Genomic DNA, 144,179 nt, shown 5'->3' with positions numbered 1-144,179 from the left:
ATTATGCTGAAAAGTGGCTCTTTTTGATTTTTGCCCTGGATTTGTCTGCCTGCCACTTTTACTTTTCACCTTGCTACCTATTGCTTCTACCCTCATTTTACACCCCTCTGTCTCTACGCTCACACATTTAAGAAACCCTTTCCCTTTAACACCATCCTCGACTATCCCATTTGACACCCCACCCCCCTTATTCAGTTTAAAGCTACCCGTGTAGCAGTGGCAAACCTGCCAGCCAGAATGCTGGTCCCCCACCTGTTACGATGCAATCCGTCCCTTTTGTACAGTTCCTCCTTACTCCAAAACAGACCCCAGTGATCTAAGAATCTAAATCCCTGCCCTGTGCACCAGTTTCTCAGCCACTCATTCAGATCCCGTATCTCCCTGTTCCTGCTCTCGCCAGCACGGGGAACTGGATCAAACCGGAGATAACAACCCTGGAGGTCCTGCTTTTCAGCATTTTTCCGAGCTCTCTAAAGTCACACTGCAGAATATTCATCCCCTTCTTTCCGACATCGTTTGTGCCGACATGCACTACCACTTCTGGATGTTCACCTTCGCTCTTGAGGATTTTATGCACTCTGTCTGTGACATCCTGGATCCTGGCACCAGAAGGGCAACACACCATCCTCGCATCCCGTCTGTTGCCGCAGAAACCCCTGTCCATACCTCTCACAATGGAGTCTCCCACTACAATGGCCTTGCCTGACGTTGGCCTCTTTGGTTTTGGCTCAACAGCCCTGACAGCTTCTAAGTGGGTGAACCTGTTCACAAGAGGTACATCACCTGGGGACGTTGGCATTCCATGCTTCCCTCCCTTTCTCACTGTCTCCCACCTTCTCTCTTCCAGTACCTTAGGTGTAACAATCTTACTGTAGGACTTGTCGAGGAACGTCTCAGTTTCTCGGACGAACCTGAGGTCATCCACTTGCTTCTCCAGTTCCCCAACACGGCCCTTCAGGAGCTCTACCTGGATGCACTTCTTGCATTTGTAGCAGCCAGAGGCATCAGCGGTGTCCTTGACCTCCCACATACTGCAAGCATCGCACTGAATCAGCTTGCGTGACATCTCCTTCTTTCGTCTCTCCCTCTCCAGTGTTTTGCGTGGTCTCCTCTCCTCAGCCTCCTCGCCGAAGACTCTCGAGCCAAAGACTCACACTTTTCTCACAGGGCACTTCCCTCACGAGGCCGCTCACTAAGAGCCGTCTTGCTTATATTGACTGATAAATTGCCTAATTTACCAATTTACAAACCAAATTCCTCAGTTTTCAACTGTTTTCCCCCTCTGACTCACTTCTAACTCTCCTCCCACTCAGGCTAGAGCCAGTTAGTGTTTTCTCCTGCTTCTCTTTGTTGCTGTTGCTTCCAAATCCACGGGAGCTCTGTGTAAAGTCTGCCTGTGCTTTGCCTCTCCCTTGCCTGCCAGCTGGCCACTCAGAATCTGGGTAAAGATGGTGGGCGAATGGATGTACCCCTGGTGTAGTCGTGTCCAGTTGTATTGTTGCCCCTCATAGATGAAGACGGTAAGGTATTGGCTCTCCGGGTGCAGGGGCACAGCAAAAAAGTTGTGTTGTAAGTCAACTAAGTGAAGACGGTGGCTTCTGCTGGTACCTGACTCAAGATGGGTCAGTCTTCGGACAATAGTGATGGAGGGTCCCCAGTGCAATACATGTCTTATGTTAACCCAGAAAAGCGAAAAGATTATCGAAAATTGTCGGCAGCTTTAACCAAACATTTGGGAGATCAACTTTGGCCAAAGTGTGCCAGCAAAATAGGTCGTTGTGGCCATAAGTCATGCCCAAAGTGATGTATTCAGGGGATATGGGGAGAAGGCAAGAACGGGGTACTGATTAGGGATGATCAGCCATGATCACATTGAATGGCAATGCTGGCTCGAAGGGCCGAATGGCCTACTCCTGCACCTATTGTCTATGGCCAATTGGCTATTGCATGACATGGAATGTTGAGAACATTAAACAAGCAGAGCAATTGATACGGGAAAGAGAAGCAGGTAAGAAATGGAAAAAGAAGATAAGAGAATGTAAAGAGGAGGTGCAGAAAAAGTGGGAAGAATCCAGGAGCAGGAGTTAGAGGGATAATGCAGGTCGTAGAGGGATCGCGATATGTACAAAGGATGATATACCGAAGAATTGGGATATGGTTCAATGGAATTGGCAAGATAAACAACAGGAAAAGGCCGAAAAAGAAAAAGGCAATGATTGAGTCGCAAAATAAGCGACCATTGGTAACAAAAAAACAGGCGCCAAAACGAGAAAACCCCGGGGACCGCCTGTCTGGCTTAGCGACCATGTACACAGATGGAGAAGAGGAGGAACGCGACCTAGAATGGAGCGTTAACCCCCTTATGCCCCCATACTACAAGCCCATGGCAGCCAAGCAGCAGGAGGACCACCTCCATGCCACTGTCCCAAGGCAAGGAAGACCCTGGAGAAGAAGAAAGAGAAAGAGAAGAAGCAGAAGTGTTTGGAGGGGAAGTAAGTGGATGAAGATGCTAAAACCAATTAGCGACCCCAGCCTAGTAACGGAAACCTCTGGAGACTTTGCGCCCAACCCAAGGTTTCCTGTGCGGTTCCCGGAGGTTTCTGTCAGTCTCCCTACCTGCTTCCACTACCTGGAACCTCTGGAAACCACCTGCAACCTCCGGGAACCTCACGGAAACCTTGGGTGGGGCGCAAAGTCTCCAGAGGTTTCCGTTCAGGTTTCCTAAGTGGGACAGAGGCATAAGGGTGTCCGGAACTACCCCATGAGAGCAATGTCAAATCCCCAAGTGAATCAAGTCGGCCAACAGCCAATAATGAACGTTTAAACTCCCTGGAAGCCTCAGGAGATGTTATTAATTGCCCAAAATGCTCAACACGGAGAGAAGGACCCTGTAAAATTTGTTAACTACGTTGGCTCGAATCTGACAATGTACAAGTCGACCGCCAGGGACCTGTACTCCCTGGTCCATACTATTTTAAGCCCAGAGGAGGAAGATAATAGAAGAGGGCCATGGGCAGGCTAGGCACTAGGATTGCTGATTTTGACGCATTGAGCCAGCTGCATAAGCCCAAGTCCGATGCATCCTGGATGCACTGGCCCGGTGTCTGAGGCACCCGGTTGACATGAGTAAGGTTATCGAGTGCCGCCCTAACTCCAAGGAATCTGCCCATAACTTCTGGGAAAGATTCACCACTGCTTTATAGGACGGACCGCCTGTCTGGCTTAGCGACCATTGTTCACAGATGGAGAAGAGGAGGAACGCGACCTAGAATGGAGCGTTAACCCCCTTATGCCCCAAAAATCCAAGCCCATGGCAGCCAAGCAGCAGGTGGACCACCTCCATGCCACTGTCACAAGACAAGGAAGACCCTGGAGAAGAAGAAAGAGAAAGAGAAGAAGCAGAAGTGTTTGGAGGGGAAGTAAGTGGATGAAGGTGCTAAAACCAATTAGTGACCCCAGCCTAGTAACGGAAACCTCTGGAGACTTTGCGCCCAACCCAAGGTTTCCTGTGCGGTTCCTGGAGGTTTCTGTCAGTCTCCCTACCTGCTTCCACTACCTGGAACCTCTGGAAACCACCTGCAACCTCCGGGAACCGCACGGAAACCTTGGGTGGGGCGCAAAGTCTCCAGAGGTTTCCATTCAGGTTTCCTAAGTGGGACAGGGGCATAAGGGTGTCCGGAACTACCCCATGAGAGCAATGTCAAATCCCCAAGTGAATCAAGTCGGCCAACAGCCAATAATAAACGTTTAAACTCCCTGGAAGCCTCAGGGGATGTTATTAATTGTCCAAAATGCTCAACACAGAGAGAAGGACCCTGTAAAATTTGTTAACTACGTTGGTTCGAATCTGACAATGTACAAGTCGACCGCCAGGGACCTGTACTCCCTGGTCCATACTATTTTAAGCCCAGAGGAGGAAGATAATAGAAGAGGGCCATGTGTAGGCTAGGCACTAGGATCGCTGATTTTGACGCATTGAGCCAGCTGCATAAGCCCAAGTCCGATGCATCCTGGATGCACTGGCCCGGTGTCTGAGGCACCCGGTTGACATGAGTAAGGTTATCGAGTGCCGCCCAAACTCCAAGGAATCTGCCCATAACTTCTGGGAAAGATTCACCACTGCTTATAGGACCTATGCCGGAGACCAGGCCTATAATGAAGGACAAATCTCAGCCCAGTTAAATGCCATACTGATGCAGTGCCTCCCAGATTCTGAGCGGACAGCTGACAACACCCCGATTGCCCCATGGCTCTGCGGTGATACAATATGGTGACGATCTCATCCTGGGCAGCATAGGCTCGAGAGAGAAACATGAGGACACAAAGGTACTGTTAAAGGTTCTCCACTGCTGGGGATACGTACAGATTCAGATTCAGATTCAATTTTAATTGTCATTGTCAGTGTACAGTACAGAGACAACAAAATGCATTTAGCATTTCCCTTGAAGAGCGACTACTCAACGGAAGTGACTCAAGGTGAGTACTACTCAAATGGAAAGTTGTTCAGGGGCTGTCGCAAGTTAAATTCCTGGGCATTCTGCTCAGTGCAAATGAAAGAGCCTTCACATCCACATGGATTGTCCCCATCATTGCCCATGTGACCCCCTGCACTGCTAAACAGATGCAAGTGTTTCTGAGCCTTGTGAACATTTGTCGCCAATGGATTCGCACTTTACACCAAACTACTCTCCCCTTGGCCTCCGCCGATGGTGTTCACCCTTTCTGTAGAACAGGTGGGATGACCGCATTCGGTGCACTTAAACCGGCCCGTGCCATTGTGCCGCGGTGGGATGACCTCTGTATGACCGACCTTTCCAGCTCTACATTACTATCTTGGATGACTGTGCGTCCACAGTCCTCACACCGTACCACGGCGACGTTCGGTGTCCTGTCGCTTACTACTCAGTGAAAACTACCGTGTGGCTCTAGGTTTCCCTCCCTGCACATAGATTCTCTCCAGACTTCACGCTACCATCAGTGCAGCAGTCAACTTCACTCTCCATCAGCACGTCCAGGTTTAGAAACATAGAAAATAGGTGCAGGAGGAGGCCATTCGGCCCTTCGAACCAGCACCGCCATTCATTGTGATCATGGCTGATCGTCCCCTATCAATAACCCGTGCCTGTCTTCTCCCCATATCCCTTGACTCCACTAGCCCCTAGAGCTCTATCTAACTCTTTCTTAAATCCATCCAGTGATTTGGCCTCCACTGCCCTCTGTGGCAGGGAATTCCACAAATTCACAGCTCTCTGGGTGAAAAAGTTTTTTCTCACCTCAGTCTTAAATGACCTCCCCTTTATTCTAAGACTGTGGCCCCTGGTTCTGGACTCGCCCAACATTGGGAACATTTTCCTGCATCTAGCTTGTCCAGTCCTTTTATAATTTGATATGATTCTATAAGATATCCCCTCATCCTTCTAAACTCCAGTGAATACAAGCCTAGTCTTTTCAATCTTTCCTCATATGATAGTCCCGCCATCCCAGGGATCAATCTCGTGAACCTACGCTGCACTGCCTCAATCACAAGGATGTCCTTCCTCAAATTAGGAGACCAAAGCTGTACACAATACTCTTGATGTGGTCTCACCTGAGCCCTATACAACTGCAGAAGAACCTCTTTTCTCCTATACTGAAATCCTCTTGTTATGAAGGCCAACATTCCATTAGCTTTCTTCACTGCCTGCTGTACCTGCACGCCAACTTTCAGTGGCCGGTGTACAAGGACACCCAGGTCTCGCTGGACCTCCCCCAGCATTTCATTGAGCTGCTCCTCATCACCAGACAAACAAGGTACCTCACGCTGGCCCGACTGGGACACAATGACGTCACCCTCTTGGCAGATCCCTACCTTACCTTCCACAATTGCATCACCATCAGCCTTCCTCACTTCTCCACCGGATCATGAGGTGCATTTCGTTGTCTCTGTACTGTACACTGACAATGACAATTAAAATTGAATCTGAATCTGAATCTGAGGTGGGGCCACTGCATGATTGCCTTTGCCGTAATCAAGTCGACCACCACAGGCGAGGACTTGATGGACGCCCCCCCTCCCGGAGACCGATGCCACATGGTTCGTGGATGGCTCCTCCCTTTTCTCGGACACCGGACAACAACAAACCGGATATGCTATCGTCCAAGATACGACCTCGGTCGTTGAAGCTGCCCCTTTCCAGTCACCCTCTACTGCACAACAGGCAGAGCTATTCGCCCTCACCCGAGCATGCATCCATGGCAAGGCTTGCCTGTTGAATATCTACATTGATTCCCAATATGCTTTTGGCATTGTCCACGATTTTGGGGCACTGTGGCAGCATCGCAGTTTCCTCACCTCCTTCGGCACCCCCATTAAGAATGCTGATTTTGTCCGCACCTTGCTGTGGGCCCTCTCCCTTCCCGCCCACCTGGCAATAATTAAATGCAGCGCCTATACTGGCGCCTCCAAACCAGTCTCCCAGGGCAAAGCATTTGCCGACATCACATCAAAGAGAGCCGCACAGAATTCAGATTCAGATTCAGAAAACGTTATTGTCTGTCGTAACAGAAAATCTTCTTTGACGTGGCTCAACATACAGACAGGACAATGTACTGATAAGCAGTCATACAACACAGATTTCTGTGAGCACACACAGTGTGTATCGATCTTAAAAGCAAATATAAAGATTAAAAACTGGAAAAATAGACAAGATAAAAGTTGTGGATACGTGTAAAGTAACAATGCGTCAGGGTTAATTTGTCCATTGTTCATTTTTTATTTAAGCTGTTTATGGCAATGGGTATGAATGAGTTTTTGTGGATGTTTTTCTTGGATAGGGGGACTTTATATCGCCGGCCTGATGGCAGAAGTTGGAAAGACTTGTGCTGGGGGTGGGTGGGATCCTGTGTAATGAGATTGGCTTTCCTTTTAACTGCCTGGGTGTGGAGTACTGATAATTGATTTTGAGTTTTGCTAGTTATATATGCCAATTCTTCCCTTATGATCCCAGTAGGCCTACAGATTCTTGTGAATAGAACAGCCTTGCCAGATATGGCAGAGGTTAGGGCTATGCAGAGTGACGCCTCTGCTCCACAACATGGTTTATGGAAACAAGAGGGATGTGCCATAGATTCCCGCACCGATCTTTGGCTCACCCCTCTTGGACACGTTTGTGTACCTGACGCCTTCCTGCCTGTCCCCCTTAATTACATCCATTCACTGATGCACGCTGGAAAGAAGGGAACGGTGAGAATGGTGAAAGAAACCTGGTGACATCTGAAGATCAGCCAGGAAGCGTTAAAACAAAAGCTTCTGAGCGTGGAATTTGTAAACAAAAACAAACCAGGAAAGTATTAAAATGCCCAAAGGCATTGACGCCAATGTCCAGCAGACTCTTTGAGAGTATACAAATAGATTTTATGGTGCTACCGCATGTACAGTGCTATGTATTGTTAGGTAATTGTGGATTTATTTAGCCGATGGATGGAAGCTATGCCAACAAGGGAAATCATTCCCCAGTTCAGATTGCCTACAACTATCAGCTCCGACAATGGTCCCCATCTTAGAGCAAACATAAATGAAGAGGTCTGCCAACATTTTCGCATTAAACAGCAATTCCATTGTGTCCACCATCCACAAGCTGCCGGCACAGTTGAAATGGCAAGTGGGACGCTGAAGACTACACTAGCAATCCAATTCAGTCCAGAAGACTGGACTTAATTGGATAAAGGTACTCCCATCGGCCCTTTTGAAATGAGGGTGACCCTGCATAATGCCACCGTGCTGACGTCTGCGGAAGTTGTGTACGGGCGGCTGTTGCGGACTCCTTGGGGAGCAGACCATAGCGTAGAGGTTACCTTCGACCTGCATGCTCTCAGTGATGAACTAATAACTTATGTGCAGCAATTAACAAATGCTCTATCAGTCTTGCATTCCCAGGTTCGTGAAACACAAAGGGCGACGACTGACTGACACCGCTGATGAATGAACGGTGTGGCCAGGTGACCACGTCTTCACCGGAATTGGGATCAGAAGAATTTAGGACCACAGTGGAAAGGATTGCTCCAGGTGCTGCTAACTAGCCCCACTGCAGTTAAGGTCGAAGATCACCTTTGTTGGATACGCTTGACGGACTGCAAGCGAATCGGCCCACTAACAACACAGAATGAAGACAATACTACTCCTCAGTTACTCTCTCTGTCTGGACTTAATGCAATACAGGGGGAGAATGTATTTTTATCTATGAGTTATGAATTTGCTTCCCGCATAATACGAGTCTTTGTTGGGTATGCACCCATATCCCTCATAACAGTGGGGAAGGAATACCCTTGTTGGCCATCCCCTTTAACAAAACTTTCCTGAATCAACCCATACTAATGGGTGCTATATAAATCAGGCGCAGAGTCAGGAATCAATCTTTAAGGGGTGGTATGTTCCCCCGTTTAAACCAGGCTGGAAAGAAAATGAGACTAGAATCTGGAAGATAATATGCCTAAAGTTAACTGCCCCGCTCCAAAGAAGGCTAATGCCACCTGTTATTGCAATACCCAGGGAAGAGGGGTGTTTCTGGGAAACAGCTCCTGTGACACCGTGATGAGTTTAGACCCTCCTGAATGGAACTTATTTGGTGTGGGAATTGCAGCCAATAACCTTCTCTGCTGATCGGACGATTCACTGCAGCCTCCGGGTGTCGTGCTTGGTGGCTGAGCCAAACCGGAACATGATGGAGAAGGTGAGAACAGACTCTACGATGGCCGTGTAGATTTGGACCATCATTGCCTGTGGCAGATTGTGCTTCCTCAGCTGCCGTAGGAAGTACATTCTCTGTTGTGCCTTTTTGACTGTGGAGTCGATGGTAGCCCCCCACTTAAGTTCCTTGGAGATGATGGTTCCCAGGAACTTAAAAGACTCCACAGATGTGACTGTGGTGTTGTTGATGGTGAGTGGGGTGAGGGGAGGGAGAGCTCTCCTAAAGTCTACAATCAATTCCACTATCTTAAGAGCATTGAGCTCTAGGTTGTTGAGATGGCACCAGGACGCCAGCTGTGACACATCCTGTCTGTAGGCAGATTCCTCCCCATCCTGGATCAGTCCAATCAGGGTTGTGTCATCTGCAAACTTGAGAAGCTTGACAGAGGTGTCTGTGGAGGTGCAGTCATTGGTGTAGAGAGAGTAGAGGAGAGGAGAGAGTACGCAGCCTTGCTCCTATGCTAACCGTTTGCTCATCCGAGATGTGCATCCCCAGCCTTACATGCTGCTTCCTGTTTGTCAGGAAGCTGGTGATCCACTGACAGAGAGGTTCAGGCACAGTCAACTCAGAAAGTTTGGAGTGTAATAGCTCTGGCACAATGGTGTTGAATGCAGAGCTAAAATCAACAAACAGGATCCTCGCATAGGTCCCCTGGCGGTCTAGGTGCTGTAGGATGAAGTGCATGGCCAGGTTGACTGTATCATCCACAGATCTATTGGCCCGATATGCAACCTGCAGGGGGTCCAGCAGGAAGTTTGTGATATTTTCGAGTGTCTTCATGACCACAGAGGTCAGTGTGACAGGCCTGTAGTCATTAAGACAAGTAATCCTTGTCTTTTTGGGTACAGGGACAATAGTGGAGACTTTGAAGCAGGCAGGGTCAGTACATGTTTGCAGGGACTGGTTAAAAATGTCTGTACAGACGGGTGGCAGCTGTTGGGCACAGAGCTTGAGAGTAGAGGGGGAAACATTGTCAGGTCCTGGAGATTTCCGGCTCTTTTGCCCTCTGAAAAGCCTCGCCACCTCCTCTATTTTTATTGTTTTTGCGGATCAATATTACATTATGGATCTATCTTATACAACCATATAACCATATAACAATTACAGCACGGAAACAGGCCATCTCAACCCTTCTAGTCCGTGCCGACCAACTTTTTTCCTTAGTCCCACCTGCCTGCACTCATACCATAACCCTCCATTCCCTTCTCATCCATATAACTATCCAATTTATTTTTAAATGATACCAACGAACCTGCCTCCACCACTTCCACTGGGAGCCCATTCCACACCGCTACCACTCTCTGAATAAAGAAGTTCCCCCCTCATGTTACCCCTAAACTTCTGTCCCTTAATTCTCAAGTCATGTCCCCTTGTTTGAATCTTCCCTACTCTCAGTGGGAAAAGCTTTTCCACGTCAACTCTGTCTATCCCTCTCATCATTTTAAAGACCTCTATCAAGTCCCCCCTTAACCTTCTGCGCTCCAAAGAATAAAGCCCTAACTTGTTCAACCTTTCTCTGTAACTTAGTTGCTGAAACCCAGGCAACATTCTAGTAAATCTCCTCTGTACTCTCTCTATTTTGTTGACATCCTTCCTATAATTAGGCGACCAAAATTGTACACCATACTCCATATCTTCATGCTGATCATCGCAGTAATCCTTATTATAAAATCTCTCTGGCAACTTTGTACCTCAAGGGAACCCTGAATGAGGTTATAATGTTATGATAAAAGAAGGGAATGTAGAAGAGGGTGGGGTTTTGTGGTAATGTGTATGTGACTGGAAGGTGGATGGCAAAATGTGTTGCGACAGATTGCATGTTGTGCACTTGATCCTGCTTTAGACAATAGACAATAGGTGCAGAAGTAGGCCATTCAGCCCTTCAAGCCATCAGCGCCATTCAATCTGATCATGGCTGATCATCCCCAATCAGTACCACCGTTCCTGCCTTCTCCCCATATCCCCTGACTCCGCTATTTTTAAGAGCCCTATCTAGCTCTCTCTTGAAAACATCCAGAGAACCTGCCTTCACCGCCCTCGTCACCTTTACTTACTTAGAATTGCTCGCTAATGAATAACAGGTGGTTTTGCAAAATTGCAAAGGGTGTTGTGACTAAAAAGGGAAGTGGCCCGAGACGAAGTAATTCCAGAGAAAAGCAAGTCTGTTCTAGACGGATAAGAATCGGTGCTTGGAATGTGCTGACTGTGTGATTAGCTGAATCCGTGACTGCTCATGTATAAATGTACTACCTGTTCACAATATAATTGGGTGGGGCCACGAGGAGCTGTAAGTGTGACCATACCTGCAGTGATTCTAATAAGGTAGTGTCTTTACTATGAACAACAGTGTCTGACGGCGTATATTATTCCAGAGCGCGGAGCAGCTTTAACAAGAGGCTGTCGGGTGAGACTGACAACATTTAACATTGAGTTTGATTTTGGTAAATGAGGGTAGTCTGATGGCTGTACTATTGAATGTGTTGCTCCAGTGTTAGTCAGAAATTTATTAAGAATGTCCTATAGATCATCACATTTGGAGTAGTCCAAATTCAGATCATCTCTGCGAATGCTGTCTAAATCAGTCTCTTTTGATGGGCATTTGGATTGACAATTTTGCATTTCTTTGTACATTTTTTGCACAATACATGTGACTAAAACTATTGGGCATATTTAGTATAACAATATTGATCATGGATAGACAATAACACAAAATATAGACGATTTAGATGCTCTTATGACATGATTGTCCAAAACATATGAGAATTTTAATCATCATGAGAGTGGGTGTTTCTGGAAAGCGATTGATTGGAACGTTGCCGTAAATTTTAAGACCACATCGGCAGGCAAGACACGGCTGATTCGTATAGGGCCCAAATAACATTTTTGCATCATAAGATTAGACTAAAGCCACCCCAAGAAGCAAGATTATATGCAAAATAGACGACTTACCTTTAGTTTTGTCCTGATATTGCAACCCATGACGTTGAAGGCATTGTGAGGGCGTTAGAAGTCGCTTTTTACTTTAATCCAGCGATTAAATTGTCTAACGATTTAAAAATAAAATAAACCGAGAACGGAAGTCCGCTCGATTTTTCTTCATCAGCTAGCAGTCCGAGGAAATCCCTCTCCGACAAGCAATACAAACCTGCATTTTGATCCCCTCCCCCCCCCCCCCCCCCTCTCTTAAAGGCTCCAGGGTCGCACACACACAGCCAGTGGCAGATCTGGAGCGCCGCTGATGGTAGGTTTTGTAACATCGCTAGAATATGTTGTAAAATAGATAGAACATCGTGCATATATTTCCTTTCCCATTCTACGCAAGTTACACAGAACATTTGTTTTATATGAGGTTGCAACCCGCGTGCAATAGTACGGACTAAACCAGATTTGCTTGTTTCTGGTTCCAATCCCGAATATTTTACGAAGGCACTATGGACACAATCAATATAATTCCCAAAGTCCTCGTCTTGCTTCTGAACAATATGATAAATCTTTCCCCAGTCTATTACATCTGGATAATACTCATGTAATGCAGATTTCAAAAAGACTAAAACAATCTGCAATATCTTCTCAATTAGATTTTGCTTGAATAGTTTTCCATTCAGTTGAATCAAGCATCACATCGAGAGCCACATCAACATCACTTTTGGCTGGTTTATAACATTTGTCCAATATATCTAATTGATTGAAGAAATTCTAACTTTATGAGATCTTTGAATTTAGAACTTTGAACTCAAGGGGTTTTGCAGGTCGGGGAGATGTAGAAGACAAATGGAAGACATTTGGGGAATTGGAAATTTTAAGAGTACAGAATCTTTATGTATCGGGTTCGAGCAAGGAAACGGTAAAACTTGGAAAGAGCCCTGGTTTTCCATTTACTATTGGACATCTGGTCCCAAAAAGGAGGGAGATCTGTGGTACTGCATAGATCGCGGCTGCAGTAAATGAGGTGCTTGAGGATATACGGAATGTAAAAATACCTCTTAAGAAAGAATCGGGGAGCAAATGAAGGAAGATATTTCAGGTTGTGTTGGATAACCATATAAAGTATAACAATTACAGCACAGAAACAGCTATATCGGCCCTACAAGTCCGAGGCCGAAAAACTTTTTCCCCTTAGTCCCCACCTGCCTGCACTCATACCATAACCCTCCATTCCCTTCTCATCCATATACATATCCAATTTATTTTTAAATGATACCAACGAACCTGCCTCCACCACTTCCACTGGAAAGCCCATTCCACACTGCTACCACTATCTCTGAGTAAAGAAGTTCCCCCTCATGTTACCCCTAAACTTTTGTCCCTTAATTCTGAAGTCATGTCCTCTTGTTTGACATCTTCCCCTATTCTCAAGGGAAAAGCTGAAATCCGGGCATGACAACTCTGTCTATCCCTCTTAGAATTTTAAAGATCCTCTATCAATTTCCCGTACTAACCTTCTGCACTCCATTGTTTAAAAAAGGGTTCTAACATTAAACCTAGCAATTGTAACTTAGTTTTGTTTCAACCCAGGCAACATTAATAGAAAAGATACTCTGTACTCTATCTCTATTTTCTTGACAAACTTCCTATAATTAGGCGACAGTCAACATTGTTTGTGCCTGGAAGGTCATTTGGTCTCACTAATCCTTGTACAATTTTTTGAAGAGGTTCCCATTGCTTCTATAAGGCAATGCTCTGATTTATAAAGGCTAGCATACCAAAAGCTTTCTTTACCACCCTATCTATATGAGGTTCCACCTTCAAGGAACTATGCACGGTTATTCCCAGATCCCTCTGTTCAACTGTATTCTGAATGGGAGAAGCCATTTACCATGTATGGCTGTTTTCATTTGTTGGAGCCAAGGTGTACACCTCACATTTATCCTCATTAAACTCCATCTTGCCATCCTTTCAGTTGTTTCTCATGTACATCAATGAATGAAGGTGTGGTAAATTGGATTAATCACTATGTATACCAAGATAGGGGGTGTTCTGGATAATGAAGAGGACCCCCCAAAGTCTACATCAGTGCATTTACCATTTGGATTGGGCTGAAAGATCATCCATGATCATTTTGTAATGCTGAAAAACAAAGGACCCAACACAGATCCCTGAAGCACCCTACTAGTCACCTGCCTCCAACCCGATAAACAGCCATCCACCATTACCCTCTGGCTTCTCCCATTCAGCCACTGTTGAATCCATCTTGCTATTTCTGCATTTATACCCAACAGTTGAACCTTCTTAACCACCTTCCATGAGGAACCTTGTAAACGCCTTACTAAAGTCCATATAGACAACATCCACTGCTTTACCCTCGTCAATTTCCCTAGTAACCTCTACAAAAAATTCAAGAAGATTAGTCAAACATGACCTTCCAGGCACAAATCCATGCTGACTGTTCCTAATCAGACCCTGTTTATCCAGATGCTTTAATATATTATCTCTAAGTATCTTTTCCATTAATTTGCCCACCACTGAAGTCAAACTAACAGGTCTATAATTGCTAGGTTTTCTCTTAGAACCCTTTTTAAACAATGGAACAACATGCTCAGTACGCCAATCCTCGGGGACTATTCCCGTTTCTAATGACATTTGAAATATTTCTGTCATAGCCCCAGCTATTTCTACACTAACTTCGCTCAATGTCCTAGGGAATATCCTGTCAGGACCTGGAGACTTATCCACTTTTATATTTTTCAAAAGTGTCCGTACTTCTTTTACTTTGAAACTCATAGTATCCATAGCTACTCTACTAGTTTCCATTACCTCACATAATTCAATATCCTTCTCCTTGGTGAATATCGACGAAAATAAATTGTTCAATATCTCCCTCATCTCTTTTGGCTCTGCAGATGGCTGTCCACTCTGTCTCTCCAATGGACCAATTTTATCCCTCGGACCAATTTTATCCCTCGGACCAATATGTGATATATGGGAGCCCAATCATACCAGTCACTGTCATTGTCCTCGTCACATGTTAGTTTGAATTTCAGAAATCATCACCTGCTCTGTTGATGGAGAAGAATAAGGTGGTGGAATGTGACCATGGGTTAGTGATTTTCCTTGAGATTCTGATTTTCACGATTTCTGTGCATACATGTGTTTATAGATGTTACCCTGGGGCCCCTTTATTTCACATAGCTTACACAATCTCCTCTCTTTCAAATTCCTCTGCTCCTCATATCCTCTATTGTTATCCTTTATTCCCTCTCCTAACTTGGTCCACTGACCCCCCCTCTCTATCTCTGTTACCTCGCTCCCATGTTACTCTCCCTCCCTCTCTCTCTCCCCCCCTCTCCTCTCTTCCCCCCTCTCTCCTCCTCTCCCCCCTCTCTCTCCCCCCTCCCCCTCCTCTCCCCCCCCTCCTCCTCTCCCCCCCCCCCTCCTCTCTCTCTCCCCCCTCCTCTCTCCCCCCCCCTCCTCCCCCCCCCTCTTCCTCTCTTCCCCCCTCTCCTCTCTTCCCCCCTCCTCTCCCCTCTCCTCTCCCTCTCCTCTCTTCCCCCCCTCTCCTCTCTTCCCCCCCCTCTCCTCTCTTCCCCCCTCTCCTCTCTCCCCCCTCTCCTCTCTCCCCTCTCCCTCCTCTCCTCTCTCCCTCTCCTCTCTCTTCCCCCCTCTCCTCTCCCCCCCTCTCTCCCCCCTCCCCCTCCCTCTCTCCCCCCCCCTCTCTCTCTCCCCCCCCTCCTCTCCCCCCACCTCCCTCCCCCCCACTTCTCCTCCCCCCCCTTCTCCTCTCCCCCCTTCTCCCTCCTCCCCCCCTTCTCTCCTCTCCTCTCCCCCTCTCCTCCCCCCTCTCCTCTCTCCTCCCCCTCTCTGCTCCCCCTCTCTCCTCCCCCCCCCTTCTCTCTACCCCCCCCTCTCCTCGCTCCCCCCCCCTCCTCTCTTCAGTGGATGTGGTTTGCATGGACTTTATTAAGACATTTGACAAGGTCCTGAATGGTTGACTGATCCAAAGGAGCAAATTAATAATATTAATATAATATCAAGGGGGGTAATTAGAGTGAGTGCGGGGGGGGGGGGATTGTTAGTGTGTGTGACGCTGCATGCTGCCTCCCCTCCCACAACCGCACGTTGGGGGAACAGACCCAACGGGTCTGCACTTGGTCTAGTAATCTTATATATTTCAATAAGATACCCTCTCATCCTTCTAAATTCCAGTGTTTACAAGCCCAGTCGCTCCATTCTTTCAACATATGGCAGTCCCGGGAATTAACCTCGTGAACCTATGCTGCACTCCCTCAATAGCAATAATGTCCTTCCTCAAATTTGGAGACCAAAACTGCACACAGTACTCCAGGTGTGGTCTCACCAGGGCCCTGTACAACAGCAAAAGGACTGCTTTGCTCCAATACTCAACTCCTCTTGTTACGAAGGCCTATATTCCATTAACTTTCTTCACTGCCTGCTTTACCTGCCTGCTTATTTTCAATGACTGATGTACAAGGACACCCAGATCTTGTTCAGATAATAATCTGCCTTCCTAACCTCACATTTATGCACATCTGCCATGCATCTGCCCAAACCCCCAACCTGTCCTATAACCCTGCATCCTCACAGCCTCCTCCTCACACTTCCACCCAGCTTTGTGTCATTTGCAAATTTGCTCATTTTAATGAATCCAAGTCATTTGAAGAGAATACCTTTCTCGGTGGGACCTCCAAAACTGTTGGAATATTTCTCACATGATGTGAGTGACTATTAAACTGTAGCTACTTTATTAGCAATAACTTGTCAGACAATGAGACTGTCCTCCCGATAAAAAGCATGCAGTGTTTTAAATCATTTTTGATGGCATAAAAGCAAGGTTAGTCACATACACTTGTTTACAGGGTTAACTATTGTGATCCAGCATTCAGTAACTTTCCACTGAGAAAGAGACTTCTTTATCTATGTAGCAAGATTAGGGTGTATTGGTGTCGCCTTGAGTTCATTAGCTTTTCTATGTATTAAGCAAACCTGTTTTCTTGACTCTATGGGCCACCTGCACCAGGAATGTTTAGTCATTCACTGGAGTAACGTTTGATTCCCACAGAGTGAAATGCTGCCCATGTTGAAGGACAAAATGGAAGAACAGCTCAGTTCATCCCACAATTAGTCCTTACATGAAGCGCGGAGAAACAGCAAGCACAAGTGGGGAGGAGAAACTATTGACCTGAAAGTTCATGAGGAAACATAGAAACATAGAAATTAGGTGCAGGAGTAGGCCATTCGGCCCTTCGAGCCTGCACCGCCATTTAATATGATCATGGCTGATCGTCCAACTCAGTATCCCGTACCTGCCTCCTCTCCATACCCCCTGATCCCCTTAGCCACAAGGGCCACATCTAACTCCCTCTTAAATATAGCCAATGAACTGGCCTCAACTACCCTCTGTGGCAGAGAGTTCCAGAGATTCACCACTCTCTGTGTGAAAAAAGTTCTTCTCATCTCGGTTTTAAAGGATTTCCCCCTTATCCTTAAGCTGTGACCCCTTGTCCTGGACATCCCTAACATCGGGAACAATCTTCCTGCATCTAGCCTGTCCAACCCCTTAAGAATTTTGTAAGTTTCTATAAGATCCCCTCTCAATCTTCTAAATTCTAGAGAGTATAAACCAAGTCTATCCAGTCTTTCTTCATAAGACAGTCCTGACATCCCAGGAATCAGTCTGGTGAACCGTCTCTGCACTCCCTCTATGGCAATAATGTCCTTCCTCAGATTTGGAGACCAAAACTGTACGCAATACTCCAGGTGTGGTCTCACCAAGACCCTGTACAACTGCAGTAGAACCTCCCTGCTCCTATACTCAAATCCTTTTGCAATGAAAGCTAACATACCATTCGCTTTCTTTACTGCCTGCTGCACCTGCATGCCTACCTTCAATGACTGGTGTACCATGACACCTAGGTCTCGCTGCATCTCCCCCTTTCCCAATCGGCCACCATTTAGATAATAATCTGCTTTCCTGTTTTTGCCACCAAAATGGATAACCTCACATTTATCCACATTATACTGCATCTGCCAAACATTTGCCCACTCACCCAGCCTACCCAAGTCACCTTGCAGTCTCCTAGCATCCTCCACACAGCTAACACTGACCCCCCAGCTTAGTGTCATCCACAAACTTGGAGATAGTGCCTTCAATTCCCTCATCCAGATCATTAATATATTGTAAATAGCTGGGGTCCCAGCACTGAGCCTTGCCCCACTAGTCACTGCCTGCCATTGTGAAAAGGACCCGTTTACTCCTACTCTTTGCTTCCTGTTTGCCAGCCAGTTCTCTATCCACATCAATACTGAACCCCCAATGCCTTGTGCTTTAAGTTTGTATACCAATCTCTTATGTGGGACCTTGTCGAAAGCCTTCTGGAAGTCCAGATACACCACATCCACTGGTTCTCCCCTATCCACGCTACTAGTTACATCCTCGAAAAATTCTATAAGATTCGTCAGACAAGATTTACCTTTCGTAAATCCATACTGACTTTGTCCAATGATTTCACCACTTTCCAAATGTACTGCTATCCCATCTTTAATAACTGACTCTAGCAGTTTCCCCATTACCGATGTTAGACTAACTGGTCTGTAATTCCCCATTTTCTCTCTCCCTCCCTTCCTAAAAAGTGGGGTTACGTTTGCTACCCGCCAATCTTCAGGAACTACTCCAGAATCTAAAGAGTTTTGAAAGATTATTACTAATGCATCCACTATTTCTTGAGCTACTTCCTTAAGTACTCTGGGATGCAGCCTATCTGGCCCTGGGGATTTATCGGCCTTTAATCCATTCAATTTACCCAACACCACTTCCCGGCTAACCTGGATTTCACTCAATTCCTCCAACTCCTTTGACCCGCAGTCCCCTGCTATTTCCGGCAAATTATTTATGTCTTCCTTAGTGAAGACGGAACCAAAGTAGTTATTCAATTGGTCCGCCATATCCTTGTTCCCCATGTTCAACTCACCTGTTTCTGACTGCAAGGGACCTACATTTGTTTTAACTAATCTCTTTCTTTTCACATATCTATAAAAACTTTTGCAGTCAGTTTTTATGTTCCCTGCCAGTTTTCTTTCATAATCTACTTTCCCTTTCCTAATTAAGCCCTTTGTCCTCCTCTGCTGGTCTTTGAATTTCTCCCAGTCATCCGGTATGCTGCTTTTTCTGGCTAATTTGTACGCATCATCCTTCGCTTTGATACTATCCCTGATTTCCCTTGTTATCCATGGATGCACTACCTTCCCTGATTTATTCTTTTGCCAAACTGGTATGAACAATTTTTGTAGTTCATCCATGCAGCCTTTAAATCTCTTCCATTGCATATCCACCGTCAACCCTTTTAGAATTAATTGCCAGTCAATCTTGGCCAATTCACGTCTCATACCCTCAAAGTTACCTTTCTTTAAGTTCAGAACCATTGTTTCTGAATTAACAATGTCACTCTCCATCCTAATGAAGAACTCAACCATATTATGGTAACTCTTGCCCAAGGGGGCATGTACAGCAAGACTGCTAACTAACCCTTCCTCATTACTCAATACCCAGTCCAAAATAGCCTGCTCTCTCGTTGGTTCCTCTACATGTTGATTTAGATAACTATCCCGCATACATTCCAAGAAATCCTCTACCTCATCACCCCTGCCAATTTGATTCACCCAATCTATATGTAGATTGAAGTCACGCATTATAACTGTTTTGCCAATGTCGCACGCATTTCTAATTTCCTGTTTGATACCATCTCCAACTTCACTACTACTGTTAGGTGGCCTGTACACAACATAACACCCACCAGCGTGTTCTGCCCCTTAGTGTTTCGCAGCTCTACCCATACCGATTCCACATCCTCCAAACTAATGTCCTTCCTTTCCATTGCATTAATCCCCTCTCTAATCAGTAACGCTACCCCACCTCCTTTTCCTTTCTCTCTATCCCTCCTGAATATTGAATATCCCTGGATGTTCAGCTCCCAGCCTTGGTCACCATGGAGCCATGTCTCCGTGATACCAACTATATCATAGTCATTAAGAGCTATCTGCACATTCAACTCATCCACCTTATTACGAATGCTCCTTGCATTGAGACACAAAGCCTTCAGGCTTGTTTTTACAACACTCTTACCCCTTATACAATTATGTTGAAAAGTGGCCCTTTTTGATTTTTGCCCTGGTTTTGTCTGCCTGCCACTTTTACTTTTCACATTGCTACCTATTTTTTCTACCCTCATTTTACACCCCTCAGTCTCTACGCTCACACATTTAAGAAACCCTTTCCCTTTAACTCCATCCTCCACTATCCCATTCAACACCCCACCCTCCCTTATTCAGTTTAAAGCCACCCGTGTAGCAGTGGCAAACCTGCCTGCCAGAATGCTGGTCCCACACCTGTTAAGATGCAATCCGTCCCTTTTGTACAGTTCCCCCTTACCCCAAAACAGATCCCAGTGATCTAAGAATCTAAATCCCTGCCCCGTGCACCAGTTCCTCAGCCACACGTTCAGGTCCCGTATCTCCCTGTTCCTGCGCTCGCTAGCACGGGGAACTGGAAGCAAACTGGAGATAACAACCCTGGAGGTCCAGCTTTTCAACATTTTTCCGAGCTCTCTAAAGTCACGCTGCAGAATATTCATCCCCTTCTTTCCGACATCGTTTGTGCCGACATGCACTACCACTTCCGGATGTTCACCTTCGCCCTTGAGGGTTTTCTGCACTCTGTCCATGACATCCTGGATCCTGGCACCGGGAAGGCAGCACACCATCCTTGCATCCCGTCTGTTGCCGCAGAAACCCCTGTCCGTACCTCTCACGATGAAGTTTCCCACTACAATGGCCTTGCCTGCCTTAGGCCTTTTTGGTTTTGGGAAACTTCATTCACAACGCTCAACAGCCCTATTCACATCGCTCAACAGCCCTATTCACATCGCTCAACAGCCCTATTCGCAAGAAGGTGAGTCACAGGGAAAGATAATTTAAAAAGAGCGCCAACACCCAGTCCTTATGTGGAGCTCAGAGAAGCAGCAGCAGAAAGAAGACACTATTGACTTGAAAGTCCGTGAGAAAGAAGGTGAGTCATAGGAAAAGATAGTTTAAAAAGAGCACCAACAGCCAGTCCTCATCCCAGTCCTTACGTGGAGCCCAGAGAAGCAGCAGCAGAAAGAAGACACTATTGACTTGAAAGTCCGTGAGAAAGAAGGTGAGTCACAGGAAAAGATAGTTTAAAAGAGTAGCAAAACCCAGGTCCCACTTAGGCGACTTATTAGACGAGTGCAGGAGACTGCACTCGCCACATGTTTGCTGGTGGTCTCCGGTGAGTCTCCTTCATGGTTGCGAGGAGTTCCCGCATTCTGGGAACTAGTCGTGGCCTCAGTTGTAACATTTTCTGCGATGAAAAAATGGTCGCCATGGAGATAATCGATAAACCTGTAGTCGTAGGTGAAGTCATAGTGGGGTTGCCATGTAGTTGTAGGTAGTTTTAATTAATCGCCTTTGCTGACTGGTCATTTTCATTGGCTCATTGGGGGAAAAACACGCAAGCACGAGTTTTCAGAACCAAGGATAACAGACCGGTAAAGTTAATGGCCGCCACCCTTCACAGCTGTGTATCTCTGGCTTATTAAATGTTGTCTGGCATCATAAAAGTTGGCTCCACTCCTTCTCCCCCTTCTCTCCTCCCCCTTCTCTCCTCTCCTCCCCCTTCTCTCCTCTCTCCTCCCCTTCTCTACTCCCCTCCTCTCCCCCTCCCCTCCTCTCCCCCTCCCTCTCTCCCTCCCACCCCCCCCCCTCCTCCTCCTCCCCCCCCTCCCCCTCCCCCCCCTCCCCCCCTCCCCCCGCTCCCCTCCCCTCCCCCCCCCCCCCCCTCCCCCCCCCCCCCCCTCTCCCCCCCCCCCCCCCCCCCCCCCCCCCCCCCTCCTCTCCCCCCCCCCCCTCCCCCCCCCTCCCCTCCTCTCCCCCCCCCCCCTCCTCTCTCCCCCTCCCTCTTCCCTCTCTCTCCCCCCTCCCCTCCTCTCTCCAAAGATAATTGTAATATGGTGGATGTGAGACATTGTCTCCTCTCCACCCCCTCCCATACCACCCTCTCTCCCCCCTCCCCTCCTCTCTCCTCTCCCCCCCCTCCTCCTCCCCCCCCCCCCCTCTCTCCCCCTCCCCTCCACTCTCCCCCCCCCCCCCCCCTCCTCTCTCCCCCCTTCCCCTCCCCTCCTCTTCCCCCCCCTTTTAGAAAGCTTTTGGTGTGCTGGCCTTTATAAATCAGAGCATAGAAGTTGGGATGTAATGTTAAAATTGTACAAGGCATTGGTGAGGCCAATTCTGGAGTATGGTGTACAATTTTGGTCGCCTAATTATAGGAAGGATGTCAACAAAATAGAGAGAGTACAGAGGAGATTTACTAGAATGTTGCCTGGGTTTCAGCAACTAAGTTACAGAGAAAGGTTGAACAAGTTTAGGGCTTTATTCTTTGGAGCACAGAAGGTTAAGGGGGGACTTGATAGAGGTTTTTAAAATGATGAGAGGGATAGACAGAGTTGACGTGGAAAAGTTTTTCCCACTGAGAGTAGGGAAGATTCAAACAAGGGGACATGACTTGAGAATTAAGGGACTGAAGTTTAGGGGTAACATGAAGGGGAACTTCTTTACTCAGAGAGTGGTAGCTATGTGGAATGAGCTTCCAGTGAAGGTGGTGGAGGCAGGTTCGTTTTTATCATTTAAAAATAAATTGGATAGTTATATGGATGGGAAGGGAATGGAGGGTTATGGTCTGAGCGCAGGTATATGGGACTAGAGGAGATTATGTGTTCGGCACGGACTAGAAGGGTCGAGATGGCCTGTTTCCGTGCTGTAATTGTTATATGGTTATATCATTTAAAAATAAATTGGATAGGCATATGGATGGGAAGGGAATGGAGGGTTAGGTGGGACTAAGGGAAAAAAGTTGTTCAGCACGGACTTGTAGGGCCGAGATGGTCTGTTTCCGTGCTGTAATTATTATATGGTTATATGATGGGGTGAAATATGTGGAACAGGGGAACTATATCCTTGTTCTGCCTGAGGGGAGGGGGAGCGCGTGTAAAACTATGGGACAGAGCAGAGATGCTTGTGAGTGATTCATCTATGACAGCATGGGGGGGGGGGGGGGGGGGGGAACCATGCTTACTAAAGAAAGAGGACATCTTGGATATCCTCAAATAGAAAGCCTGCTCTTAGGACAAGATGCGGTGGAGATGGAGAAATTGACAGTAGGGGTTAACATCATTGCAAGAAGCAGGATGGGCGTAGGTGTAGTCCAGATAACTGTGGGAGATGGTGAGTTTGTAGTAGATGTCAGTCAAAAGTCTGTGCCATGTGATGGTGAGAGATCAAAATAGGGGAGGGGAGTGTCAGAGATAGTCCAGGTGAAATTGAAGGCAAGGTGGAAGTTAATAGTAAAGTTAATTAAATTAATTTGTTCTGCACAGGTGCAGGATGCAGCCCCAATGCAGTGTATTTGAAGTGTTGCTCCAAAGTCCAGAATTCCACGGATAGGCAAATAGACGGATAGGCAAATAGAAAAATGGAGGTCATGCTAAAATATGCAAGTAGTGGAGAAGTTACAACATAAAAATACCAATTGTATGAAAATGAAAATAAAATCAGAAAGTCAAAGCAACGGTGTGAAAATAAGTTGCAATTAACATAAATGATAATGGGAACATGTTTTATAAATATATTTTAAAAATAAGATGTCCAAGAAGAAGGAATTGAGAATCAGAGACTCGTAGTCCCATTCAGGGTGTTTATACCCATGTTAAACCCAAATGAAAGAAGAACAAGATCGAAACCAATCAAGTATTGCTCTCACTATTAAAATACAGAGTATAGTGAGTGGTAGATGTGAAGGCTTGCTGCAGTTTTCTTCTTTGTATTCTGCAGCATCATTTACTCACATATACATCCTACAGTTCATATTAGGACACACTTACACTGCTAAATATGTACTTATATCATAGAAATAACCAAGGGTATAATAGTAGTAAGTAAGAAGGAACTGCAGAAGCTAGTTTACACTGAAGATAGGCACAACATGCTGGACTAACTCGGGGGGTAAGGCAGTATCTCAGGAGAGTAAGGCAGTATCTCAGGAGAGTCGGCAGAATAAGTTAGGTCTTTATTCTCTGGAGCGCAGAAGGTTAAGGGGGGACTTGATAGAGGTCTTTAAAATGATGAGAGGGATCGACAGAGTTGATGTGGACAAGCTTTTCCCTTTGAGAATAGGGAAGATTCAAACAAGAGGACATGACTTCAGAATTAAGGGACAGAGATTTAGGGGTAATATGAGGGGGAACTTCTTTACTCAGAGAGTGGTAGCGGTGTGGAATGAGCTTCCAGTGGAAGTGGTGGAGGCAGGTTCATTGGTATCATTTAAAAATAAATTGGATAGGCATATGGATGAGAAGGGAATGGAGGGTTATGGTATGAGTGCAGGCAGGTGGGACTAAGGGGAAAAAAACATTTGTTCGGCATGGACTTGTAGGGCCGAGATGGCCTGTTTCCGTGCTGTAATTGTTATATGGTTATATGGAGAGAAAGAATTGGTGACTTTTCTAGTCGAGACCCTTCATCAGACTACTGATGAAGTCAAGGATGTGTTTTTTTTGTGGCATTGAGAATATATTTTTCTGTACAGCCCAGTTCGCTTGCCGCTGCAAATGTTACCCTCTTGCCAGTATTCTTGTACAAGAAGACACATCTTAATAGAAGAAAGAGCTTGCATTTATGTAGCGCCTTTCCAGTTGTCAGTAGGTGCCTTTCATTCCAGCACACGCAATTGATCATTTATCCCCCTGTAGCATGACTCTGTAGCATGACTCCTCTTAGTGAAAATCTCGGGACATTTTGCCGGGTGTGGACTGTAGACTATAAAGTTTAAAATTCGATTCCAATTCAATTGATCTGCATATCCCCCTGGGATGGGAAACAAGATAAACGGTCGGTCATGGAGAATCAGATTCTTAATGACATTTCACGACTACTGCTTTGGGAGGGTGGGTGGTTTGTAAAACGGCCTCGCACAATGACATGGAGGAGAGGTGGGGTGGGAAGAATAAAGGGGAGAGATGCTCCCAAAACCCTCAAGCACGTCCCCCTCCCCTCCCCACAATCCGTCCATAAGTAACACAGCGGAATACTTTCGTATTCTAATGATTTATCAATCTCCTCTCAGGTTTTTTTTGTATTTTCCTTGCATTGCAAATGTAGTTCAAAATGCCAGGTTTTCTTTGCAACCTTCAATGTCCAGTATCTGAGGCAGTGTCTTACTCCCTTCTATTCTATTCTAATCGGTCCAATTCACTTTGAACAATTCCGAATTTGCCATTCTTTGGGATTATAAAGGACTATAAGCGGTTAGATCGGTTACCAATTGCTTTGTATACATATTCTAGTTCTTGAGTAACCCTGTTGATCTACAGCAATTCTCGAAGGGCGGCGGGCAATCGCATTTCTCGTTTCATTGCCACCTGTGACACTAGCAACGTCCGCCAGTTTGGGATGTGGCGCGCTGAAAAACGATTTATCAAACCAAAGACTCACCTCATGTGTCCATTTGTGTCTGGCTGGGACTCGCGTGGCTGACCGTTTGTAAAATATTTTTCTTTGTAAAACCCTGCATAATCTCACACCCTTAATCTTTAAGGATGAATAAATATTCTTAACCTTTGGCATCATGTTAAGAATACTTTTACCCCCTCAAAATACACCAACACCGCTCCCTGAATCGTCCATTGTATGTTTTTGCCAGTGAGCGCCCAAAAACCGCTCGGACTTGGTTACAATCCCGACAAGGAACACTAACATTCGGATCGAGATGTGTTCTTTATGCAATATTTATAAAAAGGGTTATTCGGGAAACGTGAAATGCAACGTTAACAAGGACAGGAAGATCGTGTTGGACAAAATGTAGTTTCCTCAATTAACAAGAAGATCGAAACGTAATTATTTAAATTTGCGCTTCAATTTTGGTTGAGCGGCGCGACAGCAGAGCACGCTCGCTGAATGAGTCCACGTTCAGACACGATCGTGCCGTGGAGAAGGAACAGTGATTGAGCAAAGCGCCCACTGTAGCCGGGAGAGGTGGGAAGGGGAGGGATGGGGGTGGTAGCTTTGATTCTCTCCCCACCAAAGAACGGCGACTGATGGACAAAGAGAGAGAGAGATGGAGAGAAAATGGGAAATGAAGCCTCGCAGGGATGAAGGGGACACTCAGGGTCCATGGCGACATCACTGTCCGGAAGACAGTCGTTTACTATAACATCGACAGGCTGACTCACTCACACTCGCCATCAACACTAATCTCTCGTATCCCTTCCTGCATTACGTCAAAGCACCCCCCCCCCCCACCTCCACCCTCCCACTCATTCCATCCCCTCTAAATATTGTCAGTGAAAGAAAGTTTGTATTGCAGAACAGGAAACATTTCTGCCACGGGCTTCATCCCCATAGTGTTACTCTCCCCTCACTCCTTCTCCCTCTGTGCTCCGGATTGCCGGTTTTCGACACAAAGTAACTGTGATTCAGATCGACCTGCGCTTCAGAGACAGAGGGGGATTTTAAAAAAAAAACTAGGAGTCCTCTTCTCCCGCCCAGTCCAGGCATCATCTGATGGAATAGCCGGGACCAGTGCGTTCGCCCAGCTTTATCAGCTCAGGGATCTGGAAAAGAGAAGAAGATTGTTCTCCGTCTCTTCATCTCTGGACAGCCCCTCCCACACTCCTCCCCGTCTGGGAGCTGTGTGACTGTGTATTCAGCACCCGAATCCAGGACAGCTCCTTCCCGCCTGGGAACTGCGCGACCACTGATCAAGCGCCTGGACAGCGGACAGCGGACAGCGGACAGCGGACAGCGGACACTGGACACTGGACACTGGACACTGGACACTGTCACTGGACACTGGACAGCTCACGTCAGCTTGTCTGCTGCCTGAGCTTTGAGCACCTGACACCCGGGGACAGCTTCCCTTCCACTTGGACGCGGGTTTGAGTTCTGGGTCGTGAATTGGCCCCCAGCTTCGCCCTGTCTGCAAATAAGATCCAGCGAGCAAATGGCATCTCTCGGCTTCTTCCCTAACGAGTCGGGACAGCGATCGAGCGCCGGAGACAATTCGGCGGCAGGTGAATATGACAAAGCACGTGCAACTGTTGAAGGAGGCGGGGAAGGGAGGGAGGGAGAGACCGGGCGGGGTGGGGAGTTGGGGGAGTTCAAAGGAATAACAAGGCGCGGAATGCTAGGACTGTGTGAGGACCGCGGTCGCCCTGGTCACGGAGAAAATAGACATCACCTTGCGCTTCCTGATCACGAAATCACTGATTGCTCTAGTTTGATTTGCGTATTGGATATTTCCGAATTGACAAGCATTGGCTTTGTACTATGGTAACAGAAATGAACTGACAGTAGGTTTGGCTTGATCTCGGAATGAAACAGGTAGCTCACTCATGAATTAATTACCCAAAAGACAAGCGGGGAATCCAATGCATTCTGCAATAATGGATTAAAAAAACAATATTTACTGCGCGCAATAAGAAAGCCCCATTTCTTTATCATGCTTGCAATTTGCATGGTGGTATTTGGTTTCAGCTGGCTTATACACGAATTGTTCATACGCCCCGTTAAAATATTTAATTGCAGCATTCGATTGTAATACACATTTAGAATGAATTGCCCTTTGCCGGCGCTTGGTTAACAATTAATTGCCAATTTCCAACATTTGACTGTGCTGCAATTATACTCTTCGACTGCACGGTGGAGTGAAATTGGTCGTAAAGGGTCTGGTTGTGCTCTCAAAATGTGAAGGAAATTATCAATCGATAAGAGCTATTATTTAGATTTATTGCTTTTGTACATTCATGTTTTTTCCAAAGATGCTATAGATACTGTCGTAAATCCCGCACCCGTGCCCCATTCGTGCCCGCAAAAAGTACCTCCCCCCCTCGACCACCGTCTGAACTCTTCCACAGCGGAAATTCAATGTGTCGCTTTTAGAGAGAACACACACACACACACACACAACAATGATGCATCCTTCGAGTAGGGTAGCTTTGGAGTAAGCTTTTCCACAGCCCGGCCACACCACGCTGAAGGAACAGGTTATCCCGGCCTATACAGAGCGGGAAGACTTCATTCATTGTTCGTGTGTTTCCGTGTTTTACAGCCCCAGCTTGGTGCCAGATGGCTCAAAAGTTCACAGGCGGCATTGGGACAAAGCTTTGCGGTGAGTTGACACAACCTTTAACTCTTCTCACCAGCAATGAGAAATGGGGAACTCACCGACACCCTTCATGGTTGGTTAAATATCCAGAACCGTCGGAAATGTTACATTGGAGGATGGAAGGGGATTAGCGTTAAAGTGCTCTGGTGGCAGAGATTTCCTCCCCACCATCGCCACCACCACACATCTCATCCCTTATATTAACGTACCAGCGAGGGGTCATTTACGCATCTCATGGAGCTTCCTCAGCTCCTCTTAGTTCATGGCAGCGAAGTCTCTAAGATCAACGTCATCTGTTTTCTGCTGTGTGTGTGTGTGTGAGAGAACGAGAGAGTATGTGAGAGAGATTTTGTGTGTGTGTGAGAGAGAGAGATGTTGTGTGTGTGTGTGTGTGTGTGTGTGAGAGAGAGAGAGAGAGAGAGAGAGAGTATAGTGTGTATGTGTGTGTGTGTGAGAGAGAGAGATTGTGTGTGTGTGAGAGAGATAGATTGTGTGTGTGAGAGAGAGAGATAGTGTGTATGTGTGTGTGTGAGAGAACGAGAGAGATAGTGTGTATGTGTGTGTGTGTTGTGAGGGGGGGGGGGGGGGGTGGATGAAGCATTATTTAAAGTCACACCCATCCCTCCGCCCTCCCAAGTATGTGAATTGTTGGCGTTTTGTGGCTGCGCCGATTGTACCCTGTAATTTTGACCGAGATGTAATTTTGACCATGGCCGTAGGGAATTAATTACTTTTATATTCTCTGGGGACATGCCCAGGAATTTAAATGTGGCCATATAAGAGAGAAGTGGGTGTGCCCAATGCACCTTCACACATGTTGCAGGAGTGTGCTGAGTGGGAGGATAAGCGGGGACCTCGCCAGTCCTTACGCCCTCGCAAACTCCACCTCGCGTGTGTTTACTGATTCTAGCGAAGTGGAGTGGAGTGGCGGGGCCGGAAAGGCCCGAGGGATCCCCACTTATCCTCCGCACATCCCTGTAACAATGGTGAATCTCCAAATGTTTTCAACCGCTTAAAAAGGGGCGTGGAGAAATCTGATGTCCAAATAGCTGGGTTTCAGGCAGCCTAGTAAGGGGACGGCAGGTCCATGAGATCAACGTGAGCGTGTTGTGCTAGCAATACAGAGTTTTCAATGAAACTAATAAGATGTCCTCGGCCTTCATCAGCCCATACCTAAGTGTTGTGACCTTGTCATGGTTCATTTCTTCTGATAAATTACACACCTTCCCATTATTAAATGTGATAATATTTATCGACAGTTATCGAAACAACCTCAAAACCTCTTCTTGAAACGATTAAACTGTTGATGTTTGAAGGTTTTATAATCGTATGAATATAACATTTGTCAGGGTGCAGCATAAGATTTAATTGATAGAACAATTGTTGGGCATTATATGGAATTGTAGTTACAAAATGTTAGATTTTAGTGCATCCAAACCAATTTAAAAAAAAAAACATTTTTTGTCCAAAGACCACTAGTTAAAAAACCGTTCCATCCAATATTTTGGTATACCCCAATCCTGTTTGGGTACATTTCCCATTTTACTTTAAAATTCATTTTATATGTGATTTTTCATCATGAAATGGTGAAATAAGTTGAATTCTGTTCCTTGTCAGTGATGTCAGACTGTTTTATTTAAGCCAGCAAGAGATAGGTAATTTGAGTCAATTTGTCAAACTAGTTATCCATTTCCGTAAGAAGCTTTGAAGTCAGTGCAGCAAGAGAATCGTTTCCATTTGCTGACGTCAAATGGATAATAACTTGGCAGATGGAGCAGACATGCAAGTATTAGAATGCCACTTCACTGTATCATTGCCTAGCATGGTGCACTTTACACCAGCACTAACACCGGCCATCCTAATACAGGCACTACCATTCAAGTTATATATTTAAATTACCACTATTCTACTCATATTCTACTCAACCTGTACATTCTCCTAGAATGACTCAATGATGCAAAATTGCTACAAAAGCCAACAGATCATTTTCATAGAATAGTACAGCACAGGCTCTTTGGTCCACAATGTTTGGCCCGAACATGATGCAAGTTAAACTAATCTCACCTGTCTGCATGTGATCCATATCTATCCATTCCTTGCATATTCATGTGCCTATCTATAAGCCACCTGGCGATGAAATGCAATGAAGAATCTATTCACCCAAAGGGTGACTGGAATCTAGAATACACTGCCTTATAGAAACATAGAAATTAGGTGCAGGAGTAGGCCATTCGGCCCTTCGAGCCTGCACCGCCATTCAATATGATCATGGCTGATCATCCAACTCAGTATCCTGTACCTGCCTTCTCTCCATACCCCCCCGATTCCCTTTGCCACAAGGGCCACATCTAACTCCCTCTTAAATATAGCCAATGAACTGGCCTCAACTACCCTCTGTGGCAGAGAGTTCCAGAGATTCACCACTCTCTGTGTGAAAAAAAGTTCTTCTCATCTCGGTTTTAAAGGATTTCCCCCTTATCCTTAAGCTGTGACCCCTTTTCCTGGACTTCCCCAACATCGGGAACAATCTTCCTGCATCTAGCCTGTCCAACCCCTTAAGAATTTTGTAAGTTTCTATAACATCCCCTCTCAATCTCCTAAATTCTAGAGAGTATAAACCAAGTCTATCCAGTCTTTCTTCATAAGACAGTCCTGCCATCCCAGGAATCAGTCTGGTGAACCGTCTCTGCACTCCCTCTATGGCAATAATGTCCTTCCTCAGATTTGGAGACCAAAACTGTACGCAATACTCCAGGTGTGGTCTCACCAAGACCCTGTACAACTGCAGTAGAACCTCCCTGCTCCTATACTCAAATCCTTTTGCAATGAAAGCTAACATACCATTCGCTTTCTTTACTGCCTGCTGCACCTGCATGCCTACCTTCAATGACTGGTGTACCATGACACCCAGGTCTCGCTGCATCTCCCCCTTTCCCAATCGGCCACCATTTAGATAATAGTCTGCTCTCCCGTTTTTGCCACCAAAATGGATAACCTCACATTTATCCACATTATACTGCATCTGCCAAACATTTGCCCACACACCCAGCCTATCCAAGTCACCTTGCAGGCTCCTAGCATCCTCCTCACAGCTAACACTGCCCCCCAGCTTCGTGTCATCCGCAAACTTGGAGATATTGCCTTCAATTCCCTCATCCAGATCATTAATATATATTGTAAATAGCTGGGGTCCCAGCACTGAGCCTTGCGGTACCCCACTAGTCACTGCCTGCCATTGTGAAAAGGACCCGTTTACTCCTACTCTTTGCTTCCTGTTTGCCAGCCAGTTCTCTATCCATATCAATACTGAACCCCCAAGGCCTTGTGCTTTAAGTTTGTATACTAATCTCTTATGTGGGACCTTGTCGAAAGCCTTCTGGAGTCCAGATACACCACATCCACTGGTTCTCCCCTATCCACGCTACAAGTTACATCCTCGAAAAATTCTATAAGATATGCCCCTGTCCCACTTAGGAAACCTGAACGGAAACCTCTGGAGACTTTGTGCCCCACCCAAGGTTTCCATGCGGTTCCGGGAGGTCCCCGGAGGTTTATTGTCAGTCTCCCTACCTCCTTCCACTACCTGCAACCTCCGGCAACCTCCGGGAACCTCACGGAAACCTTGGGTGGGGCGCAAAGACTCCAGAGGTTTCCGTTCAGGTTTCCTAAGCGGGACAGGGGCATTAGAGGGTAGTCGAGCCAGGTATTCTGTCAAGGGGTGGGAGATTGCAACCTTCACGTGGTCCACCCTGTATCGACGAATGCAATCAACCTGGCGTGCATAATCAAATAAGATCAAATAGAACAAGTTGTCCTACATCTTTTAAAAAGTATCTAACTAACACTTGAATCGGCAGAGTGCAGAAGACTATGGACAAAGTGCTAACGAATGGGATTAATATAGATGGGTATTTGATAGTTGAAATGAACATAGTGGGCAAAAGGACCCATGTTATGCAGTATTACTCCATTAACTATTTGCTCAGAGACGTAGCTTTTAAGGGGAATCGAGGGAGGAAAAGAAATAGAGATGCTGAAAGGATTAGGGATATAATTCCAGAGATTGGGGCCAACAGCTTGGTTTGTACAAGCATGATGGAACAGTTCACCTTGGACATGATCAAGAGGCAAGAATTGACAAAGCAGGAGTATGTTGGAGTTTCACAGGATATGTATGATTGGACAAGGAGGAAATTGAAAGCAAGATTGGGAGTTTTAAAATGGTGCTGTTACTCAACCAGGAACCTGAGCTATTATTTCCCTCATTGGAGAACCTCAGACTATCTTTGATCAGACTTTACTGGACATCATCCTACACTAAACATTCTTCATGTTATTCCCCTTATTATGTATCTGTACACTGTGGATGACTTGATTGTAATCATGTTATGTCTTTCCGCTAACTGGTTAGCAGGCAGCAAAAGCTTTTCACAGTACCTTAGTACACATGACAATAAACCACACTAAACTCACTGTAGACTTGTGAGCAATGAAATGATGGATCAGAAAGAGTCTGCAGGTGATAGGTCTTTATTCTCTGGAGCGCAGAAGGTTAAGGGGGGACTTGATAGAGGTCTTTAAAATGATGAGAGGGATAGACAGAGTTGATGTGGATCAGCTTTTCCCTTTGAGAATAGGGAAGATTCAAACAAGAGGACATGACTTCAGAATTAAGGGACAGAAGTTTAGGGGTAACATGAGGGGGAACTTCTTTACTCAGAGAGTGGTAGTGGTGTGGAATGAGCTTACAGTGGAAGTGGTGGAGGCAGGTTCATTGGTATCATTTAAAAATAAATTGGATAGGCATATGGATGAGAAGGGAATGGAGGGTTATGGTATGAGTGCAGGCAGGTAGGACTAAGGGAAAAAAGTTGTTCGGCACGGACTTGTAGGGCCGAGATGGCCTGTTTCCGTGCTGTAATTGTTATATGGTTATATAGTTATATGGTGATGGCTTGCAGAGTTCTGGATAATATTTAATAGAAAATGGAACAAGGTAAGCTGGCAAGCAGCCTGTTAACAATCAAGTATGGGATGATAGTGCCATGGATGTGATTTTCAGGAGTAAAATAATGGAAAATAAGTATAGCTGGTGGCAAATAAAGTTCATAATGTTGTTATGGATATGAGGTCCAATATTTATTCTTTGGATGTCAGAACCATGACACTAAAATCGTGATCTGTATGGTTCAGTTTAAGATTGTGACAGGCAGAGTGATGGGACCAGTGGCTATGGAATGAATGCCAGAGGCAATGGCTTTACCTTAACAATGATATGTTGGAAGATATTTTTGCTCATTCCATACTGGATATCAGACAATTTAGAAGCAGTGAAGAAGTAAAAAGGGAGGGAGAGAGAAAACAGGGAATTACAGACCAGTTAGTCTAACATCAGTAGTCGGGAAACTGCTAGAGTTAGTTCTTAAAGATGGGATAAGCAGCACATTTGGAAAGTGGTGAAATCATTGGACAAAGTCAGCATGGATTTATGAAAGGTAAATCATATCTGATGAATCTTATAGAATTTTATGAGGATGTAACTAGTAGAGTGGATAAGGGAGAACCAGTGGATGGATGTGTTATATCTGGACTTTCAGAAGGCTTTCGACAAGGTCCCACATAAGAGATTAGTATACAAACTTAAAGCACACGGTATTGGGGGTTCAGTATTGATGTGGATAGAGAACTGGCTGGCAGACAGGATGCAAAGAGTAGGAGTAAACGGGTCCTTTTCAGAATGGCAGGCAGTGACTAGTGGGGTACCGCAAGGCTCAGTGCTGGGACCCCAGCTATTTACAATATATATTAATGATTTGCACAAGGGAATTGAATGTAATATCTCCAAGTTTGCGGATGACACAAAGCTGGGGGGCAGTGTTAGCTGTGAGGAGGATGCTAGGAGGCTGCAAGGTGACTTGGGTAGGCTGGGTGAGTGGGCAAATGCATGGCAGATGCAGTATAATGTGGATAAATGTGAGGTTATCCACTTTGGTGGCAAAAATAGGAAAGTAGACTATTATCTGAATGGTGGCCGAGTAGGAAAAGGGGAGATGCAATGAGACCTGGGTGTCATGGTACACCAGTCATTGAAAGTAAGCATGCAGGTGCAGCAGGCAGTGAAGAAAGAGAATGGTATGTTAGCATTCATAGCAAAAGGATTTGAGTATAGGAGCAGGGAGGTTCTACTGCAGTTGTACAGAGTCTTGGTGAGACCACACCTGGAGTATTGCGTACAGTTTTGGACTCCTAATCTGAGTAAAGACATTTTTGCCATAGAGGGAGTACAGAGAAGGTTCACCAGGCTGATTCCTGGGATGTCAGGACTTTCATATGAAGAAAGACTGGATAGACTTGGCTTGTACTCGTTAGAATTTAGAAGATTGAGGGGGGATCTTATAGAAACTTACAAAATTCTTAAGGGTTTGGACAGGCTAGATGCAGGAAGATTATTCCCGATGTTGGGGAAGTCCAGAACAAGGGGTCACAGCTTAAGGATAAGAGGGATATCTTTTAGGACCAAGATGAGAAAAACATTTTTCACACAGAGAGTGGTGAATCTCGGGAATTCTCTGTGACAGAAGGTTGTTGAGGCCAGTTCATTGGCTATATTTAAGAGGGAGTTAGATGTGGCCCTTGTGGCTAAAGGGATCAGGGGGTATGGAGAGAAGGCAGGTACAGGATACTGAGTTGGATGATCAGCCATGATCATATTGAATGACGATGCAGGCTTGAAGGGCCGAATGGCCTACTCCTGCACCTATTTTCTATGGTAATGTTTCTATCTTAACAATGATATGTTGGATTTTTGCTCATTCCGTACTAGATATCAGACAATTTAGAAACAATGAAGAAGTAATGAGAAAAGTTAATGAGATTAAACTAGGACTCAACATCTTACATATTTTTGCACACCGCTCTCTCTCATCTGGACAGCCAGAAGGGGGGCTACGTGAGGATGCTGTTCATAGACTTCAGTTCAGCCTTCAACACGATAGTCCCCACCAGACTGGCCGGGAAGCTACTGGAATTAGGGCTCAACACCTCCCTGTGTGCCTGGGCCCTGGACTTTCTCACCGCCAGGCCCCAGGTAGTCAAGATGAGAGGGAATACATCGAAGTCCCTCACCCTGAGTACAGGATCGCCCCAGGGTTGCGTCCTCAGCCCCCTATTGTACTCCCTGTACACACATGACTGTGTGGCTAGGTTCAGCTCCAACTCAATAATTAAGTTTGCTGATGACACTGTGGTGGTGGGCCTGATCTCAGACAACGACGAGAAGGCCTACCGGGAGGAGGTGGCTGATCTAGCACTCTGGTGCCAGGAGAACAGCCTCCTCTTGAACATCAAAAAAACTAAGGAGCTGATCATGGACTTTAGGAGGGCACATCATCCGAGGACGTACACACCATTGAGGATAAATGGGGATCCTGTGGATAGGGTGAGCTGTTTTAAATATCTGGGAGTCCACATCTCTGAGGATATGACATGGACATCACACGCCACAGCACTCGTGAGTAAGGCAAGGCAGCACCTTTACCACCTCAGGCAATTGAGGAAATTCAGAGTGTCTCCGAGGATCCTCCAGTGCTTCTACTCAGCGGCTGTGGAAAGCATCTTGTCCGGAAAAATTACCATCTGGTTTGGGAATTGCTCTGCTCAGGACAAGAAGGCTCTGCAGAGAGTAGTGCGTTCGGCCGAACGCACCATGGGAACTTCACTCGCCCCTCTGCAGGAACTATACATCAGGAGGTGCAACTCCAGAGCCAATAAAATCATGGGAGACCCCTTCCACCCCTGCAATGGACAGTTCCAGCTGCTACGGTCAGGCAAACGCCTCCGTTGCCATGCTGTGAGAACGGAGAGGATGAGAAGGAGTTTCTTCCCAGAGGATATTTGGACTGTAAACTCCTATCTAACCAGGGACTAACTTTACTGAACGTTTTTCCTTCCGCGCACAATATTTAATATGTAAAATAATATGTGATTGTGTTTATAGTTTGTTTGGTTGTTTGTTTGTTTGTCTTTTTACACAAAGTCCACGAGCATTGCCACTTTTCATTTCACTGCACATCTCGTATGTGCATGTGACGAATAAACTTGACTTGACTTGACTTGACTTGACATATGAAAATCAAGGCCATCTTTTATGATGAAATTTCTGGGGGTTGCAATGTAACTATGGTTATCAATGGTACTAAATTCTGAAATAGAATATTGTTGCCCTCAGTTGAGGAGACGGGGCCAGCAATGACAAAGAACACGAATCACACTGTAATTTTTCCATTGTGCTTTCAATGACAGCATTACTGTATGGAGATGGTCAAGGACCCAAGGACACAACTGTTAAGGAGGAAGCAGCATCTGTGGAAAGCAAGCTGGCCTGTACCTGCACCAAAACTCCATGCACTTGTCAGAACGCTCAATTCAACTTTTCCGCCTTGCATTCATCAGGTAAGATGACTTCTAAACTATAATCCTTCCACTTAATTATTTTGATTTGATTAAATTGCAAGATATATGAAGATATGCATGTCACTATTGTGATAGATTTGTTCAGATTTTTTGGGCAGACTAGTATTTTCAAAGAGACAAGTGTGAAGACATTTTGGAAAACCATTAGTTTTCAGGCTATCAAGTAAGTTCACTTGATGTTTGTTGTCACTGTTTTATCAATACATTTATCTTACCTGTGTTTGTTGGATTGAAACCAAGATTGCAGGAAAATAATTGAGAGATACTCATAAAATTAAGCCCCAGGTCATGGAATTCAATAAGGTTTTAATGGGGAATGTAATGTAGTCATGGTTTCAATTTTCTCTTCTGCCATTTGACAGATGTCGCAAGATACGTGAAAATATTCTGTAAAAAGAGTTGTGTTCACATCACCTTACTTTCCATTCAGCATGCTACCCATAATTGTAGGAAACGTCAAGGATGAGAAGGCAGAGCGTTTTGGTGAGAAGTGCAAAGTTTAAAGGAGATGTGAGGAGCAAGAGCTTTTCACAGAAGGTGGTGGGTGCCTGGAACACATTGTCAGAGGTGGCTGAGGAGTCAGATATAATAGTGGTGCTTAAGATGCACATGGATATACAGGGAATGAGGGGAAATGGATCATGTACCGGCAGACGAGGTTAGGTTATCTAGGCATGTTCGGCAACATTGGGGGTCGAAGGCCTGTTTCGTGTTCACTGTTCTATGTTCCAAAGTTAATATCTATCGACCATTTGTACCACAACATAAATACTGAATTAGAAATAAACCAATTTGGAATTCAGCAAGAACAAGGAGGCAGCGTATTATCTCAATGTCAGATTAGGAAAAAGGGAAGTACAACGAGACCTGGGTGTCCTTGTACGCCAGTCACTGAAAGTAAACACGCAGGTACAGCAGGTAGTGAAGAAAGCTAATGGCTTTCATAATGAGAAGATGATTGTACAGTTGTACAGGGCCCTGCTGGGACCACATCTGGAGTATTGTGCACAGTTTTGGTCTCCTAATTTGAGATAGGACATCCTTGTATTGAGGCAGTGCAGCGTAGGTTCACAAGTTTAATCCCCGGATGGCGGGACTGTCATATGAGGATAGATTGGAAAGACTAGGCCTGTATTCACTGGAATTTAGAAGGATGAGAGGATTTCTTATAGAAACATATAAAATTATAAAAGGACTGGACAAGCTAGATGGAGGAAAAATGTTCCCAATGTTGGGGGAGTTCATAACCAGGGGCCACAGTCTAAGAATAAAGGGGAGGCCATTTGAAACTGAGATGAGAAAAAAACTTTTTCACCCACAGAGTTGTGAATTTGTTTAATTCTCTGCCACAGAAGGCAGTAGAGGCCAATTCACTGGATGAATTTAAAAGATAGTTAGATGGAGCTTGAGGCGCTAGCAGAATCAAGGGATATGGGGAGAAGGCAGGCACGGGTTACTGATTGTGGATGATCAGCCATGATCACAATGAATGGCAGTGCAGGCTTGAAGGACCAAATGGCCTCCTCCTGCACCTATTTTCTATGTTTCTTTGTTTCTATGAATGCCATTATTATTAATAATGTGGATTTTGCAGGCCCACTTTTGTTAAATGCTGGGTAATATTAGATGAAACTCCAGGAATGCCATAAAATACAGGTCAGAAAGTAAGACTATATGAAAAGAGAATGTTGAAATATAAGATTGTGAGGCAATGAGAGTGATCAACTGAAATGCTTGTACTTAAAGGAATACACTGCATTGGAATCAGTAAGAGAAAGTGGCGTACCTTGAGAATTACTGAACTGTTCATTAATTTAAAACCTTATTTATAATAGCTCAAATGAGAATTGATGGACTTGTGATGCCGGCAAATAGACTTGAGGCTTCTTATTTGTAAACATTCAAAACAGATCCTTGTTACAATTCATTTATTGATTTGTGTCAGAAAACTAAACACTATAAATCTAACTGTCTTTCCTTTTTTTTTATAACCAAGAGATACCAACCAAGTGATCTCACCTTTACTAATGAGTTAAACAAGCAATTAGCAAGTCGAAATAGGAATCTTTTCACTGGATCTATGGCGGAGAGAAGCCAAGGTACAACTTAATATCTAAGGTGCAGAGTAGAGAAAATATTGCAGGATTAGGAAAGAGCAGGGGATTTAAATAATGAAATCTTCATTTCTGCCTTCGTGAAGGAAGTACAAAATCAAATTATTTTGATACTATATGCAGGCATCAGCAAAGTATGTAATGTGGAGAAATTCAAAAAATAGAAAGTATAATTCACACCCAGCTAGTTGGTTGCAATTTATAAACCCCAGAGAACTGAGAAAGGATATAGTCATGATGATGGTGAACAGTTTATGCCTACAGAATGTGATTACATTGTAACTGTATTTTGGCTGCCGAGAATCCTCGCTTGGTTCCAATACATCAATGGATATATTATACACAATAGACACTGGGTGCAGGAGTAGGCCATTCGGCCCTTCAAGCCAGCACCGCCATTCAACGTGATCATGGCTGATCATCCACAATCAGTACCCCTTTCCTGCCATATTCATTGATAGCTTGAGTCACACCTGTCACCAGACCAAGAAGGGACAGTTGTGAATTGATGGAATTTATGGAATTCCCTGCCACTGGATGGATTTAAGAGAGAGTTAGATAGAGCTCTAGGGGCTAGTGGAGTCAAAGGATATGGGGAGAAGGCAGGCACGGGTTATTGATACGGGACGATCAGCCATGATCACAATGAATCGATGGGCCGAATGGCCTCCTCCTGCACCTATTTTCTATATTTCCATGTTTCTATGACATAGTACATAATTGTCAACCAGAACTATATAGTCAGCTGCTTTAACACCAAAACTTGTGCAACTGAACATCACTTCAGCAGTAGAATCCCAATCAGTGCTACATAAAAGATTCATCAACTTCCTAAATGATCTCTGCTGGTTGTGTCTCCCATTCCACAAGTCTTTGGACATTTTCTAAACGATGAAGGCAACAGGGAGTGATGTTCCTGGATCTGAGGACTTATCTCACTTCAAGCCTTCTGCACTAACCAGTTTTCTCCTTAATAGGTACAGTCATAGGCATTTCTGTTGGGGTTTGCAGGACAGAATATTCAGACAACACATAGAACATGCCTAATCTGAGGAAGGACATCCTTGCCATAGAGGGAGCACAGAGAAAGTTCACCAGACTGATTCCTAGGATGTCAGGACTTTCATATGAAGAAAGCCTGGATAGACTCGGTTTGTACTCACTAGAATTTAGAAGATTGAGAGGGGATCTTATAGAAACTTATAAAATTCTTAAGGGGTTGGACAGGCTAGATGCAGGAAGATTGTTCTGATGTTGGGAAAGTCCAGAACAAGGGGTCACAGTTTAAGGATAAGGGGGAAATCATTTAGGACCGAGATGAGAAAAACATTTTTCACACAGAGAGTGGTGAATCTCTGGAACTCTCTGCCACAGAGGGTAGTTGATGCCAGTTCATTGGCTATATTTAAGAGGGAGTTAGATGTGGCCCTTGTGGCTAAAGGGATCAGGGGGTATGGAGAGAAGGCAGGCACGGGATACTGAGTTGGATGATCAGCCATGATTATTGAATGGCGGTGCAGGCTCGAAGGGTCGAACCCTACTCCTGCACCTATTTTCTATGTTTCTATGTGACAAAGAAATGGTGGAACAGGGACCATAGCTTGAGTACTGTGTACAATGATGATCACCACATTTCAGGGGAAATGCGCTTGCACTGGAGAGGCTGTTAAGCAGATTGGCAAGGACTGGAACATTCCTAGCTAGAAGAAAGATTGCATAAACTGGGGTTGTTTTCTAAGGAATAGAGGAGGTTGTGGCCAGACTTAATGTGCATAAAATTAAGAGGAATCTGGAGAGAGTAAAAAGGAAAAAAATATTTCTGAACCTGATGACTTATTTCAATAGACTATATGTGCAGGAGTAGGCCATTCAGCCCTTTGTGCCAGCACCACCATTCACTGTGATCATGGCTGATAATCCACAGTCAGTACCCCATTCCTGCCTTCTCCCCATATCCCTTGACTCTGCTATCTTTGAGAACTCTAACTCTCTCTTGAAAGCATCCAGAGAATCGGCCTCCACTGCCTTCTGAGGCAGAGAATTCCACAGATTCACAACACTCTGGGTGGAAATGTTTTTCCTCATCTTCGTTCTAAATGACCTACCCCTTATGGAAGGTTACCTGCAACCTCCGGCAACCACCTTCAACTAGCATCAAAACGGACTTCGACTAAAAAATTGCACATTTTTACAACGGCAACTTATTTTTAGTCCCGGTCGGTTTTGAATTTTTTTGAAATAAACGCCGGAACATAGAAGAAGCGGAAACCACCTTCGACCATTAGGGAGACTGAGAAAATCCTCCGGGAACCGCATGGAAACCTTGGGTGGGGCTCAAAGTCTCCAGAGGTTTCCATTCAGGTTTCCTAAGTGGGACAGGGGCATTAGCTAAATTCCAAAGATTGTAAGTTATACTTCTAATGATGGCATAGTGGTGCAGCAGTAGACTTGTTGCCTCACATTGCCAGAGACTCAGGTTCGATCCTGTCTATGGCTGCTGACTGTAGGGAGTTTGTATGTTCTCCATGACCGTGTGGGTTTTCACTGGGTGCTCCGGTTTCCTACCACACTCTAAAGACATGCAGATTTGTAAGTTATAATGTGTAGGAAAGAACTGCAGATGCTGGCTTAAATCGAAGATAGACACAAAATGCTAGAGTAACTCAGCGGGACAGGCAGCATCTCTGAACAGAAGGAATGGGTGATATTTCGGGTCGAGACCCTTATTTTGGTTTCTATCTCAGGTTTGTAGGTTAATTTGCTTCTGTAAATTGTCCCCATGTGTGGGATAGAACTAATAATGTATGGGTGATTGGTGTGGACTCGGTGGGCTGAAGGGCCTGTTTCCACACTATATATCTAAACTAAACTAAACTAAACTAATATTTCATGAATTTCCGAAGGAAATTGAGAAAGGAATTTGAGAATCATAATGTGGAGGAAGGAACTGCAGATGCTGGTTTAAACCCGAAGATAGACACAAAAAGCTTGATAAACTTGTGGTAGGTCTTATTACTAATAACATCGAAACCGTTTACCATAGTGAAGTAGAGGAGCTAGTAAGGTGGTGTGAGAACAACAACCTCATACTCAACACCTCAAAAACTAAGGAGCTGGTTGTTGATTTCAGAAAGAGGGCCACCCCTCTCCTCCCTCTCTTCATCAATGGAGAGGTGGTTGAGAGGGTCACCTCCTTTAAGTTCCTCGGGACCACCATACATCAATCCCTATCATGGGAGCTCAACACCAGTCTCATAATCAGTAAGTGCCACCAGCGACTCTACTTCCTGCGGCAGCTTAAAACATTCAGGGTCGGTCGACCAGCCATGACCCACTTCTATAGGTCTACCATAGAAAGCATACTCACATTCTCTATGCTTGTCTGGTATGGTCACACAACCTCGCAGGATAAGATTCGGCTGGAGAGAATAGTGCGCCGAGCTTCTAAGATCATCGGTTGCAGCAGACTTCCCTCAGTGACATCACTTTACTCAACAAGACTCAACAGAGAGGCCAAAAAAATCATAGCAGATCACTTTACCCGGCACATTACCTCTTTAATTTCCTCCCATCAGGAAAGAGATATAGAAGCATTAAAAGTAAAACATCTCGCTTCAGAGACAGTACCTACCTCCAAGCCATCAGATATTTGAATTTGCACTAATCACTTTGCACTTTCTTTTGCACTTGCACTTACGCTTAATATGACGCTGCTGGGTACTGTCCTTCCTGTATATATTGTCCTTCGTACGGTATTGGCTGTATTATTTATTGTGGTGTATGTGGTGGTTGTATTGTACTGTATTGTATCTGTCTGAGAGCGAACCAAGATACATTCCTATCAACTTGGTGACATGGCAATACATTTCTTGAATCTTGAATCTTGAATCTTGAAACTCAGTGGGACAGGCAGCATCTCTGGAGAGAAGGAATGGGTGACATTTCGGGTCTAGACCCTTCTTCAGACTGGTTAGGGATAGGGAAATGAGAGATTATCATGATCAGTTCTCACTTTGAACCTGACATGCCATTAAAAAAGCATCATCACATTTTCAGCGGGTAAGTAAAATGAAAGAAACAAAAAATACCCAAATGGATGTAGTGTACTGACGATATTCAAAAGGTATTTCATAAAGTTATACATGGGAAGATTTCACATTTGACAGAGGCACAAGAAATTAATGGCACATTTGATGATTCTTAGGAAATAGTGATTCATTTAACACCCATGCTGAGACGAAGGCTGCAGAATTCTGAAGGCAGCTGATCTGTGTCCCCTGCAATTAACACTGTTTCAGAAAATATTCTGGAGGGCAATGTTATTTATGTTACATTTAAAAGTGTTATAAAGAGAAGGGGTTACCAAGCTATTTAATCCCACGATGAATAGACAAGAGATAGTTTGCAATGCAATCGACCAACAGTGGCTGAGGAAGTGAACCCGTGATGATGGATGCAAGCTAATGTAATTAAGGGAATGTGCATCATCAGTTAATGTGATTCCGAAGGAGCTAGATAAATATCTGGTTAGAGATGAAACTGGTGATTCACAGACCAAATACAGGTTGACAGATTGGTAGTGGATATTTTCTTTGTGAATGTTAATTGTATGGTCCAATCTCCCAGAAGCTGCATTAGACAAACCAACAAGGACTTGGACCTTAGCTTCTAAATGTGTGCACTGCAGTTGAGATTAGTGTGGCTTTGATGGGTGACTGAGTCTGAAGAAGGGTCTCGACCCATTCCTCCGATCCAGAGATGCTGCCTGTCCCGCTGAGTTACTACAGTATGTTGTGTCTATCTTTGGTTTAAACCAGCATCTGCAGTTCCTTCCAGTGTGACTTTGATTCTTGACTTGGAGGTAACATAGGACGACTTGTTTCCAATTTGTCCTGTAAATTGTCTCCACTCCATTGGAGATCTTGTGGATGAGGGGTGCACTGTTGTGGTGAGGAAACAAAATGTTTGAACGATGGCACAGACTTGCCTGACACCAGTCTGCACTAAGATTTGGTCTGCTGTGGACACACCTGTTAAAGTCATGGCTTGCATAGCATCATGTAGTAGTCATAGGATGCAGAATAATTTCTGACGCCAGCCAATTCTCAGAAAGATATTCCATAATCCTTCTAAGTTGATGGAGTCAAAGAGGTTGAAATGTGTAAACTTTGATGGTGCTTTTTTGGATATGTTATCCAGTGAAGATCATGTCCATTGTGCCATCAGACAAACATAATCCATAATGTAGTTTTGGAGGTAACATTGTGGCCACTGAGGGAAAGTATCCGAGAAGGGCACCTGTAATGACTGTCCCTGTGGCAGATAGTAGAGTGTTCTCCCTGTAATTGCCACAATCAGATGTGTCTCCATCCTTCATAATTACTGTTTCCAAGGTCCCTTGGCATGTTATCCTGTTCCCCGAAGTGGAAGATAAAGTTGGGATTTTGTGACTGAAGTTGCTGCCAAGTTTTAGAGCTTCAGCAAATATACCCCCGCTCCCATAACCTTGTAGTTTGTCTTTTGCTCTGTGATCTCAGTGACTTTTAGTGGGTCTCAGGTGGCAGTGATGCTGGACCAGATATTTTGTTGTGGGATAGAGATCAGAGTCATTACTGAGGAGTTCTTTGAAATTCTCCTTCCAGCAGCTGCTAACTTGCTCCCAGTCCTTGATAAGCAGTTTAACTTAAGGCAGGGTGGGGCAGTGGACATTTGGAAGAATCTGGACTTGTCATGGTTATTTAGTCACCTGCTGCACCTCTTGCACATTTTCCATCCACCATCTGTTTTTTAAGGTCACGGGATTTCTGCTGGACCTCTGCATTTAGATGTTCCCTTAAGACATGGTTGAGTTTCCAACTCAAGAAGGCATGTGGTTACATAGAAACATAGAAACATAGAAAAATAGGTGCAGGAGTAGGCCATTCGGCCCTTCGAGCCTGCACCGCCATTCAATATGATCATGGCTGATCATCCAACTCAGTATCCTGTACCTGCCTTCTCTCCATACCCCCTGATCCCTTTAGCCACAAGGGCCACATCTAACTCCCTCTTAAACATAGCCAATGAACTGGCCTCAACTACCTTCTGTGGCAGAGAATTCCACAGATTCACCACTCTCTGTGTAAAAAATGATTTTCTCATCTCGGTCCTAAAAGACTTCCCTCTTATCCTTAAAGTGTGACCCCTTGTTCTGGACTTCCCCAACATTGGGAATAATCTTCCTGCATCTAGCCTGTCCAATCCCTTAGGAATTTTGTAAGTTTCTATAAGATTCCCCCCTCAATCTTCTAATTACAATTAGTTACAATTAGTTAGCTGCTGGATTTCCTCAAAATAAAGGCATTGGAAAGGTAATGTCAGTCATTCCCAAGTTAATAATCATAATGTTAGGCATGGAAATACTCTTATATGTTGGTGATATCAGGGACACTTTCTACAAAGGAGCTGAAATGTCTCGAGTTCCATTGTAAAGAAAGCTGCATTTAGTTTGTGACAGAAAGTGAAAAACATTTAAAATTGTGTTTTTTTCCTTCTACAATTTTATCTGTTTCTGTTGAAAGGGATTTCAAAGAATATCTCTTTAATAACGATAGAATATTCAATTACTACCATTTGTATCATCTGGAGTATAACAAGAATTCCTGGCTAAGTCAATAGAATGATGAAGAGCTATACATTATGTTGCAAACGATTTGCCCTTTTATCAATATTTTGTTTATTTTTCAAATACGTTTACAGAAACTATACATGGAGAGTCCTGTCAGAGTCTGATTCATCTTTTTAAGATGCGAACCATATACTTCCCAGTCGCTAATCATAGAACACTATTGTACATTCTGAAAATCATATTGATAGATATACTAACGTCCAATGTTTGCTGATTTCACATCTCCATTAATAAACGATGTTATTGAGAAAGGTCAAAAGCGATATAGCAATAATGTCATTGGATAAAGGATGCACCAAGTGTGAAAAACCTGTAAACAGACCCAGTAATCAATCAATCAATCAATCAATCAGCTTTATTCATCATATACACATATAAGTGCAGTGAAATGAATTTGCCAGCAGCGGTACAATCAAAAAGAACACACAATACACAGTAAAATTAAACACAAACATCCACCGCAGTGAAGAATGGTGTACAGTCAGTCAGTCCTCCTCCATTGTTCACCTCCAGTGGTCGGGGTCATAAAACTCGGTAGTCACCGCTAAGGATGGCCCGATGTACAAGCCCTCTCTAATAGATTACATCCATCACTTGGAATGGCACAGAAACAGCTAATTTTCTTCTCCATGCTGGGACAAGACAAGCTTCCACATGAGTCTTTTTCACCACATTTTATTTAATCCTTGACACTTATCCTGCTAATCCTTCTTCCAATCACGTTTCTAGCTTCCTCCACACTGCATATAACCTATTGCCTCAACTGCTGTATATTGCAGCGTTCCATATTTAAGTCATGATATATCCTGCATTCTTGGACTTACTAACGACTATTTAAGATTTAGTTTAGTTTTAGATTTAGAGATACAGTGTAGAAAAAAGCCTTTTGGCCCACCATGTCCATGCCGACCAGCGATCCCCGCACACTAACACTATCCTACACACACTAAAAGCAACTTACAATTATACCAAGCCATATAGCCTACAAACTTGTATGTCTTTGGAGTGTAGGAGGAAATCGGACTCAGGTCACGGGGAGAACGTACAAACTCCATACAAAGAGGCTCCCGTAGTCAGGATCAAACCTGGTCTCTGGTGCTGTAAGGCAGCAACTCTCCTGTTGCACCACCTTGCCGCCCTTAGTTAGCCGTTGTTACTATTAGTTGTGGTTATTAACCTCTACCTCAACCTCAACCTAACACCTCCATCATCTGCCTAAGCAGAAACATCTTTTCTACATTTGAACACCCAAAGGACTTTATAATTATACATTGCTTTAATGGGTCACTTCAGTGTGTGAATGATAAATGATGTATAATTATCCATTTAATGGATATAATGCATGAAAGTGCCGAGTCAATTTATCATAGAAATTACGGTTTAAACAATGTGAGTATTTTCAATGTTTGGAGAAAAAGAGTAAAGTTAAAAAGGTGGTGCAGCAGTAGAGTTGCTTCCTTACAGTGAATACAGCACCATGGGTCTGGGTTCGATCCCGACTACGGGTGCTTGTCTGTACGGATTTTGGACGTTTTCCTCGTGACCTGCGTGGGTTTTCTCCGAGATCTTCGGTTTCCTCCCACACTCCAAAGACGTACAGGTTTGCAGGTTAATTGGCTGGTAAATGTAAAAAATGTCCCTAGTGGGTGTAGGATAGTGTTATGCCCCTGTCCCACTTAGGAAACCTGAACGGAAAACTCAGGAGACTTTGCGCTCCACCCAAGGTTTCCGTGCGGTTCCCGGAGGTTTTTGTCAGTCTCCCTGCCTGCTTCCACTACCTGCAACCTCCGGCAACCACCTGCAACCTCCGGAAACGCAGGGAAACCTTGGGTGGGGCGCAAAGTCTCCAGAGGTTTCCGTTCAGGTTGGGACAGGGGCATTACTGTGCAGGGATCGCTTGTCGGCATGGAGCCGGTGGGCCGAAGGGCCTGTTTCCTCGCTGTGTGTCTCTTAACTAAACTAAACTAAAAAAAACAAATAAGACAATACTGAAAATACTCAACAAGCACACAAGCTAATTTTTTTTAATGTGTACAGCCTTTCATTGGCACTTTTAATTTCCAATTTCATTGGAACTTGAATTGGAACTGATAACCATATAACCATATAACAATTACAGCACGGAAACAGGCCATTCGGCCCTACAAGTCCATGCCGAACAAATTTTTTTCCCCTTAGTCCCACCTGCCTGCACTCATACCATAACCCTCCATTCCCCTTCTCATCCATATAACTATCCAATTTATTTTTAAATGATACCAATGAACCTGCCTCCACCACCTCCACTGGGAGCTCATTCCACACCGCTACCACTCTCTGCGTAAAGAAGTTCCCCCTCATACTACCCCTAAACTTCTGTCCCTTAATTCTGAAGTCATGTCCTCTTGTTTGAATCTTCCCTATTCACAAAGGGAAAAGCTTGTCCACATCAACTCTGTCTATCCCTAAGAGAAAAGAGATAAGAGAAAAATAACTTGTTAAGATGGGTTATTAAAAGGGAGCAGGAAAGGAACAAAGGGTAGTTATGATCCATATATCCTTGTTGCAAACAAAAGAGTATGGTATCATTGAGGTCAATAAACCAGACTACTTCTAGCAGTCTGGACCAAGGATCCCAAGAAATTTGGCAGCAGTAGTGGTGTGCTACTTTACAGCGCCAGAGACCCATGTTCAATCCTGACCTCAGGTGCCGTCTCTACAGTGTTCCTATGCTCTCCCTATGACTTCATGGGTTTTCTCTGGGTGTTCTGGTTTCCTCCCACATTCCAAAGACTTGCAGGTTTGTAGGTTAATTGGCTTCTGTAAATTGTCCCTAATGCGTCGTATAGTAGTGTGTGGGTGATCTTTGGTCAGTGTGGACTCGTTGGGCCGAAGGGCCTGTTTCCAAGCTATATCTCTCTAAAACTCTAAATAAATTCAAGTCCCACCACTGCAGCAGATGAATTTAAAGTCAATTAAATAAATGACTATTGAATTATATTTTTTTTAATGCAGTATTGGTGGTAATAAGAATGAAACTAATGGTTTGTCATAAAATTCTGTTTCACTAATGAGTTTTCTTAACAGAATAAAATGTGCTGTTACCTGGTTTGTCCTCTTCTGGCAATGACTTAGTGTTTGTCTCAGTTCGTCAATTCAGGGGCAATTATGAATGGACAATTAATGTATCATTGCAATGTCCAGTGAGGGTAAAAATAAACCCTGACCATACAACCTGAACCTCTGAGTCATAAGATTGCAGGTTCAAGTTGCGCTCCAGAGATATGAGCTCAAAAACCCAGGTTAATACTTCAGTGGATGCCTGAGGAATTGTTGCATTGTCACAGGTAATGTGTTTCGTATGAGACATTGATCTAGTGCCCTCTCTGTTCCAAAGAACAAGTATTTATCCCCAAGGACCTGTTGAATATTTATCGATCAATCGGTATATCTCAAACTATATGTTCTGCAAAGTTGTTGTTTATGAGTCCTTGCTGCATTCACATCTGTAATGACTGATTGATTGATTGAAATATACAGCATCGATACAGGACATTCAGCCCTCTGTCCATAGGGAACTCAATCACCTGCTCACAGTATTTCTATGTCATCCCACTTTAGCATTTAATCCCTACATATTCCAGGCAATTTATCGAAGCCAGTTAAACGACAACCCCACGTGTCTTTGGGATGTGGGAGGAAACCAAAGCACCCAGGGGAAACCTCACAGGGAGAACATGCAAACTCTACACAGACAGCACCCAATGATGATTCCATATTAAAATGACTACATTCTGGAGGCACTGTGTAGGATAGGAAGCACTTTAAGATATTTGGCTGCAATTTATTTTTGTTTATCTCTAGCAAGTGTCTAAAAACACAATTCACTTTACTGCATAGTCAAGTAATTCAAAGAGTACTTAGATCTGAATAGTTTGGTGAAAAGAAACAGGTTTCATTACTGATGGGAACTCCTACAGATAGAGCACAAATGTTTAAAGAAAATGGGGTCACATGACCAGTCCAATTCATGGGAATTGAATTGCTATTTTTGCACTTTGCCCCAAATTAACTGGACTACAGAAAGGATCTGAAATTTATCTCGGCTCCAGCAAGGAGGAAAGGCCATTGGTGCTTTTGAAACAATGCAAGCCGGGCATAAAGTAGATCTAGGGTCTTTGTGATCACCCTCTATGTCTTTGTGACTCTCTTTCTCTCTCACTCTCTCAGTCTCTCACTCCCTCTCTCTCTCTCACACACACACACCCTCTCTCTCTCACCCTCTTTCTCTCTTTCTCTCTCTCTCTCTCTTTTTTTTTTTTTTTTTCAAAGACTTTATTCAACACATCAAATACTACAACAGATCAAGTCATACACAAAACGGACTTACATTATATCGTGTCATTATAGTACAACATTACAATCATTATTCACAATACTCTCAACCCCACGCGGTGACCAGCGCCCACGGAATACCTCCAAAGTCCCCGTGAGCACCGCATGTTCCCTCTCCAGGGACACACGTGCACGGACGTAGGCCCGAAAGAGGGGCAGGCAGCCGACTCTTGCCTGACCATCCATCGCCTGCTGCCTGGATCCGCGTATGGCCATCTTGGCCAGGCCCAGGAGTAGACCGACAGGTAGGTCCCACCCTCCCACTTGGCTCTCCCCACACCCTGCCTTGTGTCCAAACACAAGAATCGTAGGACTAAAATGTAACCAGAACTTTAGGAACAACCCCTTCAGATATTGATACAGGGGCAGTAGCCTCTCACACTCCATATAAATGTGGAACACGGTCTCTTCCTCGCCACAAAAAATACAGGCAGCGGACGAGTCCGTGAACCGACTCAAAAGTTTGTTACATGCTACCGCTCTGTGCAGCACTCTCCACCCCAGGTCCTTCCTTCCTCTCTCTCTCTCTCTCTCTCTCTCTCTCTCTCTCTCTCTCTCTCTCTCTCGCTCTCTCTCTCTCTCGCTCTCTCTCTCTCTCTCTCTCTTTTCCATTCCATGGGGGGACTTGATAGAGGTCTTTGAAATGATGAGAGGGATAGACAGAGTTGATGTGGACAAGCTTTTCCCTTTGAGAATAGGGAAGATTCAAACAAGAGGACATGACTTCAGAATTAAGGGACAGAAGTTTAGGGGTAACATGAGGGGGAACTTCTTTACTCAGAGAGTGGTAGGGGTGTAGAATGAGCTTCCGGTGAAAGTGGTGGAGGCAGGTTCGTTGGTATCATTTAAAAATAAATTGGATAGGCATATGGATGAGAATGGAATGGAGGGTTATGGTACGAGTGCAGGCAGGTGGGACTAAGGGGAAAAAAGTTGTTCGGTACGGACTTGTAGGGCCTAAAATGGCCTGTTTCCGTGCTGTAATTGTTATATGGTTATATGGTTATATTAGTACCTTAGGCGTTTTCTACTTCTGCTGTCACAGTAAGCAGGAAACGCATTACTTAAAAATGTGCCTTAATCCTAAATCTCAACATACGCACTCTATTCCCTTTACACCCTTGAGTGAAATTGGATTATTCTGCGATATCCCTGATTGGAAAGCCAAAAAAGGCAGCTGCAGCATGAATGGGCAGATGCTTTTGGCCATGGAGAGACACAGAGAGATTTCAAGGTAGATACAGGGCAAACGACATCAGGAAAGCAAGTGGGCAGACAGGAGATTATGTGGCAGAAATAAGACACCAGGATGGTGTGTTGATTCCCCAATGCCAGGATATAGGATGGTGCCAGTCCAGGCTCCAGGTGGGGCTGTGTGACATTCTCCAGGGGGGAGGGTAAGCAGACAGAAGTCATTGTCCATGTAGGCACAAATACCTTAGGTAGGAAAAGGGATGAGCACCTGCAACATGGATATAGCGAAGGTAGACACAAAATGCTGGAGTATCTCAGCGGCACAGGCAGCATCTCTGGAGAGGAATGGGTGATGTTTTGGATTGAGACCTCGCTTCAGAATATAGAGAGATAGACAACAGGCTAAATAACAGACCTTCCAGGGGACTGATCTGCGGATTATTCCTGGTGCCATGTGCTAGTGAGGGTGGGAACAGGAAGGTGGAACAGATAGTTAGTGCAGGGGGCATGGATTTAGATTTCCGGACCATTGTGATCTCTTCTGGGGCCGCGGCGACCTACACAAAAGGGATGGATTGCACTGAACTGGAGGGGAAGCAATATTCTGCGGGCAGGTTTGCTAGTGCTCTACAGGAAGATTTAAATTAGATTGGAAGAGGATGAGATCCAATGCAGGACTGAGAAAGGTGAGAGGCTAGAGGTCAGTATGGAAGGTGATGAAAGAACGTTCAGTGGACAGAATAGGCAGGGTATAGCAGGGAGCAAGGAAGGACTGCCCTCTGTGGCAGGGAATTCCATAAATTCAAAAACTTTTTCATCCAGAGAGTTGTGAATTTATGGAATTCCCTGCCACAGAGGGCAGTGGAGGCCAAGTCACTGGATGGATTTAAGAGAGAGTTAGATAGAGCTCTAGGAGCTAGTGGAGTCAAGGGATATTGGGCTGATTGGGAAAGGGGGAGATGCAGCGAGACCTGGGTGCCATGGTACACCAGCCATTGAAGGGAGGCATGCATGTGCAGCAGGCAGTAAAGAAAGATAATGGTATGTTGGCTTTCATAACAAAAGGATTTGAGTATAGGAGCAGGGAGGTTCTACTGCAGTTGTACAGGGTCTTGGTGAGACCACACCTGGAGTATTGCGTGCAGTTTTGGTCTCCAAATCTGTGGAAGGACATTATTGCCATAGAGGGAGTGCAGAGAAGGTTCACCAGACTGATTCCTGGGATGTCAGGACTGTCTTATGAAGAAAGACTGGATAGACTTGGTTTGTACTCTCTAGAATTTAGGAGATTGAGAGGGGATCTTATAGAAACTTACAAAATTCTTAAGGGGTTGGACAGGCTAGATGCAGGAAGATTGTTCCCGATGTTGGGGAAGTCCAGGACAAGGGGTCACAGCTTAAGGATAAGGGGGAAATCCTTTAAAACCGAGATGAGGAGAACTTTTTTCACACAGAGAGTGATGAATCTCTGGAACTCTCTGCCACAGAGGGTAGTTGAGGCCAGTTCATTGGCTATATTTAAGAGGGAGTTAGATGTGGCCCTTGTGGCTAAGGGGATCAGGGGGTATGGAGAGAAGGCAGGTACGGGATACTGAGTTGGATGATCAGCCATGATCATATTGAATGGCGGTGCAGGCTCGAAGGGCCGAATGGCCTACTCCTGCACCTAATTTCTATGTTTCTATGTTCTATGTTTCTATGATATGGGGAGAAGGCAGGCACGGGTTATTGATAGGGGACGATCAGCCATGATCACAATGAATGGCGGTGCTGGCTCGAAGGGCCGAATGGCCTCCTCCTGCACCTATTTTCTATATTTCTATGTTTCTATAACTGCTTGATTGAATTTCATTTGTTTTAATGGGAGCGGCCAGGCGGGTGAGGTGGATGAACTTAGGATGTAGTTGTCATCACGGAAACCTTGCTAAGAGAGGGACAGGACTGACAGCTTAATGTTCCAGGGTATGGGTGCTACAGGACAGGCAGAGGTGGGGGAACAAGAGGTGGTGGTGTTGCTTTTTTGATTAAGGAAAATGTCATGGCAGTAGTCCAAGATTCGTCCAGTGAGGCTATGTGGGTGAGGCTGAGAAATAAAAGGAGAACGATCACCCTGTTGGGAGTGTACTGTCGACCTCCACATAGTCAACAGAAGGGGTGGGAGATTGCAACCTTCATGTGGCCCGCCCAGTTTCGACGAATGCAATCAACCTGGTATGCTCAATCAAATAAGATCAAATAGAACAAGTTGTCCTACAACTTTAGGCTGTGCACGCCATATGCAAGAAGAAGAAGTCAACAGAAATTAGACAAACAAATATGCCAAGAGATTACAGGCAGCTGCAGGACTAATAAAGTTGGCATGGTAGAAGATTTTTACTTTCCCAATATAGACTGGGACTGTCATAGGCCAAGAGCTTAGACAGGGTGAGATTTGTCATATGTGTTCAAGAACATTTTCTCAGACAATATATAGAGGGCCTTCCAATGGCTAGGTCTACTGTTAGGAAATTGGGAATGGCAAGTAACTGATGTGTCCATGGGCAAGCTTTTAGGACCATCGACCACAGTACTATTAGCTATAAAATAGTTATGGATAAAGACAGGTCAGGCCCACAGCTTAAAATTCTGAATTGGTGCCAAGGTCAACTTTGATGGCATTGCCAAGGTTGATTAGAGTCTGTTGTTTGTGCGCAAAGGAGCAGCCGGAGAGCAGGATACTGTTAAAAGTGTGATGACAAGAGTTTAGGGCATGCATGTTCCCGTCAGAGTGACGGGCAAGGCAGCTCAGAGTTGGGAAGCTTTTGTGATAAAATAAATCGAGGCTCTGGTCAGGAAAAGGCGGCAGCATGGGACAGGTATAGGTAGCTGGGATCGTGTGTCCCTGGAGGAGTTTTGGAAACTGACGAGCATACTTAAGAAGGAAATTAGGAGGACAAAAAGGGTGCAGGAGATGGCTCTGGCAGATAATATGAAGGAAAATCTAAAGGGGTATTATGTACATCAGGGGAAGAAGGAAACTAGAGAAAGAATAATGCCTCTCATAAACCAAAGTGGTCATCTCTGTGTGGAGCCACAGGAGATGGCCATATTTATCCTCTGTTTTTACTGCCTCGAGGATATAAAGTGTTGGATGGCCCAGAACTTCCTCCAACTAAACGAGAGTAAGTCTGAGGTCATCCTTCTCGGCCCCTCGGACTCAATCAAAATGATAGCAGGCAGCCTTGGAAGCCTTACCCCACTACTCAAACCTCACGTCAAAAACCTTGGCATGATATTTGACTCAGCATTTAAATTTGACAAACAAGTCAATGCCGTGGTAAAAGCTAGCTTCTTTCAGCTTCGGACGATAGCTAAAATAAAACAATTCCTCCAGTTTGATGACCTGGAAAAGATCATCCACACATTTATCTCCTCCCGCCTAGATTACTGCAACTCCCTTTACACTGGCATCAGCCAATCTTCCCTGTCCCGCCTGCAACTGGTCCAAAACGCCGCAGCGAGACTCCTGACGGGCACCCGAAAAAGGGACCACATCACCCCGATTCTGGCCTCTCTCCACTGGCTCCCTGTGCGGTTCCGAATACATTTCAAGATCCTTCTCTATGTCTACAAAGCCCTCAGTGGGCTTGCCCCCACCTACATCAAAAGTCTGCTTACCCACCACTCCACCTCCAGGTCCCTCAGATCGGCCGACTTGGGTTACTGAACATCCCGCAGTCTAGGCATAAGCTCAGGGGTGACCGCGCCGTTGCGGTTGCAGCTCCAAGACTGTGCAACAGCATCCCCCTTCCCATCAGAACTGCCCCCTCCATTGACTCCTTTAAGTCGAGACTTAAAACTCATCTTTACTCTCAAGCCTTTCTTGACGTCCTCTGAGAGAGGGCTATATGTATGTATTTATGTATATACTTAATCTATGAACCAATGATGTATAATGTTAGTACCTCCACCAATGTAAATTACAATTACAGTTACTAATTACAAAATGGCGGCGGCGCGGGCACATCGCGATGCCCCGTGTCTCCCAAAAAATGGAGAAATAGCGACAATTTCCCTACCTGTTTCAGGGCTGCTCACACGGAGCAGTCTTGTATCCCTTTCGTACAGCCGACAGGAACTTCTGGACTTCAGTTCCTGCAGCTGCAACAACTTTCTGGGCGATCTCCGTCTCGCTCCTGAGCTCGTCAGAGCAACGGAGCACCGGAGCCGCGGGGCTGGAGAACGCCAGTGGAGCCGCAGGGCTGGAGACCGCCAGCGAAGCCGCGGGGCTGGAGACCGCCACTGGAGCAGCGGGGCTGGAGAACGCCAGCGGAGCCACAGGACTGGAGAACGCCAGCGGAGCCGCGGGGCTGAGGACCGCCACCGGAGCCACGGAGGCGCGGAGCAACGGAGCAGCAGAACACCAGCGCGCACCAAGCCAGCTCGGCCAACCGGTAGCACCAACAGACGGCGACGCGTACGAAAGCACCGCCGGGGACGCAGAGGTGGGTTAAAGGCCAGGTTAGAGCTAGCCCCACACAGGGCAGCGATTCCTAGCCTTTTCCTCGCCAACGTGCGCTCACTGGCAAACAAAATGGACGAAATCCGGCTATGGATCACCTCCCACAACTGGACCAAAGACTGCAACGTCCTGATCTTCACGGAAACTTGGCTCAACATCGACGTTCCTGAAAGCGCCATCCAGCTATCGGGGCGTCATTTACTCCGAGCGGACAGGACATCAGACTCTGGTAAGACCAGAGGGGGGGGTCTGTGCATTTATGTAAATAAAGCATGGTGCACGGACTCCACCATCATCGAGAGTCACTGCTCAGCTAACCTTGAGTTCCTCTTGGTTAGATGCAGACCGTTCTATCTGCCCAGAGAGTTCACCTCCACTGTTGTGACTGCAGCCTATATCCCTCCTGATGCTAATGCCAAGCTTGCAATGAAAGAGCTGCATACTGCCATTAGCAAACAACAGACTCACAACCCCGAGGCAGCCTTCATTGTTACGGGTGACTTCAATCACTCCAACCTGAAGACTGTACTCCACAAATTCCACTAACATGTCTCCTTCCCCACTAGAGTAGACAAGACACTGGACAAAGTCTACACCAACATGGCTGAAGCTTACAAAACCATCCCCCTCCCCCACCTTGGTTAGTCTGATCACCTCTCATTGTTCCTGCTCCCTAAGTACTCCCCACTCATCAGACGGGTTAAACCAACTGTGAGGACAGTTAAAGTCTGGTCAGAGGAAGCGGACTTCACACTTCAGCAGTGTTTTGGAAACACTGACTGGAAGGCGTTTGCAGCCCAGGCCACCCTTGACTCTCACACGGACATTGATTCCTACACATCCTCTGTTCTGGACTTTATAAACTCCACCATCAATAGTGTCACCTCCCTCAAACGGGTGACCATATTCCCGAATCAGAAGCCATGGATGAACAGCGAGGTCAGGCTACTGCTGAAAGCACGGGACACCGCTTTCAGGTCAGGCGATGCTCGAGCCTACAGTTCATCCAGGGCTAAACTGAAGAGGGGCATCAGGAAGGCCAAGCACTGCCATAAGCTCAGGATTGAGGAGCACTTCAACAACAACTCCGACCCCCGACGCATGTGGCAAGGCATCCAGGCCATCACGGACTACAGACCCTCCAACATCACCCCCACATCCAGCGACGCCTCCTTCCTTGAGGAGCTTAATCACTTCTATGGCCGCTTCGACAGGGACAATCTAGAGACAGCCATCAAGGCTGTGCTACCTGCCGATCACCAACCCCTCACGCTCACCCCCTACGACGTATACGTGGCACTGAGTAGGAGTGATGCACATAAGCCTACTGACCCTGACGGCATCCCCGGGCGCGTCCTCAGGGCCTGTGCTGCGCAGCTGACAGACGTCTGGACTGACATCTTCAACCTGTCACTTGCCCAAGCAGTTGTCCCCACGAGCCTTAAAATCACCTCCATCATTCCGGAGCCAAAACACTCCACTGCGGCAAGCCTCAATGACTTCCGCCCAGTTGCACTTACTCCCATCATCACCAAATGCTTCGAGAGGCTGGTCCTGGCACACCTCAAAGGCTGCCTACCCCCCACATTGGACCCCTATCAGTTTGCCTACCGCAAGAACAGGAGTATGGAGGATGACATCTCAATGGCACTTCACTCCGCCCTCTCCCACCTCGACAACAGAGACACTTACATAAGAATGCTGTTCATCGATTACAGCTCAGCATTCAACACCATTATACCATCAAAACTGATCACCAAACTCGGTAACCTGGGCATCGACCCCTCCCTCTGCAACTGGATACTGGACTTTCTAACCAACAGATCCCAGTCTGTGAGGTTAGACAAGCACACCTCTTCAACCCTCACCCTGAACACCGGCGTTCCTCAGGGCTGTGTGCTGAGCCCTCTCCTCTACTCGCTCTTCACCTACGACTGCACACCTGTACATGGTACTAACACCATCATCAAGTATGCAGATGATACAACGGTGATTGGCCTCATCAGCAACAACAATGAGTCGGCCTATAGGGAGGAGGTCCAGCTCCTAACAGCATGGTGCGGTGACAACAACCTGGCCCTTAACTCCAAGAAGACCAAGGAGCTCATTGTAGACTTCAGGAAGTCTAGGGGCGGCACGCACACCCCCATCCACATTAACGGGACGGAGGTGGAACGTGTTTCCAGCTTCAGGTTCCTGGGGGTCAACATCTCTGATGACCTCTCTTGGACCCACAATACCTCAACTCTGGTCAAGAAGGCTCACCAGCGTCTCTTCTTCCTGAGGAGACTGAAGAAGGTCCATCTGTCTCCTCAGATCCTGGTGAACTTCTACCGCTGCACCATCGAGAGCATCCTTACCAACTGTATCACAGTATGGTATGGCAACTGCTCTGTCTCCGACCGGAAAGCACTGTTAGAGGGTGGTGAAAATTGCCCAATGCATCACCGGTTCCTCGCTCCCCTCCATTGAGTCTGTCCAAAGCAAGCGTTGTCTGCGAAGGGCGCTCAGCATCGCCAAGGGCTGCTCTCACCCCAACCATGGACTGTTTACCCTCCTACCATCCGGAAGGCGCTACAGGTCTCTCCGTTGCCCGGACCAGCAGGTCCAGGAACAGCTTCTTCCCTGCGGCTGTCACACTACTCAACAACGTACCTCGGTGACTGCCAATCACCCCCCCCCCCCCCCCCTCCCCCCACAGGAAAAACACTATGACTGAATGCATGTAAATAGATTTATTTATTGAAATCATATTCCATGTCGCTCTTCCAGGGAGATGCTAACTGCATTTTGTTGTCTCTGTACTGTACACTGACAATGACAATTAAAGTTGAATCTAAATCTAAATCTAAAGCACTTTGGCCAACGAGAGTTGTTTTTTAAATGTGCTATAGAAATAAAAGTGACTTGACTTGACTTACCATGGAGAAAAACGTGATGACTGGGGAACTAGGGACAGATAATGGAGATGTCTTGAGGAGAGTCTGTGTTACAGTCAAGGAGGAGCTGAATATCCTAAGGCAAATGAATGTAGATAAATCTTCCGGGCCTAATCAGATATATTGGAGGACACTGTGGGGAAGACAAGAAATTGCAGATGCCTTGGTTTATGAATCATTGTAGGATACGGGCTAGGTGCTGGAAGGCTATTGTCGTGCTGCTATTCAAGTAGGACTGGAAGAAAAGCCTGGGAACTATAGACCAGTGAGCCTATAATCTAATATAGGCATGTTACTAGAGGCTATTCTGAGGGGTAAGATATATAGACAGGATAGACAGGGGCTGTTTATGGATAATCAGGAATGCTTTTGTATGTGGGAGATTGTGTCTTATCAATCCGATAGTATTTTTGAAGAATTAACCAAAAGGTTTGATAAGGGCCAGGCCGTAGATGTGGTTTATATGGACTTCAGCAAGGTATTTGATAAAGTTCCGCATGGTAGGTTGCTCTGGAAGGTTAGGTCACATGGGATCCAGGAAGAACTAGTTGACTGGATAGAGAATGGGCTTCATGGAAGCAAGCAGGCTGTGGTGATAGAAGGTTGTTTTTCAAACTGGAGGCCTGTGACTAGTCGTGTGCCTAGGGATCAGTGATGGGCACATAGCTGGTTCTGGTTTATATCAACAATTTGGATGGGAATATATAAAGAATGATTGGTAAGTTTGCAGATGACACTAAAGTGGGTGATATTGTTGATAGTGAAGATGGTTATACAACACGATCTTGATCAGTTGGGAAAGTGGGCTGAGGAATGTTTAATGGAGTTAATGTAGATAAGTGTCAGGTGTTGCATTTTGGAAATTCAAACCAGGGGAGCCCCTTCACAGTGAATGACAAGGGGACTAGTGTAGATGGGGCATCTTGGTCTGCATAGGCAAGTTGGGCCGAAGGGGCATGTTTCTATGCTGTATGGCTCTATGACATTCTAGGGCACAATGCAGACCTAATAGGCATGCATTAGCTAAGGAACTCATTTATATTTAGTGAAAAGTTGTACAATGAATACAAATTCACTATTTTGAAAAGTATTCAAAAAGACCTCAGTTTCAAATGAGCATGGGCCTTGATAGAAATTACTGAATGTAATTACCAATCATCTCCCATCTAATCTTTCGAGCTGATATATTCATCGGAAGATAATAAAATGGGTCTCTTAAGAACCTAGATACAGAAGCAAAATTCTCCGTATGTTTCCATGTAATTTGGTGCGCAGTGAAACATTTTATGAAGATTAAAAAAAATATTGCATTGTTATATCAGGATATCAGGTCCAGTAAGCAACTATTGAGTACAGCAGGCAGATAAATATACTTCCTAAAATGTTGTCAGTATTTCATTGCTCTCCTGCTTCCATGTATATAATTAAAAATATCCAACCAAGTGCAACAATGAAGGATGAACCTTTTTGGCAGAATTAAATTTAGCCCAAGGGCAAGTGGTTCGTCAATAGTTGGTCTGCTGCTTTTGTCAATTTCATGGCCGATGATGCCAGTCGAAATATAAGCACAAAATTAAAATTGATTCATTCAAAATGGTATGACATTGTGAGAATATAGTGAAGGGCTGTCTTTTTATTGCACATAAGAACCCATTGGTCAAAATTACAATAAATCTAAAGGAACATTTATGTAACATCTTTCAAGTAAAATTCTCAAACATTTCACAAGCTACATGAGAAAAGATTAGGGGGGGTGATCAAAGCATAGCCAAAGACATAACTTAAAAAAAAATTCTATAGGAGGAGTGGGATGGAAGAACTATGGTGATTTAGGGAGGGAATTCCAGAGGGTGAAGCATAGTTTTTTAGTTTAGTTTAGTTTAGAGATGCAACACAAAAACAGGCCCTTTGCCCCACTGAGTTTGCGCTGACCTGCGATCCCCATACACTAACACTATCCTACACACACCAGGAACAATTTACATTTTTACCATGCCAAATAGCCTACAAACCTGTACGTCTTTGGAGTGTGGAAGGAAACTGGAGCACCCGGAGAAAACCCACACAGGTCTTGTGGAGAACATACCCCATACAGCAAGCACCCGTAGTCAGGATCAAAGCTGGGTCTCTACTGCTGCGCCACCGCGCCGCCTGCTTTGGTGGTTTGGTTGATGCTCAACTGCTTATAGGATGATAGAGGATTGGCAGAGAAAGATTGCAGTCAATAGAATGGAGAGCATAGAATAGCAGACGGGAATTTTACACAGGGAGAAATAAGACCTAAAGTGCCTTTAGGATTAAAATGTTAAATCTGTAACAATGAGGATTATTAGCAATATAAGTGCTAAGAAGATTGAGGGGGGATCTTATAGAAACTTTCAAAATTCTTAAGCGGATGGACAGGCTAGACGCAGGAAGATTGTTCACGATGTTGGGGAAGTCCAGAACAAGGGGTCACAGTTTAAGGATAAAGGGGAAATCTTTTAGGACTGAGATGAGAAAAACATGTTTTACACAGAGAGTGGTGAATCTGTGGAATTCTCTGCCACAGGATGTAGTGGATGCCAGTTCATTGGCTATATTTAAGACGGAGTTAGATGTGGCCCTTGTGGCTAAGGGGATCAGGGGGCATGGAGAGAAGGCAGGTATGGGATACTGAGTTGGATGATCAGCCATGATCATATTGAATGGCGGTGCAGGCTCGAAGGGCCGAATGGCCTACTCCTGCACCTAATTTTCTATGTTTCTATGTTTCTAAGTCAGTGAAGACAATGTGGTAGTAAAGCGGCAGTCAGAAAATCATAATCTATACAGCATAAAAAACAAGTGCCCACTTGCCTGCGCCTGGCCTGTATTCCTCAAAACATTTCCAATCTGCATAGCTATTCATGTGTCTTTTAAATGTCGTAATTATACCATTCTCAACCACTTCCTCTGGCAGCTCGCACCCTGTGTGCATCACCCTCTTTGTTAAAAAATTGCCCCTCAGATCCCTTTTAAATATTTCCCCTCTCACCTTAAGCATGCATCCTCTAGTATTAGATGGCCATGCCCTTCATGACTTTATAATCTTCTGTCTGGTTATCCTCAAAATGCAGCACCGTGCAATTATCTGAATTAAACTCATTGTGCAATTTCTCAGAAAAAAAAACTTGTAGCCTATTGAGCCTCTTTTTATATCTCAAATCCTCCAGCCCTGGTTATATCTTCTGAATTTATTTGAACGCTTTTCTGTTTAATGACATCCTTCCTATCAGAGGGTGACTAGAACTGTGCAATGTATGCAGAAAGTGTCCTTTCCACTGTCTTGTACAGCTATAATATGACATACCACTTTCCGATTAATGATAGGGTGCTGAATGGCTTCTTCATCACTCTGTCTATCTACATAATCACTTTCATGAAACTAAAGTCGTAGGGTCATAGAATCATAGCACAGGATACAGACCCTTCAGCCCAAGTTGCCCATGCTGACCAAGGTACCCCATCTCATCATCTGCAGTCACTCGAAACTGGCATGACTGTCGTCTCCTCTCCATAGGGTCATCTACTTGTGAGTCTGCAGATGTCTGTAGAGGCCGATCTGCGATCCACACACCTTGGTGCAACGTGGACAGTTGAGACTGGCAGTGGTTGGTAGTCGTCGAGCCCCCTTCGCTCTCTCCTTACGGTGCTGTCACTTTGTCTCTGCAACACAGCGTAGTTCCATTTTGTGACGTGCAGCTCCTTCCTGCACAGATTTCCTCCAGGAGCGCCTGTCAAGTACAATGTGCTCCCAGTTGCTCGATGTAGAATTTCTTCAGACTGTTCTTGACGTTGTCCTTGAAGCGTTTCTTTGGCCCGCCGGGGGATCGCCGACTTTCCTTCAATTGAGAGTACAGGATTTGTTTAGGGGAGACGTGTGTTGGATATGCGGATGACAAGGCCAGTCCATCGAAGTTGGTGCTGCATCATGTGGGGGTGATGCTGGTCATGTTGGCTTCCTCCAAAACACTGATGTTGGTGCGTTTGTCCTCCCAGCTGATCCTCAGAATCTCTCGTAAGGATCTTTGATGGTATTGTTCCAGGGCTCTCAGGTGCCTGCTGTAGGTGGTCCATGACTCGGCTCCATACAACAGGGTGGAGAGGACAACGGCTCTGTAGACCAGCAGTTCTGTTTGAGTCTTTAGGTCTCGGTCTTCAAATACTTTTTTCTGAGTCTGGCGTAGGCTCCGCTGGCACAACTCAGGCGATGGTTGACCTCAGAGTCGATGTCAGCTTTTGAGGAAAGAATACTGCCAAGGTAGGGGAAGTGGTCAACGTTTTCAAGAGTGGTGTCGTCCACTTTTATGGTGGGCTGGGTCAACGGCTGATTGGGTGGAGGTTGATGTAGGACCTGGGTCTTCTTAATATTTAAGGCTAGGCCCATGGCTCTATGCGTTGGCAAAGGCATTCAGGATGCCCTGGAGGTCTTCTTCAGAGTGTGCTGCAATGGTGCAGTCGTCCATGTACTGAAGCTCCATGATAGCGGTGTTACTGACTTTGCTCTTGGCCTTCAACCTATTAAGGTTGAAGAGCCCACCGTCAGTTCTGTAGAGGATTGGGATCCCCTGTGGCAGCTCTTCACCAATGAGGTGAAGTATGTCAGCAATGAAGACGACAAACAGGGTGGGTGCGATGATACATCCCTGTTTGACCCCCGTTTCCACAGTGAAGGGCTCGGACTCAGAACCGCAGTTGCTGAGCACTGTGACTGACATGCCATCATGTAGAAGCTTACATTAGTATGATCTGCCTGCATTTGGCCCATAACCCTTTAAACCTTTCCTATCCATGTGCCTGTCCAAATATCATTTAAATGTTGTTATAGTACCTACCTCAACTACCGCCTCCAGCAGCTCATTCCTTATACCCACTCATCTATGTATTGGTATTTATATTAGCTTATCATTGTCAAGTGTTCAGTGAAAAACATTGTTTACATGCCATTCAGTCAAGTCATACTATACATGAGTACAATAAAGCCATACACAAGTACAACAGGTAGTACAAATAGTGCAGTGTTACAGCATTACAGCATTACAATTACAGTGAATCTGCATCCACCTGTGTTTTACAACATTCTCCAGAGCCCCCCACCATTTACCATGTAAGCTCTGCAACACCCTACATTTATTTGAATTGAACTCTATCTGCCATTCCTCGGCCCATTGGCTCAATTGATCAAGATCCTGTTGTAACCTTAGATAATCTTTTAATACTGTACCACCAGTTTTAGTGTCATCCTCAAACTTACTAACCATGTCCCTTACATTCTCATCCAAATCGTTAATATAAATAATGAACAACAGTTTAGCCAGCACCAAAGTCTGAGGAACAGCACCCGCATTACAGCCCTCCCAGAGTGTTTTGGATTGGAACTGGTGTGACTTCTGAGAGGAATTTAGTTTGGGATGTGATAGGAGTTGCAAAGGTTTGACTGTGCTGTGCATTATAAAGGCGGTAGATGAGAGGACAGTAAGGACAAAATTAGTACAATCGGTGCAGGCATGGATAGGGTAAAGCAATCTTCCCCCATCAAAGGTACATTTTATCCCTTTGTTCATTTGATTCATTTCACTCCTACAACATCATCCACTTTCTTCATCGATTCTGTTTGACATTTCTAACATATTTCACCTCATTCCGAAAAAACTTGCAAGTCTGTCCATTCATGGAGTAACGGAAAATCATTGGGAATGCTTTATAATGCTGTTCACTAGAGTTCAGATCATTTGTAAAAACTGGATAGAGTAATCAAACCCAGACTGCCGCATGGGGAACATTCATGTTTATTATTTTTACTTCTTCATTTGTGTGGGGCAAGTGTCACTGAAACATATTATTTTATTGCCCATCCCTTGAACTGTGTGGCCTTTACCATTTTAAGAATAAACCAATGCTATGTATTCACAGTTACAAACAGGAAGATAGATGTTCTACAAAGTTAGTGAACTAGGTGGGTTTCTACATATATTCAGCCGCTTCTCACAAAGGTTCCCATTATTGAAATTACTCCCAGTCTTCAGTTCAAGATAAATGATTAATTGAATTTAAACTCTCTCACTGCAATGGTGATTCAATATCACACTTTCTTTCTCATCATTAACCCAGGCCATAATGTTACCATAATCTTACATATATTCAGCCGCTTCTCACAAAGGTTCCCATTATTGAATTCCCATGGTTGACCCGTGTGTGTGTGTGTGTGTGTGTGTGTGTGTGTGGTGTATGTGTGTGTGTTTGTGTGTGTGTGTGTGTATGTGTGCATGTGTGTGTGTGTGTGTGTATATATATATATATGTGTGTGTGTGTGTATATAAACTACATGTAGACTCTACACCAATTGCTCTTCAGAATATTTGGAAAAAGAGTTGTACGGTATACAAACAGGCCTTTCGCTCTCCACCTAAATATCGACCATCATGCTGATCTACACTAATTGCACTTGCTTGCATTAATTGCATACCACTCCATGCCTTGCACATTCAATTACATTGTTCAATCAATTACCTTGCTCATTCAAATACGGCAGCACAATGGCACAGCAGTGGAGTTGCTGCATCACAGCGGCAGAAACCAAAATTTAACCCTGACTAAGGGTGGACCGCGTAGGTGCACTGATTTCCTTCCACATTTCAAAGATGTGCAGGTTTGTAAGATAATTGGCTTTTCTAAATTGTTGCTAGTGTGTAGGATGGAACCAGCGTATGATCGTGATCTTTAGTTTAGTTTGCTTGTATTAGGTGCAGCACATGAGGCTGATGTGAGCCCATGGTATCAGAGGGAAGATACTAGCATGGATACATATTTGCAGTCTACGGTGTCTACTCCCCAGGGAAGGTGTTTGACACCAACTGCCACTTCCTGACATGTGGGTCTTTTGTTCCCTGACCAGATCCTCAGTATCCCTTGGCAACTAATGTGCCCTTACCTTGACAGTCTTGTCCTTCACTCATAGAGCCATAGACTTAGTTATACAGAATGGAAACAGGCTCAGCAGCCAATTTGCCCCATCTACACTGTCCCACATGCCTGTGCTTCGCCCATATCCCTCTAATCCTTTCCTATTAATGTAACTGTCCAAATGCCTTTTAAATGTTGTTATGGTGCCTACCTTAATTACCACCTCTGGCAGCTCTTTCATATACCTACCACCCTCTGTGTGAAAAAGTTGTCCCTTGAGTTCCTATTAAATCTTTCCCAACTCACCTTAAACCTACGTCCTCAGGTTCTTGTTTCCCCTGCTCATCTTTGGAATATGGGAGGAAACCAGAGCACCAACTTTGTGCATTCACCCTATCTATTCCCCTCATGATCTTATCCACCTCTATAAAATCACCCCGCATCCTCCTGCGTTCTAAGGAATAAAGTCCTGCTCAACCTCCCACTATAGTTCAGGCCCTCAAGTCCTGGCAGCATCCTCATAAATCTTCTCTGCTGTCTCTCCAGCTTAATAACATCCTTCCAACAACACAGTGACTAAAACTGAACACAGTGTGGCCCCACCAATGTTGTGTACAACTGTAGACAACTGTAGGGGGAGAGGGAAATTCAGGGGAGAGATAAGTTTTTTTTGCCTTCCATCACAGCGAGGAGGAGATGCGCTGTGATGGATGTCTGTGTAAACAAGGTCTTTTTTTTCTTGTATGTATGACTGCAGAAACAACATTTCACTTGAGCCTCTGTGAGGTTCAAGTGACAAATAAATTGTATTGTATTGTAAAATAACATTCCAACTCAATACTCAATACTCTAACTGATGAAGACCAATATATCGATAGTCTTCTTGACCACCCTTTCTACCCAAGAAACTGTGTACCTGCAATTCTGGATCCTACTGCTCCACAGCACTCCCCAGGACCCTGCCATTCACTGCGAAGGACTTGCCCTGGTTAAACTTCCTAAAATGTAATACCTCATACTCTGACAGGAACATGCTGCCCCTGGCCACATCTTATTAACTAGCCTTTACAAGCCCCCCTTTTACAAGCCTCTCACTTGCCGATGTCCCTTTCACCTGCACAAAGCCTCTTCCAATTAACTTCTGTGAGTTCCTGTCTAGTGTCATCAAACATAGTTTCCCCCAGTTTAGGAATCAACTTGTGCCTTAGTTCCTCATTCAGCTCCAACATGACATCCCAACTCTTATACCCCGTGCACCTTTATCAATGAAGACAAGCATGCTAAATAACTTATTCACCACCCTGTCTAGTAGTGTTGTTACTTTCAGGGAATTGTGTACCTATACCTGTGGTCCCTTAGCTCTATAATACTCTCCAGGGCTCTACCATTTACTGTGTAGGTCCTGCCCTGGTCTGGCAACAAAATGCATTAACTCACAGTTGTGCAAGTTAAATTTGTCTGCCATTCATCTGCCATTCCTTATTTGATCCAAACCCTTTGTACACTTAGATAACCATCTTCACTGTCCACTAGGCTAAATGGTCATGGGGAGAAGGCAGGAGAATGGGGTTAGGAGGGAGAGATAGATCAGCCACGAATGAATGGCGGAGTAGGCTTAATGGGCCGAATGGCCTAATTCTACTCCGATCCCTTCAGACCCTATGACTATAACCATATAGCCATATAACCATATAACAATTACAACACAGAAACAGGCCATCTCGGCCCTTCTAGTCCGTGCCGAACACGTATTCTCCCCTAGTCCCATATACCTGCGCTCAGACCATAACCCTCCATTCCTTTCCCGTCCATATGACTATCCAATTTATTTTTAAATGATAAAAATGAACCTGCCTCCACCACCTTCACTGGAAGCTCATTCCACACAGCTACCACTCTCTGAGTAAAGAAATTCCCCCTCATGTTACCCCTAAACTTCTGTCACTGGCTCACCCCAAGGCTGTGTCCTAAGCCCCCTTCTGTTTAGTCTGCTGACACACGACTGTACTGCCAGACTCGATAACAACTTCATCAACAAGTTCGCTGATGACACAACAGTGGTGGGTCTCATCAGTGACAATGATGAATCGGCGTACAGGATGGAGGTGGAGCTGCTCACAGGTTGGTGCAAATCCCACAACCTCATTCTTAACGTGGGAAAAACTAAGGAGATGGTGGTTGACTTCAGGAGGGCGGGGAAACAACACCATACACCTCTGCACATCGACGGAGCTGATGTGGAAAGGGTCAGCAGCATGAAGTTCCTAGGACTACATCTGTCTGATGACCTGACGTCCACGGCCAACACCACAGCTCTGGTCAAAAGAGCCCAGCAGCGACTTCACCCTCTCCGAAGACTACGTAAAGCAGGCCTCCCCACTACACACCTACGGACTTTTTATAGGGGGACTGTCGAGAGCACATTGACCTACGGCATCACTTCCTGGTTCGGGAGCTGCAAGGCGTACGAACGGCACCAACTAGACAGGATAGTGAAGACCGCCAGCAGGATTATTGGTGCTCCACTCCCCTTCCTGCTGGACATATACAGGAAGAGATGTATCAGCAGAGCCATCTCCATCATCAAAGACCCTTACCACCCATCGCATGACATTTTCTCCATCCTGCCATCTGGGAAGAGGTACAGGAGCATTAGCTGCAAAACCAGCAGGATGCTCCTCAGCTTCTTCCCACAGGCTATAAGACTGTTAAATGGACTTTGCCCCCTGCCAAGTATCGCGCACAAACCCCCACACTGCAGCAGAGCCACTGTTGTGCCGCTGCCGGTCGGAACGCCTGTTGAATGTTTAGTAGAGTGTTAAATTTGTTCATGATACATGTATTTTTTTTTATTTCTATTTATTTTTCATGCACACTGAATGGACACTGGTTGAGCAACGTTTCTTTGTTTCCTCTGGGTATGCGAATACTCAGGAAATGACAATAAAGATATACAATACAATACAATACAATTAATTCTCAAGTCATGTCCCCTTGTTTGAATCTCCCTACTCTCAGTGGGAAAAGCTTATCCACGTCAACTCTGTCTATCCCTTTCATCATTTTAAAGATCTCTATTAAGTCCCCCCTTAACCTTCTGCGCTCCAAAGAATAAAGCCCTAACTTGTTCAACCTTTCTCTGTAACTTAGTTGCTGAAACCCAGGCAACATTCTAGTAAATCTCCTCTGTACTCTCTCTATTTTGTTGACATCCTTCCTATAATTAGGCGACGAAAATTGTACACCATACTCCAGAATTGGCCTCACCAATGCCTTGTACAATTTTAACATTACATCCCAACTTCTATACTCAATGCTCTGATTTATAAAGGCCAGCACACCAAAAGCTTTCTTTACCACCCTGTCTACATGAGATTCCACTTTAAGCGAACTGTGCACAGTTATTCCCAGATCCCTCAGTTCACCTGCATTCTACAATTCCCTACCATTTACCATGTACGTCCTATTTTGATTTGTCCTGCCAAGATGTAGCACCTCACACTTATCAGCATTAAACTCCATCTGCCATCTTTCAGCCCACTCTTCTAACTGGCATAAATCTCTCTGTAGACTTTGAAAATCTACTTCATTATCCACAACCCCACCTATCTTAGTATCATCTGCATACTTACTAATCCAATTTACCACACCATCATCCAGATCATTGATGTACATGACAAACAACAGTGGACCCAACACAGATCCCTGTGGCACCCCACTCGTCACTGGCCTCCAACCTGACAAACAACCATCCACCTTTACTCTCTGGCATCTCCCATTCAGCCACTGTTGAATCCATCTTGCTACTCCACCATTAATACCCAACAATTGAACCTTCTTAACCAACCTTCCATGAGGAACCTTGTCAAAGGCCTTACTGAAGTCCATATATACAACATCCACTGCTTTACTCTCATCAATTTCCCTAATAACCTCTTCAAGAAATTCAAGAAGATTAGTCAAACATGACCTTCCAGGCACAAATCCATGTTGACTGTTCCTAATCAGACCCTGTTTATCCAGATGCTTATATATATTATCTCTAAGTATCCTTTCCATTAATTTGCCCACCACTGACGTCAAACTAACAGGTCTATAATTGCTAGGTTTATTCTTAGACCCCTTTTTAACCAATGGAACAACATGCGCAGCACGCCAATCCTCCGGTACTATTCCCGTTTCTAATGACATTTGAAATATTTCTGTCATAGCCCCTGCTATTTCTACACTAACTTCCCTCAATGTCTTAGGGAATATCCTGTCCGGACCTGGAGACTTATCCACTTTTATATTTCTCAAAAGTGTCAGTACTTCCTCTTCTTTGAATCTCATAGTTTCCATAGCTACTCTACTTGTTTCCCTTACCTCACATAATTCAATATCCTTCTCCTTGGTGAATACCGAAGAAAAAAATTGTTCAATAACTCCCCCATCTCTTTTGGCTCTGCAGATAGCTGTCCACTCTGACTCTCTAATGGACCAATTGTATCCCTCGTTATCCTTTTGCTATTAATATGGCTGTAGAAACCCTTTGGATTTACTTTCACCTTACTTGCCAAAGCAACCTCATATCTTCTTTTAGCTTTTCTAATTTCTTTCTTAAGATTCTTTTTACATTCTTTATACTCCTCAAGAACCTCATTTACTCCATGCTGCCTATAATTATTGTAGATCTTTCTCTTTTTCCAAATTGTGTCCAATTTCCCTTGAAAACCATGGCTCTTTCCAATTTTTACTATTTCCTTTCAACCGAACAGGGACATAAAGATTCTGTACTCTTAAAATTTCACCATTAAATGTCCTCCATTTCTCTTCCACATCTTTCCCGTAAAACAAACTGTTCCAATTTACTCCTTTTAAATCATCTCGCATCTCCTCAAAGTTAGCCTTTCTCCAATCAAAAATCTCAACCCTAGGTCCAGTTCTGACCCTCTCCATAATTATATTGAAACTAATGGTATTGTGATCACTGGTCCCGAACTGTTCCCCAACGCATACCTCTGCCACCTGTCTCATTTCCTAACAGGAGGTCCAGCACCACCCCTTCTCTAGTAGGTACTTCTATGTATTGCTGCAAAAAACTATCCTACACACATTTGACAAACTCCAACCCATCCAGCCCATTTACAGAATGTGTTTCCCAGTCTATGTGTGGAAAATTGAAATCTCCCACAATCACTACCTAGTGCTTACTACTAATATCTGCGACCTCCTTACATATTTGCTCTTCCAATTCTCGCTTCCCCATTTGGCGGTCTATAATACACCCCTATAAGTGTTGCTACCCCTTTCCCATTTCTCAGTTCCACCCAAATAGCCTCCCTAGACGAGCCCTCTAATCTATCCTGCCAAAGCACTGCTGTAATATCTTCCCTGATAAGCAATGCAACACCTCCACCTCTTGCCCATCCAATTCTATCACACCTGAAGCAACAAAATCCTGGAATATTTAGTTTCTAATCACAGCCCTCCTGCAACCATGTTTCACTGATCGCAACAACATCATACTTCCAGGTGTCAATCCAGGCTGTAAGTTCATCCACCTTTCTTACAATGCTCCTAGCATTAAATATACACATTTAAGAAACCCACCCTCTCTTATTCTCTGCTTATAGTCTTTTTCTTCTCTCTCCCCTACATTTTGGGTCAGAGTGCTACCATTCTCTGCCTCCTGCCTCACACACTGACTGCTAGCTTTCCCAATTCGAGTCCCTCCCCCCAACCATACTAGTTTAAAGTCTCCCCGGTAGCCTTTGCAAATCTCCCCACCAGGATATTGGTCCCCCTCGAGTTCAAGTGCAACCCGTCCTTTCTGTACAGGTCGCATTAGTTTTGGTGCCATTTACAAATTTACTTAACAATCTGATCAGAATCCCTAATATCCCTAATGTCATCTAATGTGGTTCAATATTAAATCTTGATTGATGCTCCTTCATGAGAAGCGACTTAAGATATTTTGCTAAAAGTGCTGGGCATTGATGTTCTTGTATTTGTTACCATGTAATTACTCAAATCAGATATCCTCTTGCATTCTTTCACCAGTATGTAGGTGCAGAGGGTAGAACGACAAAAGTAAAAGCACATTAATCAATACTTTGCAAAGCTTTCTAGGTTCTGGAATTGTGTTTCTGGTTCAGAAAATTGGAACTGCCATTCCATTCTTTGTAAATGAGGGCAGACACTGGGATAAGAACAGTCCTGTCTTAACATCAGTTGTAAAGAAATCACTACAATCTATCATGTCTTATATCTATCGTATCTAAGAAGACATGGGCATAATCTCAGTGCATTCCTTGCTGAAACATTTGAAAATGGGAAAGAAGATTCTAGATGACTAATTAATCCTACGCCATGCTGCTATGTTACAATAAACTGAATTTTAGGTGAGCATGGATCATGTTTATATAGCACTTTTAATGAGGAAAAATCATTGATGGCTTTCTTATTGGTTGATAGTTCCATTTATCTGTGCATTTGGCAGAGTAAAATGTCTTAAGGCTCTTCCTGGCAATATATCAAAAGCCAATTTACTCAAGAAATTAGTGCAGATGACCAAAACCTAGTCAGAGAAGTGGACCTACAGTGTGATTCACAGAAGGAAATAGAAGGCAGCCCAGAAGCCTAGGGGCTAGGCATCAAGCGAGAAGTGACGGAGTTATTAAATTCATGGCTGATCAAAATTAGAGCAACGTTCAGACATTTTGGAAGGTTATAGGCCTTGAGGAACTGCAGAAATAGAGATTGAGAATTTCAAAGTGATGGTTAATAATAGCAAGTTTAATGGGTGAACATAAATAGGGTGCGGGATGCATAGTCTCAGATCCCCTCATTTATTATTAAGCAATAAAAGTAGAGAAACCAGCTAGGAATTCTTTGGAATAGTTTGAATTGGAGATAACATCAAGATGGATGATGTTGTTTTGTGTAGATAAGCTGAAATAGGGACAGATTTGAGTGATGGTACAGAGGTGAAAATATGTGGGTTTAGTGATAATATCTATACATTGTCCAAAACGTAACTTGAGGACAAATATGCCACAACACTTGTGACCAATCTGGTCAATTTCAGATAATTGCAAGGGAGTTGGGCAGTGTCGCTGACTAGGGAAAGGATTTTTTGAGGGGGACTGAAGGTGAAAACTTTACTCTTTCTCCTGTTGAAATGGTGAAACATTTCACTGATCAAATACAATGTCAAATGAATTGCATGACCAAATGAAGACATTGAATGTGTTGAGAGGTAAAGATAAATTACATCCGGGCAATGTCAGCATACAAATAGAAACTGAAGCTGTTTTATGGATGATAGACTTAAATTTTGGTTCATTTATTATTGTCACATGTACCGAGGTTTGTTTTGTATGCTATCCAATTAGATCAGATAATAATGCAAACAAATAAAAGCACGTAAAACTCAAGTGCAATAGGTGGAACAACGGAAAAGATACAGAGTGCAGAATATAGTTCTCAGCATTGTAGCTCAATAGTTCCAGAGACCAAGTCCAATGTCTGCCATAAGGTAGTGGAGCATCGGACTGTGTCCTAACGTATGGGTTGAACATTCAGAAGCCTGATAACAGAGCAGAAGAAGTTATTACTGAGTCTGGTGATGAACACTTTCAAGATTCTGTACCTTCTAATCAATAGAAGTCATGGAACCAGGGTGAGAAAGGTCATTATGTTGTTTAAGAGGGAACTAGGGAGAATCGAAGGTTACATGAAGAAGGGTTTCGACCCGAAACGTTGCCAATTTCCTTCACTCCATAGATGCAGCTGCACCCGCTGAGTTTCTCCAGCTTTTTTGTGTAACCTTTGATTATGTTGGTTGCTTTCCTGAGGCAGAATGAAGTTAATGGCTGCAAGTCGATGAGGAAATCAGTTTTAGCAATTTAGAGGCAAAAAATATAAAGGTGGTTGGAGTGTCGTAACTTTTCTGCAGAGCAGCTGTAGGAACGCAATGGGTCAGGGAGAATCTGTGGAGAGAAATGGACTGTTGACATTTTAGATTGACACAATTATCTAGGTTCGATCTAGATGAATGGCCTCAGCATGAAGTATCGAAGTCCGTTTCATTCCACAGATTCTGTCTGGCCAGCTAAGTTGTTCTACTTTATTGGTTACAGACCTCAGCATCTGCAGCTCCTTTTGTCTCGACAATGCATGTTAAAATATTGGCTCAATTGGATTCTTTCCAATATCCCTGCACAAATTTACTTTACCAAGTAGCAGTTAAATTAGTATTTAAACTCTAACTGTAACTTAAAACTGATGATATTATCGGGAAGAAATCCACTTCTATGAAATCTGAAACAGTTTCTTTGCCAGAATGCATAACTGACATTATTAGACATAAGGGGACCTGGTTTAATATCTCAACTGAAGGATGACATGCCATGTTCATAAGGTGTAAAGTAAAAATCTGCAGAAGCCGAAAATCGAAAGAAAAATACTCAGCTGGTCAAGCATCAGGAGAGAGAAAGACAGAGTTAAGAATTTAGGTCAATGAACTCTCATTAGGACTGGAAAAATGAGAATACAAGCAACAAATAGGGAGGAAGGGAATGATGGTGCGAATGGACAGAGTAAATTTTGTGACTAGGACTGAAGGTGATTTCTTAACTCTTTCTCATATTCTCATATTTATTTGGAGAAAATTGTCACTGCTTGACCACAACATCAAACATGGGTGGCATGGTGGTGCAGTGGTAGAGTTGCTGCCTTACAGCACCAGAGACCCGGGTTCCATCCTGACTATGGACGTTGTCTGTACAGAGTTTGTACGTTCTCCCCAGTACCTGTGTGGGATTTTTCTGCGATCTACGGTTTTCTCCCACATTCCAAAGATGTTTGAAAACAGGTTTGCAGGTTAATTGGCGTGGTATAAATGTTAATTGTCCCTTGTGTGTAGAATAGTGTTATTGTGTGGGGACAACTGGTCAGTGCGGACTCGATGGGCTGAAGAGCTTGTTTCCGCACTGTAGCTCTAAATGAAACTAAACTAAAATCATGTAAAGGTACACAAAATTGCTGGAGAAGCTCAGCGACGTTTAACTCAGCGACAAAATAGGCGACGTTTCGGGCCGAAACCCTTCTTCAGACTCTGAAGTCTGAAGAAGGGTTTCGGCCCGAAACGTCGTCTATTTCCTTCGCTCCATAGATGCTGCTGCACCCGCTGAGTTTCTCCAGCAATTTTGTGTACCTTCGATCTTCCAGCATCTGCAGTTCCTTCTTGAACACTAAAATCATGTAAAGGCTGGTGGAGTGGAAGGTGTAGATAAAGGAATTCTATCCTTGCTTTGGCTGGGAAGAGTGGAGATAACAACAGGCGTGGGAAACAGAGAATTTGTGATTTAATAACTCTACCCACTGTGCTCATGAGGAAGCCACAGTTAAGATAAAGGAAAGACATCTTGAAGGAACTAGTGTGGTAGGTTTTGTAATTGGAACTGATATGACAATTTATAGAAACTTACAAAATTCTTAAGGCTAGATGCAGGAAGATTGTTCCCGATGTTGGGGAAGCCCAGAACAAGCGGCCACAGTTTAAGGATAAGGGGGAAGTCTTTAGGACTGAAATGAGGAAAACATTTTTCACACAGAGAGTGGTGAATCTGTGGAATTCTCTGCCACAGAAGGTAGTTGAGGCCAGTTCATTGGCTATATTTAAGAGGGAGTTAGATGTGGCCCTTGTGGCTAAGGGGATCACGGGGTATGGAGAGAAGGCAGGTAGAGGATACTGAGTTGGATGATCAGCCATGATTATATTGAATGGCGGTGCAGGCTCGAAGGGCCGAATGGCCTACTCCTGCACCTATTTTCTATGTTTCTATGTTTCTATGATAGACTTATGGAAAATGGGAAATGGAAAGAAATCCTTGCAGGAGGCATGGTAAAAAGCAGGGTAACACAAATTAGCTGTGGAACTCTATCGGCTTCGAATTATTCTATATTAGAATGCAAGTGGCAGCCTTCATTGTACGCATCTCCAGGAGTTTGCTTTAAACAAAACTCTGAGCATGAAGTTATTAGTTGAGGCGATTCTGATGAAGGCAGTTCTATCTGAAAGGTCATCTGATACAGTGTAAACAGTGCGTTGTCCACAAATAACAAAGAAGGATGTCTGTGATTGATGAACACGGGTGTCTCGTTGCCAGAAAATGATGTTTAAATTTTTAGAGTACCAGCGGGTATCTTCACAAAAAAACTGTGCTGAGTGTAAACCAGTCATTGTTTTTTTACTAAAATGTACATTAAGCAATATGACAAAGTGCTTAAGCATTTATTTTTCTCAGGATTCCTCTTCATACTTTAATGGAAAGAACATTGACTAATATTGCTTCATCCACATGTTCAAAGATGCCATCTGGAACCAGTCAGAAAACGTTTTTCATGCACATTTTCTGCTGAGTTCTGTGTCTGTGGAGCCATAGGAACATTGATATTACGTAAATGAATTTTATATGAACTACTGTTTAATATATTGATCAGCTGGGCAAGTGGGCTGAGGAATGGCGAATGCAGTTTAATTTAGATATGTGTGAGGTGCTGCATTTTGGGCAAGACCTTCACAGTGAATGGTAGGGCCCTGGGGAATATTGTAGAACAGAAGGATTTAGGTGTGCAGATATATAATTCACTGAACGTGGTGTCACAAGTAGATAGGGGATCAAGAAGGATATTGGTATATTCTTCTTCAGCAGACAATAGACAATAGACAATAGGTGAAGGAGTAGGCCATTCGGCCCTACGAGCCAGCAGCACCATTCAATGTGATCATGGCTGATCATCCCCAATCAGTACCCCGTTCCTGCCTTCTCCCCATATCCCCTGAGCCCTATCTAGCTCTCTATTGAAAGCATCCAGAGAACCTGCCTCCACCACCCTCTGAGGCAGTGAATTCCACAGACTCATCACTCTCTGTGAGAAAAGGTGTTTCCTCATCTCCGTTCTAAATGGCTTACTCCTTATTCTTAAACTGTGGCCCCTGGTTCTGGACTCACCCAACATCAGGAACATGTTTCCTGCCTCTAGCCTGTCCAAGCCCTTAACAATCATATATGTTTCAATGAGATACCCTCTCATCCTTCTAAACTCCAGTGTGTACAAGCCCAGCTGCTCCATTCTCTCAGCATATGACAGTCCCGCCATCTCGGGAATTAATCTTGTAAACCTACGCTGCACTCCCTCAATAGCAAGAATGTCCTTCCTCAAATTAGGGGACCAAAACTGCACACAATACTCCAGGTGTGGTCTCACTAGGGCTCTGTATAACTGCAGAAGGACCTCTTTGCTCCTATATTTGATTCATCTTGGTATAAAGGCCAACATGTCACTCGCTTTCTTCAATGCCTGCTGTACCTTCATGCTTACTTTCATAGACTGATGTACAAGGACCCCCAGATCTCGTTGTACTTCCCCTTTTCCCAACTTGATGCCATTTAGATAGTAAAGGGTAATGAGTATAAAAGTTGGAACATTATGTTACAGTTATACAAGATGTTGGTGAGGCCACATTGTGTTCAGTTTTGGTCAGCCTGCTATAGGAAGGATGTCATTAAGCAGTAAAGCATCCAGAGAAGATTTATGATGATTTTCCCAGGACTTGAGTGGCTGAGCTATAGGGAGACATAGGACAGGCTAGGACTTTATTCTTTGGAGCGTAGGGGGCTGAGAGGTGATCTTATACAGGGGTATAAAATCATGAGGCTAAATAAATGGGGTAATCTTTTATGCAGGGTAAGGGAATTTAAAAAAACAAAGAGAACTTACATTTAAAGTTAGAGGGGAAATATTTAATACTAACTTGAGGGTCAACCTTTTCAATAAGAGTGTGGTGGGCATGTGGAACGAGCTGCTAGACGGGGTAGTTCAACAATGCAGGTACTACAACAACGTAGGTAGTCATAGAGTCATAGAGTGATACAGTGTGGAAACAGGCCCTTCGGCCCAACTTGCCCACACCGGCCAACATGTTCCAGCTACACTAGTCCCACCTGCACTTGCTATATCCCTCCAAACTTGTCCTGTCCATGTCTAACTGTTTCTTAAATGTTGGGATAGGTGAGTTGGGCTGAAGGGGCTATTCTTGCAGCGTATGACTCGATGACAGTCTGACTCCATTATATTTCTGAAATATGTAAAATTTGTCGTGAAGATTAAGGGACAAATATGTACTCCATAAAAGCTGACCTGGTCATAATGAAGTATTGGCTTGTAAGGAAATAAGAACATTACCGCACTTCCCTGATGAATCATTCTTAAAAATGTTGCAATATGATAACAATGGCTGGAGATTTCAACGTTTCTTTCACCACAGAGAACATTAAAAAATAAGTCAGGAGTAAAATATAAATCCTGCGGTTAAGTTACAGTGCTGTTATTAAATATCATCATTTGCTGCATGGCTAACCTGCTCAGAATTCATTTATTTTCTGCAAGTTTTCTCAAATGCTAGTTGGAAATTTCTTGGCCCTGCTATGAACAAGCAGTACAAGGTGGTCGCTAGGATCCAGAATTAGAAAAATTTAGCTGGCAACTAGAATCCCAAGTCAGATAAGTGGCAGACATTTTGCTAGAGAACATGGAGAGTCAAAGTATCAGGTCAACCTTCTTCAGATCCTTATCCACATTGTCCAGAGATGCTGCCTGACCTGCTGAGGTATCCCAGCACTGTATGCCTTTATTTGTAACCCAGCATCTGCAGTTCTATGTGTCTTGTCTGTTAACTAAAATGTTGTCCTAGTTAACAGACTAGACATATGGAACTGCAGATACAGGGTTACTGCTGATGTCTTTCCTGATGTCTTTCAAATTAAAACCTAGAACTTGGTTCTGGGTTTTAATTTGAAAGACATCAAGATTATCAGTGTGTTTAAGAAGGAACTGCAGATGCTGGAAAATCGAAGGTACACAAAAAAATGCTGGAGAAACTCAGCGGGTGCAGCAGCATCTATGGAGCAAAGGAGATAGGCAACATTTCGGGCTGAAACCCTTCTTCAAATCTGAGCCGGGCCGGTCAGACATGGAGTCTAAAGAAGGGTTTCGGCCAGAATCGTTGCCTATCTCCTTCGCTCCATAGATGCTGCTGCACCCACTGGGTTTCTCCAGCATTTTTGTGTACCATCAAGATTATCAATTTATGCTCAAAGACTGAACCTAGGGTATGGCTCAATCTTCAGCCTTCTAATATGTAGAGAGGGGTTAACGAACGGTTTAATGGTTTAGAGATTGGTTTAATGAATCAACCAATCAAAGATCTTGAAGAGCCAAAATAAAAAGCTGCAGATGCTGAAAATTTGAAAGTGAACGAAAAAGCCCAGGGTGACACCAAAGATCTAGATATTTCAAATTGCCATCACCCGCACTTCTCATCGAATGAGAGATGGTTGACCCTGAACATTAACCTCCATCCATGAATGCTGCAAAACCTGTTAAATAACACCATTCAAACAAGGGGACATGACATGAGAATTAAGGGACTGAAGTTTAGGGGTAACATGAGGGGGAACTTCTTTACTCAGAGAGTGGTAGCTGTGTGGAATGAGCTTCCAGTGAAGGTGGTGGAGGCAGGTTCGTTTTTATCATTTAAAAATAAATTGGATAGTTATATGGATGGGAAGGGAATGGAGGGTGATGGTCTGAGCGCAGGTGTATGGGACTAGGGGAGATTATGTGTTCGGCACGGACTAGAAGGGTCGAGATGGCCTGTTTCCGTGCTGTAATTGTTATATGGTTTATATGGTTATGTCCCGTCAGTAAAGTATCTATCTTGTCAGACTCAGAAGTATCTTGTCGGACTCTGTAAGGGACCTGAGCTTGTTAAGATTCATCATTTGTAATAGCAAGAAGCAAAGTGGAAACACCCCCAGACATTATATTCATCCCACTGGTAATGCAGTGACTTATTGGTTTACCAATGGGATACATGCAGTACACCAAGGAATCTCTCTGAACTTAGCAACGGAATAACATTTTAATTATTTTACTGCATTTGATGTTTTATTGAACGATTAAAAGTGAAAATATGTATCATATCAAAAATAGTAGGATTATATATTTTCTGGGTAATTGTGTGTATCAGATAATGAGACTTTAAAGAGTTTATTCTCCGTTAAAGTACTAGATAGAAGATCGTTTCTGAATGCACAATGCACAACTGCAATCAGTGATGATCATTTTTAATCTATACTTTCAATACATGTTCACACTAAACAGTCACTCCACCTGATTCTGCTGCTTTGCACTGACAATTTTTAATAACTCTGGCACTGGCAACTTAAATCAGCTGCCCTGGACATTCTATGACTGTTTTTACTGTATTTTAATGTTGCTGTTTTACCTGCACTTTTTAACTATTTGTACTGTTTTATCAGGGACTGGATTGTTTTTATTGTTTTTATTATGTGTGAAATGTTTAAGTTTTATGTGCGATGCTCCGGTATTCCCTGGGAAACGTCTTCTCAATTTGCACTGTACAATTGTGCCTTGGAAGATGACAATAAAGGTTGATTGACTAATTGTAAGAATTCTTTAACAATGCACCACCTGGTCTTAATCGCAACACAACACACTGGCATTAATCGTAGGAAAGCATGGAAAAAGATTGAACCTGTTTAACTTAATTCACATTTTAGAGCTTCCCAGCTGTGCATACAAATCTGGTTGAGTTGTTATATTTTAACCTCCCCCCACCCCCAAAAAAAAGCACCCCATCCAAACAACTGAACTTAATTTAATTTCATATTAAAATAAAAATCACAATCAAAATTACAAAAGGATGTTCCCCACTTGAGGTTGTTTACCTGCTCAGTGTGTGAACAACTTAACTGTAACCATTACACTTCTGGCTATTAGCTTATGATAACCTTAGTAAAATAATATATGCTCACACTATCCTTACTGGGAAGTTAAAACAAATTTTTTAAAAATGGGTGATTTACAGTAGTCAATTATTATGCACTTACCTGTAATATCACCAAAAGCCATTTTACTAAATGATTTATCGTTACTTTGAGATAATGTATAATACTGGATAAATGGGTATGTTGGAAGCAGAAGTTTTATTCTGTTGATGTTGAATAAATGATTGGCTAATATGGTTCTTCAGCTAAATGGACATTTGATTCTTGATGGGATAATTGTGAGGTGAAATATGAGAGCTGTGGCTCATTCATAAATCATCGCGAGTCCTTTGTCAAATCCCAGCCAGAAGCATTCCTTCCCAGTTGAGGAAACCGATCGACATAATTAACTTCACCCCATGTGGCTATCATCTCCTGCTGGCAGATAATGGGCAGACATTGATATTGGTTCTCGAGGTGACTGGAAATTACTTGTTCCTAGCGTGAGGAGCTGACCTGCACGCATCTTGTTCAAGTGACATTGAAAATTGAATGAAACGAAAACCAACTAATTGCTTTTTTCCCTCCCGCTTCTATCTCTACAGACCTTCTGCCAGCATGCAATGGGGAAGCAGTCACTTTCACTTTCTTGGAACAAGTTTTGGACATTCTACTTGAGTACATTTTGAAAACATTTGACAGATCTACAAAAGTAATAGATTTCCACTATCCCGAAGATCTCCTGGAGGGATTTAACTGGATGCTGGATGAAAAGCCGAATACTTTAGAAGACATTTTGTTGACCTGCAGGACAACACTAAAATATGCTGTAAAGACAGGTAGGAAGATTCATGAAATCTCCTTTGGCCGTCGTGAGCCAGAGTACAATGTAAAGTATAAAGTGGATTTTTAACCTAGAGATTGGGTGTACAATTTAATCAGCTGATAAAACGCTTGAAATAATCACCACAAATATTTCACGATACTTTACTTTAAAACTGACCACAAAACAAAGTCTAACACTCACAACAAGCCAAATAAACTTTCTTGACTACAGTATAATAACTGGGAAAAAATTAATACTAAAATTTTGGAAAGGCCCTATAACCCCCACAATTAAAATGTGGATTGTGGAAATGTCGGAGACCCTACACCTGGAAAGAATCAGACTTGTCTTAATGGACAAACAAGAACTTTTTGTTAGAATATGGTCTCCATTCATTGACTATTTGAAGGGGTAGATCGGTTCAGCACGGGAACCTGACTGAAGCTTGAACTCAGGATTAGATGAAAAGTTATACTTTATAATCCACGAACCCATCTCCAATGATGTATTATTAGTAAATCATTCCATTCTTTTTTTTATCTTGACATTTGTGGGGTTTTTTTTCTCTTTCTCTCTTACTTCCTATCTTTAAAAAAAATACTAGAAGCAGAATCAATCCACAATTGATAATATTAATAATGTACGACATATACATGAAATGTTTATAATATGTATTTGCTTCTAATAAAAATATTAATAAAAAATAAATCAAACTGACCACAAACAGCTACTTTTGAGTTGGAGGAAGCATGCAACAGCAGATAAGAACAGTTTGACTGGCAATCCAGTGCAGGAATGTTCCAGATCATCACACAGGGGTTTAGATTGGGGAATCACTCATTGTCTGAACTCATGATCTGAATTCACAGTAGTGTGAAAACGATATTATCTACTCCAGTGACAGATTATTTATCAAGAGTATTCACTCTGCCAGCAGGGCAAGGCAATTTAGAAGATACCGTATGCTACTCTAATCTGTTGAATCTCAGTAGTGGACACAATTTGGGTGTTTAAGAAGGAACTGCAGATGCTGGAAAATCGAAGGTACACACAAAAGCTGGAGAAACTCAGCGGGAGCAGCATCATCTATGGAGCGAAGGAAATAGGCAACGATTCAAGCCAAAACCCTTTTTCACACTGATGGAGGGGTGGGAGGGGGGGTAGAAGAAAGGAAAAAGGAGGAGGAGCCAGAAGGCTGGGATATGGGAGGAGACAGCAGGAGGGCTGAGGAAGGGGAGGAGACAGCAAGGACTAACAAAATTGGGAGAATTCAATGTTCATGCCCCCAGGATGCAGGGTATTTGGGTCTTCATTGACTGGGCTATGGAAATGGTCAAAGTTTTACAGAGGAGGGAAACAGCAGACAGAATGGAGAAAGAGAAAGTAGGACATCCTTTCAGACGATTGCCTACTAGGTAATTTATTTTCCTCTTTAGAAACAACCAATTTTCTGTTTCAAAGATGCATGGCTCCTTTTAACTAATCATTGAATATTGACCAATTATTCTCAGGATGGAAGCTAGCCAACTGAAATTCCTCGTGGGAAAGGATACACAATGAGATTATAGCTATGACCATTTTTAAATGATGTTGCCTTTTGCTCATTCTTTTCATCGGATAGGGTAAAGATATTATTCCATTTTATTTCTTAACAAAGTGGATGTCGAACTACCTGTTTCTAATCAAGTTACACATACCTCTGCCTATTATGCTCTGCAGCTGGTCAGTTACAAGTGCAAATGTGCTGATCTGGCCATTGTTTTCCAGCTCTGATTGTAAGATTGTGGTTCTAGTTTCTACATTTCCTCTCAAAAAGATAGCTTTTCTGCATCAATACTTTTTCCACTTGTGCCTCATTAATAAAAGATAGGTGTATAGAAGTCGCTCCTTCATTCCATTGTTCTAATAGGCTGTGGGCCGAGCATCAAAAATGTGTCTAGAAATCAGTTTTCGTGACCCAAGTCACCAAACTACATGAAATTTTCCACAGATTTAGATGAAATATAATTGAGAAGTCATAACTCGTCATTGCCGAAAGTTGCACATTAATTAATTAAACTAATTAGAAAATGAGATCAGGAAAGTTTCGGCAATGTGGCCAATGCCCATATTACACGATGGGCAGCCTATTTCCGTGTTGCAGTGCATTTAAACTATATATCATTGTACCTATATATATTCCAGATAGTAATATAGGTAATATAATAATAATATATTATTATATTATTATATTATTATACCTATATTACTATCTGGAATATATATAGGTACAATAATAAATAATATTATTATACCTATATTACTATCTGGAATATAATATATATATTATTATACCTATATATATTCCAGATAGTAATATAGGTATAATATATATATTATTATACCTATATATATTCCAGATAGTAATATATGTTAATAATATAATATATTATTATACCTATATATATTCCAGATAGATATATTCCTCCGTTTTCCTGCTACAGACGGCACTATGTATCCCCTCCCCCACCGGGGATCGCGAATCGGCCGCTTTTTAATTGCGAATCGGCCGCGTTTTAATTGTGGAGCACCTTTTCCCGGTAAATTATCGCAGGCAGCTCCGAGATTAGACGATTAAGATTTATTACTCTACAACAAGTTGGCATTAGTGAAAACGTTACATTTATCTTGTTATTGATACATATAGTTTAGGCCCTCAACTTCATGGATGAATGAATAAGTGAATGAGTGAATTAATGAATGATAGAGTGAATGAATGAGTGAGTGAGTGAGTGAGTGAGTGAGTGAGTGAGTGAGTGAGTGAGTGAGTGAGTGAGTGAGTGAGTGAGCGAGCGAGCGAGTGAGCGAATGAATGAATGAGTGAATTAGTGAATGTACAGCCTCCAAATCTCATGTTTTCACATTATAAAGGGTGCAATTAAATTAATTAAAGTCCATACAGATTAATTTTCATAAATTCAGACTTTAGATCTTACCTTTCAGTTTGAGTTGATTCACAAAGTTTCACAACTTTGTGCTCAGCAGGGACTTTGCTATCAAGACTTTCTTCCACTTCTATCCACTTAGCTGCACATTTTTCAGGCTTCTTAATGCTTTTCTCACTAAATTCAATTACCCTGCTGCAAGTTTCCACGACAAAGAACCTTCATCGGAATCTCCAGTAAAACAGGCATCAGTAGAGGCACTCTCAGCCATGTTGGGTGCTAGCCTGAAACAAAGCGCGTGATTAGCCAACTGGCAGACAACTCAATGTTAAACGTGCTTTGATTGGGCTAAAAATACCCAAAATGTTTCTGTTTTTTCTCTAATTTAATAAAAATGTGCAAGTCTTGTTCATGACGAGTTTCAGGGGTGATTTATATAATTTTTTTACGCAATATGTGAAAATTTCATGTAGTTCTGTGACTTGGGTCATAAAACACTGGAATAAAGCTCCTCGGCCCACAGCCTATAATGGATTGGGAAAAAGCTTTACATTTGCAATAAAAACACAAACTGCTGGAGTAACTCAGTGGGTCAGGCAGTATCTCTGGAAAACATGGATAGGTGACATTTTGGGTTGGAATCCTTCTTCTGACTTTAGATTTTCGAAGGACTGGGAAGGGATGGGTTGATCGGATATCGTCATCAAAGCTTTGGTAGACGCAAAATGCTGGAGAAACTCAGTGGGTGAGGCAGCATCTATGAAGAGAAGGAAAGGGTGATGTTTCGGGTCGAGATCCTTCTTCAGACTGATGTTGAGGGAGCGGGGGCGGGAATAAGATAGAAAGTGGGCGGAGACAGTACGACTTGTAGGAGAACTGGGGAGGGGAAGGAGGGAGAAAGCAAGGGCTACCTGAAATTAGAGAAGTCAATGTTCATACCCCTTGGGTGTAAACTACCCAAATGAAATATGAGGTGCTGTTCCTCCACTTTGCGCTGGGCCTCACTCTGACAATGGAGGAGGCCCAGGACAGAAAGTTTGGATTGGGAATGGGAGCAGGTAGTTGAAGTGCTGAGCCACCGAGAGATCAGGTTGGTTATGACGGACTGAGCGGAGATGTTCAGTGAAACGATCTCCGAGCCTGCGCTTTGTCTCGCCAATGTAGAGAGGTTGACACCTGGAACAGTGGATGCAGTAGATGAGGTTGAAGGAGGTGCAAGTGAACCTCTGCCTCACCTGGAAAGACTGTTTGGGTCTTTGGATGGAGTCGAGGAGGGAGGTAAAGGCATTTGTTTTCTCGGGATTTGCCTGCACCTCCATCTTTTACCTCAAGGGTCATAATAAGGGTCATTTGCTACTTCCTGGCGTCGAACTATTGTAAGGACATGGATCACTGGAGATGGAGCAGGGGAGATTCACCAAGATGTCACCTGAGTTAGGAGAAACTGGGAAGACTGGGTATCTTTTCCTGCGATTTGGGAGTCTGAGATGAGATGATAGAGATATACAGAATAATGAAGGGCATAGGCAGGTTGATAGTCTGAAGAAAGGTCCAGACCCAAAATGTTCCCTGACCATGTTCTCCAAAGATGCTGCTAGAACTGCTGAGTTACTCCTTTGTCTTTTTTTTTGTAAACCAGCATCGACAGTTCCTTGTGTCAGTATCTAAGGAGAATATGGATAGGCAGCGTTTCGTGTCAGGACCCTTTTTCAGACTGATTGTAGCAGGGGAAGAAAGCTGAGAGGTAGGGGTGGAACAAAGCCTTTCGAGTGATAAGTAGATACATGTGAGGATTGATGGCATGGCGTTGAGGAATGGCCTGCCCCGCAATAAATGCATTTGTGTTTTTCTTGTTTATTCCTCTGCTTTACAAAAGTCCTCTCATTTGAACCCTTAGTTCTGCATTCATCAATGAGACAAAATCACTTTGATTAGTAAAGAGAGAAATAAACTGGGAAATAAACTTTAGTACGTGGATATTGATTTCAGATTAAGTGTTGCATAAGTTTTTTTAATAGTAGAATTGAAGAAATACTGTAGCACGAGGGCTTGGGTTTACATCCATAAATCTGGCAGAACCATTTCCAATAATTGTTTACATTCTCTCCTGATAATCCTTCCTTAAACTTCTAGGTCGGGCTAACTTAACAGTTTCTCAGTTGGCACAACAGACAGTGAATAGATGTTTTAAAACTAGAAATCTGAATACAATCTATTCCTCTTCTACTGCACTCAGAACAATAACACAGCAATTATACTGCTGTGCTTTTATACATTGGATGGTCTAAGTTCAGCTTTCTAAGACGTTTTACCATAGCAATTACTTATCACGCATTCACATTAAAAGGAACTAAAAGTCTAAATGTACACGATGAATGTTAATTAATTTCATCTCCAAGGTTACCAAATGCTGATAAATTATAAGCATCAACTTACTTGCAATAGCTCTACAATACAATGGGCTTCTTCACAATTCTCAAATGCTGAATGATATGATATTGTCTTACATTATATTCCAATAAGTTGTAGAGTGCTGACATGGATAGAGAAGTGGTTAGCAGACAGGAAACAAAGAGTAGGGATTAACGGGTCCCTTTCAGAATGGCAGGCAGTGACTAGTGGGGTACCGCAAGGCTCGGTGCTGGGACCGCAGCTATTTACAATATACATCAGTGATTTGGGTGAAAGGATTCAAAGTAACATTAGCAAATTTGCAGATGACACAAACTGTGAGGAGGATGCTATGAGAATGCAGGGTGACTTGCACAGATTGGGGTAGTGGGCAGATGCATGGCAGATGAAGTTTAATGTGGATAAATGTGAGGTTATCCACTTGGGTATCAAAAACAGGAAGGCAGATTACTATCTATATGGTGACAAGTTGGGAAAAGGGGAAGTACAACTGGATCTGGGGGTCCTTGGTCATCAGTCTATAAAAGTAAGCATGCAGGTACAGCAGGCAGTAAAAAGAATGGCAGTTGGCCTTCATAACAAGAGGAGTCGAGTATAGGAGCAAAGAGGTCCTTCTACAGTTGTACAGAGCCCTAGTGCGACCACACCTGGAGTATTGTATGCAGTTTTGTTCCCCCAATTTGAGGAAGGACATTCTTGCTATTGTGGGAGTGCAGCGTAGGTTTACAAGGTTAATTCCTGGGATGGCGGGACTGTCATATGCTGAGAGAATGGAGCAGCTGGGCTTGTACACTCTGGTGTTTAGAAGGATGAGAGGTTATCACATTGAAACATATAAGATTATTAAGGGTTTGGACACGCTAGAGGCAGGAAACATGTTCCCGATGTTGGGGGAGTCCAGAACCAGGGCCACAGTTTAAGAATAAGTGGTAAGCCATTTAGAACGGAGACGAGGAAACACTTTTTCTCACAGAGAGTTGTTAGTCTGTGGAATTCTCTCCCACAGTGGCCGGTTCTTTGGATACTTTCAAGAGAGAGCTAGATAGGGCTCTTAAAAATAGCAGAGTCAGGGGATATGGGGAGAAGGCAGTGATCAGCCATGATCACATTGAATGTCAGTGCTGGCTCGAAGGGCTGAATGGCCTACTCCTGCACCCATTGGCTATTGTCTATTGAGAATTTATTTCAACTTTCTAATCCATTGTCACACCTATGTTTAAAACATTATTGGTCATATTTTGCACAATCCTCTGACTGAAGATTGTTCCACTGGTGGTGCCACACCGATCATAGAATTATTCATTGTGCATAAAAAGAGCAAACCTTAAATAAAGAAATCTGAAATTTAAAATAAGTGCTACGTGTTCTTGGAAAAGATGGCAACATTTCTCTTCCACAGATATCTCCTATGGCACCCTGGACTCTGGTCTGCAAAGTCCAGAAAGTCCAAAGACAGTTATTCTACTTAATATCAGCATCAAACAAGAGTATATTCTTTCTCAACATATATTCTGTGGTTCTTTATTTTTCTTCTTTTTTTTTTCTTTTTTTTTCTTTTCATTTATTTTGTTTTTTATTAAAAACATTGTACATGCATCTTAATCATAATATGCAACATAATACATTTTGTGTACAACTTCTCTTTTTTTTTAACTTTAAGCTGTAATAGAAAAAGAGAAAAGAGAAAGAAGGGAAGAATGAGGATAGTAGTGAAGTGTAGTCCGCAGTAATTGCCGTTAAATTGTGTAGTTCTAAAGGCGGAATAGATGGGTCTAATCCTTGCTAGACCTACGACAATGAAACAAATCCAATTAAGAACTTGTCTTCAATTTATCCTTTCCAGGCCATAAACTTTCTATGGGGAAAATAATGAAACCAACCACGTGAAATTCAGGTCTGCAATATTCAAGTCAATGACCCCAAGCAGTACAAGAAAACTGTCTATGACCGATGCCAGGCAATTAACAAGAGGGAATTTTGGACCAAGCTGGAGTCACAAGACAATGGCACAGATACCTGTAGTTGTGCCAATGCTTACACACCAAACCAGGCTGCAAAGCGAAGGCAGGCAGTATTGTTGGCAACAATGGGTCCCTCACCAATTAACTCAATGCATTTTATGCTGGATTTGAACAGAAGGCCTGTAGAGAAATGCCACACACCCCGCCAATCTCTGGTGCACCTGTACCAACTGTTACTGTGGCAGACGTAAGTTTGGCCTTCCTGAGTGAACCCGCAGAAAGCAACAGGTCCAGATGGAGTCCCTCCCTGGCTCTGGTCCTCATGATCTGTGCAGACCAGCTAGCAAGGTATTCGCAGACTACAGTAAATTATAGAGAGATGTAGATGTAGCCCAGTCCATCACACAGACCAAACTTCCCACCATTGACTATATCTAGACTTCATGTTGCCTCAGGCCAAAGACAGCCAACATAATATAAGATGTCCCACCCCGGTCATTCCTTCTTCTCTCTGCACCCATTTGGCAGAATGTACAGAAGTTTGAAAGCACACACCACCAGACTCAGGAACAGCTTCTTCCCCTCTGTAATTAGGCTTTTGAATCGGTCTTCCATAACTTAGGGTACTGTCCGATTCACCTCTACCCCATTGTGGACTTTGTACTTTGTTTACGGAACTAATGCACTCCAATATGTTTCTTCCCATTTGTTCTATATACTTGAGATTGATTTGTTAATAGCACCCCTGGCACCCCTGGCACCCACCTCTCCGTGCAAAAATACTTGCCCCTCACAACCGCTTTAAATTTTGCCCCTCTCGCCTTAAAGCTCTTCCATCTACCCTTTGAGATTTCCACCCTGGCAAATAATTCTCACCGTATATATGCTTTTCATAATTTTATTACAGGGTGACACTGTGGCACAGCTGGTAGAGCTGCTGCCTCGCAGCGCCGGAGACGCGGGTTCGATCCTGACCCCGGGTACTGTCTGTGTGGAGTTCTCCCCATGAACACGGGAGTTTTCTCTGGCTACTCCTCCTACATATCAAAAGATTGCAGGTTAACTGACCTCTGTAAAATTTACACATAGTGTGTAGGGAGTGGATGAGAAAGCACGATAATACAGAACTAATATAAACAGGCGATCCGTGGTCTGCGTGTTGTCGGGAGGCCTTCAAAGCCGACAATCTGTAATAAATTTTAATGGAGAGAAGGCAGGGATGGGAAACTGAGTTGGATGAAAGAAAGAGATTAGTTAAAACAAATGTAGGTCCCTTGCAGTCAGAAACAGGTGAGTTGATCATGGGGAACAAGGATATGGCGGACCAATTGAATAGCTACTTTGATTCCGTCTTCACTAAAGAAGACATAAATAATTTGCCGGAAATAGCAGGGGACCGCGGGTCAAAGGAGTTGGAGGAATTGAGTGAAATCCAGGTTAGCCGGGAAGTGGTGTTGGGTAAATTGAATGGATTAAAGGCCGATAAATCCCCAGGGCCAGATAGGCTGCATCCCAGAGTACTTAAGGAAGTGGCTCCAGAAATAGTGGATGCATTAGTAATAATCTTTCAAAACTCTTTAGATTCTGGAGTAGTTCCTGAGGGTTGGCGGGTAGCAAACGTAACCCCACTTTTTAAGAAGGGAGGGAGAGAGAAAACGGGGAATTACAGACCAGTTAGTCTAACATCGGTAGTGGGGAAACTGCTAGAGTCAGTTATTAAAGATGGGATAGCAGCACATTTGGAAAGTGGTGAAATCATTGGACAAAGTCAGCATGGATTTACGAAAGGTAAATCATGTCTGACGAATCTTATAGAATTTTTCGAGGATGTAACTAGTAGCGTGGATAGGGGAGAACTAGTGGATGTGGTGTATCTGGACTTCCAGAAGGCTTTCGACAAGGTCCCACATAAGAGATTAGTATACAAACTTAAAGCACACGGCATTGGGGGTTCAGTATTGATGTGGATAGAGAACTGGCTGGCAAACAGGAAGCAAAGAGTAGGAGTAAACGGGTCCTTTTCACAATGGCAGGCAGTGACTAGTGGGGTACCGCAAGGCTCAGTGCTGGACCTCAGCTATTTACAATATATATTAATGATCTGGATGAGGGAATTGAATGCAATATCTCCAAGTTTGCGGATGACACTAAGCTGGGGGGCAGTGTTAGCTGTGAGGAGGATGCTAGGAGACTGCAAGGTGACTTGGATAGGCTGGGTGAGTGGGCAAATGTTTGGCAGATGCAGTATAATGTGGATAAATGTGAGGTTATCCATTTTGGTGGCAAAAACAGGAAAGCAGACTATTATCTAAATGGTGGCCGACTAGGAAAAGGGGAGATGCAGCGAGAACTGGGTGTCATGGTACACCAGTCATTGAAAGTAGGCATGCAGGTGCAGCAGGCAGTGAAGAAAGCGAATGGTATGTTAGCTTTCATAGTAAAAGGATTTGAGTATAGGAGCAGGGAGGTTCTACTGCAGTTGTACAGGGTCTTGGTGAGACCACACCTGGAGTATTGCGTACAGTTTTGGTCTCCAAATCTGAGGAAGGACATTATTGCCATAGAGGGAGTGCAGAGAAGGTTCACCAGACTGATTCCTGGGATGTCAGGACTGTCTTATGAAGAAAGACTTGATAGATTTGGTTTATACTCTCTAGTATTTAGGAGATTAAGAGGGGATCTTATAGAAACTTACAAAATTCTTAAGGGGTTGGACAGGCTAGATGCAGGAAGATTGCTCCCGATGTTGGGGAAGTCCAGGACAAGGGGTCACAGCTTAAGGATAAGGGGGAATTCCTTTAAAACCGAGATTAGAAGAACTTTTTTCACACAGAGAGTGGTGAATCTCTGGAACTCTCTGCCGCAGAGGGTAGTCGAGGCTGGTTCATTGGCTATATTTAAGAGGGAGTTAGATGTGGCCCTTGTGGCTAAGGGGATCAGAGGGTATGGAGAGAAGGCAGGTACGGGATACTGAGTTGGATGATCAGCCATGATCATATTGAATGGCGGTGCAGGCTCGAAGGGCCGAATGGCCTACTCCTGCACCTAAATTTCTATGTTTCTATGATCAACCATGATCATATCGAATGGCGGTGCAGGCTCGAAGGGCCGAATGGCCTACTCCTGAACCTATTTTCTATGTCTATGTTTCTATATACTTCTATTGATGAAGCATTCAGCTGCCCTCTGCACAGAGCTCTTCATTTCATTGCAAAATGAAAACAGTATTTTTTATCTATCATATTTTCTTTTTCTTTGCTTTTTTTCAAATAGAATTGAGCAATCTTATCGGGTTGTTACACAGTGAGTTTATAACATGCACATTGGCCCAACTCCAGCTTTCATATAAAGCTCCCAGTCTAATAATCATAAATAACCTGTTAGTTGATATTACATGAGGACAAATGTATGTGAGATATGCTTGAAGAATTTCCACACCATGCTGATGAAAGACTCAATGTTATCAGGAATCCAAGCACCACGTTACCTGTTGGCATTCTTGAATACAATATTGATTTGAACATAATTCAAACGAGACACATGCATTTATGTCAGAATCATCTCTGGACATCTATTTAATAAAAATAATCATGTATACATTTTGTTACATTTATTTGAAGCTGATAAATTAAAAAAATGCCAAACGTGAGTAATTTGAAGTATGTTCCAGCATTACTCTGAAATAACAGCCTTATGACACAAACGTCTCCAAAGGCTATTGTGGGTCAGCATTAACCCTTAAACCACATGGACTTTCCAGCATTGCACAACATAAATAAAGCAATCATGAATCATGACCTTCAAATAACAATACACTGGGGCAACATTGCTTGTCAATGAAGTGCCATGGACTTTGCAGTTCAATATAAGTGGTGCAAATTGAAAAGCTAAGACATTATAGAATGGATTTTTAAATGGTTTGATAATGTTAAACCCCTGTCCCACGGTACGAGTTCATTCCAAGAGTTTGCCCTGATTTGAACTCGGAGATTTATGGTAATGGCCATTCGTCGGTACTCGGGGCTCTCATGGACATTTTTCATCATGTTGAAAAATCTTCACGCATCTTCCCGTGCTTAACTTTCCGTTAGCGAGTCTTCCCAAGTACCTGCCGTTAGAGCTAAGAGACGTCCCCGAGCTCTGACGTACCCGCTATGTTCATTCTCCGTGCTTACCACGATTGTTTTAAAACTTGGGAGAGCTCTTGGAATGAACTCGTATCGTGGGACAGGGCTTTTAACACAGCTGTATGTAACAGTTTTATTTTAATTCAGCACATTTTAGAAATACATCCAGAAATCCAAATTAACGTGCAGTTGTTGTTTGCTCATAGGTCATCCGAGATATTTCAACCAGCTCTCAACAGGATTAGATATGGTCGGCCTCGCTGCTGATTGGCTCACCTCCACAGCTAACACTAACATGTAAGCATGACTTTGTTGTTGCATTCTGGAGTGTGTAAAATGCCTTTCTTTTGTACTGCACTTCACAAATTAATTTTCAAGCCTCGTCAATCTGTGCATCAGCAATTCTTTTCGTTATAGATTCATATTTTCTTAAAGTCATACATCACGGAAATGAGGGCATTGACCATGTCCATGGGTAGACTCGGCTTGTACATGCTAGAATTTAGAAGATTGAGGGGGGATCTTATAGAAACTTACAAAATTCTTAAGGGGTTGGACAGGCTAGATGCAGGAAGATTGTTCTCGACGTTGGGGAAGTCCAGAACAGGGGGTCACAGTTTAAGGATAAGGGGGAAATCTTTTAGGACCGAGATGAGAAAAACATTTTCCCATAGAGAGTGGTGAATCTGTGGAATTCTCTGTCACAGAAGGTAGTTGAGGCCAGTTCATTGGCTATATTTAAGATGGAGTTAGATGTGACCCTTGTGGCTAAAGGGATCAGGGAGTATGGAGAGAAGGCAGGTACAGGATACTGAGTTGGATGATCAGCCATGATCATATTGAATGGGGGTGCAGGCTCGGGGCCGAAAGGCCTACTCCTGCACCTATTTTCTATGTTTCTATGTTTCCATGCTACTCATTGTACCTCCCTACACCATTTACCTGCAATTAGTTCCATAGTCTTCTATGTCTTGGTGATTCAAGTACATGTTTAGATGCTCTTTAAATGTCATTAGTATGTATGCCTCGACTACCTCTTCAGGCTGTGCATCGCAGGCTCCAACCACACTGTGTATGGGATTAGTCCTCCTCAGATCCCCTCTAAACCTCCCAACTGTTTCCTTAAACCTCTGCCCTCTTGTCTTTGATAATCCCGCAAAGATCAATGAGGTTGTCGATGTGAGGAGCTGGAGATGGATGTGGTGTAAAATTAACATATATCATTCGTATTTACTGTGAAGGATGTTATGAGAAGCTAGGGAAGAAATTGCAGAGCACCTGGCAGAAATATTTGTATCGTCAATATCTTTGGGTTAGATGCTGAAAGGCTGAAGGATGACTAATGTTGAGTCTCCATTTAAGAAAGCCTACAAGTAAAAGCCTGGAACTACAGACCAGTGAGCCCAACATCAGTGATAGGCAAGTTATTGAAGGAGATTATGAGATGAAGGATCCACCTGCACTTGGGAATGAAAGGACATGAGAGAGGACAACGCTGGATCTAGTATTGGGAAATTGGGAAGGGCAAGTTAATGAAGTGTGTGTGGAGGAGCCTTTTGGGACCAATGACCACAGTTTGATTAGGTTTAAGATTGTTATGGATTGGGACGGAGAGGTCCACGTGTTAAAATGATCAACTGGGGTGAGACCAACTTTGAGGGTATGAGAGAAGGTCTTGCTCAAGTTGACTGGAGCAGGTTATTTGAGGAGAAAGGATCATCGGCAAAGAGGGATTTTTTAAAAAGTGTACCGAAGAAAGCTCAGGATGTGTACGTCCCGGTTAGTGAAAGGCAAAGCAGCCAAACGTAAGGAAGCTTGGCTAACGAGGGAAATTGAGACATTAGTCAAAAACAAGAAGGATGCATGGGACCAGTATAGGCTGGATCTCTATTCCATGACGCACAGGAGGATGAGGGGAGATCTTATAGAGTATACAAATTCATGAGAGGAATAGATCGGGTAGATGCCCAGTCTTTTGCCCAGAGTAGTAAAATCGAGGACCAGAGGACATAGGTTCAAGGTGAAGGGGAAAAGATTTAATAGGAATCCAAGGGGTAACATTTTCAGACAAAGGGTGGTGAATGTATGAAACAAGCTGCCAGAGGAGCTAGTTGAGGCTGGGACTATCCCATCATTTATGAAATAATTAGACAAGTACATGGATAGTACAGTGTTTAAGAAGGAACTGCAGATGCTGGAAAATCGAAGGTACACAAAAATGCGGGAGAAACTCAGCGGGCGCAGCAGCATCTATGGAGCGAAGGAGATAGGCAACGTTTTGGGCTGAAACCCTTCTTCAGACCCTTCTATTATGATAGGGATGAAGAGCATTTGGTCCTTCTAAACTGTGCCGTTTGCCAGCTGAGCTTCCCCTCAACTATTCCCCTTCATCTCCGCAGCTTATTCTCAGTCGCATACTCATCAACCTGTGCTTTTTACTACTTAACCAAGGGACAGCTTACAGAAGCAGATTAACCTGCCACACATCTACTTACATTCAAAGAAAATATATGCTCTGGCTACGAGCAGGGGTATTTAGTTCGCACAATTTATTGAATGGTGCCCTTCATTTTCACAGCCCATAGAGATTTCTGGCACAAATGTCTAGCCAGTGAAGGCTGGAACAAGCAGTTCTCCATGTTTAATGACCATCACAGGATTATACTATAGAGTGTCAAAGTATCAGTCTCTGGTCTGCGGTGTCTCAGAGTCAATCAATCATCTGTGATTGCTTTAATATTTAAATACACCAATAAAATAATTCAGCATCAGTGTCATCTTGGCTCATTGTTACTTTTGGAGAATATATCTTTTTTGAATTAAATGTCTCTGATTTATGTCAGACACCCTGAAACTAATCGCTTGTCAAGACAAGCAGAAGTAATTAATTGGTGTGCTGCATAATTGTTACAAACCTCCTGTATCAACGTTGGTTACTCTGAGTACAACATGACTTCAGTACCAATGCCACTAAACTGCAAAGGCAACATACATTTATGTTGTACCTTTAAGGGAGAACCACATTGGAGACATCTGCTTGACTCTACCCAAGGTCTTCAGACATGGCTAGACAGTGTAATTGAATTTGATCCATCTGAGATGCTTTCTCTAGGTCAGGCAAATGAAACTCACTGTGTGGATTTTGTTTGGAGACAATTTTGTTGCGATAAGAATCTTTAGTTAACCAATGTGGCTAATCACAATAATAAATGCATTTATTATTACCAGGTTATGCTGTAGAATATCCACCCTGAGCTTGTTTATTTTTAGTATTCCCGAGTACTGGAGTGAGTCTCACACCAAAGAGCAATATGTTCTTTGCCTACTTTTTCTGTTTTTATACAAAATGAATGTCAATGTACCAAGTTGTCTCCTAATAGAATTCAGTTCCAATTTCTTTGCAATGACCTTGATCCCCTTGCAATTGAAGTAACACTTTAAACCAGATAACACTTGCCAATGTATTTACAATAATGAAACACAAAGATTATTTCCTAATTTTGAGCAGCATATATTCAAATGTTGCTTGTGTCATTGGTTACAAGTGGTGATTCGTGTGATGGCAATTTACACAAACGCATCCATGCAAACACGCTCACACGCACACACGCACACATGCGCTTCCTGGGAAGAAACTGTTCTTGAACCTGAAGACCATGGTTTGCAAGTTCCTGTACCTTCTTCCAAATGATAACAGCATGATAGGAGCATGGCCAGGGTGGGGCGGGTCTTTGATGATACCAGCTGCCTTTATGGGGCAGGGCCCCCTGTAGATCCCTTCAATGGTGGGGAGCTCATTACCCCTCATGAACCAGGCAATGTCCAGCACTCTCTGCAGCCTCCTCCTTCATTCCTGGGCGTTCGAGATACCGAACCAAACCATCATGCAACCAGTACACACCTGTAGAAGTTCGATAGAATAATCATCAACAATTTGAATCTCCTCAATCTCCTCCATCTTCATAGAAGTAGAGGCATTGATGGGCTTTCTTCAGTACTCCATCACTCTATCTAATGTTGAGTTTTTGAGCTTTTGAGTGTCACTTAATCTTTAAGTTTGAGAGCAAAAAAGGCAGGAACTTTGCTGTTGTCAGATGAGGGCCCATTTTCTCCTTCATATTGCAGGTACATCTTTCAAACACTTCAAGGGCAAACCACATTCTTGTGTCATAGAGTCATAGAGAGTTACAGCACTGAAATTGGCCCCTTGGCACATCAGGTCTGCACTGACCAACAAGCACCTATTTACAGTAGTCCTACACTATTCCATTTAAAACATTCTACCCGCATCTCATTAACTCAGCAATGAATTAACCCACCAATCTGCACATCTTTGGGATGTGGGAGGAAAGAGGGGCGCACAGGGGAACCCCTGTGGGAAAATTCCATGAGGACGGCACCCGAGGTCAAGATTAAACCCTGGTTACAGGCAGTGGTTCTACTAACAGCACTACTGTGCCACCATTGCTAATCACCACCACACTTGGACATATGAATATCTATCCTGTGCAGAAAGGAACTGCAGATGCAGGTTTAAAGCGAAGATAGACACAAAAAGCTGGAGTAACTCGACGGGTCAGACAGCATCTCTGGAGAAAAGGAATAGATGATGTTTCGGTTCGAGCCCCTTCTTCAGTCTGAGTGTCGCTGTCTGAACTGCTGAGTTACTCCAGCTTTTTGAGTCTCTCTTCGACTATCGACCCTGTAGTTTACACAAATATGTGGAGAATTAGAGATCATTGATATTGCATTTTGTTGCTGTTTGATACATTTAAGTGACTAATGGAAGATTACAGAGGGATTTAAGTCACTCTGGAGATCTGATTTCCAATTATTTCAACACATATAAAATATAAATGTGATTTCAATGTTTATATCGTGGTTCTCTTTATTTTTCCTCCCACACCTTTAATACATGGGCAGCATAGTAGAGGTGGTAGAGCAACTGCCTCACAGTGCCGGAGACACAGATTTGATCCTGGACTTGGATGCTGTCTGTATCAAGTTTCCACATTCTTACTGGGACCGCATGGGTTTCCTCCGGGTGCTCCGGTTTCCCCCCACATTTCAAAGACATGCGGGTTCCTTGGCTGATTGGCCTCTGTATATTGTCCGCAGTGTGCAAGGAGTGGATGTGAAAATGGTATAACATTGAACTTGTGTGAACAGGTGTAATCGTTAGTCAGCATGTGCTCGGTGGGTAGAAGGGCCTGTGTCCATGTTATATTTCTAAACTAAATGTGGATCCCTTCAGCACTGAGTGGAGCAAAGTGGGAGAATGAGCCCTGATCTCTGCTTCCTTACCCCAGTCCCAACGAGCTGGCACGGGTTACCCGAGGAGGCAGATCACAGAACGCTGACTCACCTCCACTCCTCCCAACATCATAAAATTAGGCCATTCGGCCCATCAAGTCTACTCTGCCATTCAATCATGGCTGATCTATTTCCCCCTCCGAACCCCAGTCTCCTGCCTTCTCCCATAACCATAATCAAAAATCTATCTATCTCTGCCTTAAAAATATCCACTGATGGCCTCTAAAGCTTTCTGTGGCAAAGAATTCCACACATTCACCACTCTCTGACTAAATACATTTCTCCTCATCTCCTTCCTAAAATACCATCCTTTAATTCTGAGGCTATGACCTCTAGTTCTAGACTCTCCCACTAGTGGAAACATCCTCTCCACATCCACTCTATCCAAGGCTTTCACTATTCTGTATGTTTCAATGAGGTCCCTCCCTCATTCTTCTAAACACCAGCGAATAAAGGCCCATTGCCGACAAACGCTCATCATAAGTTAACCTACTCATTCCTGGGATCATTCGCAAACCTGCCCACTAGAAAGTAACATGCTCCATACTAATGCAATGTATTTATTGTGAATTATCTTCAGGTTTACATATGAGATTGCACCAGTGTTTGTCCTGTTGGAGTACATCACCCTGAAGAAAATGAGGGAAATGATTGGCTGGCCGGGAGGATGTGGAGATGGAATATTCTCACCTGGTATGTGATTTTTTTTTGTCTTTATCACTCAATATGCTGGTACAGTTAAATTAAGAAGACTAGCAGCCATGGAAGAGTGTGTCATTACTCACCATGTTAGATGATGATACGATCTCTTCAAAGACCTTGGCACATCAGGCCTGCACGGACCAACAAGCACCTATTTACAGTAGTCCTACACTATTCCATTAAAAAGTTTCTCCAGCATTTTTGTGTACCTTCGATTTTCCAGCATCTGCAGTTCCTTCGTGAACACAGAAAGTAAGCATGCAGGCACAGCAGGCAGTGGAGAAAGCTAATAGCATGTTAGGCTTCATTGCAAGAGGATTTGAGTTTAGGAGAAAGGAGGTCCTAATGCAGTTATACCGGGGCCCTGGTGAGACCGTACCTGGAATATTGTGTGCAATTCTGGTCTCCTAATTTGAGGAAGGACATTATTGCTATTGAGGGAGTGCAGCGTAGGTTCACCAGGTTAATTCCTTGGATGGCGGGATTGACGTATGATGAAAGAATGGGACGACTGGGCTTTCATTTACTGGAATTTAGAAGAATGAGAGGAAATCTTATAGAAACATATACAATTCTTAAAGGATTGGACAGGCCAGATGCAGGAAACAGTTTCCCCATGTTGGAGGAGTCCAGAACCTGGGATCACAGTTTAAGAATAAGGGGTAGGCCATTTAGGACTGAGATGCGGAAAAACATTCTCATCCAGAGAGTTGTGAATTTGTGGAATTATCTATCACAGAATGCAGTGGAGGCCAATTCACTGGATGTTTTCAAGAGGGAGTTAGATTTAACTCTTAGGACTAAAGCAATCAAGGGATATGGGGAAAAAGCAGGAACGGGGTACTCATTTTGGATGATCAGCCATGATCATATTGAATGCCGGTGCTGGCTCGAAGGGCCGAATGGCTTACTCCTGCACCTATTTTCTATGTTTCTATGATATGAATCATGTGCATGCAGATGTGGTTAGTTTATCTTGGCATCATATTCGGCACAGACACAAAAATTCCAGAAGATTAATCAAGCATGATTTCCCCTTCGTAAATCCCTGCTGACTTGACCGATCCTGTTACCAGCATCTTCCCCATCACCGATGCCAGGCTAACTGCTCTATAATTCCCTGTTTTCTCTCTCCCACCTTTCTTAAAAAGTGGGATAACATTAGCTACCCTCCAATCCACAGGAACTGATCCTGAATCTATAGAACATTGGACAATGCGTCCACGATTTCTAGAGCCCACTTCCTGGGATGCAGACCATCAGGCCCTGGGGATTTATCAGCCTTCAGTCCCATCAGTCTACCCAACACCATTTCCTGCCTAATATGGATTTCCTTCAGTTCCTCCGTCACCCCAGTTCCTCTGGCCTCTACTATATCAGGAAGATCCTAGTAAAGACAGATCCAAAGTACCTGTTCAGCTCATCTGCCATTTCCTTGTTCCCCATAATAAATTCACCCTTTTCAGTCTTCAAAGGTCTAACTTTGGTCTTAACTAATTTTTTCCTCTTCACATACCTAAAGAAGGTTTTACTAGCCTCCTTTATATTCTTGGCTAGCTTACCTTCGTACCTCATCTTTTATCCCCGTATTGCCTTTTTAGCTATCTTCTGGAAGTGTAAAAACAAATTAGTTTTAAAATCCTGGGATCCTCAGAATCACAGCTTATCTTCCCACCCCTGATGGCAAGCTCATTGGCCTGTAGTTCACTGGCTTTTCCTTGCAGCCCTTCTTAAATAGACAACATCAGCCACGCTCCAATCATTTATTACCTCACCAATGGCTAACAAAGATGCTAAATCTTTGCCAGGTTCTCAGCAATGTATTTCCTTGCTTCTCACAGTATTCTAGAGTATTCTTGGTTAAGCCCAAGGGTCTTGTCTAATTTTAAGCACTTGCTGATCGCGATAACTGTTCTTTTGTGATATTGGTATGTTTCAGGACATCACTTTCATTACAGGTCAGGTCAGACAATAGACAATAGACAATAGATAATAGGTGCAGGAGTAGGCCATTTGGCCCTTTGAGCCAGCACCGCCATTCAATGTGATCATGGCTGATCATCCCCAATCGGTACCCCATTCCTGCCTTCTCCCCATATCCCCTGACTCCGCTATTTTTAAGAGCCCTATCTAGCTGTCTCCTGAAAGCATCCAGAGAACCTGCCTCCACCGACTTCTGAGGCGGAGAATTCCACAGACTCATCACTCTCTGTGAGAAAAAGTGTTTCCTCATCTCCGTTCTAAATGGCTTACTCCTTATTCTTAAACTGTGGCCCCTGGTTCTGGACTCCCCCAACATCGGGAACATGTTTCCTGCCTCTAGCGTGTCCAAACCCTTAACAATCTTATTTGTTTCAATAAGATACCCTCTCATACTTCTAAACTCCAGAGTGTACAAGCCCAGCTGCTCCATTATCTCAGCATATGACAGTTCCGCCACCCCGGGAAATAACCTTGTAAACCTATGCTGCACTCCCTCAATAGCAAGAATTAGGGGACCAAAACTGCACACAATACTCCAGGTGTGGTCTCACTAGGGCTCTGCACAACTGCAGAAGGACCTCTTTGCTCCTATATTCGATTCCTCTTGTTATAAAGGCCAACATGCCATTCGCTTTCTTCACTGCCTGCTGTACCTGCATACATACTTTCATAGACTGATGTACAAGGACCCCCAGATCCCGTTGTACTTCCCCTTTTCCCAACTTGACGCCATTTAGATAGTAATCTGCCTTCCTGTTTTTGCTACCAAAGTGGATAACCTCGCATTAAACTTCATCTGCTAGGTGTCAGAGGTGATGGGGAGAAGACAGGAGAATGGGGTTAGGAGGGAGAGATAGATCATTTGCATAGATCAATGCATTTCGTTGTCTCTGTACTGTACACTGACAATGACAATTAAAATTGAATCTGAATCTGAATCTGAATCTGAATCAGCCATGATTGAATGGCGAAGTGGACTTGATGGGCCAAATGGCCTAATGCTACTCCTATTACTTATGACCTTAAGACTTTCTTAGTTTCCTTGAAAATTCTTCACGGTAAATACAGAATAGTTGTATTCATTTAAAATCATGCCTATCTCCTGTGGCTTCACATATAGATGAACACACTGATCCTTAAGAGTGCTTATTCTCTCCCTAGTTACTCTTTTGTTCATGATATATTTTAGAATCTCGTAGGGTTCTTGTTTTCCTTCTCTGACGAAGATATCTCATGTCCTCTTTTTTGCCCTCCAGGTTTCCTTCTTCTATGTGCCCCTAGATTGCTTATACTTTTTGAGGGATTTGTTTGATCCCAGCTGCCTATACCTGACATATGCCTCCTTCTTTCTTCTGAACCAGAGCCACAGCATCTGAATGGAAATGTTATAGCTTGGGACTAATTGGGCCTAATAGGTGAATGGCCCAATTCTACTACTATCCCTTACGACCTTATCTCCTACTATCCCTTACGACCCTTATGATCTTATAGCATTCCTCATCAGTCAAGGTCTAATGTGGTCAAGTTCATGAGGATTTCAGTACAAGAGTAGAGGTTCTTCTGCAGTTGTATAGGGCTCTGGTAAGACCACATCTGGCGTATTGTGTACAGTTTTGGTCTCCTAATTTGGGGAAGGACATCCTTGTGATTAAGGCAGTGCAGCGTAGGTTCACAAGATTGATCCCTGGGATGGCGGGACTCTCATATGAGGAAAGATTGAAAAGACTAGGCTTGTATTCACTGGAGTTTAGAAGGATGATGTGGGATCTTATAGAAACATATAAAATTATAAAAGGACTGGACAAGCTAGATGCAGGAAAAATGGTCCCAATGTTGGGCGAGTCCAAAATCAGGGATTTTGAATAAAGGGGAGGCCATTTAAGCCTGAGGTGAGAAAAAACTTTTTCACCCAGAGAGTTGTGAATTTGTGGAATTCCCTGCCACAGAGGGCAGCGGAGACAAAATCACTGGATGGATTTAAGGAAGAGTTAGATAGAGCTCTAGTGGCTAGTGGAATCAAGGGATATGTGGAGAAGGCAGGCACGGGTTATTGATTGGGGTCGATCAGCCATGATCACAATGAATGGCGGTGCTGGCTCGAAGGGCCAAATGGCCTCCTACTGCACATATGTTCTATGTTTCTATGCTTCTATGTCTCCAAATACATTATTAATTATCCATAATATGGGTTTGATCCTATTGTCCCTAGTGTGTAGGATAGTGCTAGTGTACAGGGTAATCGCTAGTCAGCGCAGATTCAGTGGCCCGAAAGGCCTGTTTCCACCATGTATATCTAAAGTCTAGTGTATTTTTAACCAGTAGAATTATGGTCACTGGTCCGAACGTAACAATTATGTGGTAATGAATTATTAAATAAAATTACCAATATTCCTCAGATTTGATGATGCTTATCAGTTTATATAGAAACTTACACAAATGACCCAATTACTTTCAATGTTCTATTTCATTTTATTGAGAGTAATTTGAAGCCAAACCACAGGAACTCATTCTGAGCATGTATTTTTCTGGATTTCCATCTGGCCGTCAGATTCAACACTTAATCAAAGCAGTCCGCAACAATATTGAGAGAGAAGAAAGAGAAGCTGTGCATAATCAATATCATTATTATGAAAGTATCCCCCTTATGACAGTGTGCAGTGGTGCTATCTATGGATTAGCCAGCCATTAGCTTCCTGTTGTTGATGATGGTCCAGCATGAAAGTACATGGTAGAAGGAACAACAAAATGGCAGTAGGAGTGATTAATTAATTTTTCAAAGGCAGTCAAAAATACATTTCAGTCTCACTGCGGCTGTCCTACTGTTCAATGGAGAGATTTATTTTACTTAATTGCCAAGTGTACCCTAAAGGTATGGCATTGTTATTGACAGCTATAAATATCACAATGTGGGGTTTTTTTTAGACGATCTATGTCAAAATCAGGTCAAGGAAAGTGAAAAGGCGTGTAATGATGTAAATGATGTACTCCTGTCAGCAAAACGGGAGTAAAATTCAATGTGTTGTATAAAACGAGCAAAGATAGATGGGCTTTCTGAATAAGGTGCTGGGTAGAGTCATAGACCCATACACCATGAAAACAAGCCCTTTGTCCCAACTCATTCATGCCGGCCAAGATACCCTACCTACACTTGTCCCGTTTGCCTGAGTTTGGTCCACAACCCTCTAAACCTTTCCGATCCATGAACTTGTCCGTGACTTTTAAATTATGTTATAGTGCCTGCCTTAACTACCTCTTCAGGCAGCTCGTTCCATGTCTTTTAAATGGTGTTATAATACCTGCCTTAACTACCTGCTCGGGCAGCTTGTTCCATATCCCCGCCACCCTCTGTGTGAAAATGTTGCCCCTCAGGTTCGTATTACATAATTCCTCTCTCACTTCAGCCTGTGTCCCCTTAATTTTTCAACTGGTTAAGAAACTGTGGATTCACCCTGTCTATTCCCCTCATGAGTGGCCTCCATATGATCACCCATCATCCTCTTGTACGCCAATAAGTAAAGTCCTAGTCTGCCCAGGCTCCTCCTATGGCTCAGGCCCTCAAGCCCCAGAAACATCCTCGTAAATCTTCCCTGCACTCCTTCCAGCTTAGTAACCTCCTTCCTATAGCAGGGAGAAAAAACAACACAATAATCCGAATGCGGCCTCATCAACGTGTAATACAATTGTAACATAACATCCCAACATCGATTCAGTACCCTGTCTAATGATGGTCAGTGTCTTTATTGACTGCCCAATCTAACTGTGTTGCCTCTTTCAGAGAACTGTGTACCTGCACTCCTCAATCCCTCTGCTCTACAACACTCCCCAGGGCCACCCATTCACTGTGAAGGTCCTTCCCAAAAGGCAACATCTCGCACTTATACTGTATCTGCATTAAACTGCATTAACCACCACTCAGCTCACTTGCCCCACTGACCAAGGGACCTGTTGTAATTGTTGATAACCATCTTCACCATCTATGGCACAATCCAATTTAGTGCCATTTGCCAACTTGCCAATCATGCCGAGTATGTTTTTATTCAAATTGTTAATGTAACCTGCAACAGCTATGAGCCCAGTGCAGATCCCTGAAGAACATCACTACCCATAGGCCTCCAGCCCCAAAAAAACAACCTTCCACAATCAACTCTGCTTCCTTCCATGAAGCCAATTATCTGTCCAGTCGACTAGCTCACCCTGGATCCCAAGCAATCTAACCTTCCAGAGCTACTTCCAGATCTACCATATATGCAAGAAGTATCAAATTCCATATAGATAACGTCTACAACTTTGCCCTCATCAACCTTCTCGGTTACTTCAAAGAACTCACTCGGGTTCACAAGACATGAACTCCCATGTACAAAACTATGCTGACTCTCCCTGATTAGCCCCCATCCATAGAAAATGCATATATATCTTATCCCTCAAGATCCTCTCCAGTAACTTACCTACCACAGATTGGTCGAATGTTCTCATGCTTTTCCTTACACCCCCTCTTAAAAAGAGGTACAATATTATTCGTCTTCCAGTCTTCCAGCCCCTCACCACTGTCTACTGAAGATTTGACCCAGAGCTCCTGCAATTTCTTCTCTCACTTCTCACAGCATCCTCAGATGTATCTGATGAGGCCTAGGGTGACAGCTTTGGTATCTGAGGGGACCTTTTGATCCCTAGTTCCCCACTTTCTCTTAAATTACTTACAAAATCTTTTCAGATTCTCCTTAATATTTCCTGCCTGAGTTATCTCCTGCCCCTTTTTGCCCTCCTGATTTCCATCTTAATTATGTTTCTCAGTGCCTGAAATTCCTCCAGAGATACACTTGATGCCAGCTGCCTATACCCACCACATGCCTCATTATTATTCTTGACCAGAGCCTCAATTTCTCTTGTGTCCAAGCTTCCTTACTCCGACCTTCCTTGTCATTCACTCTAACAGGAACATGCATGCCTGGAACTCTTGTCATAACACTTTTAAATCCATCACACTTTCCGGGCATCTCTTTGCCTACAAACAACAAACAATCTATGTCTAATATCATCAAAGATGGCCTTTGCCTCAATTCAGAATGTTAACTTTTGGCCCTCCCTGTCTTTTTCCATAACTATTTAAAAACTAATTTAACTATGGTGTCTGGTCCCAAACGGCACGTCCATTGATAGTTCTGTCATTTGTCATTCTCAATTTCTTAAGAGTAGTCAATCTTTGCCCTCTCTCTTGTAAGGCCCAGTATATATTGCCTGAGGAAACTTCCCTGAACACACCTGACAAATGCCACCCTGTTTTTAGCCCTTGGCACTATGACAGACCCATTCCTTATTGCCAAAGTTAAAATCCCCTACTATGATAACCCTATTGGTCTTGCAGCTGCCTGCAATCTCCTGGCATATTTGTTCTTCTCCTGGCATATTTGTTCTCCTGGATTATTTTGTTTCAGCTGCCTTTCAAGAATGAAGGTTGGCTGTTTGAATTTAACTTGCAAGAAAAAAATGCATATTCTTCACTTTGGAAAACAAGTGCAAAATAACGGTTTAGTGTTTCAGAGTAACACTGACTCGCTGACTCACTGACTCGAAACATTAATTGGTTTCTCTTTCTGCAGTTGTCGTTTGACTGGCTGGGTTCTTCCAGTATTATTGTTTTTGTTAGTGTCATTTAACAGTAAATTTATAGTGTTGTGTTACTGACCTTAAACATTTATATCGCAATAGCGTATGTATATTTTGAACCTGGGATATACCTTCTCCTCAAGAATATTTCATGTGGTTTCCAGTTATCTCGGGATAATTGCAGGGAAAAACTGGTACGATTCAAGCGTTTGCTTTATGCTGTGTAATCACTTCTTGATGAAACGGGATACATCTTTATGAATTGCAATAGATTATTAGCCGTTGGACTTATTTGACCACAGATTCTCTCAGGCTTTTATTCAGATTATCTTTTTTCTCTATTCCGTTGGAGGATTGAATGACTAAATTTATAACATTGACAGCTGATCCAATTCATTGTCACATGTTTGGGTGAAAACCCAGAACCCGAACCTTTGCCAGCTCACGGTGTGCTTGGGGACTCTAGAAAGGGAAAGTATATTGGTAGAATCCTTACATTGGTAACCACATGTTAGAACTGCATCAGTGAGGTTGGAAAGGTTATAACACAGCTGAGAGCATTACCACCCACTACCCTTGATGATAGAGTCATAGAGTTATAGAGTGGTGATACAGTGTGGAAACAAGCCCTTCGGCCCAACATGCCCACAACGGCCAACAATGCCCCAGCTACACTAGACATGGCAATGTCACCCGATGTTGATATATTCAGAAAAATTATGCCTTTATATCAAGGCAGCTTTGGCTATTTAAGATATGTGATCAGAATGCAACAATTAGTAGAATTCAGTTAAAGTTCAATCAAACTGCAGCTGATATTTTCCGTTAAAAGGCAGTTATTTGTTGGATCATTGTGTCAGGTAAGAATTAGCTCTCTTCCTCATCCTTATAATGAATGTTGATTATGTCCCATTTTCTAATATAGGCGGAGCCATATCAAACATGTATGCATTGCTAATTGCACGCTACAAGCTGTTTCCTGAGGTTAAAGAAAAAGGAATGGCTGCCCTTCCCAAACTGATTGCCTTCACATCAGAACACGTATGTTTTTACTATTTCTTATTCTTTGCAAAATGTTGCCTGAAAAGATTATAATTATGCACAATTAAGGTCTCATTAAAGAAGCGATATTATCCCACTGTATCGGTTTATGTAATGTTTCCTGTGTAACTAATCCTTGATACAAATCTGGGCAGAAAAAGGGAAGAATAAAGGGAATGAAGTCTTTGGCAGGATGGTGGCCAAGACTCCTGAAGTGATACAAATGCTGCTGATACCATCTCACAGAGAGTGATAAATGCTTGTTAACCATGGTTGATTTATTTGGAGGAGTGTAAATCAAAGAAAACAAATGGGGGCAGTAGAATGAAATCTGAACCAGCTCTGACACAAACAGCTAAGGCTGGTCTCCCTTCAATGCTCAAAGAAGGAATTAAGCCCACATTTTAATTCTCCATCCCACTCCTGCCCTGACCTTTCTGTTGTTAGCCTTCAACAAAACCCAAAGTAAGCATTTCACATTCTGTTAGACATTCTGCTGCACAATGGACTCGATGTTAAATTCAACAATTTCAGATCACCAGACTTTCTTGTTCGTGTCAGAATTAACCAGTTCCACCTGTAACATTGATCTAGAAAAAACATCCGTTAGAACTATGTGGTGCAGAACAAAGCAACTGTTTTACATCTCAAATTAAAGGTGAATGTTGGGAATTATTTAGCAGATCAGTCAATGTCCTTGGATCTAGAAAAAACAGGACATTGACTGATCTGCTAAATAATTCCCAACATTCACCTTTAATTTGAGATTAAAAACAGTCGCTTTGTTCTACATCACACAGTTCTAACTTTTCTGTCTATTACTCTCGTTCATCTCTCTGTCCCAACACGTCCTCCCTCACATCCATCCAGGGTCTCCCTGCATCCCTTCCAGTGGGGCAGATGTTCACATGTCCACACTCGTATGTCCATACCTTGTCTACTGCATTTGATGTTCCCAATCTGACCTCTTTTACATTGGCGAGACCATGTGTTGACTAGGAGACTGTTTCGCCGAATACTTGTCTGCACACACTGAATATCCTCGGTGCTGACTATTTTAACTCCCCTTCCAATTTCCACGCTAACTGGAGGAACAGCACCCGCCTCATATTCTTCTTCGGCAGCTTAGGCCAAGGTACACAAGCATTCTCCCACTATCTCATCCCCCTCCCCCAACACCTCGCTTTTATAGGCAATTGACAATAGACAATAGGTGCATGAGTAGGCAATTCGGCCCTTCAAGCCAGCATCGCCATTTACTATGATCATGGATGAACGTCCACAATCAGCACCCTGTTCCTGCCTTCTCGCCATATCCCCTGACTCCGCTATTTAACTCTCTCTTGAAAGCATCCAGAGAATTGGCCTCCATTGCCTTCTGAGGCAGTGAATTCCACAGATTCACAACTCTCTGGGTGAAAAAGGGTTTCCTCATCTCCGTTCTAAATGGACTACCCTAATTCTTAAACTGTAGTTGGAATTCTATTATCGATATCTTTTACTCTGGCTTCATATTTCACTCCTCTTCTTTCCTTATCTTGCACTCTTTTGACTTCTGATCTCCAGTGTTTTTCCATCCATCTGACTATCGAAGCCTCCCTCCACATGCCACTTGCCAGGCTTTGTCCCACTCCCATCTCTTTTCCTGCTTTCTCCCTCCTAATACAATCAGTCTGGAGAAGGGCCCCAACACAAAACGTCACGGTTCCAAAGGTCAGCCAGGTCTGTGCCAATCATCCATCACCCATTTACACTAATGCTACCCCATTTATCCAGGGGCACTTTACAGCAGCCAATTAATCTAACATGGGCAACATGGACAAGTTCCATCCGGTCACAGAAATTCACTCACTCTTCCCTCTCTCCTCAAATTATACACACTGGTTTTCTCACTTTTACTGAGTTTGGTGACATAGAGTAGACAATCAAAACCTTTTTTTGCAGGATGGAAATGTCCCACACTGGAGGGCATAACTATAAGGTGAGATGGGGAAAGTTTAACAGAGATGTTCGGGACACGTTTTTTTACACAGAGAATAGTGAGGGCCTGGAATGCATTTCCATAGATAGTGGTGATTGATTGATTGATTGATTGATTGATTGATTAATAAAACGTTATTCATCCCCAGAGGGAAATTGGTCTGTTGACAGTCACAACACACAAGGTGCACTAAAACTTGAAATTAATACTGAAAATAAAAATAAAAAGACAAGTGACTGTTGGCTGGCTGCCGTGGGCACAGCGTCTTCACCTGAACAAGAAACAAACAAATAAATACAGACATCCCCTGGGCAGAGGATTCTAAACTAGAGTCCCCCCCCACACTGGATCCCCCCCTTGTTCTCCCACCGTCCTTCACGGCAGTCCCCCCACGTCGGGTCCCCATTGTTCTACATGGTGGTCCTCCCATGCCGGGTCCCCCGCACAACCATTGTGGTGCTTAAGAGGCTTTTAGATAGACACATGGAAGTTCAGGGAATAGAGGGATATGGATCAAACGCAGGCAGACGAGATCAGTTTAACGGCATCATGTTTGGCACATTGTGGGCTGAAGGGCCCATTCCTATGCTGTACACTTTTATATCCTTTGTTCTAATGAAAGGTCTTAGATCTTAAATTTTAACTAATTTTCTCTTTTCCTGGGTGCTTCCTGATCTGCTGAGCATTTTTTTAGAATGTTCTATTTTCTATTCCACGAGTTTAAATCACATTGGAGGAAATTAAATTTACTTTAATGATAAAATTTGGGCTTAAAACTGATATAAGTTATCTTACTCCATGATTTCCCAGCATACAAACAAGATTTGCTCATTCAAAACATGAACATGCAATCGATGTGTCAAATATTGTGTCTGCACAGATTATATGTAACTTGTCCCATCTCTTCTATCAATTAGACACAGCAGATTATTTTGTACACTTTTGAAGTAACGCAGAAAAGTTGCCCCTAGTTCTGCATCCAATATTTAACAAGCAGTCCCCAAAGAAATAATGTATCTGACCTTTTCACATTGCTATTTTTGGAATTTGCTGTGCATAATTTGGCTGTTGCAAGGCCTGGTCATTAACAATGAGTCCTTCAAAAAGATTCCATTGGATTTCAAAGCTTTGGACATTCTGCAGTCGTGGAAGGCAGTAGCTAAATTCAAGTTTTTCCTTCATCTTCTTTCTTTGTAACATTCTGACTCAATAACTTGAGTCAAACGGAGAAGGGCCACTTGAAAAAGCATCAAATGGTCCACCAAGTTCATAGTTCCAGTTTCAAATCAACCTCTTCAAAGGAAATAAAACAGAAAGAATATCAGGGTGAAGATGGGTCACATTGAGTTACTGGAATCCTATTGATGTTATTCTCTTTGTGTGTTGACACTTACAGAGTCATTTTTCAATAAAGAAAGCAGCAGCAGCTCTGGGGATTGGAACAGATGGAGTGGTTCTGATCAAGTGTGATGTAAGGTAGGTTATTTTATATACTGCCTGCAGAGCTTTCCACTCCTCAAGCAGCGATACTCTGCTTCTGCATTCAACCAAATTAAAGATCTCTGCTGATATACAATCTGTGTGTGTATTTGCTCAGAGCTCTGACTGAAGCATGCTTGCAGGCAGCACAACAGTAAAGCAGACAGAAGGTGCCTGTATGAATCAGACCGAGCAAGCCTCAGATATGCTCAATTCTATTCCAGTCTGCCCTCTCTGGTGGATGTGAAATATTCCTGGACACTGTTTCTGCAGAATAGCAGAATTCAACCCAGTTTATTATGAGATAAATATTAGCATTTATCACATAGTAAGCATCATTAAAGCATTACAAAAACAGTTAACGCTGGAAATATTGCAGCATTTTCTGTTTTTCTTTGAGATTTTATTTAGAGGGTTTTTTCCCCCATCATTAGAGCATTACCTCTATTGCAATTGTGTCTGTTATTTGTTGCTATTATAAAATTACCAGCAGCTTTTTAAATGACCACAGCTGACTACACTTCAAAAGTATTTCATTAGCTTTAAAGGACTTTTGAAATGCTCCTAAATTCACAGATTCGGGTCAACACAGATCATTAACCATATAACCATATAACAATTACAGCACCGAAACAGGCCATCTCGGCCCTACAAGTCCGTGCCAAACAACTTTTTTTTTTCCCCTTAGTCCCACCTGCCTGCACTCATACCATAACCCTCCATTCCCTTCTCATCCATATGCCTATCCAATTTATTTTTAAATGATACCAATGAACCTGCCTCCACCACTTCCACTGGAAGCTCATTCCACACCGCTACCACTCTCTGAGTAAAGAAGTTCCCCCTCATATTACCCCTAAACTCCTGTCCCTTAATTCTGAAGTCATGTCCTCTTGTTTGAATCTTCCCTATTCTCAAAGGGAAAAGCTTGTCCACATCAACTCTGTCTATCCCTCTCATCATTTTAAAGACCTCTATCAGGTCCCCCCTTAACCTTCTGCGCTCCAGAGAATAAAGACCTAACTTATTCAACCTATCTCTGTAACTATCTTATCTTCTATCTTATCTTTTAAAGTTACAAAATATTATATTGTGGTTGGTCTGAATTTTAATTAGTAGTCACAAATTTGTTCTGAATGTATTTTTTATATCAGCAACACCTTACCTTACGCAAGAATGTCAGAGATTGCCATTTGGCCCATTAGCCCAATGTTAGCACCCAGGAAAAACAATCTCATGAGTTCCTTTCCCTTCCCTTGATTCCCCTATACCCCTGCAAATGTACTCTCTCTCACACTTGCCCATCAGCTCCCCTCTTTGAATTATTTTGCCATTTGCCTGTGTGAATGGGGTAATTTTGGGTTCTGTATTCCCTGGTATTTAGAATGAGTGATGGCTTTATGCAAATATGGAAGTTCCCAAGAGGGCTTGACAATGTTTTCACAAGTGGAGCAGTCAAAGACAAAGAGACAACGTTGCAAAATAAGGGGCTGGCCATTTAAAACTGAGCTGCTGAGAAATCTTCTCTCAGTGGGTGGTGAACCATTGAAATGTCCTGCACTGTGGATGGTGGAGGCCACATTATCAGATATATTTATATATCTATATATATATTTGAAAGGATAGAAAGTTATGGTGAACTGACACAAAAGAGCAGTTGAGGCCAACATAGATCAATTGTAGACGGAGTGAATGGTGGGGAAGGCATGAGGACCTGGTGGTCTTCTCCAGCTCCTAATTTCTGTGCTCCTGTATAAAGCAGACTAATAACCTACTATCTGTCATCCATTGTCATGGAGTCATACAGCATGGAAATAGGCCCTTCTGCGCAACATGCCCATGCAGACTAATATGTAGATTAGTCTGCATGGGCATTATAGAAACTTACAAAATTCTTAAGGGGTTGGACAGGCTAGATGCAGGAAGATTGCTCCCGATGTTGGGGAAGTCCAGGACAAGGGGTCACAGCTTAAGGATAAGGGGGAAATCCTTTAAAACCGAGATGGGAAGAACTTTTTTCACACAGAGTGGTGAATCTCTGGAACTCTCTGCCACAGAGGGTAGAGGAGGCCAGTTTATTGGCTATATTTAAGAGGGAGTTAGATGTGACCCTTCTGGCTAAGGGGATCAGGGGGTATGGAGAGAAGGCAGGTACGGGATACTGAGTTGGATGATCAGCCATGATCATATTGAATGGCGGTGCAGGATCGAAGGGCCGAATGGCCTACTCCTGCACCTAATTTCTATGTTTCTATGTTTCTATGTCCCACCTGCCCTGCATTTGGCCCATACCCCTCTAAACCTTTCCGATCCATGTACCTGTCCAAAATATCTTTTGAATGTGGTTATAGCGTCTGCCTCAACTACCTCCTCTGGCAATAGACCCCCTTGAATAGACTTGCTGATCCCTATGATCTGGACTGTATCTTCAGTGCTGTACAACCAGCTAAAAGGCAGCATGATTCTTGTGTAATAACACGGAATGCTTACGCTGTGAACTAAAATATTATCTACGGCACCAGATTTGTTCTGCTTCCTTTTACAAGGCAAACTGAAAAATGCAGTTTTAAGATGAGTAAAAACCTCAGATCAGCAGCAAACATGATTGTGCATAAAATAGTTGAAAAAACTGAGAATTAGATTCCTAGAGTCATGGAACGGCACCACATAGTTAGTTTTCAGCCTAACTCATCCACGCTGACCTATGGTGCGGAGGGCCAGACCGCCGGCTACGGGAGTCAAGATCGTCCCGTCAACGGAAGGCTCGAACCCTCCGTCTGCAGGAGGACAAAGAAGGGAAGAGATCAAACTTTTTTTTTTGCCTTCCATCACAGTGAGGTATGTGGAGGAGTCACTGTGGTGGATGGTTATGCTAAAATGTTTTTTTGTGTGTTTTGGTGCTTTTTATTGGTATGGCAAATCAAATTCCTCGTATGTTGCAAAACATACTTCGCTAATAAAGTATGATTATGATCATTATGATTGCTAAACAAGACAATCCCGCTTGCCTGTGCCTGGCCCCTATCTTTCCAATCATTTTCTATACACGTGGCTGTTCAAGTGTCTTTCAAATGTTGTAATAGTACCCACTTATCACTTCCTCTGGCAGCTCATTCCACATAAGTACAGTATCACCCTCTGTGTGAAAAGGTTGCCCCACAGATCCTTTTAAAAAATCTTCCCCCCCTCCCCCCCCCCCCACATTAAATTCTGGGGAAAATACTGTGATTTTTCACCTAATCCGAATGAAGAGAGGGATAGACAGAGTTGACGTGGACAAGCTTTTCCCATTGAGAATAGGGAAGATTCAAACAAGAGGACATGACCTCAGAATTAAGGGACAGAAGTTTAGGGGCAACATGAGGGGGAACTTCTTTACTCAGAGAGTGGTAGCTGTGTGGAATGAGCTTCCAGTGGAAGTGGTGGAGGCAGGTTCGATTTTATCATTTAAAAATAAATTGGATAGGTATATGGATGGGAAAGGAATGGAGGGTTATGTTCTGAGTGCAGGTGCAGGCACGGACTTGTAGGGCCGAGATGGCCTGTTTCCGTGCTGTAATTGTTACATGGTTATATGGTTAATTGGTTAATCTATGTTCCTCATGATTTTATACATTTCTATAAGGTCACCATTCAATTGAGCAAATTGATTTTGATTTTGTGTTGGGTCAAGTGGCCACCTTCTCTGCCTCGTGTTTCTGTCACTTGCTTTAACAATAGATGCAAAAATGTGGTTGTGCTTTTCTAAAATTGCAGAGGGAAAATAATCCCAGCCGATCTCGAGAGAAGAATACTCGAAGCCAAGCAAAAGGTCAGTTCACGGTTTCAATTAAATACAATCCCAATTAAAACTATTGCATATTTCCTCTGCTCAGTTATAAATGAGGCATGAAATTCCTGTCGATGTTGTGCCAGTAGTGGGTACTCAGCTGTCAGCTGTCAGATGGATTTATATTTGCAGAGGGTCGAACATACAGTCAAGGATCAGCGAGTTCATTTTGAGATTGTGATAAAAGTTCAACATACCAGCTGGATTTAATAAGCGGAATTTGGCATTCACTTATTGGGACTCATTTATACGGCTGTGTAAGGCAGCACCTGGATGAGCAGAGTTACAACTGGATCCTTTGCATACGGGATCCCTTAGTTCTGACATACATCATCCTGTGTTACTTCTCCCATCAATCCATGGTTAGGAATAGGAATACTTTATTGTCACATGTGACTAGGCACAGTGAGATTCTTTGCTTGCATATACAATGTATACAAATAGCAGCCACCTATGGCGGTGACAAAGATACAAAGCACGCCCTTTTGTCCCCCCCAGCGGTTCCCCCACGCCAGGTCCCCTTTGTCCTTTGTCCCCCCACCCCACCCCACCCCAGGTCCTCCATTGTTCTTCTCCTCCCTCCTCACGGTGGTCATCCACACTCTCATCAACCGTCGACCGCGGGTCGACCCGCGAGGCATCGCCACCACCGAGGCCTTATCATCGCGAGGCTTCACCACCGCCGAAGCCTCACCGCTGCCGCTGCCCCATTTCACGCCGCTGTGGTGCCGACCCGGCCTCCGACCACGGGCTTCCACGCTGCGATCCGGGAGGCATCGAGACCGCAGCGCCTCGTAGGAGGCCTCCATACGCATTCCCAGTCCACACCGCGACCCGCCGGGAAGGCTTGATCCTCTGGCCTGATAGCGTTTGTAGAGTATGGAATATCACAGACCATAAAGGGTTTCGGCCCGAAACGTTGCCTATCTCCTTCGCTCCATAGATGCTGCTGCACCCGCTGAGTTTCTCCAGCATCTTTGTGTACCATAAAATAACCGATTGTGGTAGAGCACATTTGTGCTGCTGCTAATGAATGCCCAGTTTGGATCTGCCAATCCATCCTGAGTCAGTTCCATTTGGCACAGATGTTGTGCTACACGACAGAGGAGAGGATGTTCTCAGCGTGTGGCTCGGACCTTGTCTTAATGAGGATTGTGTCACAATTAGATGCATCTGCCCCAGATAGATTAGTGAGGACAAGGTTCAGTAGATGTGGACCTCACCACCTGTTGCAGACCCAATCTCCAGGGCTCAGTGATGTTACTAAGCCACTCTTAGTGATGGCATGTTAGTCTCCTACCCAGAATGCCTTTTGTGTTTATTCCAAGTGTTGTTCAACATGAAGGAACTCGAGTTCATCAGTGGAGGAAAAATTGATATGGAAGCAGATACCCTGCCTATGTATGACCTGATATCATGAGACTTCTTTAGGTCGGGAGTCAATATCGAGGGCCACCAGGGCTACTACTATTAATTATGATGGAGACGTCTGGCACGTCATCTCTCTGTGATTATGTCATTGTCAGATTATTTTAGGCACCAATTCAGAGATGTTTGTGAAGAGATTTTTTCCCTATCCACGTTCAGTGCTGAGGTCATTGCCAAGAGGTCCATCCAGTTATATTTTTTTCTCTGTTTCAACTTAGTGGTCACTTTATACCTGAGTGGCCAGCTAAGATGTTTTAAAGATGAGGAGGGGCGGTTGGAGATATGGCAGGCTGGAGTCACATAGAGGTCAGACTAAGTAGGTGAGGCAGATATCTGCTGTTGAAGAACAATATTGTACCAGGTCTGTAGTTTTGCAGCCATCATTACTAATGATGGGTTTACTTTTTTTTAATCCAGATTAACTAAACTATTTTAAATTTGAGAAATGACACAGAGAGGTTGAACTCAAAACACTGGATTGTTAGTCCATGCTTCTAGAAGTCATTCTCAACCGTTTTTTGGGCACAGCCCCCTTAAGGGCTTGTCCCACAAGCATGCGACCTGCATGCGGCAAGCGCGACCTAAAGGGCCTGTCCCACAAGCATGCGACCTGCATGCGGCAAGCGCGACCTAAAGGGCCGGTCCCACCAGCATGCGCCTGCATGCGGCAAGCGCGACCTAACGTGGTCGCTTGAGCCTGTACGGCCTTGCGGTGCCGGTTCCACTTCGATCGCTGGAGCCGTATGGAGTTGTGCAGAGTTGGTCTCGAAATTGCGCCGGGCTCCGAAAAACTGACCGTGTTCAAAAATTCCGCGCAGCAACGGACTGCCGGCCCGCAGCCGCCTCGACACCGTGTCACTCACTCGACCTCCGCGCAGCTCCCGCTTCTGGTTTGGTCACGCTTGCCGTAAGCCGTATGGCTCAAGCAATCACGTTAGGTTGCGCTTGCCGCATGCAGGCAGATGCTGGTGGGACCGGCCCTATAGGTCTCGCTTGCCGCATGCAGGTCGTATGCTGGTGGGACAGGCCCTTTAGGAGCTCTCCTCAGTTTCCAGGACCCCCCGGGGATAATGGATGCGAGAACGCTTGATTGAATACGTTGAACCGGTGCAGTCTGATTCGCGGCTGACTCTGAAGTGAGGCTGTGCAAGGCTGTGGGAGGAGCTTAAGCAATGACTTCAATGGGCTCGCCAAATTCAAACGGTGTGTTGGAACAATATTATAAATAGAAGGGAAACTATTGACTCCAATTAAGGTTGCTGCTTGGTATTTATTTGTTTCAGTTACTAGGGCCCCCCATAAACTCTTGGGGCTCCCCTTCCCACAGTTTTCAATCTGTTGCTCCCTTCAAATGTGCCAGGGCCCCCCTTGAGGGCCATATGGCCCCCGCTGAGAATGGCTGTTCAAGATGATAAGTTCGGTAATTTAAATACTATATTTATATTTCCCACTTGCTTTGTTGGCGGATTTTAGTTCCTTCTCATGCAATGCTCTAATCAGCCCCCTTCTGTTTTGTCTAGGGCTTTGAGCCATTCTTTGTGAACGCTACAGCTGGCACCACAGTGTACGGAGCCTTCGACCCCCTTGCGGCCATAGCCGATATATGTCAGAAGTACAAGATCTGGATGCATGTGGATGTAAGACACTCCGATCGCACAAACCACCTTCCTCTCAAATTCTAATCCAGTCTGGGATCAGGGCTTTTCACCAAGTCTTCAGTAATCTTTGTGTTGTAAGCTGCAGCCATCATGCCTTCACATAGCAGGAGGGAAGGTTGGGAGAAGGTCCAACCAAACCCTCAACTACCTCAAAGCAATTCTTTAAAAGGTCAAAATATAACATTTCAAATTATATAAATTAATTAAATATCTTCCATTAGTAGGTCAGTGATAAACGTAAACTAAATGGTGAGGAAAAATTGTACGAGCTGGAAATATTCTGTAGATCCAGTAGAGAAGCAGAGGTTGATGGGTAATTGAGTCCAAAAATGTTAATGGTTTCTTTTGCTATCTGCCATCTGATCCACTGCAAATGCAAAGTGTTTTCTGCTTTATTTTCTACTTCCTGCATCTGCAGTCCTTTGCCTTTTTTTAATTAGATACAAAGTGATACGGCACGGAAACAGGCTCTGTGGCCCAACCCATGCATACTGACCAAGATAACCCATCTAAGCAAGTCCTATTTGCTTGCGTTTGCCTCATATCACTCCAAACCTTTATTATCCATGCACCTGTCCAAGTGTATTTTAAATGCTGTCATAGTAAATGCCTCAATTACTTCCTCTCATCTCATCCATATATCCTCCACTGGAAAAAGTTGTCTCTCAGATTCCTAATAAATCTTTCCTCTCTCACCTTAAATCGATGTGCCATTGATTCTCCCACTCAAAGCAAGAGACTCTTATGGATTCATTCTATCTATTCCCTTAATCATTTGGTACATCTTCATAATGATGCTCTTAATATCATCCCATAGCCTCCTGCATGCTAAATAATATAGGCCTAGCTTACCCAAGCCCTCCTTGTAGCTCAGGCCCTCAAGTCCCTGCAACATCCTCGTAATCGTCTCTGCACTTTTAACTAAATAATGCTCTCATTACTCCCAATAACTATTTTGGCACTTCGGCAAATTATTTTGTTTGCATTAACTGTTGTGAAATATTGGGTTTACCTTAATTCACTGTGTGTTTTATCCTAATTCAGGCAGCATGGGGTGGTGGTTTGCTGATGTCAAGAAAACATCGCTGGAAACTGAGTGGAGCTGAGAGGTAATGAAACATATCACTACATTACCTGACCTGGTGAGAAGCTTCGATACGCAGCTTGGTAGATAGTCTGCTTCTGAATTTGCGCATGGTTAAGCTTAAGTGTGAAAAGTTAGAATAGTGAAAGGCTTGGATAGGGTGGAAGTGTAAAGGATGTTTCTATTAGTGGGAGAGACTAGAAATAGAGGTCATAACCTCAGAATTAGAGGACGTCCTTTTAGGAAGGAGATGAGGAGAAATTCCTTTAGTCAGAGGGTGGTGAATCTGTGGAATTCTTTGCCACAGAAGGCTGTGGAGACCAAGTCAGTGGATATGTTTAAGGCAGAGATAGATAGATTCTTGATTAGTACAGGTGTCAGAAGTTATGGGGAGAAGGCTGGAGGATGGGGTTAGGAGGGAGGGATAGATCAGCCATGATTGAATAGCAGAGTAGACTTGATGGGCTGAATAGCCTTTTTCTACTCCTATTCCTTATGACCACATGACCTTCCACTGCAGCTTCAGTGGGCGTTTAAAGGAAACCACATGGGAAACAGTTGATTATAAGAACACATTAGGTTAGATCTGCAGAAATTCAAAGCCTTTGGGGCTTTATTTAGACTTCCCGGATAGGAAACCTCAGAGGGGCTCCTCAACTTTAAGGGAAGGAGCCCAATATTGCACCTTCTGACTCAAAATGGGAAGAATGTCAATAGGTGGGAGATGACCGCTTTCAAAACCAGGCAACGGGAAACCATAGCTGGTATAAGGCACGTGCTCTGGTCCAAATGTCCTTGTGGAGGCCAGATAAGCACTCACACAAGGGTAGAAAAAACAATCTGAGGCTTCCTCAAGCCCCCATGAGATCATAAGCTCCTCTCTGAGCCTTGCTCTAAGATTGAGCTTGATTGAGCATGAGGTACTATCATAACATTTAATAAACAGTTGGACAGGTACATGGATAGGACAGGTTTAGAGGGATATGGGCCAAACGCAGGCAGATGGGACTAGTGTAGATGCAGCATGTAGGTCGACGTGGGTAAGTTGGGCCGAAAGACCTGTTGTATGATTCCATGACTGTGTTTGGGGTGGGTGTCACCCAAAGCAAGGGGGCAATTCATTTAATTCCCTGATTTCTAATAGGCAACAGGAGTTGAATCGACTTGTATTTTTAGTTGATTTTCAGACATGTTTCTAATCGCCGTCGTCATAGGCTGAAAATGTGATTGCTTGGTGAGTTTTATTTGCTCCCTTGATGGCTCCATCAACCTTCCTGCAACAGCTCCACATTGCTGGCCTTATAACCTTCAGATCTGTGGGTGGAAGAATGGATAATGTAACGAGGTCCAAAATGATATGATGCTGATGCTGGTTTACACAAAAGGACTCTGACTTACCAAGGCTATCAAATCTTGGGTGCGATGGGGAAAAATATGCTGATTCTAGTTGCGGTGTGGGAGATTGATGTGATTGAGTCAGTGGAAGCCCCCCCGGTCTTTCCCAGCCTCCATCAGTGTTACATATGCACTTAACCTCATCATCTTGCCCAGAGTATGTGAATCGAGAACCAGAGGGTATAGGTTTAAGGTGAAGGGGAAACAATTTAATATGGATCTGAAGGATAACTTATTTCACATAAAGGGTGGTGTGTGTATGGAACAAACTAGCAGATGAGGTCGTTGAGGCAGGGACTATCCCAACATGTAAGAAACAGTTAGACAGGTACATGGATTGGACAGGTTTGGAGGGGTATGGACCAAGGTGCGACTAGTGCAGCTGGGACATGTTGGCTGGTGTGGCCAAGCTGGGCCGAAGGGCCTATTTCCACACTGTATCTCTCTGTGTCTCTATGACTTTATCATCACAGTTGGTATTTATTATCCACCAATCCTACACCCTAACAGAGTAACATCCATCACGTTGTTCACACCAACAGATGCAAGTAAAATCATTTTCATGGTCAGTTCCAGATAATAGAAACATAGAAACATAGAAATTAGGTGCAGGAGTAGGCCATTCGGCCCTTCGAGCCTGCACCGCCATTCAATATGATCATGGCTGATCATCCAACTCAGTATCCCGTACCTGCCTTCTCTCCATACTCCCTGATCCCCTTAGCCACAATGGCCACATCTAACTCCCTCTTAAATATAGATAATAAGATATGAAGTCATATTGAGTAGTACTGCACCGAAACAGGCCATTTGGCCCAACTCATCCATGCTGGTCAGGATGCCACATCTAAGCTCCTAATGGGGCCATATCCTTCGAAACATTTTGTATCCTTGTACCTGTCTAAGTGTCTTTTAAATGTTGTTATAGTTCCTCCCTCAACAATCTCCATTGACTGCTCATTCCATATTCCCACCACCCTCGGAGTGAAAACATTGCTCCTCAGGTTCCTATTAACTCTTTCCCCTCTCAACTTAAACCTATGTCAACTGATTCTCAATTCTCCGACCCTGGGTAAAAGATGTGCATTCACCCTATCAATTCCACTCGTGAAGTGCTATTGATTTTGAAGAAGTTACACATTGAGGAACTGGACTTGCACCCAAACGTCTTCCGAGCAATGAATCTGTGCACTGGCCTGTATTTACCCGAGGCCACAGACAGTACTTAGTTCTGAAAAGGGATGACACAGGTCAGGGGTTGGACAGGTGTTGGGTGGGGTATATTGTGGCTGTTTCTTGAGAAGTTTTCACCAGGTCATTGATTGTGCCTCTAAAGAGTTGCCTGTAACTCCATGTCATAAGTAGTCCTACAACCAGGTGAGATTCTGGTGGCAGGCCCCAACACAGGACAGCCTAACGTAGTAGCAGAGGGTCTTTGGGACACAAAGGTTCAACGGGAAGGTTCCATCAATTGACCTTTCCTGCTTTAATTTCCTACTGCTAATCGTCTACTTTTCAGATACAGAATGAGAGCTCTAAGCCATCTCTTCACTATTGATTGAATTGTATTTATTAACTCTATTCTATTCATTGATACAGTTGATATCTTTATTTCTAGAGGGAATTCTGTTACGTGGAATCCACACAAGATGATGAGTGTCCCCTTACAGTGTTCGGCGCTACTAGTCAGAGAAGAGGTATGGATGGACTTTATTTGTAAGGTCATTGGCAGTGAGTGGTTAATAGAGTCATACAGCATGGAAACAGGCCCTTTGGCCCAACTTGAATGTGCTTGAGGCAGGTACAATTTCAACATTTATAAAACATTTGGACAGCTGCATAGATAGGAAAGACTTGGAGGGATATTGGCCAAACAGGGTCAAATTGGATTAGTGCATCTGGGCGAGTATGGACAAATTGAGCTGAAATGCCCGTTTTCTTGTTGCATAATTCTCTGAATCTCTGATTTTATGTACTTCTCACAGCCAGGCGCTAGGTCATGTCAATGTCCTAGTAGTCACTACTGCTTTCTGGCAAATGGGCTGCTTTTTGAACACATTAAACCACTTCTTGAATCCATTACTTTCAGTTCTGTGTCATCTTACCATCTTCATAAGAATGTCTACAGAATACAACCAGGCTTCAGCTTATGCCCCTGTCCCACTTAGGAAACCTGAACGGAGACCTCTGGAGACTTTGCACCCCACCCAAGGTTTCCGTGTGGTTCCCGGAGGTTTTTGTCAGTCTCCCTACCTGCTTCCACTACCTGCAACCTCCGGCAACGACCTGCAACCTCCGGGAACCGCACGGAAACCTTGGGTGGGGGGCAAAGTCTCCAGAGGTTTCCGTTCAGGTTTCCTAAGTGGGACAGGGGCATTAGGGACAAACAGCTGGAAGAGGTCAAGGAATAACCATAAGCATACTTCCTTGACATGATGGTGGATTCAGAAAGCCAATCTATTCTCCCCGATTAGGATCTATGATACTGGGTTGTTTGAGGAGCTGCCATTTAGGTACATTGTACAAAAGAGAGCCCTGTCTCCCTATCCAGGTGGATGCGAGTACTCAAAAACCAGGATAACTGAAAGATGGGATATAAATGGGAAAGTAACCTGAAGCAACAAATGCGGGGTCTACGTGGGAGTGTAAACAAATCACAGTAGATGAAAGGTTGGAGCTTCTAGAGGCTGGATAAAGTGGATGTGGAGAGGATGTTTACTAGTGGGAGAGTCTAGGACCAGAGGCCGTAGCCTCAGTATAAAAGGACGCACCTTTAGAAATGAGATGAGGAGGAATTTCTGTAGTCGGAGGGTGGTGAATCTGTGGAATTCATTGTGACAGAAGGCTGTGGAGGCCGTCAATGGAGATTTTTAAGGCAGAGATTGATAGATTCTTGATTAGTATGGGTGTCAGAGATTATGGGGAGAAGGCGGGCGGATGGCAGGACTATCATATGCTGAGGGAATTGAGTGGCTGGGCTTGTATACTCTGTAATTTAGAAGGATGAGAGCGGATCTTGTTGAAACATATAAGACTATTAATGGTTTGGACACGCTAGAGGCAGGAAACATGTTCCCGATGTTGGGGGAGTCCAGAACCAGGGGCCACAGTTATAAGAATAAGGGGCAAGGCATTTAGAATGGAGATGAGGAAACACTTTTTCACACAGAGAGTTGTGAGTCTGTGGAATTTTCTGACTCAGAGGGCGGTGGAGGCAGTTCTCTGGACACTTTCAAGAGAGAGCTTGATAGGGCTCTTAAAGATAGCGGAGTCATGGGATAAGGGGAGAAGACAGGAACAGGGTACTGATTGTGGATGATCAGCCATGATCACATTGAATATCTTGAAGGGCCGAATGGCCTACTCCTGCACCTATTGTCTATTGTCTATTAATGGGGTTGAGAAGGAAAGATAGACAGCCACGATTGAATGGCGGGGTAGACATGATGGGCCAAATGGCCCAATTCTGCCCCTCTAACTTATTATGAACATGGACTTGTGCTGTCAACCTCCTGCCATTCAAATATAGTGGGTGCTGAATCTCAACTAAGATCGGATCCTTTCAGCATCTCTTTCCCATCAGCAGGAGTTGTTTCTCAACAGCCCACATGTTGAGACGAAACATTAGTGACTCTGCTTCCCACCAATGAAGAATATTTGGACAGAAACCAATCCTAGCTCCAGCATACCTATTCTCAGATGTAATACAGATGGGAAGTGAGTTTGGCAACTATTCCGTACACAAAACTTTACAATGAGATGGCACTCCCTCTCCCAACTCTTATAGGAATAGGAATACTTTACTGTCCCATGTGACTAGGCACAGTGAGATTCATTGCTTGCATAAACAATGTATACAAATAGCGACCACATACGGTGCTGGACAAAGTTACAAAGCACACCGGCTTCTCCTTTTCTCGGTGGTGGATGGGGATGGGGTTAAAATCAAGAGGGCTGCTTTGCCCTGGATGATATTCTGAAGAAGCTCAACACCATCCAGTGCAATGCAGCCCTCTTGACATTAACCGCATCCAAGCTGGAAAAACTCATCCAGGTAAATGGAAACTATTCCATCAGACTTCTAACGTGCTGTGGGAAGGCTTTGAATATGAGCCATTTGCCTCTGGTCTTTTTCATCCACAGTATTAATGTAGTTGGTCCCCTCTATGCTGTTGGGTAGAGAGTTCCCAGATTTACACCTGGTGATGCTTAGGGAAATTAACATTACCTGGCACCTTTCTGGCCCAGGTGTTACATGTCCAAATGCTTTCTTAGACTTGATAAATGCACTCACAGACTGCTTCATTTGCTTGGTGTTTCAAATGGAGCTGAATATTGTACAACCATCAGTGAATGTCCCCATTTCTGACCTTAGAATGGGTTAGCACACGCTAAATGATAAAATGATAACCAGTACCTTGTACATAAAAATCCTTCCTTTAGAAAATAAAGAATTATTGGATTGAGTCCTATAGACCATTAGTTATGAACATCCAGTGGATTTTATTTTACTTTGCAAGCTCTAGTAGGTAATAATTGTTTTTCAAACTTGACTTTTTCTGCAGGGACTGTTGCAGAATTGTAATCAGATGAATGCTTGCTACCTCTTCCAAACTGACAAACAGTACGACCTGTCCTACGACACTGGAGATAAGGCACTGCAGTGTGGGCGGCACGTGGATATATTTAAACTGTGGCTGATGTGGAGAGCTAAGGTAGGTATTTCTATTTGCGTTTTACCTTAATTAGTAGTTTCTTTGCAAATAAATTGCAATGGGCAAAGGTAACAATGGTTGACCTCTAAACTCATGTGTGAAGTATCAGTGTATAATCCAGAGTCACGTCATTTATTCATATTCCAAAAGAACTGGCGATTTCTGGCAAACATACATCTGTTCAGCTTTTCTAATTCTATTAATAATGTCGTACCTGCTGCGCTTGTCCCACAACCCTGTTGTTATCCACACAATATATAGGCCACATGAACTCATTTAGTTTCACTTTTCATCCCTCTGCAAGCTTTCTGTAGTGATTTACACTTATAACAGTGTATTCTACAGTTAACAGTTTCAATTTACTCAGAGAACTCTATTTGAAAAACATGTGAAAGAAATCACAGCAACTTTGCTCAATTTTCACTGGCACTAGGAGGTGGAGGATAGTTACACACAGATTATGTGCTTCAGTTCAAAATGTAATAAAAAGGAACTGCAGATACTGGTTTGCGATATGCGATATGCCATTTATTGTCACTATACATGTACAGTGAAACTGAAAGCTGCTCGTACTCAGTGCATACATACAATTTAGCACAAAAAACAAGAAACAGAAAAACAAAAACAGAAGGGAGAAGGGGGGGGGGGAGATAGGTGCACAATTCTGCGGCGCTATATACATATATACAGATGGAAGTCCGGGTGTTGGGCTGTGAAGTCAGTGCATGTGTGAATTTGAATTCAGAGTAGTTATAGTTTTCGGAAAGCAACTATTTCTGAGTATTTGTCCTGGATTTGATGCACCTATAGCGCCTTCCAGAGGGCAGCAGGTCGAACAGTCCAAACGCAGGATGGGAGCTGTCTTTGGTTTATACCAAAGATAGACACAAATGCTGGAGTAACTCAATCTGAAAAAGGGACCTGGCCTGAAATGTTACCTATCCATTTTTTCCAGAGACACTGCCTGGTGCTGTGAGGCAGAAGCTCCACCAGTGACAGGGCAGTGATGATTTCTTTAGCTTGATGTTTTTCTGTGGAATTGTGTAAAACATCCATCACATATTATGGAATTCTACCTGGCATTACTGTGGGAAAGGGCTGAATTAGGGAATCAATTTGTCACAGTATGTAAGAGGCCTGAAAGCATTTCTACCAGCCTCCTGTGTTATCTTCTCAGAGTTAGATTGGTCCTGTTCTGGATAAAACACATTTAATTTTCTGTACTGTTATCCATCACCTACACTTGACTTGGAATGGATACTTCTATAAGAAGACCAACTATGAAAATCATGGAAGTAGCTAAGTTCCAGATTGAAAATATGTTCATATCATAGCTGACTGAAGGCAAAATTATCGACTTTCTTTTTTACAGGGTACCTTGGGTTTTGAGGCACAGATTGACAAGTGTTTGGACCTCTCTGACTACTTGTACAACAAAATTCGAAACAGAGATGGATTTGAACTGGTGCTTGACGGGAAAGTACGTTTGGTTTGAATTGCTAAGGTGGTAAAAAAATGTTTTACAAATTTCAATAACAAACCAATTAATGGAGAACGTAAAAGATTAATATATTTTTCGATAATTGCCATGTGCAAAGAATTGTTTGCACAAGGAGCCCAAGCAAGATATTGCTGTACTTTAACATAGCAAATAAGGAGTTTTTTTCTGGTAATGCTAAACTGTATACAGTACTGCTGCTGCTAACCAACTTTTACTTTCTGATAAACAAACACAAGTGCTGGAGTAACTTAGTGGGTCAGACAGCATCTCTGGAGAACATGGATAGGTGACATTTTGGGTCAGGACTCTTCTTTAGACTGATTGTGATGCGTGGGGGGAGGGGTGATGGGGAAGGAAGCTGGATGAGAGGAGTGGCAGGACATAGTCTGGTAAATGCAGGGGCGGAAACCACTTTCAAAACGGGGGGGGACGCAATTTCTTGGCGGCTGCGCATGCGCACACATACACGTGCGAAGCTTCAGAGGCTTTAGCCGTGGGACCTGTAGACGGTAACATCAGGAGCTGGCCTGGTTGGTGACTGACTCCGAACTCCAGCAACAGCAGCTTCGTCTGCCCCGAATCGTGGGGCTTGAATCGGCCCGTTCGCGAGGCCTTTCATGGCCCGGCACGGCTTAAAATCGGCCAGGCAGGGGCTTTAACATTGGGAGCCTCGATCGCCTCAACGCAGCAATTTGACCGCAGCGATTTTAAGCCTCACCGGGCGATTCAAACTCCGTTCTATGATCTTTGCTCCACCAGGACATCTCCCTTCTTCAATCACCACGCTCTATCCTCAGTCCCACTCCCCAACGTCCGCCTCTGACCGACACCTCCCTCCTCCAATTATCGCACTGAATCATCATTTCCTGCCCCATTGGCTGCTGACTGACATCTCTCTCGTCCAATCGACACCCTCGATCATCAGTCCCACCCCCACCGTCTCGCAGAAAGTGGAGATTATTAATCGATTTTTTTTCACTTATTTTCAAAATCAGGATTACAAAACATGGGGGGGATTGTCCCCCACCTCTAAAAACATGGAGGGGACGTGTTCCACTGGGATTTCCCCCCATGGCTCAGCAGTAGCTGGATACAGGTGATGGGTTAGGGGGGGGGGGGGGAATAGGCAGATGGTTGGACAAAGGCCGGAGATGAAAAGACAGGAAGTGTGAGGCAAAAGGACTGAAGAATTGCAAATTGTGAAGCTAGAAGAAGGAATATGGAATGGGTGGGGGTGGGGAAGGGGAGAAATCGATGAGCCCAGACGGGTGTGAGAATGGGAAGGGAAGAGGTTTGCAGTTACCTAAAAGTTGGCCTTGTCAGACCGAGTGCATGTTCTCGGCAAAACAGTTAGCAAGAGTATGCTTGGCCTTGCCATTATACCACATCGGGAACACCGACTGCAGTAGATGATACAATACAATACAATACAATACAATACGGTTTTATTCATCACATTGCACATAAAATGCAAGTGAAATGAATTTGTCAGCAGCGGTACAATGATAAAGAACACACAAACACAATAAAAATTGAACACAAACATCCACCACAGCATTCATCACTGTGGTGGAAGGCACACAAATTGGCCAGCCCTCCTCCATTTTCCCTTGTGGTCGGGACCTTAATGGTCGGATGATCTTAGTGGAGTCAAGCTTCCAAGTTGATGTTGATCTCACTGGGTTCTCATAACTAGAAAATGTATCTGTTAAATGCAAACCACAGAGCTGTTTCATAGTCTTCTATGAATACACTAAGAGGTGGGAGGATGAGATTAGTGTATCAATCATTTAAATTGGACACAAGACAATGCCAAATGAAGTAAAATCACTTTACATGACAGTTAGTTAGCCCTAAGCATTCAATGGTGGTTTACAAATCAAACCCCATTGTTTTATTCTTTAGGCAAAAGCAATTATAACTCTAATATAGAACTCAAGTGTTTACACCTCCAACGCTTAAATTAAACAGAATACCAGTATAAAAAAGACAGGGATTGAAATCCTTGGTTACTGCATGTAATGGGCAGAATTTGAGGCCCTATTGAAACATCACATTAATATTCACTCATCTGTGTACAGGAGGCCTTCAGTCCACAGGCCTCCAGGGAGGTGGACCAGGCCAAAAATGAAGACTCAGGCAATAAAATAACAAGGCCCCTCTCCCTGTACTACATGATGGTAGCAACAAACAGACTGAGCAGGTTAGCAACGTGTGTGGAAGCAAAGGAATGTTTTGGGTGGAGACCGTGCATCAAGGCCTGTTGTCCCAGAGAGTTATATAACATCAGGAGGTGCATGGATAAGGTAGATGGTCCCAAGATGGTCTAAAACTAGAGGGCAGAATTTTAAGATGAGAGTGGAAAGATTTAAGGGTGGCTTGATCTCCAGAGATGCCACCTGACCCGTTGAGTTACTCCAGCATTTTGTGTCTATCTTTGCTATTAACATTTACTAATCTTGTTTTCAGGAAGTACTCATTATTGCCCTCTCTTTGTTGTTTAGCCACAGCACACCAATGTCTGCTTTTGGTATTTGCCTCATAGTATTCGACACCTACCAGACAATGAAGAGAGAAGGAGTTTACTCACAAAAGTAAGCCACTTTTCATTTACCTTGTGTTGAAAAATAAAATTTGAATTTCTGAACTTCAGAATAAAATAAAGTCTAAGCCAAATTCCTTTTGTGTAAATGTGAGGGAAGTGCCAATTCAATAAGCTAATTACACATAAGTTACAAAGCATATAAGGTAGGGGATCACCATTACAGCATTTCATCCTATTGAAATGTCTCTGATCTAACTATTGTTGAGCTTACTAAAACTCTGACCTTGTGCTTTTCCGGTTTGCGTGGTTTTTCTATTTGTGCAAAAACAGTACGCAATGGCGCTAAAATCTTCTGCCAGCGTACTCACCGTTCTCCTGTGCTGCATGTGCAACAAGTTTTGTTTAGATCGATGGTATATTGTAAAAGTTATTAATGTTTAAAAATCATAAAAACCACGCATGCGCACATTGCTGTCAGTCGCAGCCACGCAGGTTGGTCTCCTCTCCTGTCAGTCAGGAAGGGGCATCGCTGGGACGGCGACGCCCCTTTCCTTTCTGGCACCAACGTCGTACAGTTTGGCCATGTCCGCTGTCAATCAGCTGGAGGTCGCCATGGTGAAGGACCTGGTGGGAAGGGTGGTGCCGCGGGCCGAGGCCTGGGCCTGGGCTGGAGCCGCAGGCTAAACCTGGGGACAGGGCCCGGACTGGAGCCTAGGATGAATCCGGGGACTGGGCCTCTACTGGAAGCAAGGACGAGCCTGGGTCCGGGGTCAGGGACGATCCCAGAGATGAAGTGGGAGCCTGGACTGGAGCCCAGGCAGCGGCTGAGCTGAGAGCTGGAGTCGTGCCCAAGCCCGGGACCTGGGTCAAGGTATACTAACGCCTCGGGCCTGCCCAGCCGCTGCCATCCTTCAGCAGAGCCTCCGCTTCCTGCTCTGTGGGCAACTCTGGCTCAGCAGCCTGCTACCATCACCCCACCCCCAGCACAGTGAGCCCGGCCTCGTCGAGGCCCAGGTCCGCAAGTGCTTCAGCCGCCAACAGCCAGGGCCGGGCCAAGTACGAGAACCAGGCTGAGTTCCAGGCCCCGGCGCTGCTCTTCAACCTGGGTAGGTGCTGGGGTAGGGAATGGGAATGAGGGGAGGAGGATGAGGGAAATGGTGGGGATGGAAATGGGGTGGTAGAGGGGGATGGGGGGGGGGGGGGGGGGGGGGGGCAGCGCCGAGGCCCGCTGTCTACCTGCTGGCAAGGGACACTGCAGGTGCCGGGACGGGCGGTGCTCAAGCAGCTCCTGCCAGCGGGCGTGGACACTGGGAGCGGCCCTAACGCACCGCTCCGGTACACAGAGAGAGGGAGCACCGCAGCCTGGCCCACAGCATGGGGAGCAGAGAGAAGACGAAGGAGGAGAAGTGAGGGAGGGAGTGAGAGAGGGAGAGGGGGAGGGGGAGGGAGGGGGGAGAGAGGGATGAGGGGGGGGGGGGGGTGAGGGGGGAGGGGGGGAGGGGGAGGAGGGGGGAGAGGGGGGATGGGGGAGGGAGGGGGGAGAGGGGGATGAGGGGGAGAGGGGAGGAGGGGGGAGAGGGGGATGATGAGGGGATGGAGGGAGGGGGGAGAGGGGGGATGAGGGAGGGAGGGAGGGGGGAGAGGGATGAGGGAGGGAGGGGGAGAGGGATGAGGGATGGAGGGAGGGAGAGGAGGGAGGGATGAGGTAGGGAGGGAGGGAGGGGGGTAGAGGGGTGGTGGAGTGCAGGTGGGTAGGGACGGTGGGTAGAAGGGGTCCGGGGTGATGGGCAAGGTGGGATAGAGGGGGGAGGAGAGGGGACCAGGGATGGGGTCGATTTGATGGGAGGGGGATAGGCGTGAGTGGTGGAATATTGCGTTGGGGGAACGGGTTGCATTGGGGAAATGGGTGAGTGATGGAATATTGTGTTGGGGAACGGGTTGTGTTGGGGGACCAGCCCTCCCGTGTGACAGGGACCCAACGGGTCCCACATAGGTATTAAAGCCATACTCAACATGCACACATGTTTTAAGATTTAGAAGTAGCATACAATTCTATTCAAGTACAATGGAGCTGTAAAGCGGAGGAGCAAGGATATTGCTTGGGGATTGTCTAGTGTGGCCTATATGACTAAAATGAGCAATAAGAGAGAGATAATTTTCGGATTGTAATATAGGTACTCCCAACAGCCCGTGGTAATTAGAGGAGCAAATAAGTGGGGAGATCACAGTTTACTGCAAGAATGTTAACCATCCATTTGAAGGTTTAGATTGTTCCAGTGGATGGGGTGATATCCATGTGTTTTTGGGAAAATGTTGTTTGCTTTTGTTAACATCGATCGAGAAGTTGCTGTTTTTGCACTATTCAACCAAATGTCCTCTCTCCTGTACGCTGACTCACCACCACCCGTGACTCAACCAACAATAGTGATGCCATCAGCAAATTTATGAATTGCATTGGAGCTGTGCTTAGCCACGCAGTCATGGGTGCAAAGAGACCAGAGCAGGCGACTAAGCATGTAGCTTTGAGTTGGACCTGAGTTGATGGTCGGTGAGGAAAATATGTTATTACCAGTCCACGCTGTTTGAGATGCGAATTTCTTGGAGATTGGAGAATGGCTCATGTTGTATCATTATTTAAGAAGGGCAGCAAGGGACAACTAGGGAACTACATGCTTGTGAACTTTCCAGCATCCGCAGATCTCTATCGATGCTGCCTCACCCGCTGAGTTTCTCCAGCATTTTTGTCCAACTTCGATTTTCTGGCATCTGCAGTTCTCCATAGATGCTGGTGAACCTTGCGTCAGTGGTGGGAAAGTTGATGGAAGGATTTTTAGGCAGGGGATCTACCAGCATTTGGACAGGCATGGCCTGACTGGGGATAGTTAGCATGCCTTTGTGCATGGGAAATCATGTCCCACAAAATCTGATAATGTTTTTTGAGAAGATCACCAAGATGATTGACAAGAGTATGACGTTGACTTTGTCCAAAAGGACTTTGGTAAGGGTCTTTGACAATGTTCTGCATGGGAGGCTGGTCTGGAAGATTAGAGTGCATGGAATCCAAGGTGAGCTAGTTAATTGGATTCAAAATTCACCTAGAGGAAGGAACATTAGTGAAAGTTATTTTTTTGATTGGAGGCCTGTGGAGTGCCGCTGGTCTAATGTTGTTGACCTACATTAATGATTTGCATGAAAATGTAATGTAGATTATTAGTAGAGTTACAGATGACACCAAAATTGGTGGGAAAGTATCTTATATGGCTTTTTAACACCTTATTCTCCTATCCAGCTACCTGAAGGAATCTGTGAATATATTTGACGTGAATATATTCTGCTCCTATACACAAAGTTTCCTACAATTTCTTGCGTATTCCCTTGTGTATTTGAGCTCCCATATGCATTAATTCACACATAAATGCAGCGGCGTGATTAAAAACTATATGTTACTATACATATGTTACTATCTTTATGAGGCCAGATCTTCATGTCAGTTTAACTTTGAGCTCTCGTCTGAATGGTGCTCCATTCCATAATTCTATCATCAATATTATATTTGATGATCTAGTTAGGAACTTATTTGAGGACTTTTTTTTCACGAGTGAGTACTGCTACTTTGAAATTCTCCACCTTGGCGCTGAGGAAGTTGTCATTAAATAGATTTGAAATATAGATGGATTGGCTTTAGGGGAATTGAGGTTTATGGAAACCAAGCAGGAAAATGGAGTTGAAGCCGAAATTAGATCAGCCACGATCTTATTGAATGGTGGAACAAGTTGAATGACTCTTTTTTTATTTTCCCTATAGAAACATAGAAACATATAAAATAGGTGCAGGAGGAGGCCATTCGGCCCTTCGAGCCAGCACCGCCATTCATTGTGATCATGGCTGATCGTCCCCTATCAATAACCCGTGCCTGCCTTCTCCCCATATCCCTTGACTCCACTAGCCCCTAGAGTTCTATCTAACTCTCTCTTAAATCCATCCAGTGATTTGGCCTCCACTGCCCTCTGTGGCAAGGAATTCCATAAATTTACAACTCTCTGGGTGAAAACGTTTTTTCACACCTCAGTCTTAAATGGCCTTCTCACTTCAGTCTTAAATGACCTTATATTCGTAAATGCATTCAAACTCCTCACCAAAAGAAAATTCTAACTTTTTGTTTGATGTTTTAGGTGGCTCCACAGATTAAAACTAGAATGATGAAATTTGGGACCACAATGGTAAGTTACCAGCCCCAAGGGAACAAAGTTAACTTCTTCCGCATGGTCATCTCGAATCCAGCGGCCACACAAGACGACATTGACTTCCTCGTTGAGGAAATAGAGCGACTTGGGCAAGACCTGTAACTGGAAGACATCTGGCCTACTTCAATGGAGATGTTGCTATTGTGTGAATGTATTTCATTGTTTACCTCCCCCAAACTAGTCGTCTTTGATATTAGCCCTTACTGCAGGGACTTGAGCTGAAGACCTCCAAAGTGGAATTATGGATGTTACAAGTTATTTAATGCCATTATACATTCGCTGATGTTGATAAAAGGTACGAGTCATCAACAATATGTCACACTTCAGCCAAATTGATCTAAAGCATCAAGTACTGTAACAATCTACTAACAGTAAATAGAGCACCTTGAAAGCTATTTAGATATTTTATTATGATGTTTCAGCAGCACTTTTCCACCTACCCATTAAACACCAATGCCCCCCACCATTTTGGTTGTCATTTATGAAGGTCTCCATTTACAAAGCTTTTAGTATAGTGAAGGTCCAGGTGTCTTCAATTTTCACGAATCAATAATTGAGGCTTGATCTCTTTAGTTGGCATGAAATAATTATTTAAAAGATCTGTCCTTCAGCTCTGTGAAACCTTTTACTATAATTTAAGCTCTGCGTTGAAGTGTCAAATTTCAAATATTCTATTTATTTTGACAGAAGAAAAATGCTTTAATACATTTACTGCCATACTTGAAATTAGTGAGTTCAGTGTTTGAAAATTTCCCACCAGGAGTTTATGTAATGTATACCTGTGATGTTGCTCTTCATGATGTAAAGAAATGGCAAATGACAACTCTTGCAAACTGGATAGTGGTCAGTGTCTGTGAAAGTACTTCCTTTGTAGACCTTTTGAGTAATGTCTAGTTTACCTCAGATTGAGGCTGTGCACTTTAGAATCAAACGTATGGTGTTGAATGAGAATGTTTTAATGTAGTAGTATATTGTTATCAAACTCAGAACCTTTGGGTTTGGTAACAGGAAGCTTTGATTAAAACTCTGACTTGGTCCTCCACACCCAATGTGGCAAAATTTGCATTAATTCTTATAAGCCAATTATATTGTAAAATTTAGGTCAGTTAGAGTCAGAGTTAAACATAAAACATGCCATGTAAAATATGAGCCACACCACAGTGGAGCAAAAGCATATGAAATCACTGCCACGGTGTGGTCTTAAAGCACAAGTTTCATTCATGCAACCAGTACAAAAGCACCGTTTAATATTTCAAAGACTAGTCTCCATTGTAAAATGTATCCATTGATTTTTTTTATTTATTCCTTTGGCGTTAGCTGAGAGTAGGTAATCTAACAGGCCCTCTCCCAGTGTTAAAATCAATTTGGTGATCAGTAAAACAGCTTCAAAATAGCAAGGAACAAATTTAACTCTAATATCAAGAATTCTCAACAGCAGAATCTACCCCTGGATAAAGGAAGGAATCAGAAAGTCAAGAGCTAATTGGATCTTAATTATGTGGGAAAGTTACTCTAGATGGGCAAACTGATGAGGACCAAATAGTCTTTGCCTCAGGTCTGCTTTGTTAATTTATTTCAACGAACAAGACCAGAAATGTAACCCGATTTTGCTATTTCCAGCACCAAGACTGAGTTCAAGACCTGGATTTTAATAATCCGCTGAGTACGTGCTAATCAATAAAACTACCCAAGAATCGGGTCCATTTTCCCACTTAATCTGCTATTTCCAGGTTGGATTCCATGCAAGAACCTTCCTGCTGCATTCTTTTATCCAACATTGTAGCTGCTCATATCTTCTGGTCAGAATATTTCAGTGGCAGAGTCATGCTGTTATTTAAACTGGATAAACACTGCAGTCATACTTTCAATTAAATATGTGAGGTTTGCAAGATTGGAATTAAAAATAAATTCCTCTGTTCTGGTCTTGTAAAATAGTCTCAAAGGGTTACTTTGATTGGATTGTGGTGTCTGCAGCTACGTTGGATGTGTAAAGTGCCAATCATGTAAAAATGAATATAATGATCCAAGCTCCTTGTCATTTGTATAGTGTACATCATTTGTATCATAGAGATATGCTATTATTATAGTAATTTCTTGAAAGCACAAATTAAATGAAAATAGCCTCCTCCTCACCAGCAAATACATGTGTTTGCAGCACTGTTGCATTGTTGAGAAATTTAAGACCCAGTTAAGACATATGTATTACATGTTAACCGATGTAGACTGTACAATTTAGATAATCATTGACTACACAAAACAATTTTAGAGGGACTAAATCTACTGCTTCCAGGTTTTTTTTTAACAAAGGTGGTCATATTTGTGCTAAAAGGGAGATCCAGGAAAAGAACATTAGCACATTGTGTTGAACATAATAGTTAAAGTTGTGAATCTTTGAAAATTTCCAGCTAACAAGAATATGGATGCTTGGTCACTGAGTTTATTCAACTCAGAAATTGATAGGGTGGACAAGAATGGATATTAAGGGAAACAATGGCAATAGGGTTAGTACAGAGTGACATACTTAGATGGAAGATCACTTTTATTGCTAGAATAGATTGGTCAGCATGGACCTGTTAGGGCTAAGGGCCTGTTTCCATACTGTGTGAGTCCATGACTTAATTACATGACCATATGAATGGGAGAGAGGGTATAAGAGACCACTCGACTATTTAAGATATTCATGCAATTATTTTAAAAAAAGGCTTAAAATTTAAAGGGAAGAGGTTTATAATATATAAATCCCCAGCAATATTTACTCTGTATTTACCCGCAAGCATAGATAGAGCGAAACTTGGAGGAAATATGAGTCATTGATGATCACTATTAGAGAGTGGGTATGGACTGCTACTACTTTGAATAAAGGCAAAAGTTGTGGTCTTATTCAAAAAGGAAAACAAATCAAAAGCAAGGCATATCTTATTCATCCCCCATTACATAAAATAATAGAACCAATTATGGGGGCGGACTTCAATATAATCTGTAGAACAACCAGATAAGTACACAATGAGTGTGAATTCTGAAGGGGAAGATCCTGCCTGGTTAAACTCTACAACCTGTAAAGGCAAATGAACTGTATCTTAGTATAGAATATTACGTTGAATTTAGCCGCAGGAATAGAAGACAAGGCCATATGTCAAATAGGGGTTTGTTATTTTGAAGACTGAGATCAGAAAATAAATCTTCACCCAAAGAACCACCAGCATGTCATGGATTCACAATCATAGACCTGTATGGCACTGAAATGGGCCTTTCAGCCCATCATGTCCATGCTGATTTTTTTTGTCAGTCTACAGTAATCCCATTTGCTCAATGTAGGTCCGTATCCTTGCCCATTTAAATACCTGTACAGACATCTCCCAAATGTAGAGATCGTATCTAATTCCACTACCTCCTCTGGTAGTGCATTCCAGAAATGTTCATATAAAAAAAGTTACCCTCAATCCGCTTTAAAACCTTTTCCTCTTCACTTAAAACCATGCCATCCTGTTTTTCACCCTACCATGGGAAAGACTCGGACTAGCAACCCTATCTATGCCTCCAATAATTTTATATTACTTAATACATTTCTAAATGAAATGAAATTCTTTGGAATAATTTAGGAAACTCCATGGATCTTTCTAAATAGATAAACTAGAGTGAGCTGGATGGCCTTTCTTCTTTTCTACTATTTGGTGACATAAAATAGTCGAAATAAAATATTTTGTGTCCAATATATTTCTGCATTTTTGCCGACACACAGATCCTTGCAGCAAATGGCTTGAATTGAGATGCATGTTGTAAAATTGCACGAGAAATATGGTGGAGGAAGATGCAACTTCAACATGCTGCTGCCTAAATTACTTCAAAGCTAACGCAATCATTCACTGGAAGGTACACGTGTGTCGAATAATCTGGTTTTACCACTGATGCACTCATAACTGAAATTCTAGATGGGTCACACTGACCTCAGATGTTGCACTGTGATGAAGCACTACCACTTGTTGATCCCATTTAAGCTTCCAGCTTGAGTTTATTAAGACTTAATGTGAATTGGTATTTGCTGGGTTGGAGAAGACCTTGACAATAAACTGTCTTAGTCATGTCCATTTAATTGGCTAGGATGTGTGTTACTTGTATTTAACAGGATTTACAGAGTCTCTAAAAAAAGAAGTGAGGTACAAATATATTATTGTGCAGTGACTTTCTTGTATATGATGCATATTTTGCAGTGTTCTCTTCACTATGGAACTGTGTATTGGAATCTGAATAGTAAACACTGTCCCGTGTCTCTGCTGTTAAGATGCCTGTTGTAATTCCAGCCAGCTACAGGTACAGTGTTACCTGTAATAAAGAACTTGAGTGTCGGATGTCTTGGTCTGTGGGTATTTGTATCTGAAGGCACATGCAGAGATTGGAAAATGGATATTGCTCATTAAAGTGCTTACACATTCTTGATGAACTATTATAACACAGAGTCTGTATGGGACTTGACATTAGTATATCAGACTCAATTTGAACACAAAGATTCAAACAACATTGTAATGTTTTGACCAAAGAAGAAGACATCATCAACTAGAAATTACAGCAAATTGTTCTGCTCATAAGCTTGCTGCTTCAAACTTTTTCTTGATCGATTATGTGGTGCTTGATTCTGAGCCTAGCAGGTTGGCGGAAAGCAGAAGGTGGAGGTAGTGCAGCTGGTGCCGGCCGGTAGGTGTTGGATGCTGAGGAAAGGTCCAATTAGATCAGGGTCTAGACTAGAGCCAGAGAACAGTGGTTTCATCACAGAACCTATTGGATGCTTACTGACTGACTGAACATAAGGAACATAGCAGGTAGACAAAAATGCTGGAATGAGCTGGAGAAACTCAGTGAGTGAGGCAGCATCTATGGAGAGAAGGGATAGGTGACATTTTGAGTCGAGACTCTTCTTCAGAGTGATGTCAGGGGGGCGGGAACAAGAAAGGAAGAGGCAGAGAGACAGTAGGTTTGTGGGAGAGCTAGATTAATTTGTAGATTAATTGGATTGGTACAAATGTAAATTGCCCCACGTGTGAAGGATAGTGTTAGTGTGCGGGGATTGCTGGTCGGCGCAGGCTCGGTGGGCTGAAGGGCCTGTTTCCATGCTGCACCTCTAAACTAAACTAAACTAAACTAAACTCACCATTTCCTTAGCATCAAAAATATCTATCCCATAATTGAAAATACTCAGTGCCTCAGCCTCCCTTGCTCTATCGAGTAAGGAACTCCATAGATTCACACGCTGTGGCTAAAATAAAATGTGCTCATCTTTGTCCTGAATGGCTAACTACTTAATTTGAAATTGCTAATGGACACCCCAGCCAGGGGAAATTATCATCCAACATCTAACCTACCAAGTTCATTTTTACTTGGTGAAATTACCAAGAAATCTCTCTTCTCAGCTTGAGAGAATAGGCCCACTCTTCATAACATTTTCTTATGACAAGCAAGTCATCCCAGGAATCAACCTGGTGAACTCTCAATGCATTATGTATTTCGCAAATATATTCTTCATGAGGTAGGGAGACCACTGGACACAACATTCCACATGCAGTTTCACCAGGCCTCAAGATACATGGAACAGAGTAACAGTGCAACACAGGAACAGGCTCTTTGATCTATGATGTCTGCGTTGACCATGTTGCCAAGCTAATTAACTCCAACTGCCTACATATGGTGTGTAACCCTCTATTCCCTGCCTTAAACATTTCTATATCTGCTTCTACCACCTCTAGCTACCTACCACTCTGTGTGAAAAAAGCTTGCTTGCGAATCCTCTTTAAACTTCCCCCCTCTCACATTAAAGCTCTGTCTTCTAGTAGTTGACATTTTCACCCAGTCATTTTCCCATCTACCTTATCTATGTCTCCCATAATTTTATTAACTCATATCAGTTCACCCTTCAACCTCCGACACTCGAGAGAAAACAACCCAAGTTTACCAACCTTATAGCTAATACGGTCTAAAAGCCCTGTCCCACGGTATGAGTTCATTCCAAGAGCTCTCCCGAGTTAAAAAAAAAATCAAACTCGTGGTAAGCACGGAGAATGAACGTGGCGGGTACGTCGGAGCTCGGGGACGTCTCTTAACGCAGCAGGTAAGCACGGGAAGACTCGTGAAGATTTTTCAACATGTTGAAAGATGTTCACGAAAACCCCAAGTACCGACGAGTGGCCATTACCGTAAATCTCGGAGTTCGAATCAGGGCAAACTCGGGAGAGCTCTTGGAATGAACTCGTACCGTGGGACAGGGGTTTAATCCGGACAATATCCTGGTGAATTTCTTCTTCACCATCTGCAAAGTCTCCACTTTGTTCCTGTAATGCAGCAAGCAGAACTATACACAATACTCCAAATGTGGTCGAATTAAGCTGCAACATGACTTCCTGGCTTTCATACACAATGCCCTGACCAATGAAAGCAAGCATACCATACACCACCTTTATTATGCTATCTAGTTGTTGTGCCAATGTCAGGGACCTATAAACTTTGGATGACCTATGAACATTGAGAAACCAAGATTTCTCAGCACATCATTGCTCCTAATGGGCCTGTCCCACTTAGGCGACTTTTTAGGCGACTGCAGGAGACTATGCAGTCGCCACATGGTCGCCACATGTTCGCGGGTGGTAGCCGGGGAGTCGCCTTCATGGTCGTGAGGAATTCCCGCATTCTGGGAACTAGTCGCGGCCTCATTATGGTCACCGTGAATTTTTCAACGTTGAGTCAGCTAGAGTCAGTTATTAAAGATGGGATAGCAGCACATTTGGAAAGTGGTGAAATCATTGGACAAAGTCAGCATGGATTTACGAAAGGTAAATCATGTCTGACGAGTCTTATAGAATTTTTCGAGGATGTAACTAGTAGCGTGGATAGGGGAGAACCAGTGGATGTGGTGTATCTGGACTTCCAGAAGGCTTTCGACAAGGTCCCACATAAGAGATTAGTATACAAACTTAAAGTACACGGCATTGGGCGTTCAGTATTGATGTGGATAGAGAGCTGGCTGGCAAACAGGAAGCAAAGAGTAGGAGTAAACGGGTCCTTTTCACAATGGCAGGCAGTGACTAGTGGGATACCGCAAGGCTCAGTGCTGGGACCCCAGCTATTTACAATATATATTAATGATCTGGATGAGGGAATTGAAGGCAATATCTCCAAGTTTGCGGATGACACTAAGCTGGGGGGCAGTGTTAGCTGTGAGGAGGATGCTAGGAGACTGCAAGGTGACTTGGATAGGCTGGGTGAGTGGGCAAATGGTTGGCAGATGCAGTATAATGTGGATAAATGTGAGGTTATCCATTTTGGTGGCAAAAAAAGGAAAGCAGACTATTATCTAAATGGTGGCCGACTAGGAAAAGGGGAGATGCAGCGAGACCTGGGTGTCATGGTACACCAGTCATTGAAAGTAGGCATGCAGGTGCAGCAGGCAGTGAAGAAAGCGAATGGTATGTTAGCTTTCATAGCAAAAGGATTTGAGTATAGGAGCAGGGAGGTTCTACTGCAGTTGTACAGGGTCTTGGTGAGACCACACCTGGAGTATTGCGTACAGTTTTGGTCTCCAAATCTGAGGAAGGACATTATTGCCATAGAGGGAGTGCGGAGAAGGTTCAACAGACTGATTCCTGGGATGTCAGGACTGTCTTATGAAGAAAGACTGGATAGACTGGGTTTATACTCTCTAGAATTTAGGAGATTGGGAGGGGATCTTATAGAAACTTACAAAATTCTTAAGGGGTTGGACAGGCTAGATGCAGGAAGATTGCTCCCGATGTTGGGGAAGTCCAGGACAAGGGGTCACAGCTTAAGGATAAGGGGGAAATCCTTTAAAACCGAGATGAGAAGAACTTTTTTCAAACAGAGAGTGGTGAATCTCTGGAACTCTCTGCCACAGAGGGTAGTCGAGGCCAGTTCATTGGCTATATTTAACCATATAACCTTATAACAATTACAGCACGGAAACAGGCCATCTCGGCCCTACAAGTCCGTGCCGAACAAAATTTTGTTTCCCCTTAGTCCCACCTGCCTGCACTCATACCATAACCCTCCATTCCCTTCTCATCCATATGCCTATCCAATTTATTTTTAAATGATACCAATGAACCTGCCTCCACCACTTCCACTGGAAGCTCATTCTACACCGCTACCACTCTCTGGGTAAAGAAGTTCCCCCTCATATTACCCCTAAACTTCTGTCCCTTAATTCTGAAGTCATGTCCTCTTGTTTGAATCTTCCCTATTCTCAAAGGGAAAAAGCTTGTCCACATCAACTCTGTCTATCCCTCTCATAATTTTAAAGACCTCTATCAAGTCCCCCCTTAACCTTCTGCGCTCCAGAGAATAAAGACCTAACTTATTCAACCTATCTCTGTAACTTAGTTGTTGAAACCCAGGCAACATTCTAGTAAATCTCCTCTGTACTCTCTCTATTTTGTTGACATCCTTCCTATAATTGGGCGACCAATATTGTACACCATACTCCAGATTTGGTCTCACCAATGCCTTGTACAATTTTAACATTACATCCCAGCTTCTATACTCAATGCTCTGATTTATAAAGACTAGCATACCAAAAGCTTTCTTTACCACCCTATCTATATGAGATTCCACCTTCAAGGAACTATGCACGGTTATACCCAGATCCCTCTGTTCAACTGTATTCTTCAATTCCCTACCATTTACCATGTACGTCCTATTTTGATTTGTCCTGCCAAGGTGTAGCACCTCACATTTATCAGCATTAAACTCCATCTGCCATCTTTCAGCCCATTTTTCCAAATGGCCTAAATCACTCTGTAGACTTTGGAAATCCTCTTCATTATCCACAACACCCCCTATCTTGGTATCATCTGCATACTTACCAATCCAATTTACCACACCTTCATCCAGATCATTGATGTACATGACAAACAACAAAGGACCCAACACAGATCCCTGAAGCACCCCACTAGTCACCTGCCTCCAACCCGATAAGCAGCCTTCCACCATTACCCTCTGGCTTCTCCCATTCAGCCACTGTTGAATCCATCTTGCTATTCCTGCATTTATACCCAACAGTTGAACCTTCTTAACCAACCTTCCATGAGGAACCTTGTCAAAGGCCTTACTAAAGTCCATATAGACAACATCCACTGCTTTTCCCTCGTCAATTTCCCTAGTAACCTCTTCAAAAAATTCAAGAAGATTTGTCAAACATGACCTTCCAGGCACAAATCCATGTTGACTGTTCCTAATCAGACCCTGTTTATCTAGATGCTTATATATATTATCTCTAAGTATCTTTTCCATTAATTTGCCCACCACTGAAGTCAAACTAACAGGTCTATAATTGCTAGGTTTACTCTTAGAACCCTTTTTAAACAATGGAACAACACACGCAGTACGCCAATCCTCGGGGACTATTCCCGTTTCTAATGACATTTGAAATATTTCTGACATAGCCCCGGCTATTTCTACACTAACTTCCCTCAATGTCCTAGGGAATATCCTGTCAGGACCTGGAGACTTATCCACTTTTATATTTTTCAAAAGTGTCAGTACTTCTTTCACTTTGAACCTCATAGTATCCATAGCTACTCTACTAGTTTCCCTTACCTCACATAATTCAATATCCTTCTCCTTGGTGAATACCGAAGAAAAGTAATTGTTCAATATCTCCCCCATCTCTTTTGGCTCTGCAGATAACTGTCCACTGTCTCTCCAATGGACCAATTTTATCCCTCTTTATCCTTTTGCTATTAATATAGCTGTAGAAACTCTTTGGATTTACTTTCACATTACTTGCCAAAGCAACCTCATATCTTCTTTTAGCTTTTCTAATTTCTTTCTTAAGATTCTTTTTACATTCCTTATACTCCTCAAGCACCTCATTTACTTCATGCTGCCTATAATTATTGTAGATCTCCCTCTTTATCCGAACAAGATGTCCAATTTCCCTTGAAAACCAGGGCTCTTTCCAATTTAAGAGGGAGTTAGATGTGGCCCTTGTGGCTAAGGGGATCAGAGGGTATGGAGAGAAGGCAGGTACGGGATACTGAGTTGGATGATCAGCCATGATCATATTGAATGGCGGTGCAGGCTCGACGGGCCGAATGGCCTACTCCTGCACCTAATTTCTATGTTTCTATGTTTCTATGAAAAACTAGCGGTGACTAGAATGAAGCTGCCATGGAGAGTAGCGAGAATTCTCGAGCTGCAGGTGGGTCACCCGCTGGTCCTAGCGGGTGGCCAGGAGGTTGAAGGTTCTCGGAGGTTCTCGTAGATTATAGCCGGTGCTGACCGGTGAATCTCATTGGCTGATTGGGAAAAAAAAGATAAGCAGTATTTTTCAGAATCAAGGATAACCGACCGGTAATGTTAAATGTCCACCGAGCTTCACAGCTGTGTATCTCTGGCTTCTTAAAAGTTGTCTCCACTCCTTCTCCCCACTTCTCCTCCTCTCTTTTAAAGGACTTACCATACACTGTGCTTTAGCCGTCTTTTTACAGTGCCAACCTTCCAGTTCATGCGACTCCCCGGCAACCACCCACGAACATGTGGCAACCATATGGCGACTGTATAGTCTCCTGCAGTCACCTAAAAGATCGCCTGAGTGGGACAGGCCCATTCAGGTGTGTGTCTGTATCACAAGCGGGGAGAGCGCTGTCTAAAAAATTCACACGGGCTGGTAAAGGAAGCGATGTGTTTGTGTGTGTGTGTGTGTGTGTGTGTTCCACTCTGCCAATCGCCGTTCCAGTTCCCGGTTTTTCACGGAACTGCCGGCAACTTGACAGTCACTGGCAGTCCGCTGAAAAATCGCCTAAGTGAGGCCCATTAGGGTCCTGATATTTGCTGTATACTTTTTCCATACATTTGATCTCTCAAAGTGCATCACCTCTCACTTGTCTGGATTAAATTGCCATTTCTCCACCCATATCTCCAAGTAATCCATATCTTACTCTATCCTCCGACAATCTTCCTCACAATCCACCAATTTCTGTCTTGTCATTAAATCTACTTATCAACCCATCGATATTTTCATTCATTTAAGGCATTAATATATATCACAAGCAATATTTATAATTTCCCATACTACTCTTGCCAGACTAAATGCTTTATTATTCTCCACGTTCTTTCCTCTTCCTCTCTAAATAATAGAGATATGTATTTTGCTTTCCAGAATCTCTGAAGATTGGGATGATGACAACCCATGTATCAATTAGCTCCATAGTCTACACCTTCAACTACCTCAGCACAAATGCCATCACACCCCGTGTGTTTTTCCGTCCTATTAATTTCTCTAACGTTAAGTTTTACCAAGATACAAGATACATGTATTTGTCACATGTGCCAGATGGCACAATGAAATGAGATAACCATACAGTCATACAATAAAAATAAAGAACACAACACACGATAGAGTTCAATATAAAACATCCCCACACAGCTGAATCAAAGTTTCCCACTGTGCGGGAAGGCACCAAAGTCAGTCTCTTCCGCTAATGTTCC

The 144,179-nt window shown here is 43.7% G+C and overlaps 1 protein-coding gene across 3 annotated transcripts; it reads left to right on the top strand.

Annotated features, from left to right (window-relative positions):
* The first annotated feature begins 26,049 nt into the window (after positions 1 to 26,049).
* gad2 (glutamate decarboxylase 2) lies at positions 26,050 to 137,109 on the top strand. 3 transcript variants are annotated; one of them, XM_055652201.1, is made up of 16 exons: positions 26,050 to 26,821; positions 27,859 to 27,918; positions 36,217 to 36,366; positions 80,546 to 80,779; positions 92,397 to 92,487; positions 98,084 to 98,196; positions 106,718 to 106,833; positions 110,211 to 110,290; positions 114,050 to 114,104; positions 117,071 to 117,187; positions 118,253 to 118,317; positions 121,306 to 121,384; positions 124,253 to 124,402; positions 125,775 to 125,882; positions 128,408 to 128,497; positions 132,621 to 137,109. In XM_055652201.1, exons 1-16 carry the CDS (start codon positions 26,752 to 26,754, stop codon positions 132,792 to 132,794), a joined length of 1,752 nt encoding a protein of 583 aa, XP_055508176.1. In that variant the 5' UTR covers positions 26,050 to 26,751; the 3' UTR covers positions 132,795 to 137,109. The 3 variants fall into 3 exon arrangements, with proteins under 3 accessions (XP_055508176.1, XP_055508196.1, XP_055508185.1); XM_055652221.1 differs by lacking the exon at positions 26,050 to 26,821 and adding an exon at positions 26,960 to 27,100; XM_055652210.1 differs by lacking the exon at positions 26,050 to 26,821 and adding an exon at positions 27,096 to 27,131.
* The last annotated feature ends 7,070 nt before the right edge of the window (positions 137,110 to 144,179 follow it).

The sequence above is a fragment of the Leucoraja erinacea genome, chromosome 2 (genome assembly GCF_028641065.1).
Source record: "Leucoraja erinacea ecotype New England chromosome 2, Leri_hhj_1, whole genome shotgun sequence".
Taxonomy (NCBI): Eukaryota; Metazoa; Chordata; class Chondrichthyes; order Rajiformes; family Rajidae; genus Leucoraja; species Leucoraja erinaceus.
The sequence above is the reverse complement of the archived record's forward strand: the minus strand, read 5'-3'. Positions and strand labels throughout refer to the sequence as shown.

Bases quoted from the DNA above. Each gene is read 5' to 3' on its own strand.
- gad2 (XM_055652201.1), top strand. From the start codon at position 26,752: ATGGCATCTCTCGGCTTCTTCCCTAACGAGTCGGGACAGCGATCGAGC. The intron at 26,822-27,858 runs GTGAATATGACA...CGTGTTTTACAG, and splicing joins CGGAGACAATTCGGCGGCAG to CCCCAGCTTGGTGCCAGATG. The intron at 106,834-110,210 runs GTATGTTTTTAC...TGACACTTACAG, and splicing joins TTGCCTTCACATCAGAACAC to AGTCATTTTTCAATAAAGAA.